General features: G+C 39.2%; 1 protein-coding gene, 1 non-coding gene and 1 pseudogene across 3 annotated transcripts; 1 reads left to right on the top strand and 2 right to left on the bottom strand.

Moving 5' to 3' along the window:
• The first annotated feature begins 9,682 nt into the window (after positions 1-9,682).
• On the top strand, positions 9,683-96,488 carry GIPC2 (GIPC PDZ domain containing family member 2). 2 transcript variants are annotated; one of them, XM_044238527.1, is made up of 6 exons: positions 9,683-9,963; positions 48,965-49,150; positions 60,283-60,463; positions 79,084-79,190; positions 83,767-83,848; positions 92,487-96,488. In XM_044238527.1, the coding sequence occupies exons 1-6, from the start codon at positions 9,724-9,726 to the stop codon at positions 92,630-92,632; spliced, it is 942 nt and encodes a 313-aa protein (XP_044094462.1). In that variant the 5' UTR covers positions 9,683-9,723; the 3' UTR covers positions 92,633-96,488. The 2 variants fall into 2 exon arrangements, with proteins under 2 accessions (XP_044094462.1, XP_044094463.1); XM_044238528.1 differs by lacking the exon at positions 48,965-49,150.
• LOC122901570 lies at positions 52,463-52,569 on the bottom strand. The gene has a single exon (XR_006383572.1). It is a non-coding gene; the product is annotated as a U6 spliceosomal RNA (small nuclear RNA).
• Positions 96,489-121,988: 25,500 nt separating the features above from the next.
• LOC122899133 lies at positions 121,989-122,589 on the bottom strand (annotated as a pseudogene).
• Between the last annotated feature and the right edge of the window lie 21,590 nt (positions 122,590-144,179).

The raw sequence follows: 144,179 nt of genomic DNA on the forward strand, positions 1-144,179 counted from the left end.
GCAGAGTGTTACCAGGGCGATGCAAAGCCTTGGTGTCAAGAGGTGTTGATGAAAATAAATGTAGACAAACTGGCAGTCCTGGGATGGCCATTGCTCTTTCTCCTTCCCTTCAAAGCCCTTGGGCCGGTGAACTCTTTCTCCCAATGTGCTTCTTACTAAGGGTTTAAAGGTAAAATTCTAACAAAGTTGTTGCCTAATAGGCAGCACACCAGAACGATCAACAGTATTTAGGCAGTGCCTGGGGTCCTGTGCCTTTAGGCTCCTCCCAACTCCATAACTCATTCAGCTAGGGCCCTGGTTGGAGGCTTTTTGCCAATTTATATTATCAACTAGAATAACTCGGGGAATGTGGCCAAAGAGATACCAATTTTCTTTCCATTCAAAGTGGACAATCAAGCAAATTGTCCAGAGTTCTTCACAATGGGGAGATTTCCTTTCACCAGGTCTTTCAGGGCCATCCTAAGTAGGTTGTAATGCAGTAGCTTTCTATTTCTGGCTGGTGCCAGCACACAATGCAGATCCAGGCCTGCATGTTTTCCTCCTTTATAACTAGTCTTTACTTCGTCCCAATTTTGCCATGTCATTTATACGTAATAGAGTGTATCATTCTATTAATTCCCTTAATAATGGAGTACATGTTTCAACTTTATGACTTGGTTGACCAAGTAACACTTATTGCATGAGGAGTAGCTCAGGTTGCATAATCACTTGGTGTCCCACAATCAGGTGATGAGTCTCTACCAGCATCAGTCAGTAAGCCAGGAGCTGCTTTTCAAAGAGAGAATGACTGTTGGCAAAAAAGGGCATGCCTGTACTCCAAATCCAAGGGGTTTGCCCATGATTCTCCTATTGGGATTTATCAGAGGCCCCATCAATTTATATCTGCTACAATATTCCATACACCTTTGAGCTGAATTTTGAAAAGGGGACTATCAGGCTGCCATGTTGGGAAAAATATTTTTAATTTTTTTTTTATTATTTTGATTTTTAATTAATTTTTTAAATTAACATATAATGTATTATTTACCCCAGGGGTACAGATCTGTGAATCATCAGGCTTATACATTTCACAGAACTCACCATAGCACATACCCTCCCCAATGTCTACAACCCAGCCACCCTATCCCTACCCACCCTCCCCCCAGCAACCTTCAGTTTGTTTCCTAAGATTAAGAGTCCCTTATGATTTGTCTCCCTCCTGATCCCATCTTGTTTCATTTTTTTCCGTCCCTACCCCCCAAGACCCCCCACCCTGACTATCAAATTCCTCATATCAGAGAGAGCATATGATAATTGTCTTTCTCTGATTGACTTATTTCATTCAGCATAATACCCTCTAGTTCAAGAAGACTTTTGAATTAAATACTAAATACAATGTATCACAAAGATAGCTTGATTACTTTCTCATATAGTTTATTTATTTTTAAAGGTTTTATTTATTTACTTGAGCTAGAGAGCAAGCATGACCAGGGGAGCTGTAGGCAGAGGGAGAAGCAGGCTCCCTGCTGAGTGAGGAGCCCCATGCAGGGCTCTATCCCAGGACCCTGGGATTGTGACCTGGGCCTAAGGCAGGCATTGAACGACTGAGCCACCCAGGCACCTCTCTGATATAATTTATAACCTGAAATACTCATTTGCTAAGTAAATGTAGTTCAGGATTTGATTTAATGAACAGATAAAAATGTGATCAGCAAATGTGAATTTTCAATTATACTTTAAAATGATTGAATAGGAAGTGTTTTTAATTTCTCCTATAACTTATATTTACAATTTAAAGCAACTTTTCTTAATCCAAAATATTTGGAATTAAATGTTCTGATTATTTCAAATGAAGTATACCATGTTCAGACAGCCTATTTTTAAAGTCTGAGTGGAATGAAATATGCTATATGAAAACTGTTATCAAACAGAACACATATTTGATTCAGAAGATACTACAGGATCTTACAGTATGTCATTCATTTTCACTACGAATATCTATTATGTTATAACTAATATTTCTTAATTATTTACTATGTGCTGAGTACCATGCCACTTCATCTACAGATGTTATTTCATGTAACACTCTTATTTGTCTTAAGAAATAAATATCTTTAAGCATGAAAAATTAGCCAAGAGGAGATGAAAAGATTTGCCTCAAATCATTGTTGACTACTATTATATAATAGTGTGATGACTTCAGTTTTCTTAATGTAAAACTCATGCACTTAATTGGTATCTTGAATAGCTTCTCTGATTTATAACAGCTGTGGTTCCTATATAGGAATAGGAATAGTTATAGGCCATCATACCATCTCTGCAGAACATTCCCTTATGGCTGATTTTGTGCTTTTTAAAAACATATAAACTCTCACCATTTTTATTTGTTTCACTTTTGAAAGGAAAGTGGAAAGCAAGATGCCCACTTAAAAATTCCATTCATATTGTCAGGCTATATCTATGCCGTGCTAATCAACATTCTCAGCATTCTGCTTGGCAGATACGAACTTCAGCCCTGTGTCTATTAAAAATTATAGCAAAACCTGAATTATGTTATCTTAAATGACAGAGGTTATAATGGTTAGTTTACAGATTAAATTCTTTTTTAATTTTTTATTTATTATTATTTTTTAAAGATTTTATTTATTTGACAGACAGAGATCACAAGTAGGCAGAGGCAGGCAGAGAGAGAGAGTGGAGGAAGCAGGCTCCCTGCTGAGAAGAGAGCCCGATGCGGGGCTCCATCCCAGGACCTGGGATCATGACCTGAGCCAAAGGCAGAGGCTTTAATCCACTGAGCCACCCAGGCACCCCCAGATGAAATTCTTAATTTAAAAAACTTCCTGGGGGGCGCCTGGGTGGCTCAGTGGGTTAAACCGCTGCCTTCGGCTCAGGTCATGATCTCAGAGTCCTGGGATCGAGTCCCGCATCGGGCTCTCTGCTCAGCAGAGAGCCTGCTTCCTTCTCTCTGTCTCTGCCTGCCTCTCTGTCTACTAGTGATTTCTCTCTGTCAAATAAATAACTAAAATCTTTTTAAAAAATAAATAAATAAATAAATAACTTCCTGGGTAAATTCAGTGTTCTAATTTTAATGAACAAATGTGGCAAAATATTTGGATAATATTTAATAGTACAATTCTTCCAATAAGAAGAATGTTTGAGAAACTATCACTTCCATGTAAAAGTTTAAAAATGGAACAGTTGGATACATTTATCTCATCACCAGCAATTGACTTTCAGGTGCTAACAATCTTGCACATTTTTTTGCCAGTGAATGGTTTGTAGTATTCATCTTTTTGATATGCAATATGATTATTCCAGAATTTCTATTCTTTAGGTGAGATATTTTTCCTTAGAGAAATTATATCTTTTTGTCTTTACTATCTCTTGACCTTAAAACTACTGTTATAATTATTTTCAAAAGATTATTTAGGTTATTGCTTTTACTGAAAGTATGTCTTACTCTATCTACTCTTTTGGGTTCTGTATGAAGGAAATTATTTGCCCAACTCTGGAAGAGTCACCAGGGGCTTGAATGTCAACTACTTACTCCCACTAGTTGCAGTTTTGTATACAGATCTTAAATGAGTAAAATATATGGCTTTTGTATGTGGCTGCTAACTTCCATGCAGCTCTTCCATATGTATGTTATTACAGAATTTGTTGAATTATCTTATTGTTCACATCTGTTCTTGCTTTTTCACTGTTTTATTTACTATAACCTTGGTGATGCAGCGTAATTTGGACTCCATGCCCCAGGGCTTCTTCCAGGTATCTCTGGATGAGATAATGTATGTAAAATACTGAGCTACCAAGTGCAGAAAGTCTCATTCATCATTATACTTGTGTAAGGAAACCTTACTGAAAAATAGTAGAAGCTGATAAACAGAGACCTCTAAAGAATTATGTTTGATCATGTACAGGAAATATGACCCTACTGAAAGAACCTGTAATCTAGTACCCACCTAGAATGGCCTTATCCTTCCCTACACTTTTCTTTTGCCCAGCTCCTCCTAGATGTAATGTCTACTGTCATCTACTCATATATTATGCTCTGCAGATTACCTGTATGACAATGACCTGGGGGTGGATATGAGAGAAGGTGGATTGCTGGAGCCCATCCCAGATGAATCAGAATATCTTAGGATGGGGCCTAGGATTCTGCATTTTAGATAACTCTCTCCTTTACTCATAATTCATATGCACACTAAGTACCCACTGTAGTTAGTCTTACTGATATCCCAGAAGCCCCTTTGGCGGTATTAACTCCTTCCTCTGATTCCCCGAGGCATTTATCTATCATAAAGTCATGTAGAGCACCGCTTTCCTTCTCCTCATCTTTCAGTGACTCTGAGAGAAGTGAAATATACACCTATCTGAACTCTAAGTCTTATCCTATGGGTCTCAGGATATGGTGTTTACTTAAGTTTTGTTTTTTGAAGATTTTTATTTATTTATTTGACAGACAGAGATCACAAGTAGGGAGAGAGGCAGGCAGAGCAAGAGGGGGAAGCAGGCTCCCTGCTGAGCAGGGAGCCCGATTCAGGGCTCGATCCCAGGACCCTGAGATCATGACCCGAGATGAAGGCAGAGGCTTAACCCACTGAGTCACCCAGGTGCCCCTACTTAAGGTTTTAATTCACATTAACTTATTTAGCTAGGTTGTGAGTTCCAACTTAATGTATGAGAAAAAACAAATAATCACTGGAGAAAATATGACCAACTTAGCTTCACAAAAAAAACAAAAAAAAAACAAAAAAAAACCCCAACCTGATCATTAAGCCAGACACATAGTAGGTGCTCGGTGAACACTAATGTATTATTGATTACTTACTTTATTCTTCCCACTATATCACTTTACCTTTTTTCTCTTCCCACTTTCTAGTTCTCTATTTCCAATTATTCCTAACAAAATTTACTTGAATTTCTGCTAACTAGGAGTTATTTCCTTGCCCATTTGTCATCTTAAGTTGTTCATTGTTGCCATGCAACTATAAAACATGCTATCTTTAGTTCCAGGGAAAACTGCATATGGCTTAACCAATCCTGTGTTTCTTTTCTCTTAAGTATTTGGTTACTGGGTACATATACTATAGAAATGGGGCAGGGAAAGTTGTTGGGGGAGAGGTGGACATTGTATATTTCTTCAGCGTACCTTATCTTACATGTTATAATTAGAGGCTTTATTTTATGCTGAGCAAAACAGATTAGTAAATTTATCTTATGATTTATTTGATGGTTACATGTTTTCTTATAAACAAGTTAATATTAATGTTTTTGGCAGACATTTAAGGTTATATTAATCTTAGAATTTTTTTACGACTCATTCATATTTGATTTTATAGCTGATACTTTTAAGCTGTTAGAAACGCCAAATGCTAGAGTGTAAATACTGTAGATCAATAACCTGGGTTGAACTGTAGCCTTGATGGGAAATGCAGACTTTTTTTTTTTTTTTTTAAGATTTTTCGGTTTATTTACTTGACAGAGAGAAAGAGAGCAGAAGCAGGGGGAGGAGCAGAGGGAGAGGGAGAAAAAGGCTCTGCACTGAGCAGGAAGCCTGATCCAGGGCTCAATCCCAGGACCCTGGGATTGTGACCTGAGCCAAAGGGAGAGGCTTAACTGACTGAGCCACACATGTGCCCCATAAAGTGCAGACTTTATACTTTTGAATAATTGAAGTTAATTCATTCATTTTAGGTAGTAAGAATGGTCGATTTATTTTATCAGTCATATTTACTGATTTCTGTTATATACTTCACAATATGTGAGAATCTGGAAAGAATGCTAAAGGGGAATATGAAACATGGTTTCTACCATCAAGGACTCCGTGGTAGGTAGACAATTTACCATATGTGAAAAAAGTCAGCATATATGCAAATGCAAAACTCTCTTGTAAAAAACTATTTCTAGAACATTAGATTGTACTTTAGGAATTCAGGAAAGTGAGGGATTAGGTGGACTGGTGTGCCAGTCTCTTTAAATCAACTTTCATCTTTTTCAATTTTTCCCAGTGGCATCTGCAGCCTGGGCCATATCAATAGAGACTTTCTTCCCTCTGACATCTGGTTTAGTGTTAACTCTGAATAGGTAATCTGAGGGAAGGAGGAGAATGAGGTCAGGGTAGGTACATTTGTGGGCCCATGGCAAGAGTCAAAATGGAGGCTCAGATACCATATATTAACCATTGAAAACTAATTGCTTAAAAAAAGTCAAATAATATATGTTCTATCCTTCTATATATATATATTTAAAAGACATTTATTCTAGAAAGAGAGAGAAAGCATGATCAGAAAGGGCAGGGAGAGTGAGGGAGAAAGTCAAGCAGACTCTGTGTGGAACACAGAGCCTTATGTGGGGCTCGATCTCATGACCCTGAGATCAGGACCTGGGCTTAAACCAAGAGATGGATCTTCAACTGACTGTACCAGCCAGGCATCCTTCCATCCTATTTTAACTAATATATTTTCATAATGATCTGAAAGGTAAAGTATAAATATAGAGTCCTTCGGTTCATCAGAGTTCCATACCAGAAAGTAGGAACATGGGGAAAACCAGGTCTGTGCCTCGAGTCTACCTATTATACTCTTACCCAGCTTTACCTCCTCCCACTGACTTTCCTTGGCAAAGAGCTGCTCCTTGACTACACTACCCTCAGGTGCAGGGTTGTGGCCACAAGCATTGCTGACTGTCTGTACCCTAGGAAAGCCTATATAGTTTCTGGAAGGAGACTTGGGGCCACTTTGGCAGGGAAATCCAGGGACAGCATGAGTTCTGGGTGGCCACAGCCCCTTGACTCTGTGGACTCCATACCTTGTAGGATTTTGTGCCTCTGAAGGAGGGCTGGAGCAGGGATTCCTTTTGGTCAGGTCTAAGAGTCAGACTTTTCATGGGTCAGACTTTTCATTCCCTTCGATGTTTTTCTTCTAGATTCCCTCTGCTAGAGGATTCCTTCAAACAAATGTCACAGGTCCTCTCAAGGTGTTTTTGTCTACAGAACTTCCTAATTCCTCACCACTTTGGACTTTGGGATAGAAACGGCCCTGGGATATAATACTATGTGTTACGAGTATATCTCGACCACCACCTGCCCAGTCCCTTTGTCAAACCATCACCAAATAGTCTTAATTTGAGGGTACCATCTGTTTTCTTCTGGGATGGTGGCTAATACAGCTGGTTCCTTGAGATTGTGCATAAAGATTAAGTTAATGTGGGCCTCGAGCTCAAGAAAGATAGGATTTAGAAATTAAAGGGAATCGAAAGGCTACAGAATCCAACTTTCACACCCCATGCCAGTACTTTTGCTCTATTTGATATTTTGACACAGCTTAGAAGCATTCTTTGAAGTTTTTCTTAATTTCACACCTTCTTGTTTTCTCTCACACTGCTTGGATATTGAGAATTATACCTGCCATATACCCTAGGGTGACTCACTTCTCTTCCTACTTTTCTTTAATCAAACTTCAGTGAGCTTTTTATTCCTACAATATTTTGTGAAGTTATTTGGCTTTCACTTGATGGGAATGCATCACTTACACATTAGGTTTTCTCTGCTCTTTTCTCAGCACATGACAAAGTAATATTATTTGATGTTATAGCAATCATAAACGAACACACAAATTCAAGCTCTGAGATCTTGTAGCAGTATTCCATTTTCAAGGAATATGAAGGAGAATATGTTTATATTACTTTTTAAAGCCCATATGAACTGGAATATGTTTATACTAATTTTAAGTCATAGAACATAAAACAATAATATTAAAATTACCCTAAAGAATAGATCTCCTTCCTCCCTCAGGATATCTGCTAACCTTAATTTGAGAAACAAGGACTTTGAGGACTGAATTGATGTGAGAGATGGGGAAAAAGTTTGGTATAATGATTCAAAGATGTCTGGTTTGGGTTACTGAACACATTATCCTATTTTCTATAATCAGGAGTAAAAAAAATGCTGTGAGTGAAAAGGATGAATTTGTAAAATCTCACTTTGAGTTTCCTACAGTACATTTTCTTTGTGGTAGACTGAGCTGCAGATATAAATTTGGAGGTCAGCAACATCTACTGAAACCAAGAGAACAGATGGCCATTCAGGGAAAGCATGCAGAGTAAGAGAAGATGGCCAAGAAAAATAATAGGGTTAGAGAAAACAGTTCCTGGAAAGTAGCAGTTAGCACAGAGAGAGAGAGAGGTATGTCAAAACAGAGGCATGTTTTAAAAATGAAATGGTCAATGCACTCAGATGCTATAAAAGGTCGAGTAAGATCAAGACTGTAAAGAGTTAATTATATCTGATGATTAAGAAGTGATCAGAGTACACGCAATTTCAGTGGAGTGTGGCGGTAAAGTCTAATCACAGGGAGCCTAAGAGCAAAGGGGGAAGTGACGAAAAGCAGCTTATAATTCAAAATTATTTTTGTTTTGTTGTGAAGATGTAGCTATAGGCCACTGCAAAGGTAGGACTTGAAAACAGTGTAAAAGATTTGGGCTTCTGACCACCAGTGAGTGGCACCAGATGGGGAGAAAGGCAAGAGCCCACAGCTTAAAAAGAGAAATCCTGGGGCGCCTGGGTGGCTCAGTGGGTTGAGGCCTCTGCCTTTGGCTCAGGTCATGGTCCCAGGGTTCCGGCTGGGATTGAGCCCCGCATCGGACTCTCTGTTCTTCCGGGAGCCTGCTTCCTCCTCTCTCTCTGTGCCTACTTGTGATCTCTGTTTGTCAAATGAATAGATAAAAATCTTCAAGAAAAAAAATAGGGATCCTAAAAATGTTTGAATCACTATATTGTACACCTGAAACATAACACTATTTGTTAATTATACTGAAATTGAAAAATAAAAAAGATCCTAGAAGAGTGAGGGGATCAGTGCAAGGGTCAAATAAGAGATTTCTTAAGAGTTTGGAGACGGGGGGCGCCTGGGTGGCTCAGTGGGTTAATCCTCTGCCTTTGGCTCGGGTCATGATCTCAGGGTCCTGGGATCGAGCCCCGCATCGGGCTCTCTGCTCAGTGGGGAGCCTGCTTCCCCCACTCTCTCTGCCTGCCTCTCTGCCTACTTGTGACCTCTGTCTGTCAAATAAATAAATAAAATATTTAAAAAAAAAGGTGGGTGGTGGGTGTAGTTATACACAGGGGTGGGGAATTGAGGGAGCTCACACATTGAACAGAATGGCTTCAATTTTCTCTGTGGAAAAAGGAGCAGGGTCCTCTGGCACCAATCTCAAAACTTCCCCTTCCAAATCCGCCATGCAGGGTGTGAGGTGCGGAGAAGGCCGATGAAGGTTGACTTCTCCTTAAATCCCTATCCCCAGTGGCCCCATCCTTGTGAACGCCTACCTCAGATTCGTGAAAAGGCCCGAAAGCCCACCGTGTTTGTATTCTAAGACGTGTTCTGTAGCTTCAGCATCTTGAGGCTTTTACGGAAATACAGCCTTCCCCCCGCCTCTTCTTTTCTTTTTTTAAGGCAAGGAGAGAAGCCGGGGAGATGAGATGCGGGAACGGGCCCAACTTTTCCTCTTTGCAGGTCTCCCCGGAGGGAGGGCAGGTGGCCGCTGCTGTCCAGGTGCCCCTCCTCCGGGCGGAGGAGGGGGCCCGGACCTGGCGCGGCCGGGCAGAAGCACCTCTGCCATTGGCCCAGCGGCGGCTTTCACCTGCGCGGAGCCCGGGAGCCCGAGCTCAAAGTCCGCGATATCCTGCGGGAGAGGCAGCCGCCGTCGGCAGTGCAGGTGGGCCCCCGCCCTCGGCCCGGCAAGATGCCCCTGGGGCTCCGGAGAAAGGGGAAAGCCAAGTCCAAGGAGGCCGCCCAGCTGGTGAAAGTCGAGCAGGTGGGCGCGGGCGGCGGCGGCCTCCCGGACCCCCCGCCTCCCAGACGCAAGCTGGTTTTCTACACGCAGCTGGCCCACGGCAGCGCCACCGGCCGAGTGGAGAATTTCACCTGCATCCAGGAGCTCTACGCCAAGATCGCGGGAGTGTTCGGGATCTCGGCGTCTGAGGTAAGGGCTGGGCGCCCAGGCGGCCGCGCGCCCCCCGCCCCTCCCACGTGCCCCGCGGGCTTAAACGGCGGGGGCTGGGGGCGCCTGGGTGGCTCAGTGGTTAAGCCTCTGCCTTCAGCTCGGATCTTGATCTCAGGGTCCTGGGATCGAGTCCCACGTCGGGCTCTCTGCTCAGCGGAGAACCTGCTTCCTCCTCCCTCTCTCTCTGCCTGCCTCTCTGCCTACTTGTGATCTCTGTCAAATAAATAAACAAAATCTTCTTAATAAAAAAAAACCGGGCGGGGGCTGGAGGGGCGGCGCGGCGTCTGCCTGCAGCGCCCCCGGCGAAGTGAGATGAAAGGTTAAGTCCGGGACCGCGGAAAGTCGCGTTCGCTGGGCCCGTGACTTCTGGGAAACCGGGCGACTTTTCTTCCTCATGCAAATGAGTATGCTTCCCTTGTCCTGGAGTTCCTAGACGTTCCGGGCAGGAGCGCCTCCGCGGAGTGCAGAGCTGACTGGGCAAGGGAACACCCTCCGCTTCGCCTGGACGTCCCTTTCCTGCCTCTGCTGGGGGTAGCACCTCCCGGGTTAAGGAAGGGAGAGAAAAGGGCCTGCTGGGTGATAGCACACCGAGGTCCCCTTAGCCCCTCAGGTGTGATGTCTGGCGCCCAACACCAGAGCCCCTTTGGTAGTATCCCCAAGAATTTGATTATACCAAGGGTGCATAACGGAAGAGAATTAGAGCTCACTCCATGGGATGAGTTAACGACACGGTCCGAGAGGAAAGCGGCTCTAAATTTTACACCCTGTCCTTTAAAAGAGGCTGAACCTCGCCGTAGTTAGATGGACTGCATGCGTGCCCGGAACCGAAGTTTGCTGCGGTTCCATGTGGAAAGCACACTGGTGTGCGGATGTTCCCGGGACTGCTCTGTGCTTACCCCAGCGAACTGCAGATGCAGGAGAAGCTAGCCCAAGGAAGTCTTTTGTCCGCACTGGAGGAAAAGCATGGGATGTTGCCCCGGACTCCAGGGAGTGTAGAGAGCTGCCTTGGAATGGCACAGAGCTGCGCTTGGATTTCTGTTCTTTGATGCTGTTTATCAGGTCTGCTCAAGTAAAACTGAGGAGGAGGTGAGAGAGAGCTTGAAGTGTAACCTTTTGTTCTTTCACGGTTCCTCGGGACTGAGGGGCAAATCACAAATCCATTTTGTGAATGATTTGTGTGGACCTGGAGTAGTAACAGTATTTCATGCTCCTGTAGGACATTTCAATTCAAAAGGCACTTTCATGGAACTAATGAATGTCCTTTTCTCAAGGAGAAGCAGGTGCATGTAGGTCATTGGGTAGCTCAAGGACAGGATTTGGAGACACCTAAGCCTGGATGTGAGTCCAAGTTCTACCACTTACTGGCTGAGTCGTCTTGAACAACTTTAACTTTCTTCACTTTCAGCCATGTATAAAACAGATGAGAAGGGGGTTCCTGGCTGGCTCGGTTGGTAGAGCCTGTGACTCTTGATCTCTGGTTGGTGAGTTCGAGCCCCACATTGGGTGTGGAGATTACTTAATCTTGAAATACAAAATCTTGAAAAACAAACAACAGCAAAAACAAAACCCAAATGAGAACGTCTGCCTTGAAGGATTGTAAAGACTGGAGCTCATGAATAAACTTAAGAGATTGCATGGTACATGGTCCATGCTTAACAAATTGTAACTAGTGTTACCGATACATAACAGTTAAGTGAGGAGCTGAGGTACAAAGTAATTGGGTCTTGGCCAAGGTCACATAATTAGCAAGAAAAAATCTGGAATGTTATTCAAATTTGAATATTCTGCTTTCTAAGCTAAGTGAGCTTGTTAACACACTTAACTGACAACTTTAAATGTCTCTTCTATAACCAGGGACTCCAGATTTAGTTGCTTTGTGTTAATAGCCCTCCTCATTTTCTGAGTTCAAGGTGCATGACTTTATTCAATCCACTTAATATGGGAAAAATATTATCGATATTACTGCTTCAGAGAGGAAACAGGCTTTGAGGTTCACAAACTTTTCAAAATTATACATAGTAAGTAGCAGAACCTGGGTTTAAACTCAGGTGTGTTTGTTTTTTGTTTTCTGACTCCAAATTCCATGAACTTCTCTTCTGTATTGCTTTCCAAGTTCTCCATGGTCTCTGGGATAGCTGGAAACATTTTCAGTGTTTTCACTTTCCAACACACTGAATTAGGAGATAAAATTCCGAGATAATATAATCCTGCTATATCAAAGTTCATATATTTTTATAACCCCAAATATATGTATTGGTATACGTATGCATGTAACCAACATTAATGCAAGTTTTCTATTTGGATTAAGAATATTTAAGCATATCCAAGATAAAATATTGGCCATCATAGTATAGTATGTCCTAAATATTTCAATAGTCATTTTGAAACAAGTAACTTATTAAAACCATTTCTCGTGTCATTCCCCCAGCAAGGGGAATTATGGTATAAACTTTTGAGCTGTCAGTGGGAACAAAACAAATTTCCCCTCTTTAATAGTTTCAGTAGAGTATTAGCTCAGAATTCCTGCCTTTTTTCTAGAGCAGTGGCTTTAGGATTATAAATAGCTCTGTATAGAATTGAACCTTCTTTCCTAAGGGGGAGAGGAAAAGGGAAGGGCTTGGCCTGACCTGATTTCAGGTGGGGCAGATATACTGGGAGTTCATAATGTGCCCATGACTGTACTAGGCATGTAAGTAAGTCTGCAGCATGGTCATTCCATCCTCACCATAGCACCGAGGCTGGGGTTCTTTTCACTTTATAAAGCTAAGTGAGGCTCTGAGAAGTTAAGAAGCTTGCCCAGAGTCACTGAGCAGGTATGGGGCAGGGTCAGAATTTGAATGCAGGTTTCCTGGTTCCAAGTCCATTACATTGCAGCTATGAGGTTCTAGGTAACTGCATTCAAATTTCAAATACAAACCCAGGAAAACTTTTTTAAAACAAAGGGTCTCTTCAATTAAAGCCTCAGACCCCACCACAAAAATATTGCCTCAAAAAATGCTGTTGTGAAACTACTACAGATTTCACCTATTTCAAGGTCCCTGAAGGAGGAAACTAAGGAAACTGAATCTAGGCTCTGAATTACTTTCAGGGTGCAGCCTGTGATCATTACGTTGAAACAGATGGCCAATTATGCAGAAATCCCTTTGAGCTGGTACTTTTTTCTAAACCACTAAATGAGCAATTCAGCAAAAAGAACAAAGTAAATCTTGGTTAAAAGAGCAATTAATTTCTGTAAGTGCAGGGACACTTTTACAAAAGTTTGATACCATTTTTTAAAATATTCAGGTTATACAAGGAAATTGAGCATTACACTCTTTGAGCTTTAGTGGTAACATTTACTGAAGGGGCATTCTGAATATGTGACCACTGTGATTGACAGTAGATGGTGCCATGACATGTTTTCTTAGTTCTCTATTATGTGGAAAGACTGTAGAAAACAGTCATTCGAACAAGCTTTTAAGAAAATCAGTTTTGGGGGCGCCTGGGTGGCTCAGTGGGTTAAAGACGCTGCCTTCAGCTCAAGTCATGATCCCAGAGTCCTGGAATGGAGCCCCATGTCGGGCTCTTTGCTCAGCAGGGAGCCTGATTCCTCCTCTCTCTCTGCCTGCCTCTCTGCCTACTTGTCATCTCTGTCAAATAAATAAATAAAATATCTTAAAAAAAAAAAAAAAGAAAATCAATTTTGTAGTTCGATACCTCACATGTCCAGGAAATGAAAGCTCGGTGTCTTTAAAGATTTAAGAAATTATTGGGATTCCTGGGTGACTCCGTTGGTTAAGTGTCTGACTTTGGCTCAGGTCATGATCCCAGGACCCTGGGATGGAATCCCACATTGGGCTCCTTGCTCGTCGGGGATCCTGCCTCTCCCCCTGCTTGTGCATGCTTGTGTGCTCACTCTCTCTGACAAATAAAATCCTTAAAATTTCCTTTGACTTGGTTGTATTCGTTTATGTATGTGTAATACTAGTTCATTGACTGAATGGTTCAAGCAAATGTAGCCTCTTCTTTCTCAATACATAAAGCAGTCCAAAAAAAACCCAGTATTCTTGGGAAGATCAGATTTTAATTTTGAGAACTGTGATTTTTAATTTCAAGCTTTATATACAGTAGTTTATAAATAAGGTATACTGTGATTTCTCTCAACAAAACAGCTCTTCCCTTTTCACCTGCTCCATCTCCTGCTATTTCTCTTTTTTCTAGCAAAACTCACAAGTTGCTGTCTCCACTGAGACCTATCCTGTATCTTTTCTATCTGATCAGAACTCTCTAATAGCTCCCCATCTCACTTACAGCAAAAGCCAAAATCTTACAATGGGCTACAGGCCATGTTGCCTCTCTAATACTCTTATTCCTCCTGTTCCAGCCAGTCTGGCCTCCTAGCCATTCCTTGAACTCTGGAGCCTTGGGGCTCTTGTCTTTACCAGAACTTCTTCCTGCAGAATGCAGTTCCTTCTTTAAGACTACTTGAATATCACCTTCTCTGGCTGGTACTGATCGTCCCATTTAAAATTCCCCTCCTCACTTAATTTTCCTGCATAACATACTCACATCCTATGTATATGTAACTGATTTGTCTTTTTCTTCTCCCATGTAGTAGAATATAAGCTCCACAAAGGCAAGGATTTTGTCTTTTTTTTTTTTTTTTAACTGGTACAGCCCCAAAGGGCCTAGAACTCTACCTAAAACTTGATTGGAGCTCAAGTATTCATTGAATTTAAAAAATCTTCACACAGTAGTTAAAATCCTGTAGCTTCAGTATGCAGCTTTAGTACCAGTTACAATAATGATATCTTTTTTTTTTTTTAAAGATTTTATTTATTTGACAGAGATCACAAGTAGGCAGAGAGGCAGGCAGAGAGAGGAGAAGCAGGCTCCCCGCTGAGCAGGGAGCCAAATGCGGGGCTCTATCCCAGAACCCTGAGATCATGTCCTGAGCTGAAGGCAAAGGCTTAACCTACTGAGACACCCAGGTGCCCCACAATAATGATATCTTTTGTAGATGTTAACTTTTCCTACTGCTGTGTGAAGAAAGACTAGCTTTTTTTTTTTCCCAATTTATTTATTTTCAGAAAAACAGTATTCATTATTTTTTCACCACACCCAGTGCTCCATGCAAGCCGTGCCCTCTATAATACCCACCACCTGGTACCCCAACCTCTCACCCCCCCGCCACTTCAAACCCCTCAGACTGTTTTTCAGAGTCCATAGTCTCTCATGGTTCATCTCCCCTTCCAATTTACCCAAATTCCCTACTACTCTCTAATGCCCCTTGTCCTCCATGCTATTGGTTATGCTCCACAAATGAGTGAAACCATATGATAATTGACTGTCTCTGCTTGACTGATTTCACTCAGCATAATCTCTTCCAGTCCCGTCCATGTTGCTACAAAAGTTGGATATTTGTCCTTTCTGATGGAGGCACAATACTCCATAGTGTATATGGACCACATCTTCCTTATCCATTCATCTGTTGAAGGGCATCTTGGTTCTTTCCATAGTTTGGCGACTGTGGCCATTGCTGCTATAAACATTGGGGTACAGATGGCCCTTCTTTTCACGACATCTGTATCTTTGGGGTAAATACCCAGGAGTGCAATTGCAGGGTCGTAGGGAAGCTCTATTTTTAATTTCTTGAGGAATCTCCACACTGTTCTCCGAAGAGGCTGCACCAACTTGCATTCCCACCAACAGTGTAAGAGGGTTCCCCTTTCTCCACATCCTCTCCAACACGTTGTTTCCTGTTTTGTTAATTTTGGCCATTCTAACTGGTGTAAGGTGATATCTCAATGTGGTTTTAATTTGAATCTCCCTGAGGGCTAATGATGATGAGCATTTTTTCATGTGTCTGATAGCCATTTGTATTTCTTGATTGGAGAAGTGTCTGTTCATATCTTCTGCCCATTTTTTGATGTGTTTGTCTGTTTCGTGTGGGTTGAGTTTGAGGAGTTCATTATAGATCCTGGATATCAACCTTTTGTCTGTACTGTCATTTGCAAATATCTTCTCCCATTCCGTGGGTTGCCTCTTTGTTTTTTTGACTGTTTCCTTTGCTGTGCAGAAGCTTTTGATTTTGATGAAGTCCCAGAAGTTTATTTTCGCTTTTGTTTCCTTTGCCTTTGGAGACGTATCTTGAAAGAAGTTGCTGTGGCTGATATCAAAGAGATTACTGCCTATGTTCTCCTCTAAGATTCTGATAGATTCCTGTCTCATGTTGAGGTCTTTTATCCATTTTGAGTTGATCTTTGTGTACGGTGTAAGAGAATGGTCGAGTTTCATTCTTCTACATATAGCTGTCCAGTTTTCCCAGCACCATTTATTGAAGAGACTGTCTTTTTTCCACTGTATATTTTTTCCTGTTTTGTCGAAGATTAATTGACCATAGAGTTGAGGGTCCATATCAGGGCTCTCTACTCTGTTCCATTGGTCTATGTGTCTGTTTTTATGCCAGTACCATGCTGTCTTGGTGATCACAGCTTTGTAATAAAGCTTGAAATCAGGTAAGGTGATGCCGCCAGCTTTATTTTTGTTTTTCAACATTTCCTTAGCGATTCGGGGTCTCTTCTGATTCCATACAAATTTTAGGATTATTTGCTCCAGCTCTTTGAAGAATGCCGGTGGAATTTTGATCGGAATGGCATTAAAAGTATAGATTGCTCTAGGCAGTATAGACATTTTAACAATGTTTATTCTTCCGATCCAAGAGCATGGAATGGTCTTCCATCTTTTTGTGTCTTCTTCAATTTCTTTCATGAGTGTTCTATAGTTCCTCAAGTATAGATCCTTTACCTCTTTAGTTAGGTTTATTCCCAGGTATCTTATGGTTCTTGGTGCTATAGTAAATGGAATCGATTCTCTAATTTCCCTTTCTGTATTTTCATTGTTATTGTATAAGAAAGCCACTGATTTCTGCACATTGACTTTGTATCCTGCCACCCTGCTGAATTGCTGTATAAGTTCTAGTAGCTTGGGGGTGGAGTCTTTTGGGTTTTCCATATAAAGAATCATGTCATCTGCGAAGAGAGAGAGTTTGACTTCTTCATTACCAATTTGGATACCTTTTATTTCTCTCTGTTGTCTGATTGCTGTTGCTAGGACTTCTAATACTATGTTGAACAAGAATGAGGGAGAAACCAGAGATACAGTAGAACATATCAATGAAACTAGAAGCTGGTTTTTTGAAAGAATCAATAAGATCGATAAGCCACTGGCTACACTAATCCGAAAGAAAAGAGAGAAATCCCAAATTCATAAAATTATGAATGAAAAGGGAGAGATCACAACTAAAGCCAAGGAAGTAGAAACAATCATCAGAAGTTATTACGAACAGTTATATGCCAATAAGCTCAGCAACCTAGATGAAATGGATGCATTCCTGGAAAAATATAAACTACCAAAATTGAACCAGGAAGAAATCGACAACCTGAATAGACCGATATCTAATAACGAGATTGAAGCAGTGATCAAAAATCTCCCAAAAAACAAGAGCCCAGGACCTGATGGATTCCCTGGGGAATTCTACCAAACCTTCCAAGAAGAAATAACACCTATTCTCCTGAAGCTGTTTCAAAAAATTGAAGCAGAAGGAAAACTTCCAGACTCTTTCTATGAAGCCAGCATTACCCTGATCCCCAAACCAGGCAAGGACCATACCAAAAAGGAGAATTTCAGACCAATATCACTGATGAATATGGATGCTAAGATTCTCAACAAGATCCTAGCCAACAGGATCCAACAACACATTAAAAAGATTATCCACCATGATCAGGTGGGATTCATCCCTGGGCTACAAGGATGGTTCAACATTCGTAAATCAATCAATGTGATACAACAAATTAATATGAGAAGAGAGAAGAACCACATGGTCCTCTCAATTGATGCAGAAAAAGCATTTGACAAAATCCAACATCCGTTCCTGATTAAAACGCTTCAAAGTATAGGGATAGAGGGAACATTCCTGAACCTCATCAAATCTATCTATGAAAGACCCACAGCAAATATCATCCTCAATGGGAAAAAGCTTGCAGCCTTCCCATTGAGATCAGGAACAAGACAAGGATGCCCACTTTCACCACTCTTGTTCAACATAGTATTAGAAAGACTAGCTTTTGATGGTGGTAGGAATGAGGAGCATCATTTGTACTTTGAAGGGATGGGGAGAAAGAGGGTGAAGTATGGACACTGACTAGAAAGTATGGAAATGAAGATTTTTGTGCATTTCTTGTGTCTCTAAAAATTGCAGAAATTATGAAGTTGGAGACTCTGTTTACAAGCAGAATTGCTTCCTAGCTGAAATAGTGTACGGGGAGCTGCCTTGTAAAAGTTCCCAGAAACTGCTTCCTTTTGTTTCCAAGTTGCTGGCATCTGCACTGAGCTCTTGTGAAAGTCAATATTCTGTACTTATGTGGCACTTCTGGAGAACATGAACTGGACTGTGGACTTTATCATTTCCCAGCAATGCAGCTAACTGGCTAGTGGAACCATGCCTTTCTGCTTCACAAATGCGAAATCCAGGAAGACTAGAGCAAAATGAGCTTCACTGACTTGCATATGGTCCCTCTCAGGAACAACAACAAACATACCAAATGAAGGAATTTGGGAATCCAGTGTGAATTTTTACCATTGAGCTATGAGAACTGTGAAACAAGCCCAACAGAACTGAATAAAAGAGTGTAAGAGTGAGAAAATCAGCACCGGCCATCTGGGAGCTGGTTGACACTCACAGGTAGAAGTTGGCGTTCTCCTTTTGGGCATAAATGGTATCATAGAACATCAAAATCAGATAAGATCACTCTGTGACTGATGGGGCAGGTCAAAAGTAAGACTACCCTGGGGGTGCCTGGCTGGCTCAATTGGAAGAGCATGTGACTCTTGATCTTGAGGCTGTAAGTACAAGCCCCAAGTTGTGTGTAAAGATTACTTGAAAAGAAAATCTTGCGGTGCCTGGCTGGCTCAGTTCGAAGAGCATGTGACTCTTGATCTCAGGACTGTGAGTCTGAGCCCCACATTGAGATTACCTAAATAAAACTTAAAAATCTTAACAGAAACCAAAAACATCACTCTGGAATCCTGTCTGGACAGAAACCAAAACATGAACATTGTTCACACCTCAAAAATGACCAGATTCGCACCTCTTTTCCCCCAGACCAGGTGACTGATAAAATCACTGCTGTTCCTTCCATAATCCTAGCATTTAGCTTTGATAAACTTCTCCCACCTTACTAAGATAGTCCTAGAATTGCCCCACCTCCTGATGCTAACCTATCCAGGGCAAACCCATGTTTCCTTGCACGTACTCCCAAATCCTTTCTTTCTCCCCCCCGCCCCCCCAAGTCCTTTCTAGCATCCCCTTACTCAGACCCCTCTGTGGTTCTCCATGACATGCTGTCTCCCTTGATGCTAGGAACAGTAAACTAGAGGTGAGAAATCCTAGTGATCCTTGGCTGGAGGGCGTTGACAGTTGTTATTGTTGGATTATTACAATGGTGCCTCTAAAGAAGCACCCTGATATGATTTTCCTGATCCTGCCCATCTTCTATTTTAATATTTTGATGGTCTGAGCATACCTATTAGAAACCTTCAGAGCTCCCAATTACTTCCGGTCTTATTCCTTGTTGGCTGCTATAACAAAATCACTGTCTGGATAGCTTTTAAACAACACAAATTTATTGCTAACATTTCTAGAGCCTGGTGCATGATCACCTTCTGGTAATGCCCTTTCCTGGTTCATTGTTGGCACCTTCTTGCTGTGTCCCCACATGGTGGGGAGGGGCTGGTAATCTCTCTGGAACTTCTGGTAAGGCACTGATTCCATTCACAAGTTCTACCCTCCGGCTTAAGCAACTTCCAAAGGCCCTACCTAATAATGCTGTCACCTGTGGGGATTCAACATTTGATTTTAGAGGGAAACACAAATATTCAGACAAAAGAACTTAACAAATAACCCCCAGTAGCTAAACAATGTCTCCTATTCCTCCCTCTTGAGTTTTGTCCTGTGCCTGCTCCTCCGATCTCCTTTTCTAACCATTCCCTCTTTCTCTGTGCCTTTTCTCATACATTCTAACCATCCCCTCTTTCTCTGTGCCCTTTCTCATACTGTTCTCATTTTTTTAAAGTAGGCTCCATGCTGGTTGTGGGCTTGAACTCATGACCCCGAGTTCAAGACTTGAGTTGAGATTGAGTTGGATGTTTAACTAACTAAGCCTTCTCATTTCTGGTAGCTCCTATTCACCTTTCCAGTCTTAACTGCCACCTCTTCCAAGAAGCCTTCCTTGTGAATCTCTCAGTCTAGATTAGTTATAATATCCACTGTTGCATGATTTTAGCCTAGCATTAGCACACTGAGTTGAATTTAGTTATTCCTCTCTTCTCTCTCCCAGGATGGTTGGGGGACGGAGGACTTGGACTTTTTCTTTTTCTTTTCTTTTCTTTTTGTTTCTTTTCTTAAGTCCTGTCTTTACAGTAGCTAGATGGGTTAGCTGCCCCATGGAAGTCTGATAAATAAATGACTGAATGGTGGATACAGTAGGAGCTGAAGATGGAGATGGTGAGACTATAAACATCCTTGAACTGTATAGATTTTATTCTGTAAGCAATGAAAAGAACTCAAATGTTTTTCAGCAGTGGAATGATCACTGACTTCTGTTTATATAAAGTAGAAATACAATTTACCATTCATTTGCTATGTTTGTCTTGCAAATGTTTGTAAGTTGAAAATGATAGTATTTTCTGGAATTGTAAAGTACCATCTGACGAATTCTAATATTACGATCATTATGTTTGCTATCCCTCATGGGCATCATTTTTTTTTCCTTAAAGCTTCATTTTTAGATTAAAAACTGGAAACAAAAATCACTAACTTATTTTGAGAAGTGGGAGAGTCTAAGCAGCTGCCTTGTAGACCTCATTGCTCTCAGGAAGATAAGAAATGAATAAAACTGTTGACTTTTGCTGGAAATCCCCTGAAGTTAGCACGTGAACAATCCTAGAGTAAAGTCTGAAACCCTGGGCAGAGGCCAACCACTCCTAGCGTGCTATGTCAGAGGCTGATAGCTAGCCTCTGGCTTCTTTCACTCTCTCCCACCACTCCCATTCTGAGTGGACATGGAAGGCTCTTGCAGATTGCAAGAGATGGAACACTCAGATTACCTTAGGCAATTTGTATGTATGTGTTTGTATCAGGATGTATAGGAAGGTAAAGAAGCTCAGGACAGCTTCTGTAGGTGGGTAGTCCCTTTCCATGCACAACTGTAGGATCATTCATGCTGTCCAGGTGAAAGCAGTAGCTTTAGACTTTGAAGAAGCAAGAGCAAGTCTGTCCTTCACCTTCCATTTCAGCTTCTCTTTCTCTCTCCCTCTCCCCCCACATCTCTTCTTGACTGATGAATGCCTCTTATCCTTTTGATTTTGCTCCTTTTATGTCCTGTTGTCTCATCTGTGTCTTTGTTTTGTTACTGCTCTACTTTCTGTGCCCCATTGTATCTCAAATTCAGACTCCCTGAGAGTGAGTCTCTGTGTTGGCAAGTCTGTGTACAGAACAGGTAGGACAGGACCTGTGAGCCTGTGGACCAGGGGCTCATCTCTGGTCCAGCCTGTAAGGCATGTGGAACAAAAGCGGGTGAGCGGTACTTAAGGAGTCACGCTGGAGAGGATTGTGGGCATGACAGGTATTCCGAAGACTACTTTAATTAGGGGAATGGTAGATCTCTTCCATGGCCTGTCCAGACTATCAAACTATTTTCAGTTCCCTCTGACTTTTTTAGTGCATTTTATTTTTTTCCAATTTATTTATTTTCAGAAAAACATTATTCATTATTTTTTCACCACACCCAGTGCTCCATGCAAGCTGTGCCCTCTATAATACCCACCACCTGGTTGGGGTACCAGTGCATTTTATTTTTTTAATTAAGCTTTACACCCAGCATGGGGCTCGAACTCACAACCCCAAGATCAAGAGTTGGAAGATCAGGAATGTTCCCAGCTGAGCCAGCCAGGGACCCCCCACCCCAATCCCTCCTCCTTTGATATTTATACATTGTTTTTCTGGGTACCTGGGAATCTTTCCCCTTCTCCTTCCCTATTAACTGCGTTAAAAGATGAACTGAGGTATATTAAAAATCTTAAGGGTACTTGAGCAAAATCTACTGGAATTGAGCAGTGCCAAACCAGAAGTGATTAGAAGTGTTCCACAGACAGGAACTAGAGGCAAGGTTTTTGTAGAGGAGATGTGGAAACTAATGTTTGCATTACTGTAATTAGTTGTCTCTAGGTTTTTTTATTCTTAACCCAGAGGCATTTAGAGGCTTAGATTTTGGTTTGGTTACATAGGCTGCTGAGGTATTAGAACCACTTCAGTCTAAGAACCTCCTTGTTTAATTAAAGGACTTTTACTTATACTCAGGAGTTGCTACCCCAAGCTCCCCCCAAACCCGTCTGCCCCCATCTGCACCCCCCTACTCAAGGTTTCTTTTCTCTCCTCTGAGCTTCCATAACTCTTACAAACTGAATGGTAACTGTTGACTTACTGTCTGTCTTTTCCATAAGATTGAGAGCTGCTCTAGGCAGGTACTAGCAGTTAGTATGAAGTAATTTTTTTTTTCATTTTTAAATTTTTATTATGGAGAAACTTAAATACATGCAAAAGAAAAGAGTGCGCTACCTCCCAGGTGCCCAGCTTCAACAGTTATCAGCACTTGACAATATATATATATTTTAAAAGATTTTATTTATTTGTTTGACACACAGAGAGCACAAGTCAGCAGAGAGGCAGGCAGAGAGAGCCAAGGAAGCAGGCTCCCTGCTGAGCAGAGAGCCCAATGCGGGGCTCGATCCCAGGACCCTGGGATCATGACCTGAGCCAAAGGCAGAGGCTTTAACCCACTGAGCCATCCAGGCGCCCCTTGACAATATATTTTTAATCTTCATTTAAATTTTTATTAAATATAGAACAGGTAGATAAAGGCATTTAAAACAAATGTACAACTTCATGGATAAGTTGAACATCCTTGTTACCACACTCATGTCAGAAGATAGTCCTTGCCAGCCAACCCAGAACCTTCTAAATACCTTCTCCTATCTGTCCCCAACAAGTAATCACTATCCTGACTTATGGTAATTATCCCTTAAAAAAAGTTTTATCCCCTAAATGTGCTTTCCTAAACACCATAATCTAATTTTGGCTGCTTTTAAATGTCGTGTGAGTCTCTTTTAAATGTATGGTTCCTTTCATTCTCTATTTTCCCCTTCCAATGTATTTGTTGAAGAAGCCAAATAATTTATTCTGTGTAATTTTTCAGCTTGTATTTTGCTGATTGCGCCCTGTGGTATAGCTTCTCATCCGGTCATTTTGTTTCTTGTAAATTGATAGTTGTATCTTAGGACTTAAGCAGATGATGTTTGATTCCCAGTCCCCCACCCCAAACCATGAGACCATATAAAAAAATAGTTAAAATTTTTACTGGTTAAATTAATGAAACCCATAGGGAAAATAAATACATTTTTATCTTTGCGGATGGCCTCAATATTCCTCCTGGAATAGAATCTAGTCTATTTTGAAAAGCCGCTTCTATGTTCTGTTTCTGTTGTCTGTACAGCGAAGCAATGGTGTCTTTCTACAATCATTTGAATATATGTCTAGAACTCTTTGGGTGCCCTTTATCTCAGATAAATCTTGCTAGCAGTGCACTTGGCAGAGCCAGATGGATTCCTTTCCACATTGGAATGTTGCAAGGATTTTAATTCTTCAAAAGAAACCTCTGGGGAGGTATTCTTCCTGCTATTGTATAGAGAACCGAGTACTTTGGTTGATGCCCTTTAATGAGAGGTGTTTCTCATATAAAAATACATATTTTCCTCGTTTGTATATGTTATGAATTTATAGCAAGAGAGTATAATAGTTTTAAAATAGAAGATATACATATTAGGACTGTTCAGTTTGATTAGAAGGCTTTTTGATTATTGACTTTGCCAGTCACTCCTTCAGATCTTGATATATATAGGTGAACAAAAGCAGGTCATAATCCCTACCCTTATGGAGTTGATAGTCCAGTCCTCCTGCCTATGAGATGGATACCTCTTGAGTCCATGACCAATACCAGCCAGACTGAGTACATTGGGCATTTGTTGGCCTATTCTCTGAGTTCTTACAAAGTAGGATTCTTTTTTACATCCATATTTCTTGCATTTTAAGAAAAAGGGACCTAGAGGCTTTGCTAAGGAGGATGAAAATATAAGCATGTGTATACTTTTTTCTGGACAACCCTCTGTGAGGTGGCTACTCTTCACTCCTCTGTGCTTGTACTCTTAAGCTCTCCCTTGTCTAGAAGCATTGAATGCCCATATAGCTGTGTTTGGGAGTGCCACTTATTATCTGTGAGACTTTGGGCAAATTACTGGTTTCTGTTTCTGTTCCTCCCCTGTAAAATAGTGTTGATAGGAGTCACCATAAAAGATTGTAAGGTATAAATGAAATAATTTTTGTGAACATACAGATCAATGGCAGGTATATATCAGATGCTTTTATAATTATGGAGTTGAGTGGGGTTTCATTGTATTCCAACTTTTTAACTTCTTTGCCAACTAAACAACACATGCCTGATTACTTTTAACCAATATTTGCTGAAGGAGTCCATCTACCTGAGCACTTACTATGAGTCCAGTATTGTGCTTGACCTTGGAACATAAAGGCCTTTCTCCAGTTGAGTTCAGTTCAAAGATAAGAAACTTATCTAGTTTTTGGTTGAGCTAGAATTTTCTAAAATGGGGACGCCTGGGTGGCGCAGTTGGTTAAACGACTGCCTCCGGCTCAGGGCGTGATCCTGGAGTCCCGGGATCGAGTCCCACATCAGGCTCCCAGCTCCATGGGGAGTCTGCTTCTCCCTCTGACCTTCTCCTCGCTCATGCTCTCTCTCACTGTCTCTCTCTCTCAAATAAATAAAATAATAAAAATCTTAAAAAAAAAAGAATTTTCTAAAATGTGTTCCAAGGAATACTAATCTCTTAAAAATTATTTTACAAAGCCTCAGCTTTTGCATAACTGGGAAATGTTATCTTGTAGACTCATAATTTTATGTTAAAGGCCCTAAGAAGTCCACTAAAAATTTAAAAAGTTTGGTGTTTTTCATTCCTTACATTTATTTGACTGTGGAACCCCCCCCCCTTTTCTTTTACCTGCACAATATCCCTTAGGCCAATATTCTAAGGTACATATTTTAAAAAAAACCTTACATATGCTTTAAAAAAGCTCTTTGTCAGTTGTTATGTTCAGTGATAGAAAGGTTCTCTGATGATGATCTAGTTAATGCTTATCTTTTATTTCATTCTGAAGAACTTGGCCAGATAGTTTCCATTTCATCATTGTCCTCTGCTGATCTTTTTGCTGTTCTGTTCACTTTGCTATTCAACGTTGGGCAAGTCTTCCATCTCATTGGACTATAGTTTCTTCATATGTAATATGGACTGGGTAGACTAGACCAGTGATTCCTAAACCTGGATGCATCCCAGAATCACCTTGCAACCTTTTTAAAAGAACCCTGGTTTCTGGGCTCCACTTCTATAAATTTGGGCTGGGACCTGAATATTATGATTTTTGCAGTTCCCTGATATCCCTGGGCAGCTGACCTGTCATGTATTATTGGTAGATACGTGTTTGGCAATCATTGGGTTAAATGAGGAGATCCAAAGTGATTTTCAGCTTGAATGTTTCTCCAGAGCTTGTGTACTCAAAAAGATTTACCCCAAAGATACAGATGTGAAAAGAGGGGCACATGTACCCCAATGTTCATAGCAGCAATGTCCACAATAGCCGAACTGCTGAAGGAGTCGAGATGTCCTTCCATAGATGAATAAAGATGTAGTTCATATATACAGTGGAATATTACTCAACCATCAGAATGGATGAATACTCATGATTTGCATTGACATGGGTAGAACTGGAGGGGATTATGCTAAGTGAAATAAGCAGAGAAACACAATTATCATATGTTTTCACTCATATGTGGAACATAAAGAATAGCACAGAAGACCACAGGGTAAGGGAGGAAAAAATGGGAAGAAATCAGAGAGGGAGACAAACCATGAGAAACTCTGTGCTTTGGGAAACAGACTGAGGGTTACAGAAGGGAGCAGGTGGGAATATGGGGTATTAAGGGGGGCATGTGTTGTGATGAGCACTGGGTGTTAAATGCAACTAATGAGTCATTGAACACTACATCAAAAACTAATGATGTGCTATATGCTGGCTAACTAAACATAATAAAAGTGTTCTCTTTATGTACAAAGTATTAAAATACACACAAAGGTTACTAAGTGCCATTTCCTGGGGCTAACAATGTACAGGTGTGGTGGTAACAAGGGCAACTAAGACAAGTATACATATGCTGATAATGCAAGGTAGAGAATGAAGAATGTTGCCAGAGACACCAAATATACAGATGGGGATAAGGTAGGTGGAGATCAAAGAAAGGGGAGCTGGAATGTGACTGAGAAAGTTATGGTAAAGCCTCAGAGTACTGAGTCATGTGTATATTTACTGCTTAATGTATATACCTAGCATGTCATTTTGATTTCACAAATGCAAAACTGTAACTATATAGCAAAGTGTAGTAATGAAGCAATAAACAAGACTTCAAGCAAGAGGCTTTCTTTTTCTTTCTTTCTTTCTTTACATTTTTAAAATTCTAAACAAAACAGCAAAAGTTCTGTCTGCTTTGCAAGTGGTTGCACTATAGAAATCCTAGAAATTGAAGAGACACTGGTATATTTAAATGACCATTTAGAGACCATTTCCTTCTTGTTAAAGAAGTTCTGGACAGAGAGCACAAGACAGAAACACTAATAGTGCTCCCTGTTAGATAAATAAATAAAAAAATGAAGTGTTTTGAACTCCATTTCAGAAAATAGAATTCCATGTAGATGATTCAGTAAGGTGCAGTAATATAAACTTAAAATTTTAGAATTTAGGGTATATTTTTTGGTTTCGTGGCCTCAAATATATTGCTTGGAAATTTGGGATGGTGATATCACACAAGTTCTTTTGTAGTTGCCTCAGACTGTTTGGATATAAGCAGGATAGTTATGATCAATTTGTACCATTTATTTCTAATACAGTGTGTCTAGTCTTGCCTTCCTCTTAGTGTTATTAATCACACCCTACCTCTTAGGTCCTCCTTTTCCTAACTCTGCATGTTGCCTTTCAGTTAAGAGTATCCATAATATTTGACCAAAGGGAAGTGGTCTTTTTAAATTTTTTTTTTAAAGATTTTATTTATTTATTTGACAGAGAGAAATCACAAGTAGACGGAGAGGCAGGCAGAGAGAGAGGAGGAAGCAGGCTCCCTGCCGAGCAGAGAGCCCGATGCGGGACTCGATCCCAGGACCCTGAGATCATGACCTGAGCCGAAGGCAGCGGCTTAACCCACTGAGCCACCCAGGTGCACGGTCTTTTTTAATTTTGTTTCATTCTTTCACTGAATCTACTAGCAGAAATTATTCTCTGTAAAGCAGAAGTCCACAGGGGAGCTACATAGTAAATACTGTTATTTAAAACCAGTTTTCAGAGGTGCCTGACTAGCTCTGTCAGTGGAGCATGCAACTCTTTATCTTGCGGTTGTGGGTTTGAGCCCCACATTGGGTGTAGAAACTACTTTAAAAACTGACTTTATTTTTTTAAAGATTTTTTTGTTTACTTGAAATATAATAGATGCACGTGATAAAGATAAGGCGGGGGCAGGGAGGGGAAGTGGGTCACCCAGAGCCACCATTCCGTAGTCTTCTTCCCCAGAAGCATCTGTTGTGGACACTTTCTTGACTATCTTTACAGAAAAATACTCTATGAATTTGTGTGTGTATGTGTGGAAGTACATGCATATCTGTGAGGATAAGCCTTTCCTTTGACTTTTATTTATTTTTGAGAGCAAGAGTGCACTTGGGCACATCCATGTGAGTAGAGGAGGGGAAGAGAGAGAATCTTAAGCAGGCTCCATGTACAGTGCAAGCCTGGATCTCACAACACTGAGATAACGGCCTGAACTGAAATCAAAAGTCTGACACTTGACTGACTGAGCCACCCAGGTGCCCCCAGATAATAGAATTACTATTTATTTATTTATTTATTTATGGTAGGCTTCACGCTGGGCATGACTAATAGCAAGGAGGTCTTGTGGCTACTAGAGATAAGTGAAAGGCCAGAAGGGATCTATGATTCTATCTATCAATGATAGAATATTTGTTTTTTAGAAATCTATGGCCATCCATAAGTGGTGGTTAAGAGATTCAAGAATTCAAGCATTTAAAAAGTGTTTTTGCTATTCTATTAAAAAAAAATTTTCCGGGGCGCCTAGGTGGCTCAGTGGGTTGAGCTGCTGCCTTCGGCTCGGGTCGTGGTCTCGCGTCCCGGGATCGGGTCCCGAATTGGGCTCTCTGCTCGGTGGGGAGCCTGCTTCCTCCTCTCTCTCTCTCTCTGCCTGCCTCTCTGCCTACTTGTGGTCTCTCTTTGTTAAATAAATAAATAGAATCTTAAAAAAAAAAATTTCCCCTGGAAATAAAGAACATGTAGAGGAACAGTTTCAACTGTTTCTCTCTCTTTTGACTACTACTACTGTTTTCATTTTATTAAGTAAACCTTACCTCCATCATAGGGCTTGAACTCATGACCCCCAAGATTGAGTCACTTGCTCTACAGGCTGAGACAGCTGTGTACCCCTCAACTCTTTTTTTTTTTAATGGCTAAAATCCAGGATAATCTTGTAGATCATCTCCATCTATAAAAGTCACAGATTCTTAAAATGTAGTGTTAAATTTATGAGGCCTTAAAGAGATATACAGTAACAAGGCTGAGGAAATGATAATTTTGTTTCTATTCTTGAGACAACTCACATATCCACATACTGCATTAATATAGTAGTAGTTTCTGTGATTGGCATTAACACTATGTCCTTGATGACCCAGGGCCAGAATCTTAATTTAACTTCTTGTGGCTTCTCACATTTGGTACTAACAAGTTGTTCTGGGTGTGGCTGGGTATTAGGGGCTGGTCATGATTCCTGTTACTTTCTTCTGTTTTCTTTATACTTCCCCATTCCTGTCTTCATTTTCCTGTCTTTATGTGGAGATGTGTGGGGGAAAGGGAAATATATCTTGAACTGAGAAGGGAATTTTTGTTGAATATCTACCCTTACCACTTAACCCATGCCATCCTATGGGAAATGACAGTTCCTACCCAGAGCCTTAGAGATGGCTACAATCCATAGATGAGGCAACTGGAGCTCAGAGCAAAAGTAAACTATTCAAGTCATGGGATGTCTTTGATCTTAGGTTTGTCTGGTCCCAAAGCCCATACCTTTTCCTTTTATACGGTGGTTCTTAACCTTGTTGGACTTGAAGTAACACCCTTTTTATTACTCTGAAATAAAATTTTACCAACCTATACACATAATTGAAAAAATTATATTAAATCTAATATTTATTTTTAGAGTGAGCATGCACACATGCCTGTAGGGGATGGGGAGGGGCAGAGGGGGAGAGAGAGACTCTCCAGCAGACTCCCCACAAGTGTGGAGCCCCATGCAGGGTTTGATCTCATTACCCTGAGATCATGACCTGAGTGAGCTGAAATCAAGAATCAGATGCTTAACCAACTGAGCCACCCTGGTGCCCCTTAACTCTAATATTAGAAACAAATATGGATTTCAGTATGGGCAAAACTACCATAGAAGACCTAATGGGGTAGTTAGGTGCTTGTATTTACTTGTAGTGAATAAGTTTGGATTTAAAGAATAAGATAATATTCAACTGAATGTTTTGACTTTTTTTATATAATGTGTAAAGAAATAAGGGGTAAATGATATTTGTTGATGTTTGTAGAATTACTGTAATGTAACAATGGGAATAGATTGATATTTGAATTTTTAACATAAAATGTTATGTGAATAGCATTGTTGTGAGTGCCTTGGTTTTCTAAAATGATAAACCGTGCTTGGTAAATTTTAGCACAAACAGGTTAAGTCTTTTCCTTGATTTACATGTTAATTATAGTCCAGGAAAGTGATAACCAAAAATATTTCAGCTGTAACACACCTAGGGTTTAGGCTTAAATAAATCTTTGTTTGTATTCCTCTCCCCAAAGTGAATGTCTGGAGGACATTTAAAAATCACGTGGAATGCCAAACAGTTCTTAACTGAGCTGGGCATCTGTGTTAGAGTTCATACAGTCTCCCTACATCAGTCCCTGTCTCCCAGATGCCAGCAGGGTCACACAATCATTTTAACAACCAAAAAGGCCTCCACAAAATTTCAGATTGTTTCATTAGGGGCCAAAATCTCCCCTTCCCACCAGCAACATTGCTTTATAACCAGTTGCTTGAGATAAAGTACTTGCTTTACGTGTGAAGTTAGGTACTAAGGGTGAAAAAAGTGGGAAAGAAAGAAGGGAAAAACCAGCAAGAAGACCTGTTGGTTTTATATATTCAGTTTTAGGATTAATCTTATAGGGTTGTAATTATGTAGAGTGAAGAGTGGTTTCTTAGATTTGTGACATTTTAGGCTTTTATATCTTTTTTTTCCCCAAAGATTATTTATTTATTTGACAGAAAGATCACAAGCAGGCAGAGAAGCAGCAGAGAGAGAGGAAAGGAAGCAGGCTCCCCACAGAGAGCTCGATGTGGGCTTGATCCCAGGACTCCAGGACCATGACGTGAGCCGAAGGCAAAGACTAACCCACTGAACCACCCAGGTGCCCTTAGGCTTTTATATCTTAAAGCAACATATGTTGCTGTGGCTTTTTGAAGGGTTCATAGCATCCTTTGAGAGACAGGGAGTCAAGGTGGCATGATAGAAAAGCTTTCAGGATCATACAGTGGGGGGTGGGTTTCAGGGTGGTGTGGTGTGCCCTGGGTTTGACTCCTGGAGATGCCACCTTCTAGCCTAAATTTTCTCACTGGCAAAATATACCTGGCAAAAAAATGTCACTGGCAAAATAATACCTGCTTTTTGTGATTTGTTGTAAGAGTTGAATGAAATAGCAGGTTAGGTATCTTCTTTTCCTTAAACAAGATACATTTTTTTTTAACAACTCTTTGGATACTTTTTTTAATTTTAAAAATTTTCTCTTCTAGACCTATACATTAAAAAATTTTTTTATTAACATATAATGTATTATTTGCCCCAGGGGTACAGGTCTGTGAATCATTAGGTTTCCACATTTCACAGCTCACCATAGCACATACCCTCCCCAATGTCCATAACCCAACCAACCTCTCCCTACCCCCCCACCCCCAGCAACCCTCAGTTTGTTTCCTGAGATTAAGAATCTCTTATGGTTTTTATCCCTCCTGATCCTGTCTTGTTTCATTTTTTCCTTCCCTACCCACTAAACCCCCTGCCCTGCCTCTCAAATTACTCATATCAGAGAGATCATATAATTGTCTTTCTCTGATTGACTTATTTTGCTCAGCATAATACCCTCTAGTTCCATCCACTTCGTTGCAAATGGCTAGATTTCATTTCTTTTGATGGCTGTGTAGTATTCCATTGTATATATGCACTACATCTTCTTTTTCCATTCATCTGTTGATGGACATCTAGGTTCTTTCCATAGTTTGGCTATTTTGGACATTGCTGCTATAAACTTTCTGGTACACATGCCCCTTCAGATTACTACATTTGTATCTTTAGGATAAATACCCAGTAGTGCGATTGCTGGGTCATAGGGTAGCTCTATTTTCAACTCTTTGAGGAACCTCCATACTGTTTTCCAGAATGGTTGCACCAGCTTGCATTCCCACCAACAGTGCAGGAAGGTTCCCCTTTCTCTGCATCCTCAGCAACATCTGTCATTTCCTGACTTGTTAATTTTAGCCATTCTGACTGGTGTGAGGTGGTATCTCATTGTGGTTTTGATTTGTATTTCCCTGATGCTGAGTGATGCTGAGCACTTTTTCATGTGTCTGTTGGCCATCTGGATGTCTTCTTTGCAGAAATATCTGTTCATGTTTTCTGCCCATTTCTTGATTGGATTGTTTGTTTGTTTGTTTGGATTATTTGTTCTTTGGGTGTTGAGTTTGATAAGTTATTTATAGATTTTGGATACAAGTCCTTCATCTGATATGTCATTTGCAAATATCTTCTCCCATTCTGTCAATTGTCTTTTGGTTTTGTTGACTATTTACTTTGCTGTGCAAAAGCTTTTGATCTTGATGAAGTCCCAGTAGTTCATTTTTGCCCTTGCTTCCCTTGCCTTTGGTGGTGTTTCTAGAAAGAAGTTGCTGCAGCTGAGATCGAAGAGGTTTCTGCTCTGTGTTCTCCTCAAGGATTTTGATGGATTGCTGTCTCACATTGAGGTCTTTCATCCATTTTCAGTCTATTTTTGTGTGTGGTGTAAAGAAATGGTCCAGTTTCATTTTCTGCATGTGGATGTCCAATTTTTCCCAACACCATTTGTTGGAAAGGCTGTCTTTTTTCCATTGGACGTTCTTTCCTGCTTTGTTGAAGATTAGTTGAGCATAGAGTTGAGGATCCATTTCTGAGCTCTCTATTCTGTTCCATTGATCTATGTGTCTGTTTTTGTGCCAGTACCATACTGTCTTGATGACAGCTTTGTAATAGAGCTCGAAGTCTGAAATTGTGATGCCACCAACTTTGGCTTTCCTTTTCAACATTCCTCTGGCTATTCAAGGTCTTTTCTGGTTCCATATAAATTTGAGGATTATTTGTTCCATTTCTTTGAAAAACATTGATGGTATTTTTATAGGGATTGCATTAAATGTGTAGATTGCTTTTGATAGCATAGACATTTTTACAGTATGTGTTCTTCCAAACCATGGGTATGGAATGTTTTTCCATTTCTTTGTGTCTTCCTCAATTTCTTTCATGAGTACATTATAGTTTTCTGAGTACAAATTCTTTGCCTCTTTGGTTAGGTTTATTCCTAGGTATCTTATGGCTTTGGATGCAGTTGTAAACAGGATTGCTGTTGGTGTGTAGAAATACAACTGATTTCTGTGCATTGATTTTATATCCTGAGACTTTACTGAATTCCTGTATGAGTTATAGCAGTTTTGTAGTGGAGCCTTTTGGGTTTTCCACATAAAGCATCACATCATCTGCAAAGAGTGAGAGTTTACTTCTTCTTTGCCAATTTGGATGCCTTTTATTTCTTTTTGTTGTCTGATTGCTGAGGCTAGGATTTCTAGTACTATGTGGAATAGCAGTGGTATTGCGGGCATCCCTGCTGTGTTCCTGACCTTAGGGGAAAAGCTCTCAGTTTTTCCCTATTGAGAATGATATTTGCTGTGAGTTTTTCATAGATGGCTTTGATGATATTGAGGTATGTACCCTCTATCCCTATACTTTGAAGAGTTTTGATCAAGAAAAGATGCTGTACTTTGTCAAATGCTTTTTCAGCATCTATTGAGAGTATCATATGGTTCTTGTTCTTTATTTTATTAATGTATTGTATCACATTGATTGATTTATGGATGTTGAACCAAGCTTGCAGCCTAGGAATAAATCCCACTTGGTCATGGTGAATAATCCTTTTAATGTACTGTTGGATCCTATTGGCTAGTATTTTGTTGAGAATTTTCACATCTGTGTTCATCAGGGATATTGGTAATTCTCCTTTTTGGTGAGGTCTTTTTCTGGTTTGGGATCAAGGTAATGTTGGCTTCATAAAATGAGTTTGAAAGTTTTCCTTCCATTTTTATTTTTTGGAACAGTTTCAGAAGAGTAGGTATTAATTCTTCCTTAAATGTTTGGTAGAATTCCCCTGGTAAGCTGTCTGGCCCTGGGCTCTTGTTTGTTGGGAGATTTTTGATGACTGCTTCAATCTTTTTACTGGTTATGGGTCTCTTCAGGTTTTCTATTTCTTCCTGGTTCAATTTTGATAGTTTACGTGTCTCTAGGAATGCATCCATTTCTTCCAGATTGTCAAATTTGCTGGCATATAGTTGTTCATAATATGTTCTTCTAATTGTTTGTATTTCCTTGGTGTTGGTTGTGATCTCTTCTCTTTCATTCATGATTTTATTAATTTGGATCCTTTCTCTTTTCGATAAGTCTGTCTAGGGATTTATCAATTTTTATTAATTCTTTCAAAGAACCAGCTCCTAGTTTTGTTCATTTGTTCTACTGTTCTTTTGGTTTCTATTCCATTGATTTCTGCTCTGATCTTTATGATTCTCTTCCCCTCCTGGGTTTAGGTTTTATTTGCTGTTCTTTCTCCAGCTTCTTTAGGTATAGGGTTAGATTGTGTACTTGAGACCTTTCTTATTTCTTGAGAAAGGCTTGTATTGCTATATACTTTCCTCGCAGGACTGCCTTTGCTGTGTCCCAAAGATTTTGATCGGTTGTGTTTTCATTATCAATTGTTTCCATGAATTTTTTCAATTCTTCTTTAATTTCCTGGTTGACCCATTCATTCTTTAGTAGGAGGCTGTTTAGTCTCCATGTATTTGGGTTCTTTCCAAATTTCCGTCTCCTACTCCTCTGCCATGTTGCTTCCACCTAGCTCTGTACCTTTTTCATTCTCCTGTCCTTGGCCAAATCCTCCCAGATAAGGAAGGCTCATCTAAAGGTATATACCTATACATGATCCTCAAACTAAGTTATCTCAGTGTGGAATTCTGTGTTATAGTAACTAATCTGGACCTTTCTGATGAGGGCTTCTTCTATAAAGTTTAGTATAAACATAATAAATGATGTTCATTTATTACTTCAACAAAGTTGAAGATCTCAGTTAAACTTGAGAAATAGTAAATATACCAGTTAATTCAGGATTGCTTTGGCAATGTTTCTCATGTGCCAAAGATAACTCTTTAATAATATCTGTATTTCTTTGTGTCCTATGCATAGAGCATACCCGTAGCAGAATTTGTCTCAGCATATAATTATATTTTACCCTTTTCTCTCACCAAACACATAGAGCTCAACTCTCCGCACATGCAAGTCTCCTAGGATCTTAATTGTGCACAAGTCCTAGATGCTGATATTTTCCTTCCAAGTAGCTTCTAGGAAAGATTACTTAGATGTTAAAGGACAGAGGAAGAACTCTACCACTGCTGTTCTTCAACATCCAAATTTATCTTTTCCCTTTTATTCCATGCTGTCTTTACTCATGCCATTCTGAAATGGGAATATGCTTATTTGATCAGCTTAATAGGAGATGTATTATAAATAGATGGCCAAAAAAATTATATTCCAAATCCAAGCACTTCAGAGGGTGACAGGGATGATAGTAAGAATTACTGTGATGGGTGGTGGGGGGTGCGTTGCTGGCTTAGTTGCTAGAGCATGAGACTCTTGATCATAGGGTCTTGAGTTCAAGCCTCACACTGGGCATGCAGCCTACTTATAAAATAAAAAAATTACTCTGGGACAATAGTAGTAAACTGTGACCTGCAGTCTGTCTAATTGTAACCAAATTGACTACTAGAAAAGGAGAAAGAAGAAAAACGTAAGAACATTTCATATATTTGCCAATTAAACACCAACAATAAACATGCCAGTTTCCTGGGCAGTAAGGAAGTTTTTGAATTATAGGCATTCGGGGAGGGAGTGGGGAGAGGATAGGGTGGTTATAAAAATAGAAGCAGAGAGTGAGGACGCCGTGTCAGCAGCAAGCCTGGAGCTGGGAGATGCTGGTACTCCTCGTCCTGGCTCTGACTGGGTGACATATTCCTGGGAGTCGAGGAGAGAACCCTGTGGTAGCTTGCCAGCTTCTTCGGGAAGCCTCTGGACACTGCTGGGTTCTCCTCCCCTCTTAAACTGTTCTGCCTGCTCGAGTCCCAGTTTTATAGGCCAGAATGGCAGTAATGTTGGCAAGCAGAGGGTGGGAAGGAGCTGCTTAGAGCAGGGGAGTAGGAACTACTCATAAACTAATCCAAGCAGAGGGGAGAGTTTTCCAGCCAGGGTTGTGCCTAAGTGTCTCTGAGCCTGTGACATAATTCTACTCTTGGCAACGTCTTTCCAATTTTTCCCAGTCTCTGTTCTTGGGACTCTCTTTCCTTGGGTGGGAGATGGTTCAGGATTAAGCAAGCTGAGCCTAGAAGAAGCTTCATGCACACTATGTGCACACATGCATGCACAAACACACTCACACATATACTCAGTTCCTCTAAATTTAGGACTGTACATACTTGTGTCACACTGACCCTACCAGTAGAGGTTTTTCTTTTGTTTTGTTCTGTTCCCGCCTCCCCCCCCCACTTGCTAATGAACAATTTAAGTGTCTGAGGTGGTCATCGGATTTGTCTTCCCCCAATCCTTTGTTACTTCTCATCTAGGGAACCCTGTAGTACATTTTCTTCTGTCACCTTTCACCCTATCACCTTGTACAATTTCCTGTCTTTCTAGGTGTCCTAGTTTAGAATAAAAATCAGTTTCAGTCTCTCTCAAGATGTTTATAGTTTTTCAAATGGCCCACTTTTTTTTTCCAATTTATTTATTTTCAGAAAAACATTATTCATTATTTTTTCACCACACCCAGTGCTCCATGCAAGCCGTGCCCTCTATAATACCCACCACCTGGTACCCCAACCTCCTACCCCCCCGCCACTTCAAACCCCTCAGATTGTTTTTCAGAGTCCATAGTCTCTCATGATTCACGTCCCCTTCCAATTTAACCAAATTCCCTACTCCTCTCTAATGCCCCTTGTCCTCCATGATATTTGTTATGCTCCACAAATAAGTGAAACCATATGATAATTGACTCTCTCTGCTTGACTGATTTCACTCAGCATAATCTCTTCCAGTCCCGTCCATGTTGCTACAAAAGTTGGGTATTCATCCTTTCTGATGGAGGCACAATACTCCATAGTGTATATGGACCACATCTTCCTTATCCATTCATCTGTTGAAGGGCATCTTGGTTCTTTCCATAGTTTGGCAACTGTGGCCATTGCTGCTATAAACATACAAATGGCTATCAGACACATGAAAAAATGCTCATCATCATTAGCCCTCAGGGAGATTCAAATTAAAACCACATTGAGATATCACCTTACACCAGTTAGAATGACCCAAATTAACAAAACAGGAAACAACATGTGTTGGAGAGGATGTGGAGAAAGGGGAACCCTCTTACACTGTTGGTGGGAATGCAAGTTGGTGCAGCCTCTTTGGAGAACAGTGTGGAGATTCCTCAAAAAATTAAAAATAGAGCTTCCCTATGACCCTGCAATTGCACTCCTGGGTATTTACCCCAAAGATACAGATGTCGTGAAAAGAAGGGCCATCTGTACCCCAATGTTTATAGCAGCAAATAGCCCACTTTTTACATAAAGTGCTCATCTCTTTAAGAATTTCTGTCCTAGGAAATAGTAGGGAATAGACCACCTTCCCTTATCCCTCCCACTTGACACCTCCTTGGCTCACCATGCTTGCTTTCCAGTTTCCCATGATTTATATGGGTGTCTTCTATTTTAGTACTTTTTTTTAAAAAAAAGATTTTATTTATTTATTTGACAGACATAGACCACATGTAGGCAGAAAGGCAGAGAGAGAGGGGGAAGCAGGCTCCCCACTGAGCAGAGAGCCTGATGCGGGGCTCGATCCCAGGACCCTGAGATCATGACCTGAGCCAAAGGCAGAAGCTTTAACCCACTGAGCCACCCAGGTGCCCCTTTTAGTACTTTTTTAAAGTAAGCTGCACTCAACATAGGGCTCAAACTCATAGCCCTGAGACTGAGAGTTGCATGCTCAACTGACTGAACCAACCAGGCATCCCCATTTAGGTGGTATGTTTGTATATGTATATTTATTTAAATTAACTAATTAAAAAGATTTAACTTATTTATTTGATAGAGAGTGGCATAGTGAGAGAGGGAACACAAGCAGGGAAAGTGGGTGAGGGAGAAGCTGGTTTCCCGCTGAGCAGGGAGCCCGATGCGGGCTCAATCCCAGGACCCTGGGATCATTACCTGAGCCTGAGGCAGATGCCTAATGACTGAGCCACATAGATACCCCTATTTAGGGGTTTTTGAAATATAACATGCTTGTAGTCATTTCATTGTAAGGGTTGTAAGTCTGCTGCCTGGCTTAATATGAACATAGTGTTACATGAGCATTCTGCCAAACACATCTTAAAATTTTGATTAGGGTTCCTTTTGAGATATAATGGCCATCTTTTATAAATTGTGTTTTGTATTTGGTAAACTGGAAAGCTTAACCATAAATCTCTTTATTAATGTAATTTATAATATTTTACAAGCCACCTTACTACATTGTTCTTAGATATAAAATGTCTCCTTGTTATAGTCTTTGTCTTTTTATGTTCTTTTCCATTTCATGTGTCAAATAAGAGGAGGCTTTTAAGAAGATAAGTAGGTTTTGGAAGCTGGAAAATTTGAGACAGCACCTGACCAGGGGAATAGCAGTGATTTATGATGTCTTTAAAATTGGCACGTAACCTTGCAGCATTAATAGACTAGGATAAAGTTCTGTCTGGAAGAATATTGTGGAAAAGGATGATATATATAGCCATACACATTTGATTTATCTTACTCAGTTTAGTATTTCTGTAATGTCCACAAAGGCAAGACTAAAACCTCTCCTTATCCTTTTAAACTTATGTTTCAAGAATTGCTTTGAGATATTTGACTTTTTTGGTCACATAGTTGCTTCGGTTAGCTTTCATTAGCAAAAGAAAATGTTCTTTTGGTTACTGTGGGAAGTCATTTGGTAGATTAACAAATATAAATCTGCTTTTCTTTTTTTTTGGATAAAATTATTTTTGTGCTATTATTTTGCTCGCTAAGAAGAAGAAGAGTACAAAGGATGATTCACCTTTTATTTAGGACTTGCCACTGCTGACCCAGGGCAGCTAATTTAGAAGTGAATCATTTATAGAAAGTTCTACACAGTTCGAGGCAGGGCTTTGTACAATATCCTCATGAAGGTCTAAATAGAGCATACAGTATCAGGTTTCTAAATATCTGTCTTGTTGCCAATTTTATCTTTTGCAAATGCTGGAACTTGTTTCTAGATGACTATAGCCATTGACGAGGTGAAGGTAGGGGCATTATATATAAAAAACCAAGTATATTTTAAAAACAAATCTTAGAAATTTAGTACATATGTTATGCTGGGAAAATAATAAGTTTGAGATTTTAAATGCCTATTTATAGTACAAAGAAACAAATGTAACTAGTCAGTTTCAAAATTATCTGGAAGAAATAATTTTAAACTTACAGTAAATCAAATCAAACAATGTGCTAGTATTTTGATATTTACTGATCATCTAATATTTGATTTTTAAAGTCCAATTACAAATAGCTCCTTTTTGCAATCTATTTTAACTCCTTTTAGGAAGTGGGTGGTTTATTAGATAAATGGTATTATTTGGCTCTATATAGAACACAAAATATATAGTTTCTGCCTTTGTTTTAAATTCAAAGCTGAATTTATGTTTACATTAGTTACAGTATCATGGGTTAGAAAAAATCAGAAGTTTGAATTCTTGTTTTGTCTTTCATTAGCTATGTGACCTTAGATAAATCACTTAATGGGTCTGAGCTGGTTTTATCCTCTGCACAGGGTGTAGTGATACTTGCCCCCATGACCTGACTCACAAGGATTAGTTGAGCTAATGCCTTGGGAAGTGATCAGTAACTTTGGTGTCTCTCTACAGATATCAGATGTCAAGTGAGGTAACATTGCAGGGAAAATAACTCAGACATCCAGGGTTGGAATCTCATTTGTACCACATACTACTGATGTGACCCTATAAGCCTTTTCTTCTTTATTTTATTTTATTTTTTTGAGATATAATTGGCAGATAATATTATTAGTTTCAGGTATATAATGATTCAATATTTATATATATGACAAAATTATCACCACAATATCTAGTTAATATCCATCAACACAAATAGTTATGATTTCTAGTGATGAGAGCTTTTAAGATCTCTCTTAGCAACTTCCAAATATACAATGCTGTATAAGCTATAGTTGCTCTACTGTGTATCACATCCTGATGACTTGTTAATTTTATAACTAGAAGCTTGTAACTTTTGACTACCTTCACCTGTTTGGCCTTCCTTGTACCTACCCCTGTTGCTGGCAACCACTAGTTTGTTCTGTATCTCTGAAGTTTGTTTTTTTTAGATTTTATGTATATGTGTGATCATACAGTATTTGTCTTTCTTGGTCATATTTATTTCACTTAGTGTAAGGCCCCCAAGTTCCATCCATATTGTTGCAAATGGTGCCATTTCTAAGCCTTTATTTTTTAGTCCATATATATATATATATATATATATATATATATATATATATGGTGGTAATATAATACCTCTCACCTAGAATTACCATAGGGAATAAAGGAAGTAATTTATGAAAGTGCCTGGTGCATGTAATGTTTCTTGGACCTTGAATTTTGATTTTATTTTCCATTCTTCCAGAGCTATCTCCTCAGTTACTTCACTTTCCGAGTGTTTTTCTGGAAGCGGAAGTCAGTATCCAATCTGTACAGTTAAGAGGGGATGAACAGGTGGCCCAGTTTATGACTATAATTGAAGAATTGAGTTTTAGAAGTTATTTGATACAGTACATTTACCACATATTTTTGGGGTACCATAAGACACTCAGAGCTTTTTGAAAGTTTTTGGTTTTTAGTAGGCTCCATGCATGCCTAATGTGGGGCTTGAACTCACAACCCTGAGATCAAGAGTCTCATGCTATACTGACTGAGATAGGCACGCACCCTGGAAGAGTAATGAGTAACAGTTTGTCACAGGCTTGGTTAGAGCTACTCCCTTCTGTTCAAGGACTCAGGGTAATTGGGTAACCCTCTTCCCTCCTCTCCATAATTATTTTGTTCTTAGTTTGATCTTAATTCCTGCTATTTTAAGGATAATTAACTAATGGAGGTATAATAATTTTTTTGATTGTATATTTTGTTTAATACTTGCATTTAAAAAAATTTTTTTTTTTAAATAAGGAAAAAGTCTTTGAGACTTAGATAATGAGAACAGCCCAGAGAAAACCATAGTCATTAACACAGGAAACAATCCAAGTGGTGTTCTTATGGACAAAGACAAGATATTAACTCCTAATGGAAGTATGGTCAATTTAGGGTGCCTGGCTGGCTCAGTCCGTAGAGCATATGACCCTTAATCTTAGAGTCATGAGTTTGAGCCCCATATTGGCTGCAGAGATTACTTAAGAAAACTTTTTTAAATGTATGGTTTAATTATTAGATTTGTCATTATGTACTTTCTCTTTATTTTCTATAATATTGGTATTTCTATAATGCTTATTTTAGAAAGTATGTAAAAAGTAGCAAAATTCTTGGGATAGATTGAGATGTAGGAAAGTAGTTGTATTAAAATATTAATACTGCTACTTTAGATAACCTTTAAGAGGTTACAGTTCCAGTTACTTACTAAAATCACATCCACTAGTAATGTAATGCCAGCTAAACAAGCCCATAACTTCTTCCAGAGGTTTTTGGAACATGTGGGATCTTTGGTCAGCTCAGTTCCTGTTTAAGGAAGGCATCAAACAAAAGAAAGTTGGAAATGGGCTTCCTGGATTAAAAAAAAAAAAAAAAAGGTGGGGGGTGGCATTTAATGTGTTTTTGGAGAGATCTGTGGTAACAGAATATCTTTTGAAACACCAATGACAAATGATTTATTTAACCTTACACAAAGCACATTGTAAAGTATATAATGGAGAGAAAAGATAATATTTAATTTATATTAATGATTCTATGTAGTTGTTCAGACTTATCATCCTAGCCGAGTTTTAAGGGTGAATAATAATAACCACATGGTAAGATAACAGTTCAGATATTATGCATGGTAAGAACACTGTCCATGAGTTACTCTTCAACAACAAAGTTGAAGGATAATGTAATTTATGGGAGAAAAAGAAATCCCTCCTGATGATGACAGTAAAAAGGAGCATAATCTGATCTCCTCAGGAAAACTTATGCAATATAAGCAGCTTGTAAGCTGCTTGTAAGTGTAAATATTACTGTTCAAGAAGCACTTATATTCCAGGAATAATAACCTTAAAAATAGGATTTTAGTTTAAAAAATACTTTATATATAATGTCTTATTGAGTTGTTTTTTTTTGTTTTGTTTTTTTTAAATAACAACTGCATGATGTAGACCGAGCTTTAATGATGCCGTGATGTACCTGAGGACTATGGAGGTCAAATAACAGCTCACTGAGTACAGAAGTGGGACTAGATTCAAGTCTCTTACATCTTTTTTTTTTTTATAAAGCTTATTAAAAAGAATTACACACAATATGGGGCTCAAACTCACGACCCTGAGATCAAGAGTTGCATGTTCTTCTGACGAAGCCAGACAGGCACCCTAAGTTGCTTACCCTTAATCCATTGGTTGTTTTTTGTTTGTTTGTTTGTTTCTGTTTTTGTTTCGAGACACATACCTATGGGCAGCGCACGCATGTGCATGTGCACACACACGATTATGGGTGGGGAGGGGCAGAGGGAGAACTTTTTTTTTTTAAAGATTTTATTTATTGGACAGTGCTAGAAAGGGAACACAAGTAGGGGGAGAGGTAGAGGGAGAAGCAGGCGTCCTACTAAGCAGAGAGCGGGATGTGGGACTCAATCCCAGGTCCTTGGGATCATGACCTCAGCCAAAGGCAGAGGCTTAACGACTAAACCTCCCAGGCACCTGGGAGAGAGAATCTTAAAGCAGGTTCCACACCCAGCATGGAGCCCAGTCTCACAACCCTGAGATCATGATCTGAGCCAAAATCAAGAGTCTGTTACTTAACCAATTGAACCACCTAGGTGTGCCCCTCCCTGCCTTAAAAAAAATTTTTTTTTTGCTTCTATTGGAAGAGGGAACAACTTTTCTGTGCCTGAAATTTTTTCTTTCTTTCTTTTTTTTTTAAATATTTTATTTGTCAGAGGGTGTGCACAAGCAGCGGGGAGCTGCAAGCAGAGGGAGAAGCAGGCTCCCTGCTGAGCAAGGAGCCCGATGTGGGACTCGATTCCAGGACCGGAATCATGACCTAAGCTGAAGTGAAGACAGTTAACCAACTGAGCCACCCAGGTGTCCATGTGCCTAAAATTTTTGATAGGGGGAATAGGATGTGAAATTACTATAAGGATGCATACAGTCAATGTATTAAACAATTTACCATCTACTTTACTGAGTTTAAGGATAAAATGAGATAGTAGTAGGTAGAACTTTTAAACTGAAGAATTATAAAAATACAAAATATAATGATTCTAGAGTTTAGTTGGAAACAACAAAATCTAATGTAGAATGGGTTGGTGAAATTATTGGTTTGTGTAACTATATTCTGAGAGAGGACTATGTATCAGACAGCTGTAGATCTTGGAGTCATGAGTTAAAGCCCCCCACTGGATGTAGACTTTACTTCAAAATCTTAAAAAAAAAAAAAAAAGTTAGCCTAGGATAATAATAATAGAAAATGTAGCAGACTTTATTGGATGGGGATGATTTTGACATATACTGGATTTAGAAGTTGGGTTTTGGCTATGTCATTTTTGGTTAAGGAAATGCCATGTGCAGATACAGGGAGATGGGGAAAATACAAAGTATAAAATTGATGAAGACAGGATATTTTAGAACTGGCTGCCCCATGTGGTAGCTAATAGCAAACTATAGATCCTGGACACTCTGGCTAGTTCAAATTGAGTAAGATCTTAAAAATTTAAAAAATGTAAACTATCTCAATTTTTGTATTATCTATTTGAAACAATGTATTAGATATATGGATTTTTTTTAAGATTTTATTTATTTGTCAGAGAGAGGGAGAGAGAGTGAGCACAGGCAGACAGAATGGCAGGCAGAGGCAGAGGGAGAAGCAGGCTCCCTGCCAAGCAAGGAGCCCGATGTGGGACTCGATCCCAGGACGTTGGGATCATGACCTGAGCCGAAGGCAGCTGCTTAACCAACTGAGCCACCCAGGCATCCCTAGATATATGGATTATATAATTAATAAACATCTATTAATACGTTAATAAATTAACATCTATTTTTACTTTTGTTAATGCAGCTATGAGAAATGTGGCTTGTTACATATCTGTTGGTCAGTGCTGCTTTAGGAAATGAAATTGTCTTGAGTATTCCATTTATCTTTTTTTCCTTTAAACCCAATGTGTTTATTTAATTATTACAGTGGTTCAATTTTAAGGGCTTAATTTAAAAAACAAAAACAAGTGGTGCCTGGGTGGCTCAGATGGTTAAGCCTTTGCCTTTGGCTCAGGTCATGAACTCAGGGTTCTTGGATCGAGCCCTGCATTGGGTTCCCTGCTCAGCAGAGAGTCTGCTTCTCCCTCTCCCTCTGCCCCTCCCCACTGCTTGGGTGCTCTCTCTCTCTCTCAAGTGAATAAATAAAATCTTTAAAAACAAAACAAAAATGACACCACAGCTTAAGATGCAGAGCCCTAGACAGGAATGAAGACCATCTAAAGAAAAACTAAAAAGACAACACAAGGAGAGAGGCTAGGCAGTCAGGGATCTTGATGGAGACCTGCTTTGAATAGGTTCTTTGCAGATACTTCTTAAAGGCTGTGGGGTTTTTCCAGAGCTCAGCAGCATGTGTGTTCAAAGGTCTATCAATGTTAAGTTCTTCTAGCAGGCTTAGGATGGGCAGGAGGATGGTCCTGACATCTGTCCTTCAGGATGTCCAGGCAGAAGTTAGCCTGGGTGTCGCGCTGGGGTGGTAGCGGGGTGTGAGGAATTTCACCATGTGGGTCATTGTAAGGGTAGTCACTGGTGAACTCCAGGGAGAACGTGTACCTCAGGTGTTCATATACTGTGCCAGCTGCTCCATGATGGCCCCCACCCATTTGAAGAGGTGGTCTGATTCAGGGAAGGTAGAAAAAAGGGTCCTAAGTGTCATCAGCTTTTGATGCAGCTTCTTGCCCATGGGGTCCAATGTAGTGTCCCCACTGGGCTTGACTCCTTTGTGTGTAGCTGTGGCTGGCAGCAGTAGGGTGGCACTCCTGGGAGGCCATCTGGTATCTGCTCAGGGAGCCAGGAACTTAGAGAGTTCAACGGCAAAACTAGAATATTCCATTTATTTAATGAAAATGGACAATGGTAGTAAAGCACTAAATACGGATACCTCAGAAGACATCAAGGATTTCATTTTACAGTTAAAAAAAAAAAAAACCACCAGAAATCTTTTTATCTAATGGATGACTCACCTTATAATATGATACCTCGCCCTGAGTTTACTTTCTTTTGATTTAGTTTAGTTTGTTCACGAGAAGGTATAGAATACACTAAATACTATGTCTTACTGTCTTTTATCTAGTATACTTACAGTGGAAGCAGTATTTCTTAAAGGAACACAGATATGACTTGAACAGTGCATCATTTTTTTTCTATCCTAACAATAAACGTTTATTAGTTGTGTTCATTGGATAAAGTCATAATTTTTTTATCTGCAAAATGAGGACAATAAAACCTGGTATACATGTATATTATATCAAATGAGGTAAATAAATGTATGCTGTCAATGCAATTCAGATACAAAGGGAGTGGGGTGCTTGTTAGCTATTGTAGGAGAAAGAAGACAAGACAAGATCTCCTCTCAGGGTGAGGACGACAAATACATGTGTTAAAGCAGCAGGAATCCAAGGGCAAGGTGACTTAGACTGTTGAATGAGTTACTAGATTGAAATTATGTGAGCAAAGTGGAAAGATTGATTTCATCTGGGCAGTTACGTTTGAGCAGAGTCTCAATAGGTAAGGGTATTATAGGGGTGGAATGGGGGCATCTGGGTGGCTCAGTGGGTTAAGCCGCTGCCTTCGGCTCAGGTCATGATCTCAGGGTTCTGGGATCAAGTCCCGCGTCAGGCTCTCTGCTCAGCAGGGAGCCTGCTTCCTCCTCTCTCTGCCTGCCTCTCTGTCTGCTTGTGATCTCTCTCTGTCAAATAAATAAATAAAATCTTTAAAAAAAAAAGATATGTATTTGAGTTTCTTTTTGGTTTAAAATATTCATAGCTTTTGCTCCTTTCAGTTGACTCATGTTGCCTTACTATACCTCAGTGCAGTATATGAGCCTGGGATTTCCTTGTATAGGGACTGTGTGTCTTTGCATACATAGTGTGCAGCACAGAACCTGGGGAAAAGCAGGTATTTAATCGATGATTGGTGGGTGGATGAATAAGCAAGAATTTTGCAGCATTCAGAAAGCACTATATCACTTATTTTTCAGCGAGGATGTGTTTGAATTTCTAACCCTTTATCACATACTTACAGATATATTTGCTGATGGTTGTGTGTTGAGATCCTATGAGTGTTAGGTTTTTATTCTCCCACAGAGATCTGACCTGAAGTTAGGGCGTTTTTTTACTTGCTGTTGTAGAGGGCTTGCACTCTACGTCTCAGTGACCGTTACTTTCCTGCAGGTTTTCAGCACAGCCTCTTGTGGAGCTCTGTTCTGTGAAGGATGTAGCTGGCTCCACTTCTTCCGGGGGAGGGGGGGCGGAAGATACCTTGCCTGCAAACTTTTGGCTGTCTGGAATGGAACTTTCTTCTGCAAGGGAGGAAGCACGGTGAAAGGGATCATACCTACAGGAAATCTAATATTTGCTTTGCAGTGAAATGTGAAAAATTGAAAGAAAGGAAGCAGCATAGTGACTAGAAGTCCACTCTGTGTGGGATTTCCTCTTTGGGGCTTTTCTCCTGCCCTGTTACATCATCATTATGTGTGTGTGTGTGTGTGTGTGTGTGTGTTTTAAGATTTTACTTATTTGACAGAGAAAGGGAGCAGAGGGAGAGTGTGAGCAGGAGAAAGTAGAGGGAGAGGGAGAAGCAGACTCCCTGCTGAGTGGGGAGCCTATGGGGCTCAATCCCAGGACCCTGAGATCATGACCTGAGCTGAAGGCAGACATTTAACTGACTGAGCCACCCAGGTGCTCCCCATCATTTTAGATTTTAATGTTTTGTTTCCTAACTGATAACTTGCTTTTATATTAATGGTGTTTGGGATCCACTGTGAACACATTAATAGATTCACTTCTTAAAACCACACAAAACAAAACTGTTTCTTCACCTTCCCATCATTGTTTGAGAAAGGAAATCAGAATAGCTGTTTACTCTGCATATTCCCTTGGCCATTTACCCACACTCTTCATGATTTTTGTAAGTGGACAATTATACCATTGATTTCACAGTTAGAATAATAATAGGGGCCATTCTTTTTTTTTTTAATTAAGATTTTATAGATTTCACAGAGAGAGGGAGAAAGGGAGGGAACACAAGCAGAGGAAGTGGGAGAGGGAGAGGGAGAAGCAGGCTTCTCAGTGAGCAGGGAGCCTGATGCAGGTGTGGGGCTCGGTGCGAGGCTCAGTCCCAGGACCCTGGGCTCACCTTCTGATCACCAAATATATTACGCCCTGCCCAGGAGCACAAGGGGTTAAATCAAACATCCATCAGTTAGCACAACTTACCACAGATGAAAAAGGGAAAGGGTGGGGACATCAGTTTTTCTTTGTAAGCCTTTATTCTTTGGTACCCAGTTGCCTCTTGTCCTCATCACTAGCTCCTTTCATACACTTCTCAGATTTGATCAGAATTTTGCTGACCATGCTGGACCTTTTGGCCGTGTGACAGAACTCTTCCTACTCAGACACATTCTGATATAGCTTAAAGGGCCATTTGATAAGTCGTAGTTGCACCATTTCTGAACCTTATGAGGCTTATGGACATGTTAAGGCTTAAGTTCGAGTGGGAATCAGGAATGGTGTGAAACCCAGGGATACAGGGAAAGGGTTGAAAGGGAGGACTGAAGCAAGGCTCAGGTTTGGAGGAAGGGTTGGAAACATCTGTGGTGAAATTAATTATTCTTAAAAAAGAATAAAAAAAAATTCCATTTAGCCATTTTGATATAACACACCTGTATTAAAATGTTTTCCTTTGGGACATATGTACTCAGGAAATGTTCGTTGAACTTAATTTTTGAACCAATGACATGTTTTCAACCCCCTTTCTCCTACTTTTCTGTAATTTTATATTTGGGCCCCAGACCATGGTGAACGAACTTTGAGCTGCCCTGCAGATTTTAGTAAAATGAATCCTGTTTTTGAAGGAAAATGAGCTTCAATAAAGACATGGTGACATGAGTCGCTTTACAATCTCTACACCACTTTTTACTATTCCAGTTCTTCATGCTGTTTCTACCATTATGTGAATTTTTTTTTTAAAGATTTTATTTATTTGCCAGAGAGAGTACACACAAGCAGGCAGAGAGGCAGGCAGAGGCAGCAAGAGAAGCAGGCTCCTTGCTGAGCAAGGAGCCCCATGCGGGACTCAATCCCAGGACCCTGGGATCATGACCTGACCTGAAGGCAGTGCCTTAACCAACTCAGCCACCAAGGTGTCCCTGCCATCATGTGGATTTGACCAAATTGCATTCATCTCTCCATACTTCAGTTCCTTTATTTTGAAAATTAAGGAACTGGATTTGTGGTCTTTAAGGACTGTTTTAGACCTCTTCATTTTAGTACCTCATTCATTACTTTTCTCAAGCACTATAATGTGATAAATAATTTTCCTCATTAAAAAAAAATCACCAGTTTCCAAAAACAGTCTTGCTTATATTTTCATTGTGGTAAACATTTCATGGCCTTGCCTTTGGGAACACAACTTTTGGTTTTAGCATTGTAAATGGCAGGTAATGTAGGTGTTAAATCACTATGATCTGAACTCAGGATTTTGCTCTTGACAAACACAGGCTTTGTGACCTTAGGCAAATTACTTTCTTTCAGAAGCCTAAAATTCATCCTCTATAATTTGGGGGTGATAATGCATTTCTAAAGTCAATGTGAGGATTAAATGAGATCATGGCTGTCAATTGTTTAGAACACAGCCTTGCCTATAGGAAGTACTCAGTATATATTATCTGAGGTTAATGATGTAACTTCTTAGATCATAAATTGAGGACTGGTTCACTCAAATATTATATCTAATGATCAGAATGCTTTGTTATGGAAACTGAGCTAACCTATTTTTTTCTTTCTTACAGATCTTATATTGTACTTTAAACACACCTAAAGTTGATATGGAAAATCTCTTAGGATCGTATGTAGGTCTTGAAGATTTCCTATTTGCCCATGTGAAAGGGAACCAAAAAGAAGTGAATGTATATAAATCTGAGGACTCACTTGGTCTCACCATTACAGAAAATGGAGCTGGCTATGCTTTTATAAAGGTGAGTCTTGGGGCACCTGGGTGGCTCAGTGGGTTAAGCCGCTGCCTTCAGCTCAGGTCATGATCCCACGGTCCTGGGATTGAGCCCCGCATCGGGCTCTCTGCTCAGCCGGGAGCCTGCTTCCTTCTCTCTCTCTCTGCCTGCCTCTCCATCTGTTTGTGATCTCTCTCTGCCAAATAAATAAGTAAAATCTTTAAAAAAAAAAAAAAGGTGAGTCTTAAAAAATAACTATGTGACCTAACCGAGGGTAATATTTAAGAAAATCTACCAGGTCAAAGAAATCTTCAGATTGGAAAGCTGGCTTAGCAGGGATGTTTTGATAAGGTTTCATTTAAAAAAGCTTGCAAAGACCTCATTTTTTGTTTACCCTTTGCTTGAATTTCTTACTTTCAGTTTAAACTTCCTCTAGAATTTAGAACTTACTGAAAAAGAAAGCCAGATCTTGGTGCCCATTCATCCATATGAGCTCTTGTAGGTCTGTAGCTCATTAATATCTGATGACTTCTGTGTTGATTTCCAATGGTTTTTTTAGGGTAATTTCCAAGTGTATGAGAGAGAGAAAAAGAGAGAGAGAGAGAGAATACTTTTTTTTTTTTTTAAGTAATCTCTAGGGGCGCCTGTGTGGCTCAGTGAGTTAAAGCCTCTGCCTTCGGCTCAGGTCATGATCCCAGGGTCCTGGGATTGAGCCCTGCATCGGAGCTCTCTGCTTGGCAGGGAGCCTGCTTCTCTTCCTCTCTCTCTCTGCCTGCCTCTCTGCCTGCTTGTGATCTCTGTGTGTCAAATAAATAAATAAAATCTTTAAACAAATGTAATCTCTGGATGCAGTGTGGGGCTCAGACTTAGAACCCTGAGATCAAGAGTTGAATGCTCTACCAGCTGAACCAGGCAGGCACCCCAAGTGTAAACATTTTTTTAAAAAAGATTTTATTTATTTCTTTGAAAGAGAGAAAGAGAGAGCATGTTAGAGTGTGAGGGTATGTAATTTCTTTATTTAGGCACAGAGAGCAATATAGAGCTGCAAAGATGAGAGAAGGTTTGAGATAGTATGAAAAAACTAAGAACTGAGGAATAGTAAAAAGGAAAGTAGATTTATCTCTTTTTGTTTTGTTTTTATTTTTTTATTTTTTTAATAGAGAAAACGAGCAGAGGGTGGGGCAGAGGGAGAAGCAGACTTCCACTGAGCAGGGAGTCTAATGTGGGACTTGATCCCAGGATGCTGGGATTATGACCTGAACCAAAGGTAGATGCTTAACTAACTGAGCCACTCAGACACCCAGGCTCATTTCTTAAATCCTTCTATTAAACAATTGCAAAACAGATGACTTCTATTGAATGCTTGTCGTGTACTATGCACTTTATGTACTTTTTCCTCAATTTTCACGGTTCAATTTGATACTATGTTTTTTCTTATTAATGTACAACAAATTTTTAATGTATAGCTTACTGTACCCATACCTGTGTAACCACCACCTAGATCAAGGGAAACTTCATTTCTACCACCCAGAAGTCTCCCTGGTGAATCTTCCTAGTCACTCTGCTTCCCCGCCAAAGGCAGCCACTATTCTGACTTCTAATGCCATAGCTTTGCTTTTTCTTGAACTTCATTAAGTAGAATCCTATGCTCTATTGTTTCTGGCTTCTTTTTTCCAATATGGTATCTGGGAGATTGACCTGTGGGTAGGCAGTATTATTAACCTCTGTTTTAAAAATACAGAACCAGGATCAGGGAGGTTAAGTAGCTTGCTTCAAAGTCACGTAGCTGAAAAACTCAGGATTTGAATTCAAGAGATCTGGTTCCAGAGCTGACGGACATTCCTATCCACTTCACTAAGAATTAGTTATAAATTTCATAAGCAAAACATATCTCATGTTTTTATTTTGCCCAAATCTTTGCTGATGCATTGTCATCATTAAAAAAAAGTCTTAAAGAAGCTATCTTTTTAACTGTAAATAGTACTTTATTTAACTTCCCATTTAATAGAATCGTTATTTTTAGCTCTGCAAAAGATAGGACTGTGCCGAAGGTTGAGTGGGTGACCAAATGGAAAATCGTGAGTCGGGCAAGTCATGTGGGATTATCTGGGGGAAGCTTAGGACATGAAGCACATGCAGCAATGCCTTTCTAATGTCAGCAGGGAAGGGCTTAAAAGTTTTGCAAGCACGTGTGGATTTTTTAGATCTTAACCTCTGATGTTCAGAGCTTGTGTTCTTTATTTTTTTAATGCCTCCTTGAACATGTGCCTGCCTCTGTACTTGTTACTAGTCCTGTGAGAAAGTACGTGATGGCAAAGAGAAAGTGGAGCATAAGCCAACTACTGACATATAATTCAACTTAGAGAAATGAATATCCTACTGTGTATATGGTTAATATGACTTTAAAAATTGAGGGGGGTGGTAATTTAAAACTTACTGAAAGATTGTAAAGACTTCCATAATACCCTTGACACATTTCTTCAGTTTTTACCATGTGCCATATTTGCTGTTTTGTTCTCTCATACGCATGTGTATATGTATATTAAATTCAAATACATACAATTTTTCTGAACTACTTGAAAAAGTGGATTGTATGTATCACACCTATTTTGCCCTTACTGTTTTAGAATATACTTACTAAGCGCAGGGTTTTTCCTCTATATAGCTATAGTATCATAGTGAAATTCAGAAAATCTAATATTGATAAAACTACAGTATGGACATTAGTTTAAAATTATTTTATCAGTTGCCTAATATCCCATTTAAACTAAATGTACATATATAAACAAAGTATTCTTTTTTTTTTTTTTAAAGATTTTATTTATTTATTTGTTAGAGAGAGAGCGCATGCAAACACACGCAGACAGAGTGGCAGACAGAGGCAGAGGGAGAAGCAGGCTCCCTGCCAAGCAAGGAGCCTGATGTGGGACTTGATCCCAGGACACTGGGATCATGACCTGAGCTGAAAGCAGCAACTTAACCAACTGAGCCACCCAGGAATCCCTAAACAAAGTATTGTATTCAGAGGTTACTTGGAATAGGTTCTTTCCTGCCCCTTTCCCCACTAGGTAATTGTTATTTATTTGAAATGCTGTTGAACCCATTTGCTTCTCTTTGAATTGGACTTCACCCCCCATCCTTGTTTTTTTTTTTTTTCTGAACACATAAAATATTAACATGATTCAAAAGTTAAAACTATACTAAAAGACATTCAGAGATCTGTCACTTTTTCCCCTAACTCTCTATCCCATTACTCATTTCTCCCACTCCTTATAAGTGATCATTTTCATTAATTTTTGGCTCACCCTTTCAGTGTTTCTTTTTGCCAAGATAAGTAAAAAAATAATGAAACATTCCAAGAGTTTGTATGTCATTCTCATTTAGGGACTGTGTTAAACTTTTCTGTATGGTTCCAATTTTAGTGTATATGCTGCTGAAATGAGTACATGATATCCTTTCAGTAGTGGCTAGAAATCAGTAGGTTAGAGTAGGATGGTGTGGTATAGATTCAGAAAAGGGTAAGGAGGAAGAATTCCATGACTAGGGAGGCAGTATACTGTGATGCACGGGAACATGGGCTTTAGAATGACACAGGCCTAGGGCGCCTGGGTGGCTCAGTTAGTTGGGCATCTGATTCTTGATTTTGGCTTAAGTTGTGATTTCAGGATCCTGGGATTAAGCCCTGTGTTGGGCTCAGTGCCTTTTTCCCCCCTAAAGATTTTTTTGAGAAAGACGATGAGTGAATGAGAGCACAAGCAGGGGGAGGGTCAGAGAGAAGGGGAGAAGCAGATTGTCTGCTGAGCAGGGAGTTGGATGCAGGGCTGGATCCCAGGACCCTAGGGTCATGACCTGAGATAAAGGCAGGGACTTAACCCATTGAATCAGCCAGGTGCCCCCAAAAAGCAGTTTTAAGAGGGAAGTTCATAGAGATAAATGCTTACCTCAAGAAACAAGTTTCAACCTAATTTTATACCTCAAGGAACTAGAAAAAGAACAAATAAAGCCCAAAGTTAGTAGAAAGAAGGGAATAAGAATGATTAGAGCAAAAATAGAGATTGGGAATATCCAGGGGCACTGGATAGTTCCTGGGTAGCTCAGTTGGTTAAGCATCTGCCTATTGATGTCGGTTTAGGTTATGACTGCAGGGTTGTGAGATCAACCCACATGTTGGGGGGATTGTTGCTTGGTATTCTCTCTCTTGTCTGTCCCCTCCCAAAAGAAAGAGTCTGAGAAGACAATAGAGAAGATCAATGAAACTAAGTGTTGGTTCTTTGAAAAACATTTGACAGGCCTTTAGCTAGATTTACCAAAAAGGACTCAAAACCAGAACTGAAAGATGTTACACTGGGTACCAGAGAAATGCAGAAGATCATAAGTGACTATTATGAACAGTTACACTTAACCTATTGGGCAGCATATAAGGAATGGGTAAATTCCTAGAAACCTACAACCCACCAAGACTGATAAAGAAATAAATCTGAACAGATGGATTTAATCTCCTTTATAGTAGTGAAAAAATTCCCAACAACAAAAGTTTAGGACTGGATGCCTTCACTGGCAAATTCTACCAAATATTCAGAGAGAAGAATTAATACCAATTCTTCTCAAATTCTTCTAAAAATTAGAAGACCGAACTCTTCCAAACTCACTTTATTAAGCCAGCATCACCTTGCTACCAAAACCAGAAAAGAATGACACAAGAAGAGCCAGTATTTGTAATAACATAAATGCAAAAATCCTCAACAAAACATTAGCAATCATATTCAGCAATACATTAAAAGGATCCTACCTCATGACCAAATGGGGTTTATTCCAGGGATGGTTCACCATCCACAAATCGATGTGGATACCACATTAACAAAGTGAAGGATAAAAATTATTATCTCAGTAGATGAGAAAAAATATTTGACAGAATTCAACATCTGTTTATGGTGAAAACTCAGCAAAGTGCATATAGAGAAAACATACCTCAATGTGATAAGGGTCCTATAGGACAAGCCAACAGCTTACATCACACTTAGAGGAAAAGCTTTGAGCTTTTCACCACTAAGAATAGGAACAAGGCAAGGATGCCCACTCTTGCCAATTCTATTCAACACAGTATTGGAAGTTCTAGTCAGAGCATTTAGGCAAGAAAAAGATATAAAAGGTGTCCCTGTTGGAGAGGAAGAAGTAAAATGGTCACTGTTTGGAGATGGTATATACACAAAACTCAAGACTGTATCCAGAAAACTGTTAGAACTAATACGTTCAGTAAAGTTGCAGGATATAAAATTGGTATGCTAAAATGTTACATTTCTATATGCTAATAATGAACTATCAGAAAAATTAAAAAATAATTCCATTTATAGTTGCATCAAAAAGAATAAAGTACCAAGGAATAAATTTAACCAAGGAAGATAATAGCATATTGAAAACTAAGATGTCAGTGTAAGAAATTGAAGACAAATAAATGAAAAGCTATTCCATGCTCATGGATTGGAAGAATTAATATTGTTAAAATGTCTGTACTACCCAAAGTAATTTTACAGAGTCAGTGCCATCCCTATCAAAATTCCAATGGCACTTTTCATGCAAATAGAACAAGTAGTCCTAAAACTTATGTGGAACCAACCATAGAAGACCCTGAGTAGCCAAGCAAGGTTTAGAAAGAAGAACAAAGCTGGAGGCAGCACACTCCCTGATTTCAAGGTATATTACAAAGCTATGGTAATTAAAACAGTGTGGTATTGGCATAAAAACAAACCTTGATCAATGGGGCAGAATAGAAAGCCCAGAAATAAACTCTTGCATATATGGCCAATTTATAACAAAGCAGCTAAGAGTACACAATGGAGGAGGGGACACTCTATTTTGTTTATTTATTTACTCTGGGATACTCTTTAATAAGTGGTGTGGGAAATATGAGATTGCCAATAATGGGAAAATTGGATAGCCACATGCAACAGAATGAAACTGGATCATTATCTCACACGATATACAAAAATTAATCCAGAATGGATTAAAGACTTGACTTAAAACCTGAAACCACAAAATAGAAGAAAACATAGGCAGTAAGCTCTCTGACATAGGTTTTGGTGATGATTTTTGAACCTGAAAACAGAAGCAACAGAAGGAAAAATAAAAAGTGGGACTATCTAACTAAAATATAGTTGGATTTAAAAAAATGGGCAGAAGATCTGAATAGACATTTGTCCAAAGAAGATCTACAGATGGTTAACAGGTACATGAAAAGATGTTTTAGGGCATTAATCATCAGGGAAATGCAAATCAAAACCACAGTGAGATACCACCTTGCACCTGTTAGAATGGCTATTCTCAAAAGGGCTAGAAATAACAAATGTTGGTGAGGACGTGGAGAAAAGGGAACCCTTGTGCACTGTTGGTAGGAATGTAAATTGGTACAACCACTATGGAAAACAATATGGTGCTTTCTCAAAAAAATTAAAACTAGAACTACCATACAATTGAATAGTTCCATTTCTCAATATTTTAGGAGGAAAATGAAAATGCTAATTCAGAAAGCTAAATGAACAGGAATGCCTTGGTGGCTCAGTTGGTTAAGATCTAACTCTTGATTTTGGCTCAGGTCATGATCTCAGTGTGGTGGGATCGAGTCCTGCATCTGGCTCTGTGCTTCATCTGCTTGTCCCTCTGTCTCTGCTCCTCCCTCTGCGCACTCTTTCTCTCTCTAAAATAAATAAAATCATAAAGACAAATGCACCATGCATTTGTGTATGGTGTTCACTGCAGTATTACTTATAGTAGTCAAGATGTGAAAGCAACCTACATGCCTATCCACTGATGAATGGATAAAGATGTGTGTGTACACACACACACACACACGTACACACACAATGGAGTATTAGCTGAATAAGAGAAATGAAATCCTCCCATTTGTGGCAATATGGATGGATCTCAAGGGCATTATCCTAAGTGAAATGTCGGAGAAAACCTATACTGTATGCTCTATCTTCTATGTAGAATCTATCTGTCTGTGTTTTTTTTTCTTAATTGAATTAAAAGACAGTAATGCATGGTTCTCACAGATAAAACTTTACAGATGAAAAGACAACAGACTTAAACATTTGTGATTTTAGGTTTTGCAAGACTCAATTTCCCAGAATCAGAGTATGTAAATAATCTAATCAGAAGATTCAGAGTATACTTTTTAACAAAACCAGAAATTCCTAGAGTGGTTTAAGATGAGTTGGCAAACATTTATATAAAGGGACAGATGGTAACTATTTTAGACCTTGTTATAATTCAGGGTTATGTGGTCTCTTGGTACCACCTCTGTTTGAATCCCAATTCTGTCGTTTGTTGTGTTCTTTTGATCAGGCCATGTAATCACAGTACCTTCATATTCTCCTCTGTTAATGGAATGAGGCTTGCTTTGAAGGCTAAATGAACGAGCTATTTGCAGTTATGAATGTTTGTTAGAACATCGTTTGAGGACAGTGTTGGGAGGATCACCAGCACAGATCTCAGGGCTGCTGACCATGGCAGTAAGGCATGCAGCTCAGACAACCTTGAATCTGATACCTAGGCTGTGCGGAGGGTGGGATGATGCCCTTGAGTTCTGCTGCTGTCTGTGATGAACAGACATTTCTGTAAGTGATGCAATGAAATAATGGAAAATACTATCATAAGTGTCTGACATGATTGGGAACCTCTGAGTTTAAGAAGCTTGTGACTCCCATCTTTTAAAAAATATTTGTCTTCGGGACGCCTGGGTGGCTCAGTTGGTTGGACGACTGCCTTCGGCTCAGGGCGTGATCCCGGAGTCCCGGGATGGAGTCCCACATCAGGCTCCCAGCTCCATGGGGGAGTCTGCTTCGCTCTCTGACCTTCTCCTCGCTCATGCTCTCTCTCACTGTCTCTCTCTCTCTCAAATAAATACATAAAATCTTTAAAAAAAAATATTTGTCTTCTCTGCATTTTGCAATATCAAGCTCTTAAGCTAGATGAGACAAAGTTCTAAGTGTCATAGAAAATTATGCTCAGTGACTCAGTAAATATAAGTGTAGAACTAACACCTTTCTTTTCCAGTTCTTTGTGTTTGAGTAGCACTTTTAGCAATGTTATTCTCTTTCATATTAAGATTTTCAAAGCATAGAGTTGACTTATTTATGTCAGAGAGAGTGTATGCATGGGAGAGAGAGAATCTGAAGCAGACACTGCACTGAGCTCAGAGCCTAACGTGGGGCTCAATCCCACAACCCTGGAAGCATGACCTGAGCCGAAATCAAGAGTCAGATGTTTAATCAACTGAGCCACACAGGCATCCCTTTGCTTCTGGATTTTATTTCCCTCACGGTGTTCTTCAAATTTCTTACAGCAGTTTCCCCATCTCTTCATCCCAGATCCTCATCTGCTACCTCTGATGATTACCCATGCTTTGATGTTTTTCTTGCCCACCTGGATTCTTGCCCAGCTACTTGCTCTGACTTCTGGTAATGGCCTTTCCTCCTTTGGTCTTGACAGTCTTCTAGTCACCTCTGTGGCTCCTCACAGGTCCAGCACAGCCTAGATTTTTGTTACTCTGACCTTTAATTTACTGGTAAGATTTATATGTGTCTGTAAAGTTTTCCATTTTAAAAAAAGTTTTATATATTTAATCTCTGCATTCCACATGGGGGCTCAAACTCATAACTCTGAGATTAAGCATTTCATGCTTTTCTGACTGAGCCAGCCACGTGCCCTGTAAAGTCTTTCATTTAATTAATTTTATATACTGCTTACTTTTAATAAAATTGTGACAAGTCTTCAAAATAAGAGGTGGGACACTGAAATTTATATGGTGTTGTTGATCAAAGGAAAAAAAATAAATTGGGAAGTCATTAAGAGAAATTAGAATAAAAATCAAGGAAGTGAGAGTTATATATAGATTTTCACGTTCTCGAATGGCTTTTTTTTTTTTAAAGATTTTATTTATTTATTTGATAGACAGAGATCACAAGTAGGAAGAGAGACAGGCAAAGAGAGAGAGAGAGGAGAAAGCAGGCTCCCTGGTGAGCAGAGAGCCCGATGCAGGGGTCGATCCCAGGGGCTTGATCCCAGGACCCTGGGATCACGACCTGAGCTGAAGGCAGAAGCTTTAACCCGCTGAGCCAGGCACCCCGAATGGCTTGTTTTTAAAAAGATTTTATTTTGTTAATTTGAGAGAGAGAGAGAACATGAGAGAGAGAGCATGAGAGGGGAGAAGGTCAGAGGGAGAATCAGACTCCCCATGGAGCTGGGAGCCCGATGTAGGACTTGATCCCTGGACTCTGGGATCATGACCTCAGCTGAAGGCAGTTGCTTAACCAACCCAGCCACCCAGATGCCCACATTCTAGAACGGCTTAAGAATGGGTAGATGTGGCGTGCTTGGGTGGCTCAGTGGGTTAAGCTTCTACCTTTGACTCGGGTCATGATCTTGGGGTCCTGGGGCCGAGCCTCTTGTTGGGCTCTCTGCTCGGCGGGGAACCTGCTTCCCCCTCTCTCTCTGCCTGCCTCTCTGCCTACTTGTGATCTATCTCTGTCAAATAAATAAATAAAATCTTAAAAAAAAAAAAGAGAATGGGTAGATGATAGGCTATTTAATAGTTTTTTTATTTGTTTTTTTAGACTCTAGTTTTCTTTTAAATCTTGCTTATTTTTCTGTAACCCTTTAGAAAACCCAGTTGCACTTGTTGGTATGTTGTAGTAACTCTTAATTCTGTTATAATGGTAATATCAAATCCTAATAAAACTATCAGATTATGAAATTTTTCATTTTTTTATATTTCACTTTTGTAATGATAATGAGCTCTGAATTGACATTTCACTTGCATAAAGCATATTAATAGTTACTATTTTAATGAAAATAGGAATGTTCTTAAAATTTGGGGGTAAAAAAGAAACTGAGTTTTGGCATATAGCAATAAAACTTAAAACTTAAAGTCCAACCTTCCTAGAAGAGTCTTTTACAGTTTTCTTTATTCCGTTGATATTATGGAGATGCTAGGGTACATGAGATCAGTTTTCCTCTTAACTCTTAGATGCAGTGGTTACCCTACTGATTCAGAAGATGTTATTTTCCCACCTGGTAAGAGTGGGGAATGGCACAGGCTTTTGTTATACATCTAGTAGCCTCTCATATATCTATCCTGTCTGCCCACATGAAAGATTTGACTCCTGAGGCAGACTGTGGCTTTTCTTTTGCCCTGTTCCTCACAATTGTGGAAGAAGTGAACTGTGCAGGGCTGTTACCTGTGCAGTTTTTTCTGGGCCTCTTATCCCTAGAATTGTTCCATAAAATCTTAGTACTATCTTAGGGAGTGTTAGGTCTCCTTTTGATACTCTGCATTATAGATTTATTGTATAGAAGTAAAATAGATTTAAGAAAGACCAATTTGAAGTTTTCCTGTGAGTCCTAAGTTCTCCTTATCTAAAATGTATAAATGAAAAATGATAGTATAAAATCACTCTTACTGGCTTCCTAAATGGTAACCACATCTGTGTCTTATTACTTATCAATGTTCTTAGCTGAGGTTGTACCAGTTCTTGAATCACTACATTTGTTACTAAGGTTTAAAAAATGTAGCCAGTAAGCAAACAAACAAACACCTTAAGGTCTATTCTCATGTATTGGGTTTCATTTTGAAATGATTCACCAACCATTTTTGGAGGGATTTTTCTGTGTAGTACTGTGTTAGACACAGAGCATATAATGGTGAATAACACCATCTCTGTCTCCAAGGATATTACAGTTTGGTAATGGAGATTGAGAAGTGAATGAACAATTGCTCTATAGTATGCTGAACTGGCAAATTACTTGATCTTCCCAAGCTTCAATTTTTCTGATCTATGACATGAGACTCTCATAAAGGTTGTTAAAATTAAATGAGATGGCAGCTTAGAGCTCAGAATATGTAGCAAGACCTACTTTAGAAGCATGAGAGTGACATCGTGACCCTTCTTGGGGGTGTCCCCCCAGGGGACGTCAGAAATTTCTCAGAGAGGTTGTTGATCACTGATGGAGCATAATTCTGAATGAGGTAAGATGGTTGTCCTTTATTGCTTGGTCTTTCATCTTTAACTGAGCATTAAGCTGTGTTGTTAATATGTCAACATATATAAGTAATGTTATGCAGTTCCATTTTGTGTTATGTGTTATCCTTAATTTTCTTTCAGAGAATTAAAGATGGTAGCCTAATTGACGCAGTTAAAACCATCTGTGTGGGGGATCATATTGAATCCATAAATGGAGAAAATATCACTGGGTGGCGTCATTATGATGTTGCAAAAAAATTAAAGGAATTAAAAAAAGGTGAATCCTTTACCTTGAAGTTAATAGAGCCTAAGAAGGCATTTGGTAAGTTGGGTGTGGGTGTGTATAAGTATAAAGTGTTCCCTTCCATGCCTTGTCTTTCTAAAGGTAGTAAGTTCTGAGGTGTGATGCCATGTGATACAGCGTGTCCATTGAGACTATAGAGAATAGCAGCACTACTGACCAGCGGAACAACAATTCAAGGAGAAAAAAGTTGTGTAAAAGGACAATTTCTGAAAAACCTTTGGAGTTACAAAGTCTCATGTCCAGCGACTTTGTGGCTGTTCCAAACTCCAAGAAGAGCACATTGTATTACATTTATCTTACTGAGCAATAAAATTCTTGATTGAGCTCTCTAAGCCATAATAACTGTTGGTTCATGGACCTCAACAGCAAAAACTTCAGTTACACACAGAATTGGTATTTAAAATAGTTATCTAGTCTATTTTAAAGGCTTCCTTCAATACTTTTCCTCCGTTGGCATTTTGGATTTGGCAGCATCGGATGGTATGAAATTGCTTCCACTTTGGTGACATCTGTACTCGCTTGGTTTTAGCCACGGCAGCTGTGTCCCAACTGTTCAAACCCTAAGGGGCATCTCATCTACAGGAAAATGTGCCAGCTTCTCTCTCACTACCCAGCACTATTTTAATAAGCCAAATGACGGCCTAGTGTTCATCAGTGTTGAAATATCTTCAGCAGAATCATTCTAGGCTGCCCTTACTCATCCATGACTCCACCCAACTTATGTTCTTTCCTTTGCTCACAGTACATAAATATTCCTTATAGTTTGTCTCTAATGAATGTTTTTTAAGGGCAGTTAATAAAAATGATGGGGGAAAACAATGGATCTGGGCAATTACATTTTCCCTCCCTTAGCAAGTAAGTGACAGATACTAACCATATGGAAATGTAAATTCTTCTCTGCTTCCAAGGGTTTCTGTGCCATTTAATAGAAATACAGTGTAGATTATATGACTTGGGGGAGAAAGAGTTCCATAGAAGATGTAAGAAAAGAATGCTTTGCACTGAGCTATGTATAGATTTGTTGAATCCCTGTATTGCATGCCTGAAGCTAATAGAACACTGTATGTTAACTATACTGGATTATACTGGAATTAAAACAAGAAAGCAACCCCAAGGGGCGCCTGGGTGTCTCAGTGGGTTAGGCCACTGCCTTCGGCTCGGGTCATGATCTCAGGGTCCTGGGATCGAGTCCCGCATCGGGCTCTCTGCTCGGCAGGGAGCCTGCTTCCCTCTCTCTCTCTCTCTGCCTGCCTCTCCATCTACTTGTGATTTCTCTCTGTCAAATAAATAAATAAAATCTTTAAAAAAAAAAAAAAGAAAGAAAGCAACCCCAAAAAGAAAACATGGGGCGGCAGGGGATCGGGGGAGGGAGAATGCCTTATGCCAGTGCTGTTCCTGGAGGGGATCAATCTAGGAGACAGGACTACAGAAACTGAGATTCTACATGGAGTATAGCCCAGCTTCTGAGCTCGCTTGTCACAGAAGGTGGGCAGCACTCAGGTTTCTGTCTATGCTCCTTTTGAAGTGGTTGTTTTGCTAACCAACTCCCTGATTATTGTATAAACTGATAGGATGTAAGCAGTTTGAGCTATTTTTATTTGATTTAGACTCTTTGTAAATCAGTCATTCTCAATACAACTCAAGGAGTATAATTTTTTTCCACCTTTATTTCTACCACTTAGTCTATTTTTCAAAGCTAATCTTTTTCTATTTTTTCTTCATCTCTGCATCTAAATCTTGTGGTCCCTGTATCTTGATAGAAAGTTGCTGGTATACTTTAACTTGGATGCTTTGTTGATATTAGTCTTGGACGTTACAGAGATCATTGTATTTGGCTATTATTGTTCCATGATTGGATTTTTTTCCTTCAGTACCTGAGACACATGTAGATGGTTGGGGTGCTGCTCAGCCTTATGTGCCTGACTACTATTGAACCTGCTCTCTGTTGCCCCATAGGAATTCCATGTATACATTTGAGAAGGACACTGGGTAGGATTTTCCTAGTGGGGGTATATTATTTTAGCATCCCAAATCCTGGTGGTGCTGTGGGTTAGGATATGTGGAAATTGATTTTGGAGCAATGATAGGTTTTTATCTTCTGAAGTTCCTGTGATAGCTTAACTCAGCCCAACTTAAATCTGCTGGGCCATATGCATTTTCCATTCTGGGTTGGAACTTGACTTTGGGCCATAGCTTGGGGATTTCCCTCTTAGAAGCAGGCCTTGCTGCTCTGCCCATACTTCTGCCTCAGTTTTGCTGATTTTTGCCTTGGGATAAAGGCAATGCTAGTTTGTTTCTCATCCTTTGACTTCATCCCAGTGCTTCATGCTTTTCTTGGAAGGGAGTATACATTAAAGGTACTCGAGGGATTTAACTTCCCCCAGTTCTCTTGGTTCTAATCTTATTTTTTTCTGTTTCCTTCCTTCCTGTGTTTTCTAGCATTATCATGAATGAACTGATTCAAATTCCTAGTCCTTCATGATTATCTGTCTCTCATTGCCTTGTATTCCTAGAGGAGAAAAGGACCAATGTAGGTGAGGCCGAATGTTCTGGTCTCTGTGATCAGACAGGCCATCTATGCTGAAGTGAAGTCATTTCTAGGATTTTATCAAAAGCTGTTGAAATAGCCATACACTCTAGTAGTTTGTCATTTCCTTACCAACTTCCCTAAAGATTTCACCTAGGGAGTCATATGGACTGTGTCCTAAAATACAAGTAGTAGTATGATTGGTTGCTTTGGAATGGTATAACAAGGATGATGAACACAACTTTCAGCTGTGGATAGGGAAATCTTTACAGCTTGCTCCTATTTGCATATTTTTGGTCCACCACCAGTCACATTCCACTCCCAGGAGCCATTATGTGAGCTAAGATTCTTTGAGAGGTATAGAATAAACACTTCCCAGGTTAATGAAAGGGCATTTTTTTGGGTAGACTATCAGGTAGGTCTCAGAAACAAAGACTGTGTCAGTCATGCCTTGGGAAGGTCAGGAATAAAGGCCATTTCAGGAATGTATGAACCAGGCACCTTTCATGGCCCTGGCCTGATTAACTCCTTCCCGTTATTTCTTATCTTTATATCACTTCACTTAGGATTCAAATTCCTGGGAGAGCAGGGGAAACTGATTAGGTCATGTCCCATCTTGACAGTGGGAAGGCAGGCATGGTTAATAGGGCCACCAAAATCATGCCGAACAGTGAGGGAGAAATTTCCTTTTGGGTAGGAAAAAAGTAGCAGATGTCTTTTTTGCCATTTCTCCTAAGTTAATATACCTTGTTTAGTGGCGTGTGTTGGTTTTCTCTTGACTTTGAGTCTGGCTGTATCCATGCATGATACTGTCAGTCTGGATATATCAGAATGGATCTGGAGGGAGGCAGTGTATTGTCAGCTGGCTTTGGGTGTCTGGTCTTACAGATTTGTTTTTTCCTATTTGTGTTGGGTTCTGCATAAATGGCATTTTGGCAATGGACTCTCTGGAGGTACTGATAGCATTAAGTTTTTAAAAGATTTTATGCAATCTCTACCCCCAACATGGGACTTGAACTTACAACTCTGAGATCAAGAGTTACATGTCTCCCCCAAATAAGTTCTTGAGAATCTTCTGTGTTCCATGTGCTCCATTAGGCCCAGTGGATACTAAGAAAGAAGACTAAGCCATAGCTACTGCCTTTTGAGGAGCTCAAAGTTTAGCAGAAGGCTGTTATTGACTGAATAAAATTCAGTCAACACTCCTAAAATTCATGTGTTGAAGTCCTAATCTCTACTACCTCAGAATGTGACTGTATTTGGAGATAAGCTCTTTAAGGAGACATGAAGTTAAAATGAGATCATTAGGGTGGGCCCCGATCCAATGAGACTGATCTAAGCGGAGAAAATTTGGATACACATACACATAGCAGGAGAATGCCATGTGACAATGTAGACCTCTATAGACCAAGGAGAGAGGTCTTAGAAGAAAGCAACCCTGGGGATAACTGGATCTCTAGAACAGAGGAAATAGATTTCTTTTGTTTAAGCCATGTGGTCCTTTGTGGCAGCCCTAGGAAACTAACATAGGGGCCATCAGGCTTAAAGAAAAATTGCAGTGTAAATTCTTTGACTGTGGCAGTATGAGTTCCTTAATAATCTAGAAGGTATAGATGGGATGTCTTAGCTGTCCTTGGCCTTGGGTATATGGCAGGAACATACTGATGTTTTTATTGAATAAATATTTGAGGAGTTAGTACATGCTAGTCTTAGAGTATTCGTTGTTGGAATAATAATAGTTTCTTGAACATCTACTGTATTCCATCACCATACTACCTGCCTGGTATATCACATGAATAAGAACTAGTCCCTGCCTTCAAGAAGCTCCTATCTAGTGGGAGGAGATGAATATGAAAAGAAATTCAGGGTCACCTGGGTGGCTCAGTGGGTTAAAGGCTCTGCCTTCGGCTCGGGTCATGATCCCAGGGTCCTGGGCTTGAGCCGCACATTGGGCTCTCTGCTCAGCAGGGAGTCTGCTTCCTCCTCTCTCTCTCTGCCTGCCTCTCTGCCTGCTTGTGATCTCTGTCAAATAAATAAATGAATCTTAAAAAAAAAGAAATTCAATAAAGAGAATTAGTGGTGCTAACATGTACTAGAGGCATAAACGTTGGCCACATCAAGTCAACCTAAGGAGTTGAGGAAAAGCTTTCAGGAGAAAAGATTTGAGCTGGATCTTAAGAGGTGTGGTCAGTGAACAAATTAGGGAAGGTGGTCCCAGGGCGTGGGAGTAGGAATAGAATAAGCAAAGGTGTAGAGGTGTATAGCAGTATCCTGTGTTTGGGAATACCACGTATGTCTGTATGATTGGAATAGAGGTTCCAGGTGATTGTGTGGCAAGAGATGAAGCTCAAGGGTCAGTAGAGACCAAATAATCAAGAGCCTTATATGTGACGATAAAGAGTGGGCAATGAAGGGGTTTAAGCCGGTGGATGATACTTGGCTTTTAGAGAGAGAGTTTGGAGACTATGTCACATGTGATTGGTTTATAAGCTCAGGTGGCCAAGGAAATCCTTGAAGATTCTATTGTGTAGGTTGAGGAGAGAGAAGATGAAATCCTAAATGAAGGCAGTAGCGTAGGTATAGACGTGAGGAACAGATTGGAGGAATAGACAGTGGTGTGCTGGAGCCATTTGTATACATCTTTTCCAAACTCCATGTTCAGTGACCTCATGTTAGGGGCTTGAAATTGGCTGTGGTGGCTTGTTTATATCACAGACACAGACGAGTACAGCAAATTTGATTTTTTATTTTTTTCCTGGAGAGCTGATGGTTACACATTTATCTGCATACCACTGAATATTAAAAAGGTAGAGTTGGAAGGCTGGAATATTAAGAAGGTGGAGTTGTAAATTCATTGAATGTAGAAGTAAAATAGATTGCAAATGATGACCCACAGATTTGTGGCTTGGGTGAGGAATGGAATGGAGTGCTTTTCTTTAAGATGAGGAAAACTGGAAGAGAAATAGATTTGGGTGAAGACTTAGAAAAGAGACACTGTACTTACAATATAATTTTAGGTCTGCTGAGTTTGACATCTGTGAGAGAATTTAGTTGGAAATGTGTAAGAGGTAGACAAGTGTCAGAGAACTAGAGCCTAGGGAATGGGATTTATGAGTAATTTGAAGCTGTGGAAATCCGATCACTCAGAATAGTAAGAAAAAGACCAAGCCTAGAGTTGTGGAGGAAGCCCAGCATTAAGGAGAAGAAAGAGGAGGAGCCTGCATAGTGAGGAATGGCCAGACACAGAAGAGACAGCCTCTGGTTGGCCTTTTCCCAAGCACTCAAGGACCTATTACTTGTCCCAAGAGCAGGTGCTTCAATTTACTACAGCTTTCCTAAGTTGGTGACGGGCTCTGAGGGAGAAATAAAGGCTGCTTTAAGACACACCCTCAGATTGTCCTGTGTTGATCAGAGTTTATATCACTGTTTTTCATCTAGTGGATCTCAATCTCTGTGTTTATGTGTTCTGTGTTTAAAACAGGGAGTAGAATTGAAAAACTTCATAGTGCTTTGTGCGTAGTAAGGGTAGGTTACATTGTACATAAAAGTTACATATGTTTTTGTATATTTGTGTTCCAGATATATATATGTGTGCATCTGTATAATTGTGTTATGATATAATGTATATATTTCCCATCGTGAGTCATAGCAAAAAATAAAATTTGGAAGCCACTGGTTTAAATGATTCCCTTGTTAAAAATTTGTAGTTTGGGAAAGCTTTCCCATACCTAACATGGTTTCTCCTGGTCAGCTGCTTTCTGATCCAAATTCTCCCCCTTCTAGCCATGAGTTGATGGCAGCCTTCCCAGTCCTTATCAAGTATCGGGTGGAATGTCTCTGGTGGTATTTTTTTTAGGGCATGGCTCACTTCCTTTCCCTTTTGCCAATGAAAAGGAACATGTCTCCACAATGAGCTCAACCTTGCAGGGTTTGCCCTGTAAACCTACACTTTCCCAAGGCCATGAAAACCCACTCTTCTTAACTTAAACTCTAGGACCAGACTAGTTCAACTGGTTTGTTTCCTGTGAGGACTTTTAATTGCACAAAAATAACTATTAAATCTATGAAACTTAGGCTGTTTTACTTGGATGAGTCTGCATTTATCCTGGAGAAGTTCTTTTGTTTGTAAGTGTTGCCCTTTATGGAAAGATGTTTATAGAAGGAGACCCAAAATATTTTTGTACATTGTTTCCAAAATCCAAGGGAGTTGAAAGAAAAAGTTTACCTCCTAAAATGTTGGTAGTCTTTATTTTGGGGTTAGATTTTGTAATAGAACTCTGGACTATGTCTTCTTTTAGAGGATTCATTTCTGTGCTATGTGTCTATTGGAATAGGATGTTCAGTATGTGAAGTACGTCTGAGTCCTTTGAGTCATTCACAGCTGGAAAACTCGGACCTCATCTTCGTGATTCAGCTCACTGATGTACTTGTTTTCAAAGATGAAATCTATTTTATATCAAGAGAGAAACTTTGGCTTTTAAGTTTTAGATGATTTTTTAGATAGAAAGTATTAAATATTTGAAAAGTCTATTTTTCATGCTATTTCTAGTGAGAAAGTTTCAACCAACAAATATGTTTTGTGCCTTTTCATGTATACTGAATTCTACAAAATATACTGGAGAATATGATAAAAGTTACTAAAGAAGAAGAAAGGAAAAGTAGTTAAGTGTATAGACTCTGTCCTATATGGGCTGAGTGATAATGTGGCATTGGATGAATTACTTAAACTTTCTGTGGCTTGGTTTCTTCATACCAAAAGAGAAGATGGTAATAGTATTTATCACATTGAGGATTAAATGATTAAACACATGAAAAAAATCATAGATTAATTCGATTAAAAGTGTTATTACTCTTATTATGAAGGTGTAGCCTTTCTTGAAGTTGTTCATGAACAGCAATGCAGGTGAGTTGGTTAGCAAGTATTTGTTGGGAAATCTGGCACGGTTCCAGATCACATCTCCTATCAAATATGTCCTAATAGTAGCTACCCGCCATTCTGTATTCTAAGTACTTTCTAAGTAGAAATTCATGTAATCCTTTCACCCAGGCTAAAAGATTGAGCCATTTGTTCAAGGTTTCAGAGCCAGCTCGTGCGTGACCGAGGCAAGCTTCTCCCCCATGCAGGGAACTCTCAGAACCAGCTCTCTACCAGCTGTTTTGGACAAGTCTGTATGTTTGCTGTCCTCAAGGAGCTTAAAATTTATATAAGGATGTAGGTACATTAATAATCAGGTAATTCTATTAAGTACAGTAATAGCTGCCATTTATTGAGTGCTTATAAGAAGCAACAAAGAGCACAGACTCTGAGACAAATTGCTTGGGTGTCATTCCTGTCTCTGCTGCTTATTACCTATGTGATTTTGGGCCACTTACTTCCTCTGTTCCTGTTTCCTTATCCATAAAGTGTTGTGAGGATTAAATGAGTTAATATATGTAAAACACTTAAAATAGTGGTGGGCACATAGTGCTGTATAAATGTAAGTCATTCCTTAATAGGACTACTGTTATGGCCTGTTTTAATCCTCCTGCCTTACCCGAGAGGGATTTTCAGATAAGACTGAGACTTTGGGCTGTTAAATACTTTGCTGAGGTCACCCAGTGGTGGACGGGAAGTGCAAGTATGGTACTTCATTCCTGTTTGTTCCTGAGGCTTGTAGTCTTTTTTTTTTTTTTTTAAATATTTTATTTATTTATTTGACAGGCAGACATTACAAGTAGGCAGGGGGAGAGAGAGAGAGAGAGGTGGAAGCAGGCTCCTCACTGAGTAGAGAGCCCGATGTGGGGCTCGATCCCAGGACCCTGAGACCATGACCCAAGCTGAAGGCAGAGGCTTAACCCACTGAGCCACCCAGGCGCCCCATGAGGCATGTATTCTTAACAGCATATGGCACTGACTCTCTAGAATACGATGTGAGCTAGGACATGTGCTGTCTGTATGATTTAAACAAAGTGTGCTTCAGCTGAGAGCTGACTTCTCCATGTCTTCTGACTTCTCCACGTCTCCATGACTGGAAAGTGTTCTAAAGCTTAGAGAGTGCTGGGGGCTGGAAGAAATGGTAAGATTGGGACGATACTTTCCCAAAGAGAAAGCCATGGTTTTCAGTAGGTCCCAACAGTATCAGGAGACAGTGTCCTATTTCCATGGAACTCCCCATGAGAGGTGACAGGACAGTCTTAAGAAGTGTGCACAGGGGTGCCTGGGTGGCCAGTGGGTTAAAGCCTCTGCCTTCGGCTTAGGCCGAAGGAAGCCTGCTTCCCTTCTTCTCAAATAAATAAAATCTTAAAAACAAAACAAAACTGTGCACAGCCTTGCAATCTGAGGTGAAGGACACCTGTGTCCCGGGCTTGGGTTGCAAGTGGACCCATTGAATTGGACATAGAGTTTCAGAGTAGGGTTTGCATTGGATTGAGCATATTAGCCCTCTTGTTCCTCAGAGAGGAAGATAGATTTACATAACAAAAAGCCAGTTTCTCACCAAGCCTTGAGTGGGGGACTCAAAGTTTGGTTCAATCTGACATTTCTTATAACCAGAATTGTGGAGTAAAATTTTAAATCCATTTTTCCCAGAAATTTAAATTGGTGTTCAGAGGAGGGAAAGATAGGAGTAGGCTGGACTCATTGAGAAAGATTCCTAGAGAAGATTGCATTTGAACTTGACCTTGGTAGATAAAGAAAAGTATAGACAAGGAGGGTTTTCTGGGGGAAGCGTTGAGGACAGTGAAGAGGTTGTAGGAATTGGAGCAAATCAGTTGCAAAAGCAGTTTCTGGGTTCTTTTTCTTTAATTTTTAAATTTAAGTTCAATTTAATTAATATACACTGTAGTATTAGTTTCAGAGGTAGAATCTAGTGATTTATCAGTTGCATACAACACACGGTGCTCATCACTTCAAGTGCCCTCCTAACACAGAGGGAGACAAATGATGGGAGACTTTTTTTTTTTTTTTAAGATTTTATTTATTTGACAGAGACAGAGAGAGAAAGAGAACACAAGCAGGGGGAGTGGGAGAGGAAGAAGGAGGCTTCCCGCTGAGCAGGGAGCCCGATGTGGGACTTGATCCCAGGACCCTGGGCTCATGATCTGAGCTGAAGGCAGACACCTAAAGACTGAGCCACCCAGGCACCTTATAGGCAGTAGGCTGAGGGTTGCTGGAAGGGAGGTAGGTGAGCGGATGGAGTGATTGGGCTCTTTAAAGAAGAGCTCCAAAAACTAGGTGGGGAATCTGAGCTTGTTTTTGAGCCCAATAGGGAGTCATTTAGGTATTAGAACTGAAGAATGATATGATGAAGTAGATTTTCAGGGAATTAAGCCTAGAAAAACAATATGACCATACTTTATGGAGGAGAAACTGTAGCAGGCTCCTGTATCAGTGCCTGAGTGAGGGATAAGGGCTGGGATTAGAGGCAGCAACAGGCGTTTGAAGGAGAGAAAAAGCCTGAATAATATTGCCAAGGCAGAAATGGCAGTTAGGGGGTGGACCTATGCTGCTTAAAGGAGAAGAGTGAAGAGAAGAGCGTGCTGAGAAGCAAATGTCACTCCCAAGATGTCTATCCTCGGAGCCCCTGTAATAAGAGTGATCAGAAATGTGGTGGTTTGGATGTGGAAATTGTTTGGGGGCAAGTCAGTGAGAGATGTTCAGCTTTTGATATTTTGCATTTATCTGACAGTGGCACTCTCTTTCATGTATTTTTTTTTTTTTTGGCAAAGGTTTAAAGTCTTCACAATGATAAATTGGGGGGATAGAACATGCCGCTTAATCATTTTTTTATGTCGTAGTTTGTTCTGTCCTTCTCTCCAGCTAGATGTGGTTTGGCATTTACCCCAAAGTTACTATGGGAGGAGATAAATGAGGAGCTAAGTTCTGTTTTATTGGGGGTGTGGCAGATGTGTTAGATGAATACTGAGTGTAACTGATCAATGTGTTTTCAGCTGAATAAAGACTCAGGCTAAATATACACTCTTTCCATTCTAGTTGTAAACTGTCATTAAAAGAAAATTTATTGGGGGCACCTGGGTGGCTCAGTGGGTTAAAGCCTCTGCCTTCAGCTCGGGTCATGGTCCCAGGGTCCTGGGATCGAGCCCCACATCGGGCTCTCTGCTCCTTGGGGAGCCTGCTTCCTCCTTCTCTCTCTCTGCCTGCCTCTCTGCCTACTTGTGATCTCTGTCTGTCAAATAAATAAATAAAATCTTTAAAAAAAAAGTAAAAAATAAAGCAAATTAAAAAAAAAGAAAACTTATTAAATGCTGACATATTTAATTGAGAAAAGAGAAATTATAATCCACAGTACTAAGAACTTTGTAATCTGTTTTCTCAGACACTAACCCTAAACAGTGATTGGTTTCTTAGAGCTATAATGTTTCAGGAGCATTTGGAGTTAACAACAACCATGAATAGAAGACATAACTGTTTTCAACTGGTCTTTTTTTTTTTTTTTTTTTTTTTTTTAGATTTTATTTATTTATTTGACAGGGAGATAGTACAAGTAGACAGAGTGGCATGCAGAAGGAGAGGGAGAGCAGACCGAGCAGGGAGCCCCATACAGGGCTCGATCCCAGGACCTTGGGATCATCCCAGCTGAAGGTGGCTGCTCAACAGCCTGAGCCACCCAGCAACCCCTGTTTTCAACTAGTCTTAAACTTAGTAATAACAGTATAGGAGGAAGGGGGAAAAATGATCTAAAATGTAAGTGGCTTCCTTAATATGGCTGAATAATATGAATATAATGTAACTTAAAAAATGAATATAATCTAACTTATTAGAAAAACAGCAATTATAGCAATAATACATATTTTGCCAGAGTATTTGTATAATGAGAGCTGTCATATAATTACAGGAAAATGGATCTAACAAATTGTGCTCAAAATTGTGGTAAGAGTATGTTTTCAGAAAAAGTTAGGGAGATTATCCCTTTTGTGTATGGAAAATGATTGATAAATGAAAAGGCAGATTATAAAAATAATGGGTGGTAATATCCCATTTCTGTAAAAATGATCTTTAAATGTAGGAGAAAAATGAATTGCAGTGTATGTATATTGAAATTTAATGGTTTAGGTGGTGAGTTTGACTTCTTTCTTTAGGATTCTTGTATTTTTTTGCATATTTAATATAAAATAAGCATACTAACTTTCATAACCAGAAAATAATTATTTAGAAAAAGAGGATAACATTTCTGGCTAGGAAGTAGGGAAACTGAATCATTCTACTTTAATGGCTTTATAATTTTTAATTATAGGATTCTCATTTTTTAAAAAGATTTTGAGAGAGTGTGCACATGAAAGAGAGAGAGAGAGAGTGTGTGTGTGTGTGTGCGCGCGTGCGTATGCACACGTGCTCACTCAGGGACAGGGACAAGGGGCTGAGGGAGAGAGAGAAGCAGGCTCCCCCTGAGCAGGGAGAGAGAACTGGAAGTGGGGCTCTATCCCAGGGCCCTGGGATCATGATCTGAAATGAAGGCAGGTGCTAAACCCACTAAGCCACCCAGGTGCCCTGATTATTCTCATTTTAAACAGTTTTCTTTAATATTATAAATGGTTCTATGTTAGAAATGTGGTAGAATATTCCATTGTATTATTTTAAATTGAGATTTCTAAAAAAAATTTTTATTTATTTATTTGGCAGAGAGAGAGAGAGAGATATCACAAGTAGGCAGAGAGGCAGGCAGAGAGAGAGGGGAAAGCAGGCTCCCCCCTGAGTAGAGAGCCCGATGTGGGGATCGATCTCAGGACCCTGAGATCATGACCTGAGCTGAAGGCAGAGGCTTAACCCACTGAGCCACCCAGGTGCCCCAAGTATGTTTTTATAACTACTTTTCATACCTTTTTTTTGAAAGCTGGTAGAAAAATATTTAGTAAACCAGTAATAGAAGTAAACAATAACTCTTGATTTAAAAAAAATTCTGATGATGAAATCATACTGTGGAATAAAATAAATTTAAAAGGGTTAACGTCTTTTAGACAGCATTTAAGTTTTTCGCCCTCCTATTTTCCAATAGGAGGTCTGTAATTTCTTTTGTAACACAGTCCCCTCTGGATTAAAGCTACAAACCTTCTTCCCAGAGGTACACATTAATTTTTGCCTGTAATTTCAGAGAGTGTTAAAAACAAGGCTGAGTTTCTCTTAAATGACCTCCTAACTAAGGAACAAGATTTGGGTCACAGTTATTCCATTTCCCATAAATGTCATGCACTGTTCAGTCTCATCAGAGGAACCGTTAAGAGCAACTCGTGTGTGTGTGTGTGTGTGTGTGTGTGTGTGTGTACGTGTGTTTTGTGGGGTTGGTTCCTGGGTTGCCAGCCCTTTTGATCCAGTGGACAACTGTTGCCTTGTGCATGTAGCACCTACTTCCTTCTTTTTATCTGCCCCAGCACCCTACCAGCTGAATTATTCTAAAGGAGTCTGAGAAATGTTGTTGAGAAGAAGAATACATGGGAAAGAGGGACGTACGGTTAAAATTTTAGATTCTGGGATACAAGCTAGATTTTAGCCAGTTGTGCCAAGAAGTGTGCATTTGTTCGTGTGTGAATTGGGGTTTGGAAATAGGGTAGGGAGCACTTAGGCTGTTTACAGACAGTTCCATCTGTGTGTGTCTAAGCATTGGAGGGCCTGTTTAGAAGTTGCTTTACTGCTTAGACAGAATTCTGCATTGTGAGATGGCTTTTAGCTGGAGACAGTGGAAAACCTTTCAAGCTGGCTTGTGCAGAAAAGAGAATCTTATAAATCAATTGTCCATGAGTGATGCTGACATTAGTAAAACTCTGTGGGGCCTGTATAATGTGATCGGAACTCAGTTTCCTGCTCTTTTTTTTCTGCAGTGCTGCCCGAGGTATCTGTTTCATAATTCATATATCATTTTTTTTCATGTATCATTTTAAGGTTAGTTTGACACTGTGTCTCAAGGTGGTGGTCAGCAACTGTTGGGACTGTGTGCTTCCTTATTCATGTGGAATAGAAAAGGAGAGTGTGTTTGTCTCAGAATTTCTAGCAAAACTCCTCAGGTTCATTCTGGCTTACCTGACTTTGGTCACATGCCCACTCCTGAAATAGTGACTTGTGATGAAGGGAATCCATTAGGTTTTCCATCCCTGAAGCTGGGAGCAGTTAGCTTCCCCTAAACCACAGTGATACTCAGATAACTGATAGATACTGAGAAAATGACCAATGGGGTGGACCCTGGAGGGGCTCCATACGGAGTGCCCCCATGAGGGGTGGGTCTAACCTCAGCCACTTTGGAGAATCTGAGTGGAGCCGTGGGATGGGCATGTGCTGTTTACACCCTCCTATAAACGGAAGGTGGGGGGAAGGATAGTTTTATGGAAAAGATTAAAGAGAATAAAAGAGACACCTCTGTATTTGAAGTGACCTTTTTCTGAACATTCTTAGAAAACCAGTGCAAATACTTCCAATGGGGAGGGAGATCTGGAAGAGCAGATTTCTCCTCTCCAGACTGAAATGTATCAGCAGAAGCATTCTATAATACGAACCAGGTCACCGGGCTGAGCACATTTTATACATTAGTCATGCGAATGTTTAAAACCATACCATATTTAGGTGTTTTTCTCATTTTCCGGATTAGGGCTTATTCAAGTTCACATAGTTTGTAAACAGAAGTGGGTTTTAAACTGACATTTTCGGATTCTGAAGTCCATCTTGTTCCCTGAGCAAGTGTTGGATGTAGCTGAGTTTGCCTGTGCCCACCTCCTGTTGAAATCCTGGCTCTGTCCCTGCTTATGAAAGTGATGATCCGTATTCTACCCATTCCCAGCTAGGGCCCGCATGGGACCAGAACAGACCTCGTTCTGTGCAGAAGTATTCCCCACTGTGTCACCCTGGGTCAGTTGGGGATCTAGGCCATGTTGTATGTGCTCCTTCTGAAAACGGGGCTTTAGTTTCTGTCAGCCCCTCTTATTTCTCTAGAGGTCAGGGTGGGACTAGAGACAGGTCTCCTTATGTCTTTTCTGCTTCCCATTTTCTCCACTTTACCTTGAAAATGCCACTTAAAATGGAATATAGTAAAGAATGATACAAATGTGTATAAACATCTTATTTTAAAACCTATATATTCTTTTAGTTTTTTTTTTTTTTTTTTTTTAACATAAAACCCCCTTTTGGAGTGGAGGACACAATTTGGAGTTCTGTGAAGTCTTATAATTATAACCTTAATGCAAGCCTGCAGGTTCTGTTTCACTTTTAAAAACTAGATATATGAAATGCCTAATGTTTAAAGATATTTTTCGTATCTAGTGCTGTCTTGCCCACACCTAATTTTTTTTTTTTTTTTTTTTTTTGATCTTGGCCTCATGGAATCTTTCCAAAGCAGTTAACCTACTTTTCCTAGCAATAATAACTCTTTGGTTCACATTTTTTTTTCATCAGGGCATGTACTTTTAAATTAAATTGCGTAATTAGAGTAACAGATACAATCTCCACAAAAGGGGCTGGCGAACAAATGTGACTGCTTCTCGGTGCCATCCACTTCAGCTGTGGGAGCAGCCACACCCCACACGCTGTGTGTTTTGTGCCCTCCGTGACCAGCAGGTGGGTAGGATGTGTGCTTCAGCCGAGTGACTGCGTCTAGTGACTCCAGCCATCTGCGGGCTGGTTTCTAGTGTCTGCCTTATGAGCTTCATCCCTCTCCTCACTCGGCCCCAGGAGAGGCCCCAGGTAAACTTGTTCATGGAAAGTGAAGGGACTGATTTAGGGCTTGGCCTGGTTGGTTAGACATGCTGAGGCCAGTACCCCAAAAGTAGGCCAGATGAGAGAGAAACATTCACAACCTTCAAAACACTCAGCACGGATGTACAGAACTCGTTTTTTTTTTTTTTTTAAATTTTATTTATTTGTTTATTTGATGGAGAGGGAGAGATCAAAGTAGGCAGAGCAGCAGGCAGAGAGAGAGGGGAAAGCAGGCTCCCTGCTGAACAGAGAGCCTGATTTGGGGCTCTATCCCAGGACCCTGAGATTATGACCTGAGCCAAAGGCAGAGGCTTAACCCACTGAGCCACTGAGGCGCCCCCAGAACTTGTATTTTTTCCCCTGTGGGTGAACAGGACCATCTAGCCTGTTTTCATGTATAAACTGGTTGATTTACATCCTTAAATCATAGGATCATAGAGAAACATGGCTTCTGTTTCCTCAGCTATGAAGGCCAGGTTTCTGGAGCCTGGGCCAAGACAGAACTTAAAATTTAACTTTTGGTGCCACCAAGTGGTTGATTTTGAGATAACTACTGTAATGGAGAAGGATGGTTTGACAAATAATGACTGAAAAAAAAGCTGGGGTGAATCGGCAAAGCATATAGGATTTTTAGGATAATGAAACGATTCTGGATGCTTATAGTCATGGTGGATCTAGGTCACGACATTTCCCAAACCCGCAGAATGTACAGCACCAAGAGTGAAGCCTACCGAAAACTGCAGACTTTAGGTAATGATGTCAGCGTGGGCCTGTTGATTGTAACAAATGTACCCCTGTGCTGGTGGACAGGGATAATGGGAGATGCTGTACATATGTGGGGGCAGAAGGTATATGGGAAATCTGTCTTTAAGTTTTGCTGTGAACCTACAATTGCCTTAAAAAAATAAAGCTTATTAAAAAAAACTTCCATTCTACATTTTCCCTTCTAGCTACTGGTGTTGCAAGTAAGAGCAAGGCGAGATAGAGCCGTCATCTGGGGGGTTGGCTGACTTCTCCAGCACTGATGACAGTCTCTTGATAGAGTTCCCACATTCCAGAGGCTGGGTGCTTAGTTTTGTAAATCTCAAAAAACTTTATTTATTTATTTTTTTTACTATTTCCAGAGTTGTTCAATTTTCCAGGGTTATATCATGCTCACTAAACTTCTAAGAAACTTGTTAATTCAGAATGCTAGTGTAATACTTTACAATTAGAAATGTGTATGTAGTGGGGGACCAACACACAGGTGTTAGCTGAGCAGTTCATTTTCTATCCTGTAGGAAATTTGTATGGGAAGACGGATTATACTGAGTAGGTTGCTTGGTGAAGTCACTGGGGTGGTGTGTGTGTGTCGTAGAGGGAGTGGGGGGTGTAAGGTTGTTTATCTTGAAGGTTAGTATCGTTAAGCTGAAGCTGTCTTTCTTTTCTTAAGATTTTATTTAATTGAAGGAAAGAGAGTGTGAGTGTATGCACAGGCAAGAGCAGCAGGAGGGAGAAGCAGGCTCCCCGCTGAGCAGGGAGCCCAATGCAGGACTCGATCCCAGGACCGTGGGACCATGACCTGAGCAGAATGCAGATGCTTAACCATAAGCTGAGACTGTCTTGAGCACTTTAGGTCTATGTGGGAATGTGGGACTCAGAGCTGGGAATACGTTGTGGGCAGTGCTGATGACAGACTGACCTCATCTTTTCCTCTGGGCACTCTTCTGGAAACTCTGTGCAGAACAACTTGCTTCCATTAACTCATTCTTCCCTCAGGGCATAGTATGACTGGCAGGGCAAATGCTGTGTACTTGCCAATAAAGCTTTAGTCTCTGGAGACTGTCTGAGCACCATAATTAGCATTAGCATCATTAGCCATCACTCACAGGTTTTTGCTTGGGAAAACGGGTCTGTTGCATTTTTGTTGATTTTTTATAGTAAAAATTTTAATAATTTTTTGTACATTTATAATGAATTGTATAGAAATTTTTATAATTTTAATAATTTCATTCTCAGAAGAAGACTTGTTTTATGTTTTGGTGATTGTTTCCCCAAATGCAGGTTAAAATTAATATGTAAAATCCTTAATCCCTTTGGAGTAGATTCCCAGTAGTAAAACAGCGCTTGCTGAAGGTCGGTATTATTCTGGGTTCTAGGTCAGTTAGAACACATTTCTGTGGTCCACTTGATGTCTGTCTTGAGACGTCTGTCTCACTATCCACTTGCATGTACCAGTGCGTCCTGTAGTTCCTCGTTGGAGCTCTATTATCTGCAGTTCTTGGTATGGCCTCTCCCTGCCCCCATTTTTGTCCCTTGTCCCAAACTGCTGCCACATAGAGTCCTCAGTACTCAGGGGATATTTGCAAAGTTATAAATTGGTAGCCTATGGCCAGAATTGGATCCCCAGATCTTTTACTTTTGCCAATATGTTGTTTTTAAAAGTTTGACTTATTTGACAAAACTTAAAAATGAGGAGATTCGTAGAGAACTCTGAGTATCCAGTTTCTTTGCATACATGTCCCTCCAGTTATGCAGCGCCTATGTTTCCCCAGGGCAGTGTGTTTTTGGAGTGGCCTAGAAAGGTCGTGAACCTTGGAGTTATCCTTGGGCCCTGCCCTACCTAGCCTTTCACTCATTTGTTACTACTTGGTCTTGGGGAAGGAGGTGACTCTTGGTGCAGAGGAAAAACAAAAGAAAATTAAAAGACAACAGGTCTAAGGAAAGCAGTGGTTTTGCATGGATATTTTGCTTCCTGTTCTTTTGCCTGCCTTCTGAGGGGAATTCCTTCCTAACTTGGTCCTAGCCTCTATAGAATCCTGCTTCTCTCAGTATGACACCTCTGATTATGTCCCCTGTGGTTGCAAGAGGGACAGTGTTGGAACGTCACTGGGAAAAGCATACAGACTTTGGTGTCACAAGACCTGGATTTGAATCCCTGCTCTGCTTCTTATGGAGTTCAATTTCCTTTTCGGTAAAAGGAGAGCTATAAATATCTCCTGGGTTGGTAGGAGTATTAAATGGGATTTTGTGTATAGAACGTCATGCAGAAGGTCGGGGCTCAAACAGTGGCACCTCCGTCCCTCTCTTCTATCAAAACATGACCTTTCCTTCTTCATGACCTTAAGGAAGTCTGGCTGAATATTTGCCACTGTTCTCCTCTTCCTTTACACCCTTTTAATCTTACAATAAAGCTAACTTTCTATTCCTTATAATTTCCAGTCTTTCCCAACAGTACACTTCAAATCGTTACCTTTTCTTTTTGTAGCTGGACTGTATGTGGAATATAAGAATGATGGCAGGAGAATTTACTTTGTTTAGGAAATTATATAAGAAGGCATACCTTCTATCAGATCTCTAATTGTATATATAGTTTTGTGATAGAAACTACATTTGTTTTTATAGCAATCTGTTGAAACTGAGTATACACACCTTTCTTCCTCCATTGTATGTTTATAGAAGTAGAGCCAAGGTCAAAAGCTGGAAAATCATCAGCAGAAAAAATTGGTACTGGAAGAGAGACACTTCGCCTGAGATCAAAGGGTTCTGCCTCCATGGAAGACATGGTAGGTTATGTTTATTTAATTCCCATTCTGCTTGGAAATGTGTGGATGTTCATGTTTATTAGTGCTAGAAATAAAGGTAAAGCCACAAAGTTAAACAAAATGCCATATACCCTATTAAAGTATGGACTTTAATTCATTGCCTACCTAAACAATGTGAAAGTTTCCGAAAGCATTTAAGAAGGAAATGTAGAAAATAGATACAAGAGAAGAAATTAGGATGTATAGCCATCTTCAGCTATCTATATTTTATTATCAGCAGAAAATGTTTGCTAGAATCTGTAAACATCTAGACTGGGTCAAAAACTTAACCAAAATGCTCTGAGGGCCAAGAGAAAGTCTCTTGGCCACGTATAGTAGCAGTCATAGTTAAGATTTTGATAGTGAAAGATATTCATGAACTCCAGTCTCCTCAGGTAAAACATTCTGTAGTCATCTTTGACTCTTCTCTTTCATGTTCCATGTCCCTTTCATTAACAAATCCTGGTGGGTCTACCTCCACAATAGACCAGAATCCAGCAACTTCTCACTATCTCTGCCCTCATCACTCTGGCCCAAGGCACCTACATCTTGTCCTGAATATTGCAGTCACCTGTATTTAGTTTTCCTGCGCTCACCCTTCCCTCTTTCCCTCTGTGCTCAGAACAACAGCCAGAATTAAAAAACACAAGTGGTTACTTTTTTGTCTACACTCTCCAGTGGTTTCCCATGCCACTCAAGATAAAAGCTAAAGTTCTCAGAGTGACGAACATGATCTGACTCTGCATCTCTTCTCTGATCTCATTTCCCACCACTCTCCTCTTGGCTCACGCTGCTTCAGCCACACGGGTCTCCTTGCTGTCCCTAAATACTTTGGATGCGTCACAACTCAGGGTCTCTGTACTGCTGTTCCCTCTATCTGAATGCCTTGCCCATTTCAGGACATGGTTCTACTGACTTCTTCAGGTTTCTGTCCACATATCACCTTATCTAAAAGGCCTTTGAGTATCTTGCATAACTAGCCGTTCCTGCCACCCTTCCCCCTGCCCAATCTTGCTTACCATTAATTTTCTTTAAAGCATTAAGCACAATAGGACACATTGTATCTTTGTTTCTTGTCTGTTTAGTTCCTTTGCTCACATCTGTTCACTGCTGTCACCCCAGCACCTAGAACAGTACCCAACACATCAAAGGAGTTCACATCTTTGTTGAATTAATTAATAAGTGATGCATTTAAACTTGAGAAGAAGAGAGTTTTGTGATTGACTCAGTTTTTGAGTGAAAAATGCCAAAAGGGGAATAGAGAAACGGAGGGAGGAAAGATAGAAGGAGAAGACAGTAGGGGTTAAGGGAGACAGGGTAAGGACTCAAGGTGGCAAGTGGCGGTCTGCTTAGCCAGTGAAGACAGTGGTGATGAAGCTGTCCTATAGGCAGAGGGGGCGTCAGGCCTGTGTCTGAGGCTAGGGAGTTCCTGTAGGCAGAGGGTACAATGCTAGACCTGGCTAGTTGTGTGTTCCTATTGTGTTTTTGAAAAACAAAACAATGTTTTTGAAAAAAAAAATTGATTCCCCGTGGTTTTGAAAAGCAGAAGAGTGAGACTGGTGAACAGTGAGACCATTTTCACAGAGCAGGATCCCAGAGCTTGTTGGGTGATGATGTCCAGGGTCAGTCATGGGGGTGGTTTGTTGGAACAGACACTCAAGGAACCGTGAGGCTGAGGTTGTGCTTTTGAATGTTTGAGTCAACCGTTATGTTGTCAGCAGGGGAGAAACCAGAGGAGGACTCAGTTGCGTTCCTGGGTACTGGGTAGTAAGTTGACGTGGAGGGAAGGATGAGACCTAGGAGGACCTAGGAGGACCAGAAGCGTTTTGCAAATGAGATATGAAGAGGTATGTGAAACAGTCAGGGCAGGGACATCTGGCCAATCTGAGTCTCTACTTTCCTGGGGTCCTGCATACTCTGAGACATATTGCTGCGTGAATGAATAAACCTGCATAGTAGAAAGGACTCTGGAAGAGAATGGAAGAACAGTGAGAGGGGGCTGGCAGTGGGGAGCCAGGAGAATGCCAACTGCTTCCCATTCCAGGCTGGGAGGAACAAATGAAAGATCTTAAAACCACTTAAAGAGGTGGCAGAGGTGATGGGGAAAACTCCATGTTCCTTCAGAAGGCGGGTCATTGAACAGTTAGTATAATTGATATGTGTACAGTACCTGCTATGTATAAGGTGCTAGGGTGAGAAAGGGAAGCTGAAGATCTCTCTGGGGAGGTAGGAAAGATTCATTTAAAGATAAACATCTAAAACTCCATTCCTATTTGCATGGCCTGTTTCATTAAATAGGGTAAATGAAAGTAACTTGTAATAAAAGGAAAACGCTAGTTTGGTACTCATGTTAATTTTTTGCAAATGACTTATCATCTAAAGAATTTATAGATTCGAAACAAGTCACCCTCTTTTAACCCAGCACAAATCCTGAAAACTGTGGAAGAATTCCACCTGCGTATCTCATAAATTATTCAGTATGTGTTTCTTGAGACAGACACAGTCCAGGTGCTGGTGATACAAAGATAAATAAAGACCTTGTTTCTCCTTTAAGGGGAAAGAGGTGTTGAAAGAAGCTTTTGAAAACCAGGGAATAGGTTTAATGTCACAGAGGAGGGCTGATCAGCTGCTGTCAGGGATGGGGGAAGAGAGAGAGGTGGGGAAATTTCCATCCTGAAGAAATGATTGAGTTGGTTAAAGATGGGGAGAAGAATGTTCTAGGCCTGAAACAATGATGGGCTTGGAGAACCTTGGGAGCGTCCATGGGATTGGAGTGTGGAGGGACCTGATGGGGCGTGAGAGACCTGGGTCAGAATGGGAAAGGTCTTGGAAATGGGGGAGCCATTTAAGAATTGTGAGGAGAGCAGCATGGTCAGTTTTGCATTTTAGAAAAATCCCTTGGTTCTAGCAGATGGATTGTTAAGCCGGGTAGATTTGAGGAGGGTGAAGATTGCAGGCAGGGAGAAAAATTAGAAAACTTCTGCAAGTACCAAAAAATGAGAGCGGAACCCAGGCAATCAGAATGTGAGTGGAGAAGAGGGGATGAGCTCAAGAGCTATTTAGGAGGTAAAATGGTAACATATTGATGTTTGATTATGTATGCAAAGTACTGACGTTTGTTATGAAAACTTGCAGTATGGCTGGTTGGATACAAAGGTGGACATCCAAGTTTCTTTGCATAACCAACTTGCTTTATACAGCACATCCAAAATATACCATAAAGAAGGCAAGAGTGGTATATTGTACCTGTTACTGTTTTTAAGGCTTAGTTCATATAATTAAGAACATGAGAAAATTGTAATAAAATCCGCAAGGAAATAAAAATTCACATTTATAATAAAATGTTTATTTCTAATAAGTTTGGAGAACACAAAGCAACATGTATTTATAACAGTATTAAAAGTACTATGAATTTCTTACAAGCTAATCTTGAATTCTGCACTTGCACTGATAGTTGATTATTTCACATCTTTGGGTAGTTTCTTTTTCAGCTAGGAAGCCATTTTTATTTATTTATTTATTTATTTATTTATTAAGATTTTATTTATTTTTTTGACAGACAGAGATCACAAGCAGGCAGAGAGGCAGGCAGAGAGAGAGAGAGGAGGAAGCAGGCTCCCTGCTGAGCAGGAGCCTGATGTGGGGCTCGATCCCAGGACCCTGAGACCATGACCTGAGCTGAAGTCAGAGATTTTAACCCACTGAGCCACCCAGGTGCCCCCCGGCTATACTCTTTATCAGACTCTGTGACTCACATAGACATTGCATATCAATTGCAATACTTTTTTTTTTTTTTTTAAAGATTTTGTTTTATTTCAAGATTGTATTTATTAATTTGACAGGGAGAGACACAGTGAGAGAGGGAACAGAAGCAGGGGTTGTGGGAGAAGCAAGCTTCCCACTGAGCAGGGAGCCAGATGTGGGGCTCAAACCCAGGATCCTGGGATCATGACCTGAGCTGAAGGCAGACACTTAACTGACTGAGCCACCCAGGCGCCCCTAAAGATTTTATTTTTAAGTGATCTCTATACCCACTGTGGGGCTTGAACTCACAAGCCTGCTATCAAAAGTCACATGCTCCACCGACTGAGCCAGCCAGGCATGGCTGTTGTATACTTCTGTTTGCAGCGTCCTCTCCTGCTTATCTTCCACCAGTGTATCTTTGAAAAGAGTTTTTAAGTCCCCTTACTCAAGTCTTCTGTGACTCTTAAGATATTTAAATTTACTTTGCCTGAGATGGCTTTTATATCCTTGAAAATTTTTTCCTTATTATTACATAGTTATTTATTTTCACAGATTTGTCTCCCTTTCTAGACTTGGAGACTCTGTTCTGGCTTTTCTTCTTTGAATCCATAACACTTAACACTAACAGTAAAAATCAGTATTTGCTGTATTGATTTGTATTGAGCTACAGAGCACACTGTAGATCTGTTTCCATCCAAAGGAGCTGATGTATACAACCATGAACTGACTCCACATCAGATTTTCCCTTACCCTTAGCCTTGACATTCAAGAGATTTCATGTAAAAATATCTCATTTCTCTTTTCTTTGATAAAGCCCTCTGAAACCAAGACAAAAGCAATTGAAAAGATTGATGATCTTCTTGAATTGTACATGGGAATTCAAGATATCGATTTAGGTAAGAAGATACTATTTTTTTTAAGTCTCTATATTTCTTAATTGAATTTAGTGCTTCTTTGTTTTGCTTGCATTTACACTCAATGATCCTTTTCAAGGTAAATACTGGAAAGTGATGAAAAAATTGTAATGAAAATAAGGATATAAAACATAAAAGAATAATGAATAAAGACCTGGCCCTTACCCTTTTACTAGCTGCGAGTCAAATCTACTTTTCTAGACTTCAGTTTTTAATCTTAAAACTATGAACTATGATAATAGCCTTCCTTCAATGCCTTGTTTTATGGATTTAAAAGTTACAGTATGAACAGATTTTGTAAATGACACATATGGAATGTATTTGATACATAAGATCTACATTGATTAAATCATATGTTATGATATTGGGTGCACTTAATAGGATTACTGAGAGCCTGTGAGCAATGAATCAGAAAGAGGAAGAGAAAGGACTCAGCTGGTGTGTGACTGATCAGGGCAGTTGAGAAGTTGAATTGATGGGTATTTCTTATGTCGTCCTTAGGATATCAGGGTCTTGATTTATCAATTGCAGGGAACAAAATAGTAACAACAAACTGAATTCCAACTGACTTACAGGATAAAAGAGGGGAAATGATTTGGTTCTTATACCTGAAAACTTCAGAGGTAGATCCTGGCTTCCAAAATGGCTAGATCCAGAGTTTTCATGCTATCACAGGATGTGGCTCCCCTTCTTTCCATTTAGGCTGCATTTTAGGCTCGCTAGTGTCCCTTGGCACCTTCAGACCCTCCCTCTTGGAGTCAAAATGATGGCAATGGTTCCATCCTCTGCACCTTAGTATCAAGCCTGATGGGAAAGGGGGAGGGCCTTTTCCAAGTCATTCAAACAAAATGCTTAGGATTGACCCTGACTGGTCTGATAGGCTCACTGAGGTGGTAGTGGTGGGGGTGATGCTTAGGTCTGGGTCAGATGCTTTCCTTCTGGAGCTGAGAGTGACTGAAATCCTAGGGCTGAGCTGGTGAAAAGTCCTGGCCCCTCCCATGTAGAAGCCAGAAGAAAGTGCCTTTGAGAAGGGCAGAGGGATGCTGGGTGGTGAAACAGTAACTGTGCCCTGTGGTGGGCTTCATGTCTGCATGCACCCGTGTGTGCATGGAGTATGTTTGTGTGTACCAGGTACTTCATCCATTTTTTTAAGCCGAACACTTGGACTGTTCTGTTTCCCTGCTACCAGGTGTAAAGAATTTTACTCTAGCTCAGGTAGACTATTTGAAACTCATTATTCCACTTCTTCCATTCATTCTTACTTTTTTCTTATAGAGTCTGTTCTTATGTTTTTCTTGCCTTTCTGAACTTCGAAAATAAAATTTCTATGGTGAATATATAGACGCTGTCTGTAATTGAAGAAATATTGATGCTCTTTTATCTAATTCCTTGATTCAAAGCATAAAATTTGTATATAATAGGTACTTGCTCCACACAGACAAGAAGTTAAAGCTGAGATTATCCTGTAGAAAGACAGCATCGCTGGCAAGGATGCGGAGAAAGGGGAACCCTCCTACACTGTTTGTGGGAATACAAGCTGGTGCAACCACTCTGGAAAACAGCATGGAGGTTCCTCAAAATGTTGAAAATAGAACTACCCTATGACCCAGCAATTGCCCTACTGGGAATTTACCCTAAAGATACAAATGTAGTGATCTGAAGGGGCACGTGTACCCGAATATTTTTAGCAGCAATGTCAATGTCAAGATTTCATTTCTTTTGATGGCTGCATAGTATTCCATTGTGTATATATGCCACATCTTCTTTATCCATTCATCTGTTGATGGACATCTAGGTTCTTTCCATAGTTTGGCTATGACATAGTATGACTTTGCTGCTATAAACATTCGGGTGCACATGCCCCTTTGGATCACTACATTTGTATCTTTAGGGTAAATACCCAGTAGTGCAATTGCTGGGTCATAGGGTAGCTCTATTTTCAAACTTTTTGAGGAACCTCCATGCTGGGAGAACCACACTTTTCAAAGGGGGGAATTTAAAATAGTCTTTAGAACTTAATTTTGGGTATATGCCTTATAGTTAATTAAGTATAAATTTGAAATAGTTAAATAAATTAATTTTGTTCTTTTGTTATTAAATTTATATACGTATACAACGGGTGGCTGGGTGGCTCCATTGTTAAGGGTCTGCCTTCGGCTCCGGTCATGAGCCGAAGGACATATCCGATGGGATATGTCCCCATCGGATGTCCCCATTGGGCTCCCTGCTCAGCAGGAAGCCTGCTTCTCCCTCTCCCACCTCCCCTGCTTGTGTTCCTTCTCTTGCTGTCTCTCTGACAATTAAATACATGAATAGAATCTTAAAAAAATAAATATGTATAAGTATACATGGAAGAACAATGGACAGTGGAGTAATTCTAGGTGAATTAAGGAACAGTTCTTTAAGAATCCATTTATTTCACTTTGACAAATTCAGGGCACTAAACATTCCTCACAAATTCCTTGTAAATTAACTTGTAATCCCACTGTAAAGTTAACTAATCATCTGTAGCAAGTTCCTCCAATGACATGGAAAGTGATTATCATTGTACACGATTAGCAATGTGATCAGTCATCTAGGGAGGTAAAGTTTAAGGAAAGTAATTATTTGAAGAATGTCAACCATTGTTAAATTAAGAATTTCTGTCATTATTCAGATCTGATTAGCATGAAATAGAAATCACAAATGTGATACCGATTCAATAGAGAAATGAATATATTTGCTTGTTTTTGTTTTGTGTTCTTAACTGTCAGAAATGTTAAGTCTTAAGGCAAATTGTAGCCACATCATGTTATTCCAGAGTTGTTAATATAAATTTACATTAAAAAGTGAGAAAGGTAATCTGCAATAAAATGACCCAAACCAAAACACTATCTTCACAAAGCTTTGGGATGTATTTACCACTTGAAAATGGAAAATAATTGTAATGAGTTTAGGAAGTAACCCTGCAGATGACAGGGCTTTATTTGGTTGTAGAGCTAGGCTGTGAACTGACTTTTCTACTGACCCAATGCCAACATGTATTGCCTGGAATACATGGAATGTTATCCATGGCGGGAGAAAAATGGATTCTGGAAGATTCTGAGTCCTGTAACATATTTTAAGAGATTGAGGTGACTTAATGAAAAAGTTGTATCCTGTAAGTTTTCTTATGAATATTTAAGGCAACTGTGTTAATTATATATTGAACTATACTGTGTCCTGATGATACCAGCTTAGGAGTTTGGAGCTCATCCTAGTCATGTCAGAATTTTAGGATTTCTAATTTATTAAGAGGTCAGAAATGTGTGGAAAAGAAATTTGAACGATAGATTCTAAGTAATTTTTTCTTATAAAATATTTTTAGCTCCTTTAAAAATACAATGATATTTTAATAGAGATAATTATATTTCTTCTTAGGATGATTTCCTTTCTTCTGTGAATTCAAAACAGTGAATACTATAGAAAGTCATCCATCTTAGGTAAAGCTAATGATTTTGGAAATAGGTTTTCACTAACAAAAAACCATATTCAACATTGGTCATGTTTTTAATGTTTGGTTCCTGTCTGAGTTCCTTGAAATGGAACACTTATTTAGCACTTATTTCACATTTATTTCCCACAGACTTCATAAAGACCTCCTGTAGGAGGTACAACTATAGATTTAATGGTTAAAAGTGTTTAGGTTTAATCTTTATTCAATCCTGCTATGTGTCATTTTATAGATTTGAAAACAGATTCAGAGACGTTTGGTTACTTGTCCAAAGTCAGCTAACAAATTAAAAGCTGAGATTCAATTCTGGAATATTTTTATGCCAAGATTTTTCATCTGCAGTAGTATCTTATGTTTAAAAGTTCAGTTTAGGTATTTAAAAACTTAGTGGGAAATATGGATTGCCCTATATCACAAAAATAAATTTGTTGTTAATAAATGATGTGGAAGTTCAGTTGTGGAAATGATACAAAGGTATTTTCAAAATGGCCAGTAGAGGTCAGCACTTAGTTGCTGTATGTGATACAACAATTCTCTCCTTTCAGGGGATTCCCCCCCCCATTGCATTTAGGAGTTAAATATTATTGCAGTGTATTGCAGATCCATTATAGGTGAAAAGTATTTTAGTAGCTGTCATATTAATGTGATATGACTTAATAAAAAGTGTTTCTTTTTGCTAAAATCTTCATTTTGCTTTTCTCTTAAAGATACAGTTTTTTTTAAGATACAGTTTTAATTAAAAAAAGAGATAAAATTATACCCATTTACTTCTCTTTTAAGAATTTTCAAAATATGTGTTTATACTTTATTTTTTTAAAAAGGATTTTATTTATTTATTTGACAGAGATCACAAGTAGTCAGAGAGGCAGGCGGGGGGTGGGGGGAAGCAGGCTCACTGCTGAGCAGAGAACCCGATGCAGGGCTCGATCCCAGGACCCTGAGATCATGATCTGAGCCAAAGGCAGAGGCTTTAATCCACTGAGCCACCCAGGCGCCCCTATACTTTATTCATTAGGAAAAATTTGTGCATGTTTTAATGCATGCTCCATTCTTAATTTCTTTGAAAATTCATATAGAAAATTACTGTATTTTAAAAGATTTATGGGACACTTTGTTACATATATATTTCTAACACCTTAATGAAGCTGCCTAATTGATATTTTTGTTACTTTTACCCGACCTAACTGATAATTTTGTTAGTTACTTGTTCTAACACTTCATTAAGGTGTTAGAAATACATATGTAACACAGTGTCCCAAGGAACTACTGATATTTTAGTTCCTTGAGGGCAGATACTGTACTGCTTTTAATCTCAGCTCCTCCTACAGTACTCCTAGAGTAAATATTTGGTAAATGTTTATTAACGGACTGTGTAGAGGCACAAAAATAGTGAATTCACTGTGAGTATGAATCCTAACTTCATATGTTTGAAACTTTAGCTTTTGGGCACATTATTAAATTCAAACCTTAATTTCCACATATTTTTAAAAGAGGTGTAATAAAAACCTTAGTGGGTTTCCAACACACTAAATTAAATAATATGTATAAAGTTCCTGTTACATCATAAATAATAGGTGCAGCTATTACTATTTTTAGCATTGATCACTAATAATTATTACTAGTACTAATGATAGTGGTAATAGAGGTAGGACTGTATCCCTGGAGGTCTGCCCAACTCTGGGACTGTATTTAGTGTGGAAGTTTTACTTTTCTGCTGTGCCAGCATGAGCGCATAGTGAGATTACAGAGTTTGGATTGTGGTTGGAGATTGTGGTATGGGCCTCTTAGACCATCATTTTTCTCATTTGTAACTGAAGAACTAAGGAACCCAAGCCAGAGATTTCAAGTCAGAGTAGGCAAGGTCCAGAATATATCATTCCTGGGCTCAGTGCACTAGACCATGCTGCTGAGCTTCGTGAAGTACCAAACAGCCATGTACCAAGTTATTTCTTATAGTCAAGTAGGTATGTGTATGTGTGTGAGCAAGAGATTGGCTGACTCATTGCCCATCAGTGAACATACGATTGTGGTCCTTGTGTCCCCCCAGCATTGAAGAGCATCGTTCATCTGCACTGTTAGTTTTTGCTACTGAACGGTCTGTAGATTTTCTTACCTCCTGTGTGCATATTATTTCTTCCTCTGCTAGACTGTATATCACCCACATGTTAGTATAATCTTTAGGTAACTGTCTCAATAAGTGCTATCTGTGGAGACTATGGGAAATACTTAAAATGGTAGACTTAGCAAAATTCTGAGCTTGAGCCCTGCTTTTGCAGTACTTACCTTTAAGTTTTGTTTACTCTTTCACAGCCTGGCTACAGGACCAGACCTCTGGGTTTTGCTTTCTCCAATATACGTTAACTGTGTCAGAGCAAAAATTATTTAAGGATAGTTATAAAGCAGCCTCCTGTGCATCTTCTGGCACATTCAGTGCATAAGACACTGAACTTGTTCCAATGGGCATGAAAGACTGAGTAGGCTATTCAGGATCTGTCGGGAGTTGTTTCTTCTTCTTCTTCTTCTTCTTCTTCTTCTTCTCCTTCTCCTTCTCCTCCTCCTCCTCCTCCTCCTCCTTCTTCTTATTTTAAATTTTAAGATATTTATTTGAGAGCATATAAGCAGGGACAGAGGGAGAGGGAGAAGCAGACTTCCCATTGAGCAGGGAGCCTGATGTGGGGCTTGATCTCAGGACCGTGAGATCATGACCTAAGCTGAAGGCAGATGCTTAGCTGACTGAGCCACCTAGGTGCCACTATTTATTTATTATTTTAGAGAACAAGTACAGGGTGGGGAGGGACAGAGGGAGAGAGAGAAAGCATCTCAAGCAGACCCTGCTCTGAGCATGGAGCCTGTCTCAGGGACTTGATGCCATGATCCTGAGATCATGACCTGAGCCGAAATCAAGAGTCAGATGTTGAACCAATTGAGCCACCCAGGTGCCCCTAGGATGTGAACATTTTTGAGGATTTTAATTGTACTTGTTGTCAAATTGTTTTTCAGAAGCTAAGTTTATGAATCAAGCCTGTATGTATCTGAATGCTTGCTTCAGTATATCCTGGCTAGCATTGGCATGCCATATAAAACATATATAAAAGTTGCAGTAAACCTGTCCAAACGTTTTGGCTGGAGCTGAACCGAAGTCTTCTTCCTCTTTGAAGTAATTGTTTCTAGATTGAAAATAAATGCAAAAGCTTTTGAGTCAGAGCTGGGACCAGAGGCAGAGTAAGAGAGAGAGAGAGAGAGGGATAATGATGAGAAGGAATCAGTTCCTCCTCACTCATAACCGCTTTTTAAAAGTATTTTTAAGGCAGGGCACCTGGGTGGGCTCAGTGGGTTAAGCCTCTGTCTTCTGCTCAGGTCATGATCTCAGCGTCCTGAGGTGGAGCCCTGCATCCGGCTCTGTTCGGCAGGGAGCCTGCTTCCCCCTCTCTCTCTGCCTGCCTCTCTGCCTACTTGTGATCTCTCTCTCTGTCAAATAAATAAATAAAATCTTAAAAAAAAAGTATGTTAAGGCAATCTTAAACATTGAAAAAGGTTATAAATATAGCACAAAGACTTTTTTTCTCCTTGAACATAGGAATAAATGAACAATATTTATTGCCCCCAAATACTTTAGTGCATATTTCTTATGAACAAATATATTCTCCTAGCTAAGCACAGTATAAGCAAGAATCATTAGCATCGATATATTACTATCCCCTATTAATCATGTGTTATGTTTCCCTAAATACATTAACATCCCTTATAGCAGAAGAGCATGTTCTTTTATTTATATCAATTTGGAACAGTTTCCCACTCTCAATTTTAATGATCTTGATGCTTTTGGAGGGTACAAGTTGTTATTTTATAGAATATTCCTCAATTCTGGCTTGTCTGATTTTTTGGGAGTTATGTTTACATCATACCTCTTGCAAAAATATCGAATGTGATCCTCTACTCTTTTCAATTATATTTACCAGGAGGCATAGGATTTGGTTTGTTCTATTTCTGATATTGTTCATGTTGATGGCTTAAAGTGGTGTTTGCTAATTGTCTCCATTGTAAAGTTATTCTCCGTAATAAGTATTTGGTGGAGAGATACTTTGAAACTATGTAAATATCCTGTTCTTCATGATCCTACCTTCCTTCCTTCTGTCCATTTGTTAGCCATTTCTTTGGGCCACATCTCCTCCTTTCCCTTTGGCCTGTGTTAGTACAGAGCTGTTTGAGACAAGGCACAGTTTTTAAATGCTCTGAAGAGCCCTAGTGGATTTTAGCTTAAAGACCAGACCTCTTGGTTCATTCAGAGAAATCCTACAAGTGTTGAATTGTTTAGTCTTAACCTGGGAGGAACGGAGATGCTGAGATTTGGTTGTTGTTCTTTTTTTTTTTTTTTTTTAACCTAGAGTTTCTTCATCCAAGTTCTAAATCACATCCACACTGTCTCTTTCCAGTTGCTTATAAGGGGCTGAGAAAAAACAGCTCAGCCTCATGGGCTCCCAGCCAGCTGGGGCAGTTTCCGTGAGAATGTGCACTCTTGAAGATGCTGGTTCCCCAGATGTAAGAACCGGGCCTAGGCAATTTACTAGAAAAACAGAACACAGGTGCCACATTCACTTTCTATCTCAAACTAGAAAGGGGCTCAGGAAAAGTTACCTTGATTCCATTAGTAGACCGATACCTTCTTCTTCACCCTAGCTTGATTTTCCCATTGCGAACTGTTATCCTTCGTCTTTGTTCTTTGGAGGAACAGGGAGTACTGGGTTCCATTATAGTTGGCAGTGGGGTACTGGTAGAGGGGGCAGAGAGAGCTAGTGACTGGGCAGGTGGAAGAGGGATGGCGTACCCTGACTTTCCTGGCAGGGTTATCCACAGAGTTTCCTTTCTGGAGGAATACCAGTAGTTCTTGACTGGTGGGCTTCAAGGTGGAGGAGAGGCCAGGGGTGACCAATCTGGGTGCAGTGGACAAACTGTTTAAATGCTCCCCTGACAGATGTTAGTATATTAGTATGTTACTGTTAGTATGTTGTTAGTATGTTACTGTTATAACTTGTGCTAGAAATAGATCTTCGCATGTTACACTGAGAAAGTAATTTTTCTGATGCCATTTTTGTCGGTTCTCTGATATCATCTCATGTATCATTAATTTTTAAAAATTGTTTTTGATAGCTACCACAATGTTTGAAGCTGGAAAGGACAAAGGTAATCCAGATGAATTTGCTGAGGCCCTTGACGAAACTCTTGGAGACTTTGCGTTCCCAGATGAATTTGTCTTTGATGTTTGGGGAGTCATTGGTGATGCAAAACGAGAATGACGATGACGTGGATGATCCGTCTCTGGAGAAATGAACATTCTTTTAAAAAATATCCACAAGATCTGATTTTTAGGCACTGTTACAGACTCTGGTTTGGTCTGATGTATATGGAATACATTCTTTGAAATACACTTTTGGTTTCTGGGTACCTTTTAATGTGGTTCCAGATGTGGTATGCTTAAAATAAATCACCTAAAATATGATCAATTTTAATATTCATTTAAGAGTCTTTTTAAAGTAAGTTTTAGGAAGTATTTCTAGAGAGGATTTTGCTCCGCATAAACGTCTATGTTTTCTTTTCTACCCACATGCAAATAGCTGATTGCAATAGCTCTGTAGCTCTTTTTAAAAATCTTAATGCAGGGAAATTGGGATTAGAGTATGATTTGCCTCCGAGCATCTTCATTTTTGTTATACCAGCCTGATCTAGGTGTGTTCAGGAAGTGAAGTGTGAATTATGCCCTCTCTGGGTCTAGAAAGCGTTTTGTTTTTTTTTTTAATCCACTGAGTAAGGGGAGGAAGATTCCTACAATCTCTTGATATCTGTGGCCTTCTTTCTTCTTAAAGCAAGGACTGATTTACTTATTTATTGTTTTGGTTCTTTGTAATTGCTCCTTTTTAAAAACTTGTTAAAGTCTATTATATTGTGTATGTGTTTGCTTGCGTGGAAGAAGGGAGAAAAGGCAGATAGGGTAGAAAGCACTTAAATTTGATTTTTTAAAAAGCAGTTCTTAAAGCATTCTTTTTCCACTCATACCCACTTTTATGTTATGCTTCATAAGCACTCCAGGGAAGGTTTTTATAGTCTTTGTAGAACTTTTCTTTTGAAAGATATTTACTCAGAAAATAACTGTGTTTGAGAACATTTTTTTTTTTTTTGGGTGAAAGAGCAACGTTTTAAGCCCCCTAAACTTTAGAGGAGAAATTCAGAAATCGATTTCCCCCAGTGGAAAAAAAGGAGGATGGAGGAATTGAGAAAATATATTAGTCTATTATTTTAGAGTTCTAACATACTTTCTCTAAAACCTTACATTATTGAGAAAATTGAGGGCAAATGACTGTCTTATCACTCTTACGTGACATTTTATGGCTGTCAGAGAATGGAAATGAATGGTTTCAGCATAGATCATTTAATAAGGCAGAGCATGGTGTGACCAAGCATTCTCCTAAAGTGTTAGATGGAAAATGTTGTGTGCTGCCATGGTAATCAGAAATAATGACCCAGGAGGGCTGTATTCCAGGAAATCAGAAGTAGTTCCCTTTTCATGGTGAGTTAATGCTTCGGTAACTGTTGTTTTCCTGCGCAACTTTACTTTTGCTAACATCCACTCCTCTTTCACAGAAGTTTAATGCTTTGAAGCGGATACTCTTTGTCTCATTAATCTGAGTCCTGTACAGAAGCCCTGTTTCAGTCATTAATGTGTAACTAAAGGAGTTAGAACATGGATTGTCTTAATGCGCTTGCCCATCATTTGAAAATGGGACCTAACTCGGGCTGTAGTTTGTTGTTATTCATTTCATGGATTTCTTTGAGAGCTCTCCAAATATCTATGAATTATTTTTTTAAAAATTATTTTTAATTTTTGGTTTTAATTTCTATTTTTAAGATATCTACCGATTCTTAATACCACCTCTCTTAGGAGGACACCCAAAGAGTGGATATTTCTGAAGATGAGAAAGTTAAGACCCATAGAAGCACTTTAGTTTAACAAAAAAAAATTTCCTGGCACTAGATGTTAGATTTGAAATGAAGAGTCATTGTTTATTGTTGATGAATGTCTTTTTCCTCCTTCATTTTTGGGCATGCAGGAAGATTGACACGGATTCTGTGTGATTTATGGAATCTCATATTCACAAAGTGAATTGTGCTCACCATGATTTTTCTAGAATCTCAACATGTAAGGTACCAGGGTCCATGTACAGTGGTAACTCTGCTTGCCTGTTAGGGTTAAATGGTAGTTATCATCATTCAGGGCTTCAGCTGGGCACAGGTTCTTTAATCCTAATAGGTTTTTCCTTGAAATGTCTTTCTCTCTCACCTCTGTTGCTAAGCTGATAACAAGGTCAGTTTCTTTGTATTATTTTGTTCCCTTCCCTGAAAATATATCTGTTTGTGAACTTCCTGCCGTTCGGTAACTCTCGGTGCACAAAAAGAACAAGGTTTCATTTTAGTTGTCACCGTCTACAGTGTGGGCTACCCTTCTACCCTTCTGCTACAAGGAGACAAGACTATTTTCTTTTTTCATTAAACATGCTATTTCATCGATACCAGTAAAACATTTCCAGAAGGCCTCTGTTGTTTTATTTTGTTATTTGTTATTTTTATTCGTTATTTTGTTTTTTTTTCCCCCAGTAGAGCAAGACTATTTTATTTTTGATTTCCCTCCATGCAAAATTGCATTTTTCAGGGGCCGCTAAGAGCACACTGTGTGTTCTCTGCGGCAGAGTATGTAGGTGGGGACCGATTGTTGGGCTCAATGGGGCCTTGAACATAACTTGCTCCTGATCAAGTATACACATTCTGGTGATTCCAAATAGGTATATTTTGGGTTTCTGTGATGTTTCAAAAATATATAATTACATGATGTGAAACTTCTTAAGAATTCAATTATAAAAGCACTAATCAGTTAACCTTTACTTAGGGCCTCTGTATCCAATATTGTAATGTTAACAGGTAATTAAAGGTAACTTAATTTTTCCAAATGACTATTTTGCTGTATTTCCCCCATATCTTTAACAAATAGAGATTTTTTCCAAGTAAAGCACACTTTCTTTAGGTCCACATTATTGCTAGACCTTCGTCAGGTCTAGAGAAAGCCTTCCTGGCATCCTTTAGTTATCGTTGCCTCTCTAGCAGAGTTGCAAAATGAATGTCATCTGCAAATAGAGTTTTCAAAATAATGGTTCTTCTAAATAGGGCACAGTTCTCTGCCAAAGATGTAAAAGATCGATCATATAATGACCCTTTCACCCTCTGATATAACTAGCAATATATGAATACTGATAGCATTGTTATTATTTTGGTGGAAGTAATGGGTTAGAAGGACCGTTCGGTGTTCTACCTAAGCTATGAGTGAATAAAAAGGAGATGCTGTTCAGCATCTAAAGCTGAACTAATGCAAGAACTAATGCTTTGTGTAAAATGTACATTTATTATCTTCTTGATACAGATTGAAAGGGACATCAGAGTAATTACAAGTCCTTATGCATGTCATGGTTATAAAATGTTTCTAAGATTTTGAAGTGTACAAATGGCACAATCTGTCCCCACCTTTTACCTGAAAACCTAGTTCTAAGAAAAGATTCATGGTTATTATCTGCTGGGAGGGTGAAAATCGCATATGACATCCTTATCTCAATTTGAGATGTTAAGCTTCTATAAAACTTAAGTATAGCCACAGATATTTTTTAAAGCCATAACAAAAAGAAAACAAATTTTCTAATAGTTTTAAATATTTTATATTTTGAACTATTTGTGTCATGCAATGGTATTGACTCTATGCAGGTAAAATATTCTATGTTTTGGGAGGAAAAAAACTTCTGTCTTTTGTAAAAATCATAGCATATACTTTAAAATGTTTTTGAGATTGAATTTTGGAAATTTATTAATTTGCAAAATTACAAAACATTTTACTTAAAACATTACTGTATATCTACTTATAGATTGTACAAATGTTTATGTATTGATCAAACAGTGAATTATTATAGGGGCATAATTTATAATATTTAAAATATAACTCCTTAAAATAACCTTTTCATGAAAAAAATGATGAATGTTTTTATGAAAAAAATATTAGGAGTTTTAAATGTTTGACTTCTTAGTTTTGTTTAAATAAATGATTCACAGATAACACAAGTAAATGTCTAGGTCTTTTTTTAATTTTTGAAGATTTTTTATTAGAGAGAGAGGGTGTGCGCTCGCTCCGAATTGGGGGGGGGGCAGGAGGAGAGGGAGTAGTAGATTCCCTGCTGAGCAGGACCCTGGTATTATGACCTGAGCTGAAGGCAGATGCTTACCTGACTGGGCCACCCAGGTGCCCGGGCCTTTATGTTTTTAATACATTTTGGTATTATTTTTTCTCAATGTATTTCATATGAGGTATAATACCTAAGGTCTCTTAGTTTTAAAATCCCAAAATTAAGTGTTTTGATTCAGTAAAAATATATGAGCTACGTACTGCCAGAATACTCTAAGGTAAAATAGTCATAAGTTGTTTCTGTTTATAAAATAGAGTTTTACCCGGGGTGACATTTTCTTCTTTATTCAACCAATTTTATGGCAGTAGTTTCCAAACAATAGCATAAGTAGAAGAAATACCAGCCTGTAGCTCTTAGGTGGTTATGCCTTTTGGATTCATTTCTCCTTGATGCATTTTGAAGGCTCTCTTAGAGCTGTTAGAAATCCTTAAAAATATGCTAATTCCAACTGTTGGGAGGTGGGGTCCAGAAATGGGCATTTTGACCCATCCTCCAGATGATTCCAGTGGAAGTGAATCCTAGACCTTTGCTTGGAGATCCCTGACAATCAGGACCAGCACTGGGTAGGAACAACAGACATGACTTCAAGAACTCAGCATCTGTCAAGATAAGGATTTCATAGAGCTCTCCAAGAGGATTAGGTAAGTGCTAAAATGGATGTAAAATTGTATGGGAAGAAGCTATATATGGCAGTAAGATTTCTTTTAATTTCACCAAGTGGGTGATTTTCTAAATGTAAATTGGTATGCTAGAGAACTTTATTCTTGGAGAAGTAGACTAACCAATTGGTGCACTATGGATTAATCCACATGATAGTTTTGCCTTTGTTTATATGTAATATCTGATGCTTACCAGTGATATAATAATAAAATAAATAAAATAAAATAAATATTGGCTCTTTATCTTGCCCTTATTAGGTATTCTCTTCTAGTTTTGTAGATAAAGATCCTCTTAGACACGGTTTTTAGAGTGGGATTGACATGCATGATGCTGATCTCTCTCAATGGGAGTAACCTGTGGTTATGCTGTGGTTTTGATCATGGAGAAACTAAGCTTATAAAAATGCTGCTTGTAGTCTCCTTTTGTGGATTTTTCCCTTCATGTAGGGGGTAGAGTGAATATGATTCATGCTTCATTATCTTATGTGTCATCTAAAAATATGTTGGGAATAATATTTATGATTAAGACAATTGTAGATCCAATGAATGAATTTAGCTTTGAAAAAGTGGTTTCTCTAAGAATTTCTATCCCCCTCATTCAGATGTTGTTATAAAAATAATTAATTATATTTTTATGGCTTCCCAGTGAAAAGTAAATAGAGATATAAAAAATGAAGTAAACCAAACTCTTCCCCATAAAGCAAAAGGAATACTTTTTCTTCTGCAATGGCACTGGAGAAAAGTGAAGAAGTAAAATCCTGCAAGGTTAAGGAATGGTGGAAGAACTATAGGGTGCGTTAGCTTTGGGAAAGGGAAGATGGGAACACTGTTGCCGTCTTCCTGTAATGTCCTTCCCTCTTCTCCATGCATCCCTTCCTGGGTCTTCCCTACCCACTCTCCATCCATGGGTCCTCAGGCCTCAGACTCTACCCTCTTTTCAGAGGACTCATCTCTTCCTGTGGCTTTAAGCATCTTTATAGTTACAACTCCCAAACATATCTCCCATTTATATCTCTCATCTGAGCTCTATACTCAGATGTTCAACTGATTTCTTGACATCTCAACTTGTATGTCAGAACTTGGACATGTCCAGGATGAAACTTAAATTTTTTTTAGGGAAGGGAGAAGGACAGAGAGGGAAGGAGGGGGTAAATCTTAAGCAGGCTCCCTGCTCCGTGTGGAGCCTGACATGGGGCTTGATCTCACAACCCTGAGGTCATGACCGAGCCAGAATTGAGTGATACATTTAACCGACCAAGTCACCCAGGCAGCACCCAAGTTTTTTTGTCTTATTGTCTTTAATTTTCTCTGACAGAAAGTGGCATCATAATTCACTGTTTCTTTCTTCACCTACTATGTCTAATTCTGCGCAAGTACTTTTTGTTTTATCTCTGGAAATATCTCCCAAATGTCTACTTCTTGCTTATTTCAGTGTTACCTGTTCAATCCATGCCTCTTTTCCGTCTGGGCTGCTGCTTCAGACTCTGCACTGCTGTCCCACCTTCCTCTCCCGCCTTCCTCCACCTGGTAATGCGAGTGCTCTGAAAACGTTGATTGTAGGCCATGAGTGTTCAGCTTTCTTGAAAATGAAAATATCAGGGTCTCATTGTTTTCTTCTCTGGAGGGACTTAATCTTATGCTCATTTTTGTCTTTGAGGGAAGGGGCACTAGTTTTTGGATGATTTTGCTTTTGCTAAAGGACTCACAGAGACTAAAGGCTATGGGATGTATGGATGTGTTGGGGAAAGGGAGAGAGATGTCTTCAAAGGTCCTAACAGAGGAAGATGGTGCCTTGTTTTCTTGCAGTCTTGTGATGGCTTCATAGAGTGTTTAGACCAACTGGAACAAGAGCCTTCCAAAGATTCCTGGTGTCTCCTCATTGCAGAGGCAGTAAGACACACAGTTGGGTTGGTGTTTGAGTACCCAATCCTCTTGTGGAAGCTTGAGTCATTGAGCAGAGCCCATCAGCCTTCATAGAATGAGCACTTCCCATCCCCTATTTGTTTCTGTTAGTGTTTGTCCATAGTTTTGCCCATTGTTGTCTAACAGGAGAGTCACCACAGCAGCCCAAATCTCTGGCTTATTCCTTTGGATGCCCTGTTCTTTTTTTTTTTTTTTTTCCCATTTTGGGCAATGACCTGACCCACACATAAACTGTAGAAAAGAGAGACAGTTCCTTGCTTGTGTCTAGTGGAGTGTTGGGGGGTACCTTTGCTTTTATACTTGGAAAGATGAACTGCACCAGTACAAGAGCTTTGATGGGAACACGGGCATTTTTGCTAGATGCTAATGGGATCACATCATCTCCCTTCCAGCTTTTCTACAGTGGCCTTCAAAACCCAACCCACGTCATTCACCATACTCATCCCAACTCGGTGCTCTAGTTACATTGAACTTGCTTTTCACTTCTAAGTTCTTCTTTTCTTAGAGCTTTTTCACTTGCCGTTTTCTCTGTCTTGAACCCTTCCTCCTATTTGGATGGCCAGGTCCTTGTCATCCTTCATTTATTAGTGTAAATGCCACTTCTTTGGCAAAGATGTTTTTGACCCTCTTCCTCTCCATATTTTTGATTTCAGTCCTTGTTTGTTTTCATCTTAGCTCATCATTATTTTAAATTATTAGTTTTATTCTATATTTCCTATTTGAATATGTTTCTTGGGAGTGGGGTTGTTTATATCTCTCACTGTTTTGCCCTGGGCACTTAGCATGGAGTCTGGTACATATTAAACACTAACAAAATAATCATTAATGAGGAACTTTAGCAAAGTTGAGTGCCTACTGTGTGCTCAATTACTGGAAGTAGACCAACTCACTTAATCTTCAGCAACCCCTTGAAGAAAGTAATGCTTATTTTCATTTTAAAGATGAAGAAACAGTTCCAGAGAAATTAAATAACTTGCTCTAAGGCACATGCTTCATTAGTGGCAAAGACAGGATTTGAACCCAGTTTTAAGTCCTGAGCTCTCTTCCAAATTGATCCTGTTAATAGTTTACCAGAGAGCAATGTTCTGAGTCACTCAACTGAAGAAAGTTGTGGAGGGGATTCAAGCTGGGAGAACAAGTTTGTAGATTCAGTTAGCTGCTGTTGTCAGCCTGACTAAGGGAACAGCTACTCTGAGGTTAGGCCAAGAAGTGGACTTAAATGGTTGAGTGATGGATTTTAGGTTAGAAACCATGCGCTGAAAGAGTTTGGTGGTTCTTTAGGTTAAAAAAAATATAACTGGCAATAGTTAAGCCTGGATTAAAAAAACAACAACATGGTAGTCACTGGCTTAATAAGTTGTTTCTGGTGTAACTAAGGAAAAAGAAAGATTAAGAAAGTTCTTGACCATTCTTAGAGAATGAGGATCAGTCTTAGAAATCCTTCAAATATGGTTAAATGATTTAGTGGTTTAGTTATTTTGACTTGGGTTGTGGGTATTTTGCTTCTGGAGTCATTATTGTTTCAGAAAACTACTAAGGGATGATTACTGCGTTCTTTAGTTTTTTTTTATTTTTAATATTGTGAAACAAATTTGAATAAGGCTGCTTGTTATCAAATGCTCTGTGTGCCATTTACTGTTTGAGGATATAATTAGCATTTGAGGTTTCATGGAGCATGGAATTTTGTCATTAACCATTTTTAAGTCTAAGATACTTGAGTTCTGAGAAATGAATTGGAAAGTTATATTGCTCCAAAAGTTTATTTCTGAAAAAAAAATTCTAATTTGTATGCCAAAGGGATGGGTTTATAGGCATGATTATAAATACCCTGAATATATTCCCTTTCAGTTCTTTTCTATACAGAAGAGTGGTCAGTTTCAACATATTAACTTATGAGTTAGTGATTAAGGAATATTTGTGAGGCTTCCCACAATCTTAAACCCAAAGTAAGACTATTTGTAACTGTAGTAATTTAAAAAATGAAGTCAATCATGTACCTTTCCAGAGGATCTTTAAATAATTTTATTTTTTTTTATCTTTTAAAAAAATAAATGAGGTCCAAGGTGTGCCTTTGTGACTCAGTTAAATGTCCAACTCTTGATACCAGCTCAGGTCTTGATCTCAGGGTTGTATGTTTAAGCCCTGTGTTGAACCTTCTTTTTTTAATTTTTAAAGATTTTATTTATTAATTTGACAGAGCACAACAGGAGGAACAGCAGGGGGAAAGAGAGGGAGAGAGGGAGAGAAAGAGAAAGAGAGAGAGAATGAGAATGAAGCTGTTTCCTTACTGAGGTGGGGAGCCTGATACGGGGTTTGATCCCAGGACCCCAGAATCATGACCTGAGCCGAAGGCAGACGCTTAACTGACTGAGCCACCCAGGTGCCCCTTGAGCCTTCTTTAAAAAGAAAATGAGGTCCAAGGAAATTCTGAAGACGATATACTGACTGAAATAGAGATAGGTGGTGTTTTCAGGACTGATCATTTTAAAATTCTAGAGTATGTCTGTGACTCTCCTTTCTGAATTTTTTGATAATCATCGTTAGTCACCTTGGTGTAATATTTTAAAATACATTAATTAGCTTCCAGAAAGATTCCCCCAGGTGATATAGTGCTCAGAAGGAGACTACCTAGCTTTTCACCATCTTGTCACTTGATGGCAGAAGGGAATTCACCAGGCAGTTTAAAAAATTTACCTCCTCTGACCAGTAGGTGGCATTGCCTGCCCTTGTGGCTACCTTTTTTCCATCTGCTGCTTCTGTAACCCTCCATACCAAGTCAGGTATTTTATATTCTTGTAACTGTTCTGACTTGTCCAGCCTCATTTTTGAGGTCTTTTGTAATTTTACTAAGGGTAACTTTTTGACAGTGGAAGTGTCTTGGAAACCTAGATAGTTTCTCCTCAGAATCTTGGAGTTTATATCATGTGGTCTGCGAGAGTGTTCAGAACAAATGACTAATTCTACAAAACCAACCAAGGCTCTTCTAGATCTGAGAGGCAAAGAAATGACTGGGCACCGACGTACCGTAGGAGGTGATTTTGGTTAATATCCTGTGAAAGTTATAGACAGCTTCATACCAAGCATAAAATTAGGTACATTAAAAACTTTAAAACCTTATTCATGACTTCAAAAACTTTTAAACACGTTTCAAGCAAACAGTTAATAGTGAATTTGTTCTTTACCTGGATAAATAAAGCAAGCTTTTTTATATTTAGTAATTAACATTGTGTGGATGATTCACATCATGAAAAGACCTTCTTTCCATGGAGGTAGATTTCTGGTCAGATACTGATTTATATACTACTGTTTAAAGAGCTGCCATTTGAACAAACTTGTCTTCTCTCTAATGTTTTTTACACTTAGGCAATTTGCCAATACTTATGAGGTATGGTACTTTGTACTTATCATAGGATATTTTCCCCTTAATAATTGTATATCCTATCTATGATCAACTATGTTATTCAGGACACTCATTAGCTACAGTTAAATGACATTTGTTAGAAACAAGACTTTTTAAAGTTGGAATTGTAAATTTTCCTGTAATTATAATAATACAGAACTGCTTCCTTATAGATCATCCTTGTCAGTTCAGATTCAGGGTCTATATGAGTAATTTCCTGCTAGTGTATGAAGTAGAGTGGCCCATGAAAGAAGCAGCCGAATCACAATTAAAAATACTTTATCTGGGCTTTATAACTGGTCACAGTATAATAGAGGCTCACAGGGAAGAGCAGAGATATTAAACCAAAGGGGAAGTTGGAAGGAATCAATGGCTTCTAGAAAATGTCCCTTTATTAGACTCCCTGAAAAGCCCTGTTGTAAGCATTAGTCTTATTTTAAATGCCCAAATTCTTCATGTTGCCTTGATAGTAAGGATTTCATAACCTCTGGAGCTTAGTAATTGATTCCAGGAAAAACATAGACAATTAGGTGGTGAATGTCAGTCATTAATCTATTGTTAGATTTCTTAATGTAGCTGATTTGTGGCTACATTTGTGGCAATATTTTATTAATATGGCATGTTCCACATGGTTGAAACCAAATATACAAACCAAATGTTGGACTTGGATTTCACTAGCCTGTGAAAGACCATGTCTCTGATTGACACTCATAGAAGTCTATCTATGTGCCTCATTTTCTGCAGATCTGGGGGATTATGGTTCATCTCTTCAAGCTCTCCACTTCGAGCCTCCATCTCAATTGTCTTGGTGAGAGAGTGCCTCTCCTGATTGATGACCTGAGACATCTCATTTTGGTTGGGTGTCTCTAGGTTGAATTTTATATAAGTTATCCTGTTAGTCAGGATTCAGTTACAGAGAACATAATCTGTTGTACACAGAAAGTGATGTAATATGGTTTATTGGATAGGCCCCAGAGTTGTTAGGAGTCAAGAGCTAAGTCTCTAAGCTGAGGAGGCAGTCACAAGGATGAATCCCCAAAGCTTTCCTCCTCAACTGGGTTGCTGGTGGAGCTGCTGCCATGGTCAGGAAGCTATTTCTGCTAAATCTGTGACAACTCTGGACCATACCACTTCTGCTGTATCTGCCTCAGCACAAACGATGTCACATGCCCTGCTTCTCTCACAGGTAACCTTCTGAATTCAAATCTTGAATGCATGTGATTGGCAGACCTAAGTCATATCCAGAATCTGTAGCTGCAAGGGACCCTGGGGAAAAAAGTTTTTTGGCCATTGTAGAATCAGAAGGATAACACAGTGAGATTGGAATAGATGTTGAGCAAGCTAACCCACGATATTTGCTACTACCAATAGTCTCTATTTAAGTCAGACTTCTCTTTAAGCAACCCAGCTCCTCTAGTTGGTAAAAACAAACAAAAAACCAGCCAGCCTTTTTTGGCATGATGCATAGTAAGCAGATAGCCCAAATGTATTTATATAGATTGGTAAACTAGTTTTTAAAAGTCAGTGCTGTTTTTTTAAACATCAGTAGTTTAATGAATAAGAAATAGCTAACATCTTTTATTGAGGCTTATGTGAAAGTTGGTGAAATATTGGACATAGAATAAAACAATACCACCCAGCCAATCCTATTGCCTTGCAACAACATAATCTATGTTAGAGGATTTTATTCTTGAAGACATGAAGTAAAAGTGAGTTTTGTAGATTGTTGAGTTGTTTGGCATGAGGGAACCTGGTAGCACCCTCCTTCTTCTGCATTTCTTGTTGATGATATGGCCCATTTCATGGCTGCTTATTAGTTGGGGACTCAGTGGGCAATCATCCACTGTATTTTTGTTTCATTTGCATTTTACTTTCCCTACTGGATGATTGGAATGTTCCAGTTTTCTTTTCCTTAAAAAAAATCCTTTGTTCCTACACAAATGATGGTTTGCTTGAAAGAATTTTATTAAGCTTACTTCATTATTATAGTGTCTTGGTGCAAGAGAAATAGACAAATCATATTAAGGAACTAATAGACTGTTAATTGATCTAAATGAATAAATGGCTTTTTTTTGGCCTCCCTTTTGTGTATTTTTAAAGCATCTTTTCCATGAATTACATATTTCTTTCCAATTGGATTTTTTTTCCAATTGGATTTTATAAGCACTGCTAAACGTATGATTTTTCCTTTATTTGTGGTAAGTACTGATCTCCGTAAATACTTACTGTTCTTTGTCACTTACTTTTTTTTTTTTTAAGAGATTTTTATTTATTTATCTGACAGACACAGCAAGAGAGGAAACGCAAGCAGGGATAGTGGGAGAGGGAGAAGCAGGCTTCCCGCTGAGCTGGGAGCCCAATGCAGGGCTCTATCCCTGGAGCCTGGGATCATGACCTGAGAGAAAGGCAGACACTTAATGACTGAGCCACCCAGGTGCCCCTTGTCACTGGCTTTTAGTATAATTCCATCCCTCATTGTTTGGTTGTTGAGACACTCATTCAGCCAGTCTCATAATACGTATTTTTACATTTGTTTTAAAAACTGTAGATAGTTGGGGCACTTACGTATCTCAGTCGGTTGGACATCTGACTCTTGATTTCGGCTTGGGTCATGGTCTCAGAGACCTGAGATCTGAGCCCCGTGTCTGGCTCTGTGCTCAGTGCAGAGTCTGCTTGAAATTCTCTTTCCCTCTGCCCTTCCTCCTTGTTCTCTCTCTCCTTCCCTCTGTCTTTCTAGAAAGAATGTTTGGAAAAAAATGTAGATAATTAATGTTTTAAATGTTCCATACACTGAGAAATTCATGTTAGTGGAAATCTCCTGGCTCTAAGATATAAAGGTTAGTGAAAATATCTTTGTTATATCTTTTAATGCTACAGTGCTACAAACAATTCTAATGCCCGGCACTTAGAATTTCATTTTGGCTAGAACATGTTGTAGAATGTATAACATTTTCAGTTTTTTAGAAAAGTCTGGGGTTTTCTTAGTCTATCCTTCTTGTAACATGATGGTATAGTCTTTTGTATCTAATAGCATCAGATTCTTTATCCTTCTTTTCTTTTAGATTCTTTTATCATCTACCACAGAGAGAAATAGTTAATACCACTAAACATATCAAATTAAGCAGTATATTAAAGAACAGTAGAGAAAAATGGCTCATAATGGGAGACAATACTACATAATGAAATAGTGCATAAGGAAATGGATCGAAGTCATATAAACTTGGGTGCTAGACTAGCTCCACCATTTACAGGCTGGATAAATTACTTCTCCAACATTCCATTTCTTCCTATCTTAAATGGGAATAATAATAACTTGTTGTGAGGTCATTTTAAGGGTTACATTAAATAATACACCCAAAATGCTCAGCGTATTATCTTGAACATAGTAAATATTTAATAAATTTATTTATTATTGTTGATATACGTCCAGGCAGAATTTTCACAAACTGGTAGAGAGATTTCTGAATATGATAGGAGCTAGCTAAAAGTGCCTGATTTGCCTTCTCTGACCTTCGCATTTAAATCATCTTGAAGAATGTGGAAAACTTAGACTATTCAGCAACAATCTGCCCTACTTGAGAAGGAATTTCCACTGTAGGTGAAATACATAACTTTCTGGAAAAAATTACCCAAATTGATTCAATGTGAATAGAAAACTTGAATAGTCCAATAACCATGGAGAAATTCCCTTCATCTACTAAATGACTATGTGCAGACAGAAAAGGTGAGTTATTATTATTATTATTATTATTATATTTGAAGATTTTATTTATTTGATGGAGAGAGACACAGTGAGAGAGGGAACACAAGCAGGGGGAATGGGAGAGGGGAAAGCAGGCTTCTCACTGAGCAGGGAGCCTGATGAAGGGATCGATCCCAGGACCCTGAGATCATGACCTGAGCCAAAGGCAGATGTTTAATGACTAAGTCACCCAGGCTCCCCAAGTTTTTTATTTTAGAAAAAGACAATTTTTATTTTATAGAAACTGTTGCAGAGCATAGACACATCATGCTAAAATTTTATCAATTACTTTACAAGTGTAGTATAATAATGGTATAAAACTTGATAAGATTTGAATATTTGAACAGAGATTTAAACACAGAGATGAGTATCATGATGGAATATCATTAAAATACTATATTCAATTGCACTCCTGGGTATTTACCCCAAAGATACAGATGTCGTGAAAAGAAGGGCCATCTGTACCCCAATGTTTATAGCAGCAATGGCCACAGTTGCCAAACTATGGAAAGAACCAAGATGCCCTTCAACGGATGAATGGATAAGGAAGATGTGGTCCATATACACTATGGAGTATTATGCCTCCATCAGAAAGGACGAATATCCAACTTTTGTAGCAACATGGACGGGACTGGAAGAGATTATGCTGAGTGAAATCAGTCAAGCAGAGAGAGTCAATTATCATATGGTTTCACTCATTTGTGGAGCATAACCAATAGCATGGAGGACAAGGGGCGTTAGAGAGGAGTAGGGAATATGGGTAAATTGGAAGGGGAGGTGAACCATGAGAGACTATGGACTCTGAAAAACAGTCTGAGGGGTTTGAAGTGGCGGGGGGGGTGGGAGGTTGGGGTACCAGGTGGTGGGTATTATAGAGGGCACAGCTTGCATGGAGCACTGGGTGTGGTGAAAAAATAATGAATAATGTTTTTCTGAAAATAAATAAATTGGGGAAAAAATACTATATTCAAAAGATAATGTCTGAGAAAATGTATACTACTTATTTATAAGGGTGGGAATATAGGGCGCCTGGGTGGCTCAGTGGGTTAAAACCTCTGCCTTCGGCTCAGATACATGGTCTCAGGGTCCTGTGATTGAGCCCCACATTGGGTCTCTGCTCAGCAGGGAGCTTGCTTCCCCCTCTCTGCCTGCCTGCCTTTCTGCCTATTTGTGATCTCTCTGTCAAATAAATAAATAAAATCTTTAAAAAAGATAAAAGAGTGGGAATGTAACTTTGTGTTCAGTAGAATCCAATTGTTAAAAAACATATCTTTAACTTGAGTTTTCATTTTAATCCCAGTTAGTTAAAATACAATGTTATATCAGTTTTGGGTGTACAACATAATGAATTATAATTCCATATAACACCTGGTATTCCTCATGACAAGTGCCCTCCCTAATTCCCATCACCAACTTCTCCCAGCCCCTTGCACCCCTCCCCTATGGTAACCATCAGTTTGTTTTCTATATTTAAAAGTCTGTTTCTTGGTTTCTCTCTTTTTCTCCCCTTTGCTCATTTATTTCTTAAATTCCAAATATGAATGAAACCATACAGTATTTGTCTTTCTCTGACTTACTTTGCTTAGCATAATACTCTCTGACTCCATCCATGTTGTTGTAAATGGCAAAATTTCATTCTTTTTTATGGCTGAATAATATTCCATTGTACAAATATATCACATCTTCTCTATCCATTCATCAGTCGATGGGCACTTGGGCTGCTTCCATATCTTGGCTGTTGTAAATAATGCTGCTTTAAACTTTGGGGGACATGTATCCCTTTGAATTAGTGATTTTGTATTCTTTGCCTAAATACCTAGTAGTGCAATTGCTGGATCATAGGGTAAACCCATTTTTAACTTTTTGAGGAGCCTCCATACTGTTTTCCACAGTGGCTGCAGCAGTTTGCATTCCTACCAATAGTGCAAGAGCGTTCCTTTTTCTCCACATCACCACACTTGTTGCTTCTTGTGTCATTAATTGTAGCCATTCTGACAGGTGTGAGGTGGTATCTCATTGCAGTTTTTGATTTGTATTTCCCTGATGATCAGTGATGTTGAACAATTTTTCATGGGTCTGTTAGCCATCTGGATGTCTTTGGAGAAATGTCTGTTTATGTCTTCTGCTCATTTGTTAATTGGATTATATGTTTTTTCGGTGTTGAGTTTTAGAGGTTCTTTGTGCATTTTGGATACTGACCCTTTATTGGATATGTCATTTGCAAATACCTTCTCTCATTCCATAGGTTGTTTTTTAGTTTTCTTGATTATTTCCTTTGCTGTGCAAAAGCTTTGTATTTTGATATAGTCCCAACAGTTTATTTTTGCTTTTTTCCCTTGGCCGAAAGGCTATCTAGAAAGAAGCTGCTACAGAGTAAAAAACAAACAAACTATGAAACAAAGGTAATAATATAAATATAAATAATAGTAAAATCTGGGCAGTACAATTGTTCTTCCTTGTACCTTTATTTTCCAAATCTCAACAATGATTATGTATTATTTCTATGGTCAGAAAAGGAACATTATTCAAAAAGAAGACAGTGGCTGTATCAAAATATAGTCATGAAGGATATAATAAAACTGATATTTATGAGTAAAGATTGGTTAGACAATTTCACTTGTTTAACTTTATCCTTAGAGAGCTTTGGGAAGTTTGTCCTTTAGTTTTTTGCTTTATTTTCTATTTAGTTCCTTAAAAAATTAAGAAAAGAATTTTTTTAAGCAAATGAGTTTTATCTGTTAAAAGTTGTGGAGGAACTGAATTTGGAATTTAACAGTGTTCTCTAGGTGATTAGTGGGCTTTCTGTTTTAATTTTTTGGTCTGATCCCTTCTCATAATGTGACAAAAATGGAAGAAGTTTGGCTTATTGAAAATTGAAAAGCAAGTAACTTCTATCCAAAGTTCAAGGTAGGGGGATGCCTGGGTGGCTCAGTCGGTTAAGTGTCTGCCTTTGGCTCAGGTCATGATCTCAGGTCCTGGGATCGAGCTCTGTATTGGGCTCCTTGCTCAGCGGGGAGCCTGCTTCTCCCTCTGCCTGCCTCTCCGCCTGCTTGTGCTCTCTCTCTCTGACAAATACATCTTAAAAAAAAAGTTTAAGGTAGGGACAAAAATTCAATACTTTAATTAGGAAATGTTAGACATTTAAAAAAGGATTTAATCAACTGTGCCAGCCAGATACCCCAGCTAAAAAGGATTTATAATAGCAAATAGGATAATTCTACATGTAAGTTGGATTTTATGTTCCCGAGTTAACAAATTGAATTTAGAGCTGTAGAGGTACCTAGATGCACACAATAGACATTCAAATAATATATGAGAAAAATTTGTTTGAAAGCTATATTAATTTATACTCTACTCACCTCATGCTCCAACAGATTTAATCTGGAAGAATTCTAGAGTATTTATTGTCCTTTTTGTTCTTAGTATTAACAGATAATACTCTTTGCTGTATAAGATCATTGTAGCTTTCTCAGTATTCTGAGAAAGAAAAAAAATGTTTGAGAAAAATGTTTGAGAGAGAGCAAGAGAGACCGTGCCTGCACAAACAGGGGGAGTGGCAGAGGGAGAGGGAGAAGCAGGCAACCCGCTGAGCAGGGAGCTTGATGGACCCTGGGATCATGACCTGAGCTGAAGGCAGAAGCTGAACTGACTGAGCCACCCAGGCTTCCCAATATTCTACAACTTTTAAAAAAGATTTTATTTATTTATTTTACAGGGAGAGACACAGCGAGAGAGGGAACACAAGCTGGGGGAGTGAGAGAGGCAGAAGCAGGCTTCCACTGAGCAGGGAACCTGATGTGGGGCTCGATCCCAGGACACAGGTATCATGACCTGAGCCAAAGTTAGACACTTAATGACTGAGCCACCCAGGCTCCCAGTTTACAACTTTTAAAAGTGGGTGCCTGGGTGACTCAGTCACGTAAGCATCTGACTCTTGGGTTTGGCTCAGGTCATGAACTCAGGTTTATGAGGTTGAGCCCTGTATTGAGCTTTGTGTTCAATGCAGAGTCTGCTTGAGATTCTGTCTCTTTCTTTTCCTCTACCCCTCCCTGCCCACATGTATGCTCTCTCTTTCTAAAATAAATAAATAACATTTTAAAAAATATTTTATTTATTTATTTGACAGACAGAGATCACAAGTAGGCAGAGAGGCAGACAGAGAGGGGGAGGCAGGTTCCCCACCGAGCAGGGAACCCGATGTGGGGCTCCATCCCAGGACCCTGAGATCATGACCTGAGCCGAAGGCAGAGACTTAACCCACTGAGCCACCCAGATGCCCCAAGATAAATGACATTTTAAAAGATTTTCTCCCTTTGCCCCTCCCCACCCTGCATGCTCTCTCTCTCAAAAAATATGTATTACTTGAATTTCAAAATTGGTATTATAAGGTTTGGCATTGTAAGGATTATTCAAAGATTCTATAGGAGTTCATGGATAATATTGATCACATGTATTAAATGCTCGCAATAAACATGTTAATTTTAGGTTTTACTTTGTTGACAAGAAAGAAGATAACACTGACTTTTAAATAATAATAAATATAATAATTTAATGAAATATTCAGATTCTGAAGATATTGTGAAGGGGAAAAGTTACTTGAGATTTTAATGCTCAAAATTAAACATTGTTAATATTTTATTGTGCATACTTCCAGTAATATTCCTATTTTAAACAAATATAAACTTAAATATATAATTATATATTTATAAATATATAAACTTATATATTTTAACAAATTATGATCATGCTCTCCATATTGCTTTAGATCTTGACTTCTTTTTTCATTTAACAATATAGAAGGTGTTTCTAATGTCACAAATGTTTTTCCACAACACAGTTTTAATTATGATGTCTTATTCCTTCTGATTACTGTATCACAATTTATATACACGGAAAATTGAGGTTTTTAAAATAGCTTGTCAGTATTACAAGTAACATGGTGATAGTTCTTCTTTTTCCCATTAAAGGAATACAAAATCCCTGAAAGACCTATACATACAAAAAAATCCATCAATTTTTCATTAGAAAAATATTTTAAAATTATTTTTCTCTAAAATCCTTAAGGCATGAAACAGAAAACTTGATTTTCGTTATATCTGGTTTTATAAATTTGTAGTTTGTGAAGGAAGATATTTGAAAGAACGGATTCTAAGGTATGTTAGAGAAATTACACAAAGGTTAATTAGAAAGAATAATGTGGTAGGCAGACTTCTAAGATGATTCCCAGTGATTCTCACCTATTGGTGTTGTAGTCCTTGTTTTAATCTTCTCCCCTTGATCATGGGCTGGACTTAATGACTTGGTTTTAAGCAATAGCTATGGCAGGATGATGGGCTGTCACTTCTGTGATTCAGTTACAAAATACGGTGACTTCCATCTTGCTAGAAAATTGTTTTTGTTGTCCTCTTGGCCTGACACTTTGATGAAGTAAGCTGCTGTATGGGAGAGGCATATTTTTTTTTTTTTTACGATTCTATTTATTTATTTGACAGAGAGAGATCACAAGCAGGCAGAGAGGCAGGCAGAGAGAGAGAGGAGGAAGCAGGCTCCCTGCAGAGCAGAGAGCCTGATGCGGGACTCGATCCCAGCACCCTGAGACCATGACCCGAGCCGAAGGCAGTGGCTTAACCCACTGAGACACCCAGGTGCCCCTGGGAGAGGCATATGTGATGAGGAAATGAGAAACCTATGGCCAATGGAATTGAGGTCTTTAGCCCAACAGCCTGGGAGGAACTGAAGGCTGCTCACAAGCACTGAATGACCTTGGCAAGTCGATCTTTCCCGGTTGAAACTTCAGGTGAGACTGTAGATCCTGGACCAACCCTGACTGACAGACCACGAAGCACAGGATCCAGATATGCTGTGCCCAGACTCACGAACCATGGCAACTATGAGATAATAAATGTGCATTGTTACAAGCTGCTTAACTTGGGGTAAGTTGTTACATAGCATTAGAAAGTAATACAGATTTAATCAGGAAAAAGGGGCAATTCAAAGATCATAGAAAAGATACAGATATGAAGGTCATAGGAAACACTGCAGCTTTTACTCTTTCGGGTATCTTTTGCTGAATGGATAATAGTGACTGTGTTTTCTTTTTACAATTATTTTTGTCTATTTCATAAGCATTTCTATAGAAGTTAGCAAATATGGAAAAGTTCAAAGAAAAAGTAAAAAATCACATATAATTTTATCACCCAAATAGAACTGCAATTATTATTTTGGTGTACAGTCCTCTCCCTGTCTCTACAAAATCAGGATGATACTTTAATAATGTTTTATAATAACCTGGTTTCTAACCTAAACACATATCACATTTTCCATTTCATTTTCTTCCACACATCTTTTAAATGGCTATAGAGTTGCTTGTTGTATGACATATTATAATTTATTTAACCAAATGTCTATTATTTGACACTTAATACTGTATTTTAATACATGAGGTTTGGACTATCCCAGAAAATCAAGGTTACATGGATAACATTTGTGTTTTGTTTCATGCTGTGCTTTATTTCTGAGACATAAATGATAAATTTTCAGAGCTAAAGGGGGTCATAATTTTTAAGGCTAGTTCTCCCAGGCAAATAGCACATTGTTCTCCAGAAGATCTCATCAGGGCCATTTCTGTCCAGTATTAAACAAAAAGTCTTAAATAATTGAACCAAGTGACTGACAGTGGAAGTCATCTTAAGAAGTATTAAGCATCTATGACCTCCTCATTTAAACAAAGTCTTAGTTGGATTGCAGGGGAAAAACAAATCATCGTTTGAAATATAGCTGTTGTAAAGAAAAGGAGAAATGTTATAATAAAATACTCCATCTGTTGGCCTTAGCAGAGCTTGAAGGATCAAGTAGCTGACCTTTTTCAGTGGGGGAGAGATCTCACTGTGGGCATTAGAGGCAGCAGGGATGCATGTCATGATCATGTTTCACATTTAATATAGTAGTAGTACACATAGCTTTTCCAGCCTTCTTCCTTATGGTTTTTAATCTTGCCTCTTTCTCTGTTGTCTAAAATCAGTCTAAAAATAGTTGGAAAATTAAAAAAAAATTAAATAACTATCTTCCTTAATGTTTCATACTTTGGTGGTTTTTGGCAGGTCATTCTTTTAAAATTCAAACTTCAAGTAAGAATGTCAATAACTTAAAAAATGCTAAATCCGGTTTTTTTTTTTTTTTTGCTTGTTTCCGAATACATTTCACTAAGCATAAGAATTGAATTAGCAAAATGTGGGTAGTCATATATCTGATGCCGTGTTTTGTCTAGAATCTAGATTATATATTAACACCTTCTCCAATCCTAGAGATGCTGTGATTTCATTTGTAAAAGTGATTGGAAAAATGACTAATCTCCACACCCAATGTGGGGCTTGAACTCACAAACCCCGACTTGCATGCCCTACCATCTGAGCCAGCCAGGTGTTCCTGTATTTGCTGACTCTGTGTCCACATGATTGGCTGTGTGTATTCTCTCAGATGGAATATTGGAATTTGAAGGATCTCAAGACACTTTTCTCAGATATAAAGATCTGGACCTTGTGTTTTAGGCAGGAAGTTCTACTCTTTCTCTGAAAGCTTTGAGACAATAACTTCGTTTAATGGCCGCTTTACCAATTTCTGTGGTTTATGGAACTTTTGGGTTTCTTCCCAGGAAATGTACTATACAAAGTGAAAAGGTTTTTAGATTGTTATATGTATGTCTACGTGAGAATTCTTGTGGCTTTGAAGGAATGTCTGATCTCTGATTGCATTGGGATTCCCATAATGCTGCACATAAAGAGAAGCTGAGTTTGCTTTTCTTTTTCTTTTTTTTTTTTGAGTTAAGTTTTTTTTTTTAAATTTCTTTTCAGCGTACCAGAATTCATTGTTTATGCACCACACCCAGTCCTCCATGCCATATGTGCCCTCCATAATATCCACCACCTGAGGGGGGTTTGCTTTTCCAATCAGAACTGAGACTGACATAAATCGTAGTGTGTATGTTTCAAAAAAGAATTTTTTAAAGCCAAAAAAGCAAAACCCAAATATTTGAAGGTAGTAGAAATATTAGAAAAGGAGAATTGCAAATGAAGATTCTTTTTTCCTAAGTAACCTAGAGAGTTGCTAGTAAAGTAAAAAGCTAGTATAGAGTTACTCTTTAGTAGAGTTACTAGGTTTTTAAGGAAAAAAAAAAAGGCCTGTTAGGTGGGGGAGTAGTGGGTATTTTTAAATGACTAATTTTAGATATGTTTTATTGCCATAGGGAAGAATGTAAGCATTTCTTGAACTAAGTAAGCATTTCAAATCTTGGAAATGTGCCTTCATGTAAATCCTGCTTTGATAATCCAAAGAGGTCTTGGGATCTCAGCCTTTTTGCCTAATAAGCCTAAAACAAGCCATATCACATGCCTAGAGAGCATATGCCTTTCTTTTTTCTTTTATTCCATTTTCTAAATTACTTTCCTCCAAATATCTATTCTTTTTTTTTTACTTCAAAAGATTATTGAGCATCTATTATGCATGGCCCATATTACATCTCATGTTGGGTGGAAGGGAGACATAAAGATGTGATTCTTGCCTTAGGGAACCTTAGCAATGAGACCTAGCTCTAACTCTTGCACTAACCCTTAGCTCTTGACAGCAAGGTGTAGGATTCACTGTTGGTTCTAGGTATCATTCTCATAGCTCTGAAGTTCTTTTTTTTTTTTTTTAAACCAGGGATTCTGCTAATTGCTGTTTGTAATTTTGTCACTTCCTGATTTAAATAGCCCTTTCTGCTTCCTCAGAACTCATTTCCCTGACTGAGACACTTTTGCCCCTTATCTTTATCTCTATAGTAAATGCACAAAATAATAAAATTTACTTAAGTAAGTAAATTTTACTGCCTTCAGACTTCATCTTTATCAGAAAGAAGCTTAATTCTGAAAGCATTAATTTCAAATTTATGCCTTATTAAGTCTAGGAGTTCCCTGAGGACATAGCAATTGAAAGTCTACATTTAAAATCTAATTTAAAGTTTAAAAATAAGAGATACAAATGTAAATTATATCCCTAATTGCTATAAAGGGAATTGTGGGTTCTTAAGTATTTGAGACTTAAAAAGTACTTCTGTTAAATTCCAGACTAGTAAAGTATGTAAATCATAAAGGTACTGGAAGGATAAGAAAGGGTTGACAGAAAGTTCATTTTGAAAGTAATTGTGATGGTTAATTTATGTATCAATGTGACTGGGCCACAGGGTGCCCAGAATTTCATCAAATCTTATCTTGGGTATTTCTGCAAGGATATTTTTGGATGAGATTAATATTTTAAGGGGTTAAGTCTTTTGCCTTCTATAATGTGGGTGGGTATTATCCAATCAGTTGAAGGTCTAAATGGCATAACAAGATTGACTTTCCCTGGAGTAACAGGAACAAGTCTCCGGCAGACTGCCTTCAGACTTCATCTGTACCATCCATTTTTCTGGGTCTGCACCTGCTTCAGACTGGAACCACATTGCAGGTTTGGACTTCTCAGCATCCATACTCATGTGAAAAAATTCTTATAATCTGTGTGTGTGTGTGTGTACACACATCTTACTGGTTCTCTTTCTCTGGAGAACCCTAATACAGTAATATAACATTTGCTAATCATATGCTTATTTTAACACTTAGCACACTGCAGATGCCCAATAAGTAATGAACTAATTGATTTATTAATTATTTTGCTTACAGACTTCACAGTCAAAAAGTTTTGGACTCTGACTCTGCTACTTATAGCTGTGTGACCTTGGTCAATTCTGTGCCTCAATTTCTTCACCTTTAGTAATAGGATAATAATGTTAACTTCCATATAGGGTGGTTGTGAGGATTAAATAAGACGGAGAAAGGAAAGGAGAGCAGATGATTTCCTGCGACCAGCATTCCCATTTATTCGATGTTGTCTGCAGATACTCTCAGAAAAGACAATGGCCTACGTGGCAATTCACGGTTCTCTGGTAGGCCCAGTTCAGCCTTCCCTCTCTGGTGAAGCTAAGTCATAACAGGCCAGTACTCTGAAAATAGTGGTTCTGAACTCCTGGAGTATAAACATTTTTTTTAATATAACACTTTTTTTCCCCTTTTTTGCATTATTCCATCAATCAAGGAAACCCATAATGACAAACAGCTTCTAAGAATTCAGGAACACTTTTTTTTTTTTTTAAGATTTTATTTATTTATTAGACAGACAGAGATCACAAGTACACAGAGAGGCAGGCAGAGAGAGAGAGAGAGAGAGAGAGAGAGAGAGGAAAGCAGGCTCTCCGCTGAGCAGAGAGCCTGATGCAGGGCTTGATCCCAGGACCCCAAGATCATGACCTGAACCGAAGGCAGAGGCTTAACCCCTGAGCCACCCAGGGGCCCCCAGGAGCACTTTTAAGTGAATTTATTTTTATTTTATTTTATTTTTTTTAAGATTTTATTTTATTTATTTGAGAGAGAGAGACAGTGAGAGAGAGCATGAGCGAGGAGAAGGTCAGAGGGAGAAGCAGACTCCCCATGGAGCTGGGAGCCTGATGTGGGACTCGATCCCGGGACTCCAGGATCACGCCCTGAGCCGGAGGCAGTCGTTTAACCAACTGCGCCACCCAGGCGTCCCTTAAGTGAATTTATGTAAGAGACTCAGATACTGTCCCAGGCCTCCATGCCAGACTACATGAGGCTTGAGCTCTCTTGTAGAGCCTATAAACAGCACAGTGCTTCTCTTGTTTCCTTGAATTTCCCATTCTTTAATTCCTCATGCTTACTTTTACTTCCACTTTTATGCCATTTGTGATGAGCCCTGAGTCAAGTCCGGAAGCTCAGCCCCTTGGCCATTTGCCCCCCCAAAATCGACCATATAGAGTTTTGTGAATGTGGTAATTTTCCTGAAGAGCTGAGAGTTTCCTTTACTTCATAGCCTGCTTGCTCTGCTCTGCCCTCTATTTTCTGCTCAGGGCCTTTCAAAGCCCATGCTTTTGCCAGGATCCTTCCCAAAGATCATGTGCCCCCCATCTTCCCACAAATAGAGTTTTCCCTCCCTCTGATAGCTCTTCTTACAAGAGTGTGTCCCTACTAGGTCAGACTGCCTAGCTTCCCCAACCAGTCTGACATTCTGTTATTCATCAGTAAAAACATTTTTGTGTTTGCTTCAAATGATAGTAGTTATGTGCTATGCATATTGTTTATACAAAGCCACAGACAGGGCTCACTGTCTGTATGTATTTAAGGTCTTCAGGTACTAATTACAGTGGCCAGGGGGCCCCAGGACTCAACAGACTGGGGACCACTCACAAAAATCTCTTTACTATTGATATTTTATGAAGACATTGTCCATGGATTTATTTATATTCTCGTTCTTATCTGCTCTTGTGTCTTAAGTTAATAAAAACCTAAAGTTCATCCCACTTAAGAAAAATGGTGCATATTTCCATTTACTCTAAATTTGTCCCCACTTAAATTTTTTTAAAAAAATTTACTTATTTATTTGACAGAGAAAGAGATCACAAGTAGGCAGAGAGGCAGGCAGAGAGAGAGGAGGAAGCAGGCTCCCTGCTGAGCAGAGAGCCCGATGTGGGACTTGATCCCAGGACCCTGAGATCATGACCTGAGCCAAAGGCAGAGGCTTACCCACTGAGCCACCCAGGCACCCCTGTCTCCACTTAAATTTTAAGCATGTATGTCCTTTATTACATTCCAGGCCTTAGTGAACACATTCAGTATACTTCAATATTTTATAGGCATTGATCTTTTCTATCTTTGGCTTTAGTTGTTCCATCTTGAATAATGCTGATTTGTCCCCATGTTTTAGCTTCCAGCTCTTATGGTACCAACGTGGGAATATTACAGACAGTCAGTGTTTTCAGTTGCTCTCATGTCAATACATTTTGCTAATTGCACTGATATTAGAAAGGTAGGCATCTGCCCGTTTTCTCCTCTCTGGGAGAAAATGCTGACATGACATTAATAGAAATTTTTCTGTAAAAGATTTGTTTTGCAGTAAAGAAAACTTGGAGATTTCAATCTCTTCTAATTGGTAAGCAAAAATTTTGGCCCATTGGACAATCTTAATTTTTGTGGTATAAACTAGGCACTGGTTAAAACCAGGGGTGTAAGCACTATTTTTTATTTCCTCTGTTTGTCATTACTGAACCCTCTTACAGTCTTCCCATGAGAAAAGACCATGTACCCTCCAGTTTAGCTCTGGACCAAAAAATGCAGTGATTACTGGTGAGTGCAGAGTCAGCAGCTGCAGGGAGTAGGTTTTGGGTTTAAAATCTAACATTCAGAAAATACTTATTAAACTTCCTCTATGTACGTACAAGGTGCTATTCTGGCAACATTCCTGATCCTCAGGGGCTTATAGTTTAGGATGGAGATCAGACGAGACCAGCGATGGAAAAACAACTTTGATGCTGAGTGGTAACCTCTTGAGAGAGGGCGCAGATGGGACCCCTGTGAAGGGGGAGAACCCACCCTGCTGGAACCAGGGAAGATTTCACTTGTGGAGCCTTGGGGTGGCCAGTGGTGGGTCTGGGAGAGCATTTGATGCAGAAGGCAAGGCGTGGAGGTGGGAAGGTGGAGGACAGGTATGAGAGCAAGTGATTGTGTGAAGAAAGGTACTGAAATTTCAGTCTGCAATGGTAGGTTGAGTCTGAGGAGGGAGGATCTTCAGGATGAGGCTAAGAAAGTTCTGTGATCCACGATTCTTCCCCAAGCCCTGTAGATCTGTAGGGTCCCATTTTTTTTTTTAAATAGTATGTGTACTAATGTATACTGGTTATTCTGTTTATATGCCTACTAATTATATTACTTTGTGAGTAATTTGAAGTCCTGGTAAGTCATTTATTTATCTCTATATAGTAGATACCTAGCAGGACACTCACCATATGGAAGGTGCTTAGTCCATGTGGAATTGATTGAAGCCCATCTTAAGTTTTGTTTTGTTGCAGGAATAACATTCATTACCTGAAAAGATGTCTCCCTCTCACCTTCCTTATCCCTCTCCATCACACACACACACACACACACACACACACACACACACACACACACACACTTTCCAAAGGAAACATGTTTTGAAGGCTGACTTTTTCCTCTGAAGGTTACTGATTCCCAGTTTTCTTACTGAATTTGGCAGGATCTATTTTGTATGAGTTGCAGCTTTGAAGACTGCAAAAGCTATTGTCAGCTTGGTGATTATATTTTATATTCTCAATTTTGTGGGGCAACAGTGTGTGAAAGATTTGGACTCAGCTGTCTCAGAAATTGCAGATTACTGGCAGCATTCACTCTATTAGTTTTAAATAGAAGATCGATCTATCTATCTATCTATAACTTTTGATGGTCCCCATTTCCACAGAATAAAGTCCAAAGTTTTTCATGGGATTTAAGACCCATAGCAATATGCCCAAATCTTGTTTCTTGCTGTTTTCCCTCTTGTGTTTACACCCTCTTGTGGTGTTCCCTCTGCTGTATGTACGTTAGTAACTGTAACAAACTTCCCAAACTCAGGGGCTTAATAGGATTAAAATATCCTTATTTTTGCTAAGATAAGAGTGGGATGCAATCATTCTTAGAGGGTGTCCTTTCTCCACATGTTTTCAGGGATCCCGGTTTCTTCTATCCTGTGGCTCCCCCATGTTCACACCATGACTCCCAAGGTTGTCCGCATCATCTCCAGGCTAGCCAGCTGGAAGGGAAAATGCATGAGAGTCATGAGTCAGGGGGCCAAACAAGCCAAGCCTGGAAGCAACAGATGTTACTTCTCACATTTTATTGGTCAGAACTGACACATGGCCATGTCTAGCCACAAGGGAGACTGGCAAGCATAATCTGGCAGTGCTCCAGGAGAAAAAGGAAATGGTTTTTGATGACTTGCTAACCAGTATCTTCCGCAGTCTTTCCTTCTGGTCACAAATTATTCCATTCCTCCTTTCTTTCTTTGAGCATACACATTTCTCTTGATAACCCAAAGACCTATGAAGTCAGTGAAGTGGCACAAATTTCAGATCTTCAGATGATGAACATGGTGTCTGGATGTGGCCTCTTGTGGCAATCTCTCAATAAAAAGGTGATTCATCCCTTCTCCTTCTCAATGTACAGTGGTAAGTCAGGTACAGGATGATGCTAAAAAAAACCCAAACAACCCTCTTCCCCCAACCTCTTTTGGAAAACAGAAGAATGCAAGACACTTAGTAATCTCTTATTGCTAGTATATATGAAATCCTGAACAGGCATTATGAAGGATAGTATCCTGTCCTCAAAAGATGGGGTGGGAATTTCTTTCCCAGATTAGATTCTGATTTTGCTTTCCTGGTAGAACTCCCTTGTCCATGATCCTTGGTCCATCCGCTGGGAGGGTCTTCCATGTCCTATTTTCCATGGCTACACCTAAAGGAGGACGTTTGGGAGTGTATTCTTCTTGAAGGCTATATAACTTTCATAGTCTGTGTCCTGCTTGTGCAAGTGTGAGGTCCAGAGGATTGTTCTGATGCTGAAGTAGTCCAAGGCCTTTTCAGGTTGGGATTATGTTTATTTGGCAGTACAATTCACTCTGAAACATAGAAGGCTTTCAATTTGCTAGTGTCTAGTGAGTTCCATGTGCCAGTTAATATATCCAAAATTTTGCCTAGATGTCATTCTCAAGTCTTATTTGCTTTTTTCCCCCAAGACCTTTCTTCTCAATTTAATGGTGGCTACCTTGAGGTCAGTAGATTTGGGTGGAGGCCATACCATTAATGTAATCTTTGTAATAATATTGAAAATTTCAAACAATTTATATTATTATTTGCTAATATTTCAAAATATTAAAATATATCATCCTTGATAAATTAATATTCACTTAGAAAATCTTTTTACAGGTTATATATACAGGACTTAAATTTAAAAGTATAAATTTTATGAGCATTTTAAGAATATTTGCGATTTTGGCTATAAATTTTATTATAAAAATTAGTTTGAAACATTATCAGAAAAGAATACCTGAATTCCTCTGAAACCACTAATTCTATTTAGTTATCCAGTTGCTCTTTTCAATAACATTAGTAAGAAAATACATTTACAGTTTTATACTGCAGTCATATGTCAAGTAATTAGAATAGAATAAATATTGACATAGATATTAGGTGGAATATTGTTTACATATGTTAAAACAATGTTTTTCACTCATTTGAATTAAAAAAATGAAATACTTGGGATTCCTGGATGGCTCTGTCAGTTAGGTGTCTGCATCCATTCAGCAGGGAAGCTGCTTCTCCCTCTGCCTGCTACTCCCCCTGCTTGTGCCCTCTTTCTGACGAATAAAATCTTTTTTTTTTAAAAATGAGATACTAAAATCTTATTTTAATGCTCCAAAACTGTTTGCAAACTTTTTTTTTTAAAAGATTTATCTATCTTAGAGAGTGTGGTGGGGAGGGGCAGAGGGAGAGGAAGAGAGAATCTCAAGCAGACTCCCCACTGAATGTGGAGCCTGATGTAGGGCTCCATCTCATGACCCTGAGATCATGACCTGAGCCAAAATCAAGAATCAGATGCTTAACTGACTGAGTTACCCAGGCACCACTGGAAACATTTTTCTTAAATTTTAACAAAGAAATCTATCCCAGTGACTTTAGTAATAGTCATTATAACCAAATATAATTACTATTTTGTGGTCTTAATAGTTTATAGGACTTAATTATGTTTGAAGGTGTGATGAAGTAGCTCCATCTTTCCTTTTCGTTATGTGGTTTGAAATCATAGTTCTGACTAGTGGACATTCTCTTGATGAAACCACGAGGTAATGTATTATTTGGGAAATATATACTGACAGATGGGAAAAATAATTTTACGAAATTCTGCTTGACATATTGTCAGCTATCATCTGAACCAGTCACTTTATAGCTTGGTCCTGTAAAGAATATTCACAAAACCTGTCTGAAAATCCTTATCTTAAAAAAAAATCCAAAAACATTAAAATGAGGTAGAATAAAGTTAGCAACATCTGAAGATTCTAGTTATATTACCAAACTCCCTGTGGTTAATTAGGTAATGGAACAAAACAGATATGGGAACAAAATTAATTTATACTGATACAATTCTTCTAAGAACACATACCAGTAATTCTTGGATTTAAAGGGCATCATGAAAGAAGGTACCAATAAAATAAGGCATTTCAAGCCTATGAAGAAGACTTTCAGAATGAAGACTGTAGTTCTGGTAATCCAAAGTACCTCCCAGAAGCTTGAATGACCCAAAGTAAGAGTTACAAAGATTAAGTTGTAATAAAGTGACTGAAAATGAAAGAGAACAGGAAAAAGGGGAGCCCTCTTACACTGTTGGTGGAAATGCAAGTTGGTGCAGCCACTTTGGAAAACAGCATGGAGATTCCTTAAGATATTAAAAATAGAGCTACCCCACTACAACTAACTTTGTTAGCCTCAATAGCAGCAGCAAAGCTAGGTTTCAATGGGAGTTTGTGTTCAAATATTTTTTTCAAAAATTGTCTTAAAGTTTGGGTTCTAATAGTTTTCATATAGCCTTCCTAGTCAGACCCCCCAATTTCTGGACCCTCAACTGCTTCTTACAAACTGGCCAATTATTTCCTGAACTCCTTTCTTACAATACTTTGCTTGACATACAAAATAAACGTAAGCCCAGAGTTATTCTCTTGCCAACCACTTCCCCCAGATTTACAGTCTCAGTGGGCATATGGTCTACTTTCCAAGTTATCCTAGGCAAGTTTAACACAGGTTTTGTCCCTGTGTAATTTGGGTGTCCATTTTTACAACTCTGTGATAGAGTCCTTTATAATAGTCCTGACATCTTCCATTTTTTTTAAATTTCCAAAGTTTTTTTGACTATTATATGTTCTCTGCAGCTCCATATAAATTTCAGACTAATCTTCTCAACTGCTACCAAAAAAACTCTGCTGAGATCAGGAACTGACGCTGGAGAAGTAGGTGAAGAGGGAGGAGGGGAGAGTAGGTGGAGCAGGAAGTCACCAAGAAGTCCTCCCAAAGCACTGGCAAGGTGGACAAATCAGAGCTTAAGGGGTGTCTGCTGAAATGGTCCACAAAGAGGAATTTGGAGGTCTGTGCTAGGCTGTGATCTGGTTCTTATGGTTGCCTTTCTGAGTTTTCCATTGGGTATTATGGTGGGTTGCTGCTGGTCAGCAGGGCAGGCAGATGGACATGGACATCTGACCTGAACAGCTGGACCTGGAAGCAGAGGAGAGTGCAGAGTGGGGAACAGCAAGTACAAACTGGGACCTGCTTGCTTCTCTGCATCTCTTTCTTCTCACCTCTAACCATGATGACCCTCAGAGCATAAAGTCTGCTGCTTCATTTCCAAATCATGTGCAAGTTTGTAACCCAGAACCAAATAGGGAAGAAGATGAAAAAATATAGTCCCAACTTAGATTGAGACAAAATAAAACCATCTTCTTTTTCTCTGTGTCACCACCTTCATCCAACAAGTCACCAACTTCTGGTGATTCTACATCATTATTTCTGCATTATAAACCATTCCCTTCTCTGCCATTGTTCTTTCTTAGTTTAATTGCTCATACATTTTATGACTGGAATACTGTAGTAGCCCCTAACTTGTGATTACATCAAAATGGTCATGTAGGTTGTGCACTGCATGACTTCATGGGTGCTATTCATAGACCACAGGTTTAATGGCTCTCCCTAGAGTTGTTTGAGGTACAACATGCAGAACTGTACACAGTTCCATCTCCGGTCTAGCTCTGCTTCCTTCAGTAACTTGGGTCATCCTTTTTTTTTTTTTTTTTTTTTAAGGATTTTATTTATTTATTTGACAGACAGAGATCACAAGTAGGCTGAGAGGCAGGCAGAGAGAGAGGAGGAAGCAGGCTCCCTGCTGAGCAGAGAGCCCAATGTGTGACTCAATCCAAGGACCTTGGGATCATGACCTGAGCTGAAGGCAGAGGCTCTAACCCACTGAGCCACCCAGGTGCCCCTAGGTCATCCTTTTAAAAGGCAAAATGGACCCTGTCATTTTCCTGCCAAAAATTGTTGGCCTCTCATGCCCTTCAGGATAAAATTCAAATTTCTTAGCATAGCATACAATCCATTCATGATTAGCTGATGAGCCTGAGCTCTGGAATCAGAATTTCTCTTTCTTTTTCTTTTCTTTTTTTTTTTTTTTAAGATTTTATGTATTTATTTGACAGAAAGAAAGAGACAGCGAGAGAGGGAACACAAGCAGGGGTGTGGGAGAGGGTGAAGCAGGTTTTCCACTGAGCAGGCAGTCCAATGTGGGGCTCCATTCCAGGACCCTGGGATCATGACCTGAGCTGAAGGCAGATGCTTAATGACTCAGCTACCCTGGTGCCCCTGGAATCAGAATTTCTAAGTTAGAATTTTATTTTATCCACTTCTACAATGTATGACCTTGGGCAAGTCACTGACTCTTACTGGGTTTCTGTTTCTTTAACTATGAAATGGGGGAGGAGGCTGAGAATAGTACTTTTCTCATTACCTTTTGTCAGCATTCATTGAGATGTAAAAATATAATATTCCTTCCTTAGTGTCCACCTCAACTCTATGCTTCGTCTAAACTGAACTCCTCTACTACTAGTTCTCCTAGTTACACCCCATCCTGTCTCTGTACCTTTGCACATACCTGAATCACTCTTCTTCTCTTTTCCTGGATAGATCCTGCTGATTCTCCAGGACTCAGTGACTCATCACTTTCCTTCTGGCAGCCTCCTCTAATTCCTTCAGCCTCAGTTAGTGACGGTTAGTGATGGTTCCCTTGGGCTGTCTCAGTGTCAGTGCTTGATTATACCACAGTGAATTCTCTTTTTCTGTCTTCCCCACTGTAAACTATAGACTTTTGTTCCTGCTAGACTATCTAAACTCTGGTCTAAACTCTAGACCATGTTTTGCTTGACCATGCTTTACCTGTCTTTTTAGCCTTAGTTGCTAATGTAGCACTGACTAGTTTTTAAGAATGTTTGTTAGCAGGTTCTCAAAATGTTTATTGAATTAATGTTGAATGATGAGGGCTCTAAGAGGTATTGTTATGCTTTATGGGAAAATATAAAAATGATGGAATATTTTGGGACAATGCATAGTAACAAGAATTTTAGAATTCTGAAGTTTAGTGATTTGGTAGATTTCAAAGTATGTATGTTGCTGTTAAGAATGGAAATTTAAAAAAATGAAAAATTTCTTTTTTTTAACTTAAATTCAATGAACATACAATGTATTATTTATTTCAGGGGTACAGGTCTGCGATTTGTCAGTCTTATATAATACTCAGTGGTCATTACAGCACATACACTCCCCAGTGTCCATCACCCAGTTACTCCATTCCCCACCCTTCCTCCCCTCCAGCAACTCTCTCAATTTGTTTCCTATGATTAAGAGTCTCTTATGGTTTGTTGCCCTCTCTGTTTTCATCTTGTTTCATTTTTAAGAATGGAATTTTTAAAAAATTTCTTTTCAGTGTAACAGTATTCATTGTTTTTGCACCACACCCCGTGCTCCATGCAATACGTGCCCTCCCTAATACCCACCACCTGGTTCCCCCAACCTCCCACCCCCCGCCCCTTCAAAACCCTCAGGTTGTTTTCAGAGTCCATAGTCTCTCATGGTTCACCTCCCTTTCCAATTTCCCTCAACTCCCTTCTCTCCATCTCCCCATGTCCTTCATGTTATTTATTATGATCCACAAATAAGTGAAACCATATGATAATTGACTCTCTCTGGTTGACTTGTTTCACTCAGCATAATCTCTTCCAGTCCTGTACATATTGCTACAAAAGTTGGGTATTCATCCTTTCTGATAGTGGCATAATACTCCATAGTGTATATGGACCACATCTTCCTTATCCATTCGTCCATTGAAGGGCATCTTGGCTCTTTCCACAGTTCAGTGACCGTGGACATTGCTATAGACATTGGGGTACAGATGGCCCTTCTTTTCACTACACCTGTATCTTTGGGGTAAATACCCAGGAGTGCAATTGCAGGGTCTTAGGGAAACTCTATTTTTAATTTCTTGAGGAATCTCCACACTGTTCTCCAAAGTGGCTGCACCAACTTGCATTCTCACCAACAGTGGAAGAGGGTTCTCCTTTCTCTACATCCTCTCCAACACATGTTGTTTCCTGTCTTACTAATTTTGGCCATTCTATCTCAATGTGACTTTAATTTGAATCTCCCTGACGGCTAGTGATGATGAACATTTTTTAATGAGTCTCATAGCCATTTGTATGTCTTCATTGGAGAAGAGTCTGTTCATATCTTCTGCCCATTTTTTGATATGATTATCTGTTTTGTGTGTGTTGAGTTTGAGGAGTTCTTTATAGATCCTGGATATCAACCTTTTGTCTGTACTGTCATTTGCAAATATCTTCTCCCATTCCGTGGGTTGCCTCTTTGTTTTGTTGACTGTTTCCTCTGCTGTGCAGAAGGTTTTGATCTTAATGAAGTCCCCAAAGTTCATTTTCGCTTTTGTTTCCTTTGCCTTTGTAGACATATCTTGAAAGAAGTTGCTGTGGCTGATATCGAAGAGGTTACTGCCTATGTTCTCCTGTAGGATTCTGATGGATTCCTGTCTCATGCTGAGGTCTTTTATCCATTTCAAGTTTATCTTTGTGTACGGTGTGAGAGAATGGTCGAGTTTCATTCTTCTACATATAGCTGTCCAGTTTTCCCAGCACCATTTATTGAAGAGACTGTCTTTTTCCATTGTATATTTTTTCCTGTTTTTTTGAAGATTATTTGACCATAGAGTTGAGGGTCCATACCTGGGCTCTCTACTTGATTCCACTGGTCTATGTGTCTGTTTTTATGCCAGTACCATGCTGTCTTGGTGATCACAGCGTTGTGGTAAAGCTTGAAATCAGGTAACGTGATGCCACCAGTTTTATTTTTGTTTTCAACATTTCCTTAGCAATTCGGGGTCTCTTCTGATTCCATACAAATTTTAGGATTATTTGTTCCAGTTTTTTGAAAAATACTGGTGGAATTTTGATCGGAATGGCATTAAAAGTATAGATTGCTTTAGGCAGTATAGACATTTTAACAATGTTTGTTCTTCCGATCCAAGAGCATGGAATGGTCTTCCATCTTTTTGTGTCTTCTTCAATTTCTTTCATGAGTGTTCTGTAGTTCCTCGAGTACAGATCCTTTACCTCTTTGGTTAGGTTTATTCCCAGGTATCTTATGATTCTTGGTCCTATAGTAAATTGACAACCTGAATAGACTGATATCTAGTAATGAGATTGAAGCAGTGATCAAAAACCTCCCCCAAAGAAAGGGCCCAGGACCTGACAAATTCCCTACCAAACTTTCAAAGAAGAAATAACACCTATTCTCCTGAAGCTGTTTCAAAAAATTGAAGCAGAAGGAAAACTTCCAGACTCTTTTTATAAAGCCAGCATTACCCTGATCCCCAAATCAGGCAAACACCCTAACAAAAAGGAGAATTTCAGACCAATATCACTGATGAATATGGATGCTAAGATTCTCAACAAGGTCCTAGCAGACAGGATCCAACAGCACATTAAAAGTATTATCCACCATGACCAGGTGGGATTCATCCCTGGGTTACAAGGATGGTTCAACATTTGCAAATCAATCAATGTGATAGAACAAATCAATAAGAGAAGAGAGAAGAACCACCTGGCCCTCTCAATTGATGCAGAAAAGGCATTTGACAAAATCCAGCATCCGTTCCTGATTAAAATGCTTCAAAGTATAGGGATAGAGGGAACATTCCTGAACTTCATCAAATCTATCTATGAAAGACCCACAGCAAATATCATCCTCAGTGGGAAAAAGCTTGCAGCCTTCCTGTTGAGATCAGGAACACGACAAGTATGCCCACTCTCACCACTCTTGTTCAACATAGTATTAGAAGTCCTAGCAAAAGCAATCAGACAACAAAGAGAAATAAAATTCAAATAATATTCAAATTGGCAATGAAGAAGTCAAACTCTCTCTCTTTGCAGATGACATGATTCTTCATATGGAAAACCCAAAAGACTCCACCCCCAGACTACTACAGCAATTCAGTAACATGGCAGGATACAAAGTCAATGTACAGAAATCAGTGGTTTCTTATACACTAACAATGAAAATACAGAAAAGGAAATTAGAGAATTGATTCCATTTACTATAGCACCAAGAATGGAAATTTTTTTAATGGAAAGAATGACTAAAGACATTTTTTGTTTAAGGTATTGTTTACTATCACTTGCTCCATATCCATTACTTTAAGACCTCTTACAAAGATATTGAAACCCACAATATATGGTCAATTAATCTTCAACAAAGCAGGAAAGAGTATCCAATGGGAAAAAGATAGCCTCTTCAACAAATGGTGTTGGGAAAACTGGACATTAACATGCAAAAGAATGAAACTGGACCACTTTCTTATACACAAAAATAATTTCAAATAAATTCAAATAGATTAGAAATGGATTAATGACCTAAATGTGAGACCTGAAACCATAAAAATCCTAGAGGAGGACACAGGCAGTAACCTCTTTGATATCAGCTGTGACAACTTCTTTCTAGGATGTCTCCTGAGACAAGGGGAAAAAAAGGGAAAAATAAGGTATTGGCACTTCATCCAAATAAAAAGCTTTTGCACAGTGAAGGAAACAGTCAACAAAACTAAAGGCAACCTATGAGTTGGGAGAAGATACTTGCAAATGACATATCAGATAGAGGGTTAGTATCTAGAATCTGTAAAGAACTTATAAAACTCAACACCCAAAAATGAATAATCCAATTGAAAAATGGGCAGAAGACATGAGCAGATATTTTCCCAAAGAGGACATACAAATGTCCAACAGACACACGAAAAGATGTTCAACATCACTGATCATCAGGGAAATATGAATCAAAACTACAATGAAATATCACCTCATACCTCTCAGAATGGTTAAAATCAACAACACAAGAAACAGCAGGTGTTGGCAAGGATGTGGAGAAAGGGGAACCCTCTTGCACTGTTGATGGGAATGTAAATTGGTGCAGTCACCTTTGGAAAATAGTATGAAGTTTCCTCAAAACATTAAAAATAGAACTACCTTATGATCCAACAATCACACTACTGGTTATTTACTCAAAGAATACAAAAATCCTATTTCAAAGAGATACATGCATCTTAATTTTTTATGCACCCCGATGTTTTTAGCAGCATTGTCTACAATAGCCAAGTTATGGGAACAGCCCAAGTGTCCATTGACTGATGAAAGGATAAAGAAGATGTGGTGTATATATACAATGGAATATTGCTCAACCTTTAAAAGAAAGAAATCTTGCCACTTGGAACAACATGGATGGAGCTAGAGAGCACTATGTTAAATGATATGTCAGCTAGAGAGAGACAAATACCACATGATTTCACTTATATATGGAAGCTAAGATACAAAACAAATGAGCAAAGGGGGAAAAAGAGTCAAACAAACAAACAAAAGACTCTTAACTATAGAGAACAAACCAATGATTACTGGGGATGCCTGGGGTGGATGGGTGGGGGATGGGTGGAATAGGTGATGGGGATTAAGGAGTGCACTTGTGATGAGAACAGAGTGATGTACGGATGTGTTGAATCACCATATTGCACACCTAAAACTAACATACACTGTTAACTAAGTGGAATTTTAAAAAATTTATTTTAGAGAGAGGAAAAGTGTGAGTGGGTGGTTGCGGGGGAGGATCAGATGGAGAAATAGAGGGAGAGGGATAAGCGGACTCCACACTGAGTGGCTGCGTGCAGAGCCCTAGGTGGGGCTTGATCCCATGAACATGAGATCATGACCTGAGTTAAATCAAGAGTTCAATGTTTACCCTTAACTGACTAAGCCACCCAGGTGCCCCCTAACTGGAATTTAAATAACAAAAATATTATTGAATAATGCATTAAAAGTTCTTTAAAGAGTATTCTGTTTGTTAGTGGCTAATTGTATTACCAAAAATCATAAAGTAGCTATCATTGGGAAATTATGGACCAAAATCCAGGGAACTACCTGTTAGCTCTAAAAAGGTCTGTATGAGTTCAATCATTTTTAAAAAAAGATTTGTTTATTTGAGAGAGAGAGAGATCACGAGCAGGAGGTAGGGGTAGAGGGAGAAGCCCTTTCCTGGGCAAGGGATCTGATACGGGACTTGATCCCAGAACCTGGGGATCACAACCTGAGCTAAAGGAAGATGCTGACCCTATTGAGCCACTCAGGCACCCCTCAATCATTAAAAAAAAAAAAGATTTTATTTATTTGAGAGGACACAAGAGCACAAGCAGAGGGAGGGGGAGAAGGAGAAGGAGAGAGACAGTCAGGTTCTTCGCTGAGCACAGAGCCCGAGCAGAGGTTTGATTCTAGGACCCTGAGATCGTGACCTGAGCAGAAGTCAGATGCCTAACAAACTGAGCCACCCAGCTGCCCCAAGTTCAATCATTTTAACAGTGGACCTTACCTTAGTCAGTAATTTATACCTGATGTTTCTGGTGGCAATCTTTTAATAAAGAGAACAAGTAACACTGAGGTTTTATTCCTTTAAAATGTCAGATTTTAAACTTAATATGTTTGAAATAAAGTATATCTATTAAGAATTATTTTAATTTTTAAATTTCTGGATCAATAATTATTAGGTTTCTTAAAGTTTGAAATAAAAATGTCAGTGCATGACTGGGTATTTACCCCAAAGAAACAGATGTAGTGAAAAGAAGGGCCATCTGTACCCCAGTGTTCGTAAGAGCAATGGCCACAGTCACCAAACAGTGGAAAGAGCCAGGATGCCCTTCAACAGACAAATGGATAAAGAAGATATGGTCCATATATACAATGGGGTATTATGCCTCCATCAGACAGGATGAATACCCGACTTTTATATCAACATGGATGGGACTGGAAGAGATTATGCTGAGTGAAATAAGTCAAGCAGAGAGAGTCAGTTATCATACGGTTTCACTTGTGGAGCATAAGGAATAACATGGAGGACATTCGGAGGAGAGAAGTGAGTTGGGGGAAATTGGAGGGGGAGACAAACCTTGAGAGACTGTGGACTTTGAGAAACAAACTGAGGGTTTTGGAGGGGCAGGGAGTATGGGGTTGGTTAAGCCTGGTGGTGGGTATTATGAAGGGCATGTATTGCATGGAGCATTGGGTGTGGTGCATAAATGATAGATTTTGGAACACTGAAAAAAATTTAAAAATGTAAAAAAGAAAAAAAATGTCAGTGTGTGGACTAAATATCAGAGGATATTAAATCTAAGCACTTCTGTGGGCTGTAGATGTTGACCTTTTCCAAAAACCTGTCCCTTCTTCAAATAGGTTCTTGCATTGATATAAGGAGAAGTTTTAATAAAGATGGAAATGATCAGTCTCAATATCAGTATCCTGCTTTATTAGGCTTATGACTCTAACTGCTATCCAATGCATCATAATTGTAAGATTAAGAAGAGTGACTTGCTTAAATATTTTTGCATCTTACAAATGAATAAGAATATGAAAATCTCCCTAAAGAAATGGGCAAAGGGCATTATTAAAGGAGTCAGAAAAAATAAAAATGGCCAATAAATATATGGAAAAATTTTAGTAGTACTAGCAACAAAATGCAAACCAGCACAATATTGAGATACCATTTTAATCTAGTTCAACAGCAAAGGGTGTGAAAAAGTGGGCATTTTCATCCATTGCTGTTGGGAGTGTAATTTGTAGTCTTCTCTGCAATTTGATAGTTATGTGTGAAAGGCTTTAAAAATGCTTTTAACATTGACTTGGGAATCCCACTTGTAGGAATTTGTTCTAGGAAAATAATAGGAGAAGTGCAGAATGGCATACCTTTAAGCATATTTATTACAGCCTTGTTTTTGAAATGGCGTTGGCTGAGTAACCTGCTTATGTCTTTCTGTGTGGAGGGACAGCCACTTCTGGAATCCTCCTAGACACTTGTCCACTGGGCACTCCACCCCAGGGGAAAGGAGCAACTTGCTTGGTTGTACTCCGGGTTCTGCTGTCTCCGTTCTGGCACTTCTGATCGCTCTGCCTGCAGAGCACCTGCCCTCACTGGCTCTTTGCCAAGAGCACCTTTTATGGGGAAGTCCTCCCCACATTGGGGAAGTTTCCCGACTCTACCTGTGCCTATCTAGGAAACTCCTGATCTCCACATACTGTGTTAGGAATCTCACTGGGCTGCACACCTGATCCATGTCCTCCATCCATTTTACAGAAAATAAGGCTGATATTTTGATTTCTATCTGTCTGATTCCTCTCATCTAATCATTTAGTATTGAACCAGGGCTTCCTGACACCCCTAAGGAGTATGAACAACAGCAAAATAGAATTTGGACATCCAAAAGTGTGGCACTGATTAGAAGAGTAAGGCTGTAAAATTGGAAATAATGCAGCAATACAAAATAATTCTGTTTATGTATGTCCAGAGTGAGATGATGTACAGAATTACCTCCAATTCATGGAGGTGCCAAAATCATCATCATTTACAAAGCTCCTGGGAACTGGAATTTTCCAAATAAATGAAGTTTCTAGACAGCTAGCATTTACCACTTTAAGAGCCTATACTATTTTTCCTAATCATTTTTAATGGAAATCTTGCTAAAGCCTTTCAATTTATTTTCATAAACATTCAACATTTTCTTAATGACTCAGTCTCATTCTTATAAAAAACATGTGTTCTTGTTCTGTAGAATGGGGATGCTCTCTGACTACATTAAACCATGTAGTCCTGAAGAGCAGTTCCTGGTTATAATTTCATGGTCCTGCCTGTGTGTTTTAGATGGTCAGCCTACTTCCCCTGCTGAAAACTGTTTCACTGATCCTCTGTGTGCTCTGGTTGAGATCCTGCTATGTTGAATTAGCTTTTGGTTGATAAGGGTTCTGATTAGCATTAAGATGTAGTATCTTGTAACGGGCACAATTCTTCTGCTGTGAGGCCATTTTTGTTTGGTTTTGGGTTTGCTGTTGGGTCTCAGCCACTGTAGTGAAAGTGGTCGATAATCAGAACTGTGGATGAATGGGCCATTCTTGTATTTTACAAGATGTCCAGTCACCTTTTTGATAAACCAATTAAAATCACATTTTCATTACAAACAGGCTTCCTTATAGATTAATGATCACTTACATTATAATTGTAGAAACTGTGGTTCAAACAAGTGAAGTCAATTTTCTAGTTTTGTTTATAATAAAATTGAAATGTTTGTGAATTTCAGGTTCTGCTCCTGAGGCTGTAAAACTAGAAATTACAAGCTATTTGTAAGAGAATTTTGAGGAGGCAACTGAATGATCATGTTCATTCATTCTAACTCTGTTCAACATAATTTTAAAGAAAGATTTATTTATGTGAGAGAGAGTGCATATGTGCACATGAGCTGGGGGAGGAGGTGGGAGAGTGAGAGAGAAAAAATCTCAACCAGACTCCCTGCTGAGTACAGAGCCTGTGGTGGGGCTTGATCTCATGACCCTGAGATCATGACTTGAGCTGAAACCAAAAGTTTGACCCTCACCGACTGAGCCACCCAGGTGTCCCTCTATTCAACTTAATTAAGAAAATGATTATTTTATTGGTTTTCCATCACCTAAAGTATGAAGTGCCATTTCTTTAACATTCTGTCAGTTAGTTAGGCTGCCTAAAAAAAAACACCCAAAGCACAGTGATTTAAAAATAATGTTTCATTATGTATTATGACTCTGTAGTTCAATGGGCAGCTCTTTTGGTCTGAGTCAGGTTGGCTAGAGGTGGATGGTCTAGGTTTTCCTCAAGTGTCTGGGATGGGTGAGATGACTGGGCCTCTCTCTGTGAGGTCTTTTATCTCTGAGGGGGCTAGCCCATGTGTTCTACAGTGGCAGAAAGGCTTCCAGCAGCAAGAGAGGGCAAACTCCAAAGCATAGGTAATTTTCAAATATCTGCCTCTGTTACATTTACTGATATCCCATTAGCCAAACAAAGTCACATAGGCTCTAGTGCTTGAGTACAAAGAGGTGTGATTTATCGGGGTCACAACTGCAATGATTCAACACAGCATGTTCTGAACTATCATTCTAACCCTGCAGTTCCCAAGCTGTCTGTGGTGTCCTGGGACACCACAGTGAATTCACAGGGGGTATTGTGGGCCATTTAGAAATTTCCAGGAAAACTTATTTATACTCCATGATCATTAGACATCATGCAAACAATGAGCTAGATGTAGGTCATGGTGTCAACATCATAATGGTACATTCTTCTTGGTGCTGTTATATCTTTGCAAAGCTGGGTTTTCTGTGGTTGCTGTGATGAAAAGAAAGTACTACATGAAAATTACTGTGGAACAGGGAGTAAGGGTGATGATACCCAATTTGAGTCCAAGATTGCAGAAGTGGTACAGTGCCCAGCAGGTACAGAGATCTCATTATTAAGTAAACATGGTTATTTAAGGAAATATGGTTTTTTAAGGATGAAATAAAATATCTTAAAAATACGTGTGTACTATTATTCAAATGTAATTAAGTTTTTAAGGCACGCATACTTACAAAGTTGTTTGGACCTGACTGCCTAGGAAATGAAAGTATTAATTAAGTATTTCTTTTGATCTAGGGACACTGAAAAAATTAACAAGATACTAAGGATGCTGTGAAATTTTGGGAGGAAATGTTGGGAGCTGCTATTTTAACTTTATTTGCTACTGCTGATAAAAGAAAAAAGTCAGGAAGGAAAGCTGGTTTTGGGAAAAGGTGAATGGATTCAACTGTGGAGATGCTGAGTCTGAGGGCCTAGTGGGCCATTCAGGGAAATGTATAGAGCTGGAATCCAGGCAGGAGGTTTAGAGCAGAGCTAATTCCATCCCTGAATAGTCATGTGCAGATTCTCTTTTCTAATTGCTTTGGATATTGTATAAACTCAAGAATTGCAAAAGTAAAAGGTAGGGTAATTAAAAAGAACCTAAAAACCAAAACTTGAAACCAGCCTACAAAATAAATGTTCTTGGTTTAATGTTTTTGCAAATGTTATATGAATGCATCTGAATTTCCTTCTTACATCATGTTTTATTGCAAAAGTTCTATGGGAGAACCATGAGATTTCTATAGGAGAGAAAGAGGAAGTGAACTCTTGACCTCTTAGCCAGGTGTTGCGCAGATAGGGCGTTTGCGTAATTACTTTATTTCCCATTTAGAGCATCACTAGATGAGCCCAGAAAGTCCAGATCATAAACGGTCATCCACTGTATAGAGAAGACAACCTTACTTTTTTTTTTTTTTTTAAAGATTTTGTTTATTTATTTGACAGACAGAGATCACAAGCAGGTAGAGAGGCAGGCAGAGAGAGAGAGAGGAGGAAGCAGGCTCCCTGCTGAGCAGAGAGCCCGACGTGGGACTCGATCCCAGGACCCTGAGATCATGACCCGAGCCGAAGGCAGCGGCTTAACCCACTGAGCCACCCAGGCGCCCAGAAGACAACCTTATACACACTTAAGTCTTCACAAGATTAGCATCAAGAAGTAGGAGGATATGATGTTAGGAAAGTAAAGACCTCCCACCTTCCCTCCTTCATATACATACCTTTTTTGGCCAAGGAGACTGTAGAAAAGGAATAGAAAGAGAAGATAGAGATTTGTATCTTGTAACTTCCCTCCATGGCTTGGAAAGAATTTGTGTTACAAAAGTGAGAGTAAACATTGGGGTACAGATGGCCCTTCTTTTCACGACATCTGTATCTTTGGGGTAAATACCCAGGAGTGCAATTGCAGGGTCATAGGAAGCTCTATTTTTAATTTCTTGAGGAATCTCCACACTGTTCTCCAAAGAGGCTGCACCAACTTGCATTCCCACCAACAGTGTAAGAGGGTTCCCCTTTCTCCACATCCTCTCCAACACATGTTGTTTCCTGTTTTGTTAATTTGGGCCATTCTAACTGGTGTAAGGTGATATCTCAATGTGGTTTTAATTTGAATCTCCCTGAGGGCTAATGATGATGAGCATTTTTTCATGTGTCTGATAGCCATTTGTATGTCTTGATTGGAGAAGTGTCTGTTCATATCTTCTGCCCATTTTTTGAATTTTTTTTTTTTTAAGATTTTATTTTATTTATTTGAGAACTTCTGCCCATTTTTTGATGTGTTTGTCTGTTTCGTGTGGGTTGAGTTTGAGGAGTTCATTATAGATCCTGGATATCAACCTTTTGTCTGTACTGTCATTTGCAAATATCTTCTCCCATTCCGTGGGTTGCCTCTTTGTTTTTTTGACTGTTTCCTTCGCTGTGCATTTACATACATATATATATGTATTTTTTCCCCCAGTTCACCAATAGGAATGATACTATTCCCTAGAGAGCATTTTGGAAAATTGAGGAGTATTTTTGTTGTCTGAGGGGATGCTGATGGGCAAAGGTTAGGGATATTAGAAAGTTACAATTTGTAGGACAGTCCTACACAAGGAAGAATTGTTTGATGTTCTGCACAACTTTTGACTGCATCACCTGTTACTTGGGTAGATGAAAACTTGTTTATAATTATGAGTCTAGAACACAATAACATTTTACATTACCTCATAATATCTTTTGCATGGTTTAAAAATAGGCTGAATTGGGGTGCCTGGGTGGCTCAGTTGGTTAGGCAACTGCCTTTGGCTCGGGTCATGATCCCAGGGTCCTAGGATCAAACCCCATGTTGGGCTCCTTGCTTGGCAGGGTGCCTGCTTCTCCCTCTCCCTCTGCCTGCTACTCTGCCTGCTTGTGCTCTCTCTTACTCTCTGTCAAATAAATAAATTAATTTAATAATTATAAATATATAAATAAATATATATAATAATAAATAATATATATAAATAAATAATATAATATATAATATTATATATATTAAATATATAATATATATATTTAATATTTAATATATTATATATATATAATATAATAATAAATAAATAATAATAAATTAATTAAAAAATAGGCTGAATTTTCCATAACTGAAATAACTATAAATGGAAGGAAGAGTATAATTGATTTGCTTCAGACTTTACCAAGAGTTGTTCTGCATTTTGGAAAATCACATTGCCCAATGGCCATGCTGCTTTTGGTATTTGGATATTCAATGCACCATACCTTAATTTGTTAGCAGATATCAACTTCCCATAAACTTCACATGTAGATACATTGACTGCTTCATTAGTCTTCTGGTATGGCTATGTCTGAGCATATTGGCATGCACATTCTTTTACTATAAATTCTATTTTTTCCTCCTTTGTGTTATAGTCAGGGCATTTATTTGGTTTTGTTTAAAAGTTGTGTGTGTAGGTAGGTTACAATTTTTATGGATTTCATTTTAGGACTGTATAAGTGTATTGAAAAATATTTGCTATAGAAAAGGGTGAGCCTAATAGTTTGAGAACCACTGAGATGGGAGACACGAGTATTTGGAATCAGTAAAGAGCAGAGTTATTTTTGCAAGAAAACCTTAGAGTTATTGACTTTTCCTGAAAGGCTTATTGGCTATGAGGGCAATAGCACTGAGCCTGATGTGAAAGAGTTATTAAATCTTTTAAGAGACTATATTCTGCGTTAGGCACAGAATCAAGATATCTAACCCAATTTACCCAAGGAGTAGGGCTTTTCAGGTGACCTCCTTTTTTTAAAATTTAAAGTTAATTTTTGTCCTCTTGGCTGGACAAAGTTGTCCTTTTCATTTGAGGGAATGACCTTGGCAGGAAAAAAAGAGAAAAAAACCCTTTTGATTCAGTTTTCTTTTTTCCTTTTGGGAAAAATATCCCTTTGAAGGTAAAATAACTATGTGAGACATTCACATTGCAACCCAAAAGGCTCCTTGTTACTAATTGTTATGAGAAGGCCACCATCAGAGGGGTTTCAGACAAAATGCCATAATCTACTGACTTTCTTGCATGACGATGTTCCTTATGTAACTCCAGGACTCTGCCCTTTCTGTACGAGAGATGTCTTACCACGTATTATTAACAATATTATATGCCAGTTAATCATACAAGATTGTTAATGAAGAGGTAAAAAAACTACACTTTGAGTCAGAGGGAGTAAGTTCTTTGTTCTAGACACTCAGGGTCATGCCATGTAGTGATATCTAATATGGTAATTAAGGAAAAATTTTCCTCTCCTTCTTTTGGACCCTCTCTCTTGTGGAATCCTGCCCCCTCTCGCAGTGCCTTCCTGCTTGTCCAGGGACTTGTGTCTGTCTGCTCAGTCTCTGGTCTGGGTGATGGTTATTTGGAAGGGAGAGAAGTTGGGTCAGGAAAGTATCTCTGGATCTTCTTGGCAGGTCTCTACCCGAGCATAAGCTGATTAGTGTAATGATTCGGAGCCCAGTCTCTTGAACCAGTCAGCCAGGATTTCAGTTCTGGCTCTCCTGTTAATAGTTGTCTGACTTAGATTCTCTGTCTCAGTTTCCTCATCTATAAAACAGGAATTATAATAATACTTAATCTGTGGGGTTGTTGTGTTGATTAAATGTATTAATATGTATAAATGGGAAGCAGGGAGGAAGAACACCTGCTCTACCACACTTACACATGTAAATGGAAGAACGTTCCTAGATGGTGTTTTATTGCAGATTGGTTGAACCTAAATGACTTCTTTGATTTTTGGATGGTGGGTCTACAGGAACAGCTGGATAAATGCAAAGTGGAAGGAGTCACCAACTTGGGCTTTGGATTCAGGAGTGTCACTCCTTTGCTCAAAAGCCATTGAAGTGTCCCCATTCCACTGAGAGTAAAAAACCAAAGACTGGATAATGTCCATGGGTCTTGCCTCATGTGGATCCTTGTGACATCTCTGATCTTGTCATTAACTGCTTTCTCTGCACTGCAGCTAGCCAGACCAGCCTTCTTGCTTTACCTCTGACATGCCAGTTGTACTCCTACCTTAGGGTCTTTGCTCTAGCTGAGCCCTGTGTCTAGAATGCTTTTCCCTTTGACATCAACATGGCTCACTCCTGCACCTCTTCCAAGTCTTTACTTAAATTTCACCTTCTCAGTAAGACCTGTCTGGATAACCCTATTTAATATTGAAACCTGCCTCCTGCCTCTACTCAGGCACTTCCATTCCCTTTACTGAGCTCTACTTTTTCCTCATAATGCCATCGATCTTCTAATAAGCCAAATAATTTACTTAGGTATTATATTTATTGTTTTTGATCTTTCTTTCTCTACTAGAATAGTAACTTAAAGGGGCAGGATATTGATTTTTTCACTCACATCCTTAGAATCTTGAGTACTTGGCACATAGGAGGTATGTACTCAATAAATATTTATGGAATGAATGTATGATTCATCAATTGAGGCTAAGGACATTGCTGATCTAATCACACCACATTTTTCCTAACAAGAAAGAAAGGAGAATAGTTATTGAATGGCAGTTAACAATATCTGATGTGGATTTTAAAATGCCTGGTTGCACATTGGGGAAAATTGGATTATGGACTAATTGAGGAGTATTTGAGTCTTTTCCCAAATCTGGTATGCAAATTAAGTGGGAGTTATATTTTATTTCCTGAACTTGCTTTATTTTTAACAAGAAGAAAATTAGTGTATTTTTATGGATTATATGGAAGTTAGTAGCCTTGAAATGGTTTTAGTCTTGCAGAGATGCCATATTACTGGGGATGGAGTGATGTAGGAAATAATGTATAAAGACACTTGATTCCTGGCACAAAGGAAACACTCAGGAAATAATCTGAATTTTGCCTAAGGCTATTCTTACCTTTAAAAGTAATCAGAGGAATATATAATAAAAATACATTCATATCAGAGAATCTCACTGTCGGAAAGGATTGGAATGATGTATATCCTCTTCTGGGCTCTTCACAGATGAGTAGAAGATGAATCAAGCACAAAAATCAGCACAAGTGAGCTAAAATTGCCTTCCTCTAAATTTTACTCTTTGGCATTCCAGAACAAATCTATTTACTTTTATACCTAAGATCCTCTCAACTATTTGAAGACAGCAATTGTGTTTTCTTTTCCATAAGGTAATCACTCTCAGTTTCTTATCTAGCTTAGTTTTAAGATTCTTCACCATCCTGGCCACCCTGTTTCTGATGGAATACAACTTTGCAGTGTAGTTTTATTTTATATTTATTATTATTATCTTTTGAGAGAACAAAGGGGGTGGGGCAGAGGGAAAGAAAGAGTATCTTTTTTTTTTAAGATTTTTATTCATTTATTTGTCAGAGAGAGAAAGAGAGAGAGACAGAGAGAGAAGGAGAGGGAGAGAACTAACACAAGGGGAAGAGGGGCAGGCAGAGTGAGAAGCAGTCTTCCTTCCCACTTAGCAAGGATCTCCATGCGAGACTTGATCCCAGGACCTGGGGATCATGACCAGAACCTAAAGCAGATGCTTAACCAACTGAGCCACCGAGGTGTCTCAGGAAGAGAGAGAATCTTGAGTAGGCTCCACACTCAGCACAGAGCCCAAAGCAGAGCCCAAAACCCTAGGATCATAACTTGGCCAGAGGCAGATGGTTAACTGAGTGAGACATCCAGGTGCCCCTACAAAGTAGTTTGTAAGTCAGTGACCAGGGGCACATGGGTGGCTCAGTCCATTAAGCATCTGCGTTTGGCTCAGATGATGACTCCAGTGACCTGGGATTGAGTGCCACATCAGGTTCTCTGCTCGACAGGTAGTCTGTTTCTCCTGTTCTACTCCCCCAGCTTATGCTTGCTTGCTTTCTTTCTGTCAAATAAATAAATAAATAAATAAAATCTTTAAAAAAAGTTAATTTTTCCAGCACCAGGAATGAAACTGGAGCATTCTCTTACACCATACACAAAGATAAACTCAAAATGAAAAGACCTCAATATGAGGCAGTAATCTATCAAAATTCTAGAGGAGAACATAAGCAGTAACCTTTTTTCCCCCCAATTTATTTATTTTCAGAAAAACATTATTCATTATTTTTTCATCACACCCAGTGCTCCATGCAAGCCGTGCCCTCTATAATACCCACCACCTGGTACCCCAACCTCCCACCCCCCCCGCCAGTAACCTTTTTGACATCAGCCACAGTAACTTCTTTCAAGATATGTCCCCAAAGACAAAGGAAACAAAAGTGAAAATGAACTTTTGGGACTTCATCAAGATCAAAAGCTTCTGGACAGCAAGGGAAACAGTTAATAAAACAAAGAGGCAACCACGGAATGGGAAAATATATTTGCAAATGACACTACAGACAAAGGGCTAATATCCAAGATCTATAAAGAACTTCTCAAACTCAACACACACAAAACAGATGACCACATCAAAAAATGGGCAGAAGAGATGAACAGAAACTTCTTCAAAGAAGACATACAAATGGCTAACAGACACATGAAAAAGTGTTTATCATCATAAGCCATCAGAGAGATTCAAATCAAAACCATATTGAGATACCACCTTACACCAGTTAGAATGGCCAAAATTAACAAGACAGGAAACAATGTGTGTTGGAGAGGATGTGGAGAAAGGGGAACCCTCTTACACTGTTGGTGGGAATGCAAGTTGATGCAGCCACTTTGGAGAACAGTGTGGAAATTCCTTAAGAAATAAAAAATAGAGCTACCCTATGACCCTGCAATTGCACTCCTGGGTATTTACCCCAAAGATACAGATGTAGTGAAAAGAAGGGCCATCTGTATCCCAATGTTCATAGCAGCAATGGGCACAGTCACCAAACTGTGGAAAGAACCAAGATACCCTTCAGTGGGCGAATAAAGAAAGAAAATATGGTCCATATATACAATGGACTATTATGCCTCCATCAGAAATGATGAATACCCAACTTTTGTATCAACAGGACTGGAAGAGATTATGCTGAGTGAAATAAGTCAAGCAGAGAGAGTCAATTATCATATGGTTTCACTTACTTGTGGAGAATAAGGAATAACACGTAAGTCATTGGGAGATGGAGAGGAGAAGTGAGTTAGGAAAAATTGGATGGGGAGACAAACCATGAGAGACTGTGGACTCTGAGAAACAAACTGAGGGTTTTGGAGGAGAGTGGGGTGGAGGGTTGGGAGGGCTGGGTGGTGGGTATTAAGGAGGGCACATATTGCATGGAGCACTGGGTGTAGTGCATAAACAATGAATTTTGGAACACTGAAAAGAAATAAAATAAAATGAAAAAAAAATAGTAATAGCAGCTGGCCTATATTGAGACTTACAGTTGTTCCAGATATTATGATAAATAAATGCTTTACATTAAAAAAATTTATTTTGAAAATTTTCAAAGAAATCTAGCTCAGATAGATCTGATATCTCTAATGACTTCAGAATTGATTTGATGTTTCTATAAAAACTTCATGTAGGATTTTAGATTCTTCTTCTATTCATGTTTATTCATTTGCATTTTTATAAGCATTGCATTGGAACAAGAATCTTATTGTGAAACTCCCCTCTTCCCCACAAAAAAAGTCAGTGGCCAAAATGATTCACAGTGCTTCTAATTTGATGATCACGAGTAGGCAGAGAGGCAGGCAGAGAGAGAGAGGAGGGGGAAGCAGGCTCCCTGCTGAGCACAGAGCCTGATGTAGGGCTTGATCCTGGGACCCTGAGATCATGACCCAGGACCCTGTTTTCATGACTTGAGCCAAAGGCAGAGGCTTAACCCACTGAGCCACCCAGGCACCCCACACAGTGCTTCTAATTGAGTCTGATAAAATGAAGTGCAAAGAGATCACTTACCAAAATGAATAAATATATAAACAAACAGATTAGGTAAGTAATTAAGGGGAGGGGAGATATTGACTAACAACTAAAAGGTCAGAGGTAGGTCTACCTTCAGGTAGAGCTGGAGATCCAGGGATTCATTTATCATTTGAGCTCTGTGTTCATTGCTTAGCTCTGTTTTTCTTTGTGTTTTCTTCACTCCCAGAAGGGGTCTCAATATATTTCTTCTTAGAAGCTCCATGTTTACTTCTTACCAAATTAACTACTTGTCTCAGTGGTAAAGATAGAATTCTAGAGAAAAACTCACACTTAACAGGAAGAGAAAGACACGCTGCTGATCTTCCAGAATGTGAATTTTTTCATAAAGTAAACAATTTTGGACTGCTATGACTTGCTAAATTGGTTTTTAGAGATGCTCCCTTTGAATGCATTCACAGTGCTGCTTTATTTTGTGTCTTCCAGAATTCTTCCTGGAATTGATGTCAAATTCACAATTTGAAAGCTGTAGAACTATTTTTTCAAATTTGGGAAATTAAGATAACAGTTTCCTATCTTTTATCTTTTGACCCTTTTCTAGTTCACACTGTTTTTTTTTTTTTTTCAGAGAGTAACAATAGTTCAACATTTATTGACTACCACACAATAGTACTTACTGGCTTCTGGGACCGGAATTCACTTAGCTTAAAAACTCAAATTCCTTTAAATGAACCAGTTAAATGGTACTTCTTATAATATGCCCACCTGCCTTGACTTTCTAGTTCTACATTAAAGAGCTTTTTAGTTTGGATCCCTGGTTTTAAGAAACAGAGAATCAGTCAGGTTAACCCCAGGTTATGGAGAAGCTTACGTGTAGCAGAGACAGAAAAGATCATAAGAGCAGAGAAGTGAATTTTATGGAGGCTTTTGTCTGTGGGCAGGTCCTAAGCAGCAGCATTTCGAAGGTCTTCTATCTACCATCACATCAGTTTTTGACTCTTTAAATTGAGACTGTGACTCTTTCACTTGCTCTGTTTTTCTGAGTGTGTCTTTTTGTTTGTCTGTCTGTTTTTTAAACAGGTTTGTTGAAGTATAACTTCCTTGCCTCCCCCTACTCTTGTCCCCACGTGTTCTCTGTCACTCTAGATTCATTTGTGTTTCTTAGACTTTTATATAAATGGAGTCATAGTCTGCCCTTTTTTTTGGACTATCACTCGGGATACTTGTTTTGGGATTCATCCATATTATTTTGTGTATTATTAGTTCATTCTTTT

The sequence above is a fragment of the Neovison vison genome, chromosome 2 (genome assembly GCF_020171115.1).
Source record: "Neovison vison isolate M4711 chromosome 2, ASM_NN_V1, whole genome shotgun sequence".
Classification (NCBI taxonomy): Eukaryota; Metazoa; Chordata; class Mammalia; order Carnivora; family Mustelidae; genus Neogale; species Neogale vison.

Excerpts from the sequence above, each read along its gene's own strand:
- GIPC2 (XM_044238527.1), top strand. The coding sequence starts at position 9,724 with ATGCCCCTGGGGCTCCGGAGAAAGGGGAAAGCCAAGTCCAAGGAGGCC. Across the intron at positions 9,964-48,964 it reads TCGGGATCTCGGCGTCTGAG|ATCTTATATTGTACTTTAAA; the intron begins GTAAGGGCTGGG and ends TCTTTCTTACAG. Across the intron at positions 79,191-83,766 it reads CTGCCTCCATGGAAGACATG|CCCTCTGAAACCAAGACAAA; the intron begins GTAGGTTATGTT and ends TCTTTGATAAAG.